At 38.4% G+C, this 103,916-nt stretch overlaps 2 protein-coding genes and 2 long non-coding RNA genes across 4 annotated transcripts; 2 read left to right on the forward strand and 2 right to left on the reverse strand.

The window, feature by feature from the left end:
• Nucleotides 1-281: 281 nt before the first annotated feature.
• SLC12A1 (solute carrier family 12 member 1) lies at nucleotides 282-77,326 on the reverse strand. Its single transcript, XM_032481244.1, is given in 29 exon segments — nucleotides 282-1,525; nucleotides 1,527-1,608; nucleotides 2,651-2,718; nucleotides 4,111-4,246; nucleotides 9,818-9,904; nucleotides 11,634-11,745; nucleotides 12,005-12,136; nucleotides 14,933-15,076; nucleotides 24,935-25,017; nucleotides 28,725-28,831; nucleotides 31,384-31,524; nucleotides 37,454-37,565; nucleotides 38,319-38,356; nucleotides 38,358-38,419; nucleotides 40,346-40,501; nucleotides 42,550-42,651; nucleotides 44,463-44,586; nucleotides 44,908-45,015; nucleotides 46,115-46,266; nucleotides 48,368-48,452; nucleotides 53,468-53,595; nucleotides 55,154-55,265; nucleotides 57,192-57,302; nucleotides 58,381-58,520; nucleotides 60,267-60,362; nucleotides 66,589-66,664; nucleotides 66,816-66,950; nucleotides 76,870-76,974; nucleotides 76,976-77,326. Coding segments are annotated over 29 exon segments (3,303 nt in total). The 5' UTR covers nucleotides 77,291-77,326; the 3' UTR covers nucleotides 282-1,471.
• On the forward strand, nucleotides 45,022-53,532 carry LOC116664119. Its single transcript, XR_004320469.1, has 3 exons — nucleotides 45,022-45,937; nucleotides 49,566-49,730; nucleotides 53,405-53,532. It is a non-coding gene; the product is annotated as an uncharacterized LOC116664119 (long non-coding RNA).
• On the forward strand, nucleotides 61,636-67,422 carry LOC116664120. Its single transcript, XR_004320470.1, has 2 exons — nucleotides 61,636-63,526; nucleotides 67,161-67,422. It is a non-coding gene; the product is annotated as an uncharacterized LOC116664120 (long non-coding RNA).
• A 124-nt stretch (nucleotides 77,327-77,450) lies between the features above and the next one.
• On the reverse strand, nucleotides 77,451-92,278 carry CTXN2 (cortexin 2). The gene is made up of 3 exons (XM_006191787.2): nucleotides 91,304-92,278; nucleotides 82,952-83,368; nucleotides 77,451-77,494 (listed from the first exon to the last, which is right to left on the reverse strand). The coding sequence occupies exon 2, from the start codon at nucleotides 83,309-83,311 to the stop codon at nucleotides 83,066-83,068; it is 246 nt and encodes an 81-aa protein (XP_006191849.1). The 5' UTR covers nucleotides 83,312-83,368; nucleotides 91,304-92,278; the 3' UTR covers nucleotides 77,451-77,494; nucleotides 82,952-83,065.
• Nucleotides 92,279-103,916: the final 11,638 nt, after the last annotated feature.

A 103,916-nucleotide genomic window follows, 5' to 3' on the forward strand; every position in this document is an offset into this window, starting at 1 on the left:
GGTGCATAGGGCTCAAGAGAGAGGGTTAGATGCGGCCTGAGTTAAGTCCAGCGGTGTTGGATTTGGGATAGGGATATCCTGCTGCTTAAACTTTGATGCTTCCCTTTTCCCTCCCTAGTTTTTCTTCTGAGGCCAAAGTCTGGCTCGAAAGTCCTAATCTTGAATCCCAGCTTTAAACAACCAGCAGATGAGGCAACTGATTGAGGTTTTCAGCTCACATCTGATACAACATTGCGCTGTGATTTTAGCGACTGAAAGGTAAAAACATGACCTAGGCCAGAGCAAACGAATTTGAGTGCCTTTATTTCAGGTTGATTTTTTCCCCCTTATATTTTATCAGTTAGAATAAACAGTCATATTATGTCAGGAAAAAATAATCAAGCCATTCATCAGAAAAAAATTTGAGTTTTTTTTTTAATGTGATTAAGTATTATAGGAATACTAACAAATTTAAAAAAATCAATACTTGTATATATATCCCAAATTTGCAAGCATCTCCACTTCATACTTTAATTATTCTTTTAAACCTAAACAATCACTATATAAAGTAACTAAGAATATGATTCTGGATATATTTCTTTATAACATTTTGAAAATGTGTGGTACTTGGCTTTCAATTAAACATCTATGAAGATTTCATCTGTGCTAACCACTTACTTAGAAAAAAATAATGCAAAGTAATACCATGCTGGAAATTTCCAAATATTTAGCAAGGAAAGCAATTAAAATTTATGTATTAAGAATGGGATATATTGCATCTAATTGGAATATATGTTGCCTCCTAATCCAGCTAATGCATTTTGCAGTCAGATCCAGGTTGAAGCTGTATGTTATCAATGATCGCTCAGATCGCTCTAAGTGTATAATCTGTGTTACATTAAATAACCCTATTTAGGTAACCGCTTTAAACATGGTGTAGAATCAAGTACTTCTTAAAGTTTTCAGTTACTGATTTTCAAATCTTCTTTATAGGTGTAAGCTTCTCAGGAGGCCACGCATAATCACGTTTCCTGCCCAGTTGGTTTTTTCCTTTGATAACCACCCACAGTTACTATACCAGACTGTCAGTAAGCATTTAATGAGAAACTGCTGTGGGGCTGAGGCCTCTCCCAGGGCCTAGAAGCAAACAAAAGATTAGATGTGCCTGGGAAAGCTTACAATAGGTTGGTGGTTTTCACCAGCATAAGCCACCATGGGTTTGCTTAATTTTCTTATTTACCAACAGCAATAACAAAGATGTTTTTCCAGGGATAGCGTTGGCTTTGACACCCCCTTAAGCTGATAGGGAAGAAAAAAAAAGCTCCCACTAACTAACAATAAAAAGAAAATGACCAAGTTTACTGGGAATCCTGCAGGATAGTCTCTAGAGAGACTCTTGCATATCCACAGATCAGATTTATAACATAAAGTACTGAAACATGTTTCTAATTATTCATACATTGCATTAAAATGTGTGCCAATCCTTTGTCTTTTAAGAGTAAAATGTCAGGACATTTTTGTGATTTCCTCTAACTAGTAAGACTGGGAGGGAGGTTCTTCGTGAGGATTTCCAGCCAAGCCATGTACAGCCAATCTGATATAGATCCTTTTCTTGCCACTGGAAGGCTCCTGACAGCATGGAGGAAAAATAAAGAACAAAAGTGACAATTATTGCCAGCAGTAACATCGCTCGTTATCCGAGCTGTGTAATAACCAGTGAGTGGCCTGACCCTTTTACCCCTCCCCCACAAAATGAAAGCATGGAAATTATTTTAAGTATTGGTATTAAACTGATTGTTTCTCAGATAATACACTGTCTATAAACCAGAAAAATAGGCCACGGCATTGTAGGCTGGAGACAAAGCATAAATATAAATTTTCACTCCTCTTAAAATAGAAAATTTGATCAACCAATACCTTTCCCCTTTTGGGAAAAATGAGTTTTCCTAATAGTTTAAATCTCTTCTGTTTGGGAGAGCTATTTGAATCCTACCACCCCACTCAGGAGACAGGCCTATGTCTTAGATGGAGAGTCCTCTAGTGTAGATCTTGCCTGAAGACGTACGTGCCTCTGCACGTAGGAGTCCGTTCATGAGATACAAATGTGAAATTGCTGGCTTTCATGTTTAGCAATCAATCTTTAGGTAAACATATTTTCAGCAGGTATTCCCCTAACATTTGTAGGGTGGAGGGCAAAGAGTGGAAATGGAAAATAGCCCTCAGTGTCCTGTCCTTTTTCTGGCACCCTGGCCTCCCCCCACATGGCACGGAGTCTTGTGGACATGCTGCGGACTCCACGCCTCAGGAGCAGCTATCCAGGAAGGTGCCTGTGAACCCTGGTGGCAGACTTAGGGCTCATTTGGCAGGGAATTCCAGGGTCAGTTTCCAGGAGTGTGCTCTAGAGGGGGAACCAGGGTTCTGGAGGCGCACGTGCTTGCCCCTGGCCCTGTGGGTGGGGCACACCGTGGCAGAAAATCCAAAAGGAGCCCTCGAAAGCCCGTGGGCCCCAGGTGTCAGGGCTTCAGTGTGGGATTTATTTTCCCTTGCAGTCTAAAATCTCACGTGTTCCAAATTTAACTTTCCACCTCAACAGTTGTGAGTCCTTAAACTGATTAACCCATGTGCCTAACATTTCTCTGTGGCAGTCTTAAATGTCTGCCATGACACTTACAGGACTATGAGATTCGCAGCTCTCGAGTGCTCCTGTAGAAGTTCGTTCAGTCGAACTTGGCGGTAACTCTGTGGACAACATTCAGATTTTGTTGAGGGCAGTTCTCTCAGAATTCTGAATGAGAATTTATCTTCTTACCTCAAATTATGGACAAGTAGAAAAACCTCACCTTTCAAAAACAATTATTATTTCATTCAGATTTGGAAACACAGTGTTTTAAGAATTCAAGGGAAATTTTAGAAATGGAAAGAATAAGACCAGACTGTCATTGTGCTATAGTGGCAAATTAAATTCTAGAAGAAAAACAAACAAACAAAAAAGAAAAAGCCTGCAAACAACATGGATAACAGTAAAAAGAAGATGAGAATGGCTGGTGCTAAGGAACAGATTTGCAGTTAAAGAAAACTAATCTAATCTTGATACTAATTTGATAACCTGAGAACATAGATTATATCCTGGTCTACCTTTCTTTAAGCTCTTTGAGTATTTTCCCGCCCAGGGGACTGGTTTCAATGAAAAAGTCACCAAAAGATTCACTTGGAAAAATAACTACACGAACTATTTTGCAGTGATGAGAGTAATACTTACTACCTTTCACTAGTTCAGAAACCAAGGGTTAGACATGTGATTTGCTCAATTATATGAAAAGTTTTTGTTAGAACTGGGCAGTTTATCACACACAGAGTTTATGATTCTTAGCTCAGTATTTTTTCCACTAAGTTTGAGAGGCTTTTAGTATCTTTTGCTCTAATTTGTTCCAACTTCAGCTTCTAATTTAGTTTATTTAAATTTTGTAGTTTAGAGGTTCTTTTGTGGTGCTTTTCCCTGAATGTCCAATCCAATTCAGTTGTTAATTATTCTGCTTTTTCTTATGTCCCTGCCCTGTCCACCCTCCTCACTATTACAACTTCATTCAGCTCAGGCCGGATGCAGGTTAACTGCCATTTCATTGGATTCTCCTAGAAAAGCTCACCATTTTACTTCCATCCTACAAGATGTGCAATATCCAACTTTCCTGTTCATTGTTCCAATTACATATTTTCTCAGATCCCTACATTAGTTTTTATAGCTATCTTTATCAGGTTAAAATTCTTTGTGACTGTGTCAAATTGTGAGCCAATCTATATCTACTTTGCATACGTATTGACTTAAATTATTTTAGATGGATGGGTCTGTTTCCTGTTCTATAAAATTAAATTGGAAAGAAGACTCCATAATATGTATCAATAGCCTGCTTTTTTAACTTAAAAAATTGATTTTATATTAAAAAATGAAAACAGTTTTCTAAATTCTCATATTCAGTAATATGATTAGAAAAGTACTTGAAATATGCAGAAACCCTGGCTCTTGAATAATGAAATTCTGTGTGATACATTACTTCTTGATCTTTAAATCAACCACTGTTTTCTTTTTCAGCCAGTTAGATAGCAAAGTAAAAATTAAGGAAGACAAGTCCCTACCTTTTCCTTGACTGCTTCCAGCTCTGCATCTGTAATTTTCCACGGAGTTTCTCTCTTTAGTTTCTCAGCAGTTGTTAAATCTTTGCAGCTTTCATGGAGACGATATGGTTCAATCATCTCTTCAAAGACTTTCCAACTGAAATTGGAATTATAAAAGAGGCCTCACAGTGGGAAACTAACTCATTATTTCACAGATACTCCAGGTATGACTAGCTCTGCTGGCTGCAGAATCAGAGCTGAATGTCATGCAAATCTTTTAAGAATTATCTTTGCAGGGGATTTTCTGTGAGTAATACCAGGGCTACAGTAGTGCCTCCCTACCCAAGGAAAGGCCTTAACGTATGTGCGGTCCTGTTAGCCTACTAGTAGATAAACACACAGACACATAGGTAGTAATTATTCTACAAATACATTTTCTACACAGTGTAGTCAAAGACACAGTTGTAATGTAGACACTTCAGTCCATAAATGAGTTTCCATCTGCTTACTTTACAGATTCTATGGGAGACATTCATGAATTAATGCAGGAGATGAACTAGCATCCTTGAGAGTCAGATAGGATTGCCCTCCTCATCTTTAGTCCACATGGCAACTCCCACTCGTGGCAGGAGCTGTGGGCAGGTCGGAGGACAGGAAGGGATCCTGCAAGTTTAATCATTACAGAACAGTTTGAATGTTTGCTGCAAATACTGCGGCCTTTGTCCTTCTGGAGTCTGATGTTGCTGCCTGAGATTTTTAAACGGCTATTGTTCAGGTGCATGTTAGAGGAAAGAACAAAAAATCAATGGTATTTTAAAATCTGAGGCCATTTTAGAGCAATTAAGAAGAAATCATTGAATAGAAAAGTAGGAGCACTATTTTTTAAAATACTGCAGAACATTTAAAAAATTGCTGAAAAACCTCACTCATGTCTTTCATAAGACTCTCCCAAGATTTATTTTTTAAATGATAGCACAAAACAAAGCTTATAATTTATGGGAGTTATTGTCTTCACTATGTTACTATAAGATGACCTCAAATATAAATAATTTTCTTTGGTTTTACATAATGTAGCTTACTGATAACTTAGTAGCTTTGGGATGAACCATAATTAGAATCAAAGTGCCATTAGGTTAAGAAATTAAAATATGAAACGATGAGTTCAATGATCTCATCAGTTGGCCTGATTTAGGATTTGCAGATCAAATTACGGGAGATTACAAAGGAGTAGGATGTCCCTAGCAGTGTCCTTTTGTTAAGGGATTGAAGAGGTACTTAATGCAGTAGATTTCTGATGCTTTGACTTATTTGGAGAGGTAGACAATGACAGGGGAGGAGTAAGACTGATCTGCCCTATTACTCTTTCAACCACACAATGCTTTTATTTGCTATTCCTCGCAGCAGTGCTATGCTTTCAGAGACGCTGGTAGTAATTAGTGCAAAGGTGCTGGCCTAGGAAAGAAGAGCCCGGGCTCTTGGTCCAGCTCCTCCATTGTCCTTGACCTGGGTAACCTTGCCTATAAAAGGGGGTGATGATGGCTGCTCAGAGCTGGCAAGAGATTATTGGTGTGAGCATCGATATGATGATTTGAGTGACAGCTCTGAAAAGTATGCAGTGCCCTGTAAAAGCAAGTTTTTACTCAACAGCCATAGGGCTGAGAGGTTAGCAATTGTCAGTTTCTCTGTTTAAGCACTGCATACACTTATTTTGATCAGGATAAGAGTTTTCTTTGCATCTCAGCCCAGGTACTTATTAGAAAGACCAGTTCAAAAAGTTTCCCAAGAAATGGAAAGTGGAGTGGAGATTGCTGGTTATCTCCCCAGCATCTATACTATGCTTCTCCATCGTAGTTTGGGTGGGAATGACTCCATCCCCAGCTTAGGCCAGTCAGCACCATTCTATTCCTTCTGCCAGAGTGATTGGCCAGCAAGGGCACATGACCCCGGCAAGCTTGACCAATAGGCACTCAGCATTCCACCAACCACAGTGAGTGGCTCAGAGGCTTAGGTTGGCGTGACCTGAATGGAGTCCACAGCCTGAGTTCAATGTCTGGGAAGAGACAGACTTCCTCTCCCACTGAACATAAATGAGCAAATATGTAGTCCTTATTGCTATGGGCAGTCATCGTGTTTTTATAAGCTAAATCAACTTTGATTGATAATTTCATAATGTAAGGCAGAACAGAGAAAATGAAAGAAATTTAGCCCTTAATTGCAAAATTAACCTTCTAGACCAAGCTTTGCCTGAAAGCCAAAATACATTCAGATTTTTCAGTTAAGTTTGAAGATAATTTCCATTATTTAAGTTACCATGAGTGAAGTTTTCTTTTACTTGTAACTGAAACATGCTAAGTGACACAGTAGGTTATAATTGGGCTATATTTGTCCATCTATTTTCTCTAAACTCTTACTGCTCATCATCTATGTTTGTCTTCAACTTCTTCATCCTAAGGCTCACCCCTGAAATGGCCATTCTCCCTTCTCCTAGCTAGGTATTCCAAAGGTAGCTCAAGATTTCTATTTTGATTCCCATTAAATCTGATTTTTCGTACAAATGTTCTTTAACTGACTATAGAATAGTCCAAGTATTACATGCCATTAAATATAAATGAGAATTAATTCAATTAAAAAAATTAACTTATATCTGCCCTGCCTTCCCCATCCTTGTTCCTCATAATAACAAAGTTTAAAACAATTTTAACTGCATAAAAATTTTCCCCTAACTTCATGTTAAGAGTCTTTCTCTCAAGTTATTGTACTTGTTGTTTTTGTGATCATGCTAGCATCTTTAAACGAAGTTATCTAGTTAATTGCTTCTAGTTTCTCTTTGATTTCTGTACAAAGATTGCTGCCGTTTTGGCCTATGACTTTTAATTCAGTCTACACAATACAAAACGAAATGTAACCACATGAGCTTTTCAGTTTCCCCTGACTCAATTATTTTCTCATTAACTTTGCTTTTGTACTCCCTTTCACCCTTGCTCCACTGTATTTATAGATAATGTTTCTATGATAGGATGTCTCCATCAGGACCTACTCATGTTTTATGGGTAGTTAAAAGATCTATTAAAGGCAACTGAAGGGCATTTAACACTACCCTCCAACATGGAAGTCACTGACAAACTATTTTCGACATTGTGTGTCCCCTAGTGACCAAGAAAGAGCAGCGATCAGGAGATAGTTGTCAGTGGTGGATGAGGGCTGCCTGGCCAAGAAGGCCCGTGGAAGAGCTGAAACTGGGGCCGTGCTGTAAGCTTGGGCCCTGGGCCTGGGGCTGCGTCAGCCCAGGGCAAGAGTTCTCCCTCTTTCTCTAGTTAAACCAGAGGAGCTGCCTTTTAAAAATTATCACATAGGTGCTAGATGTGCTACCAGTGGCCATTTGTGAGATTTACTGAACGACCATTATTTATTCTAAAATTTACCTTCAAATATTGGAAAAGCTATTGCCAGTATCAGGTATCTGACTGTCCTGTAAAGTAACATGGCATCACTTGTAGCAGAAGACTGAAGACAGGAGGGTGGCACTTCCAGCACACCTCTTCCTCGTGGCCTTTTGTCTTCACACCAGGGTACATTAACTGCCATCATTCCAGTAAGAATGAGTTGGATTTTTTTTTCCCTGCATCTTCCTCAAGACCTTGAAATATCACAGAGAAAATCTCCACAATTGTGAAAACTAATTCATTTTTTCCTGAGAAAGGGAAATAGATCTCTTCATTGCAGAATGCTGAGGATATGTAAGAAACACCAAATCAAAATGGTGTCTAAAATCAAATTTTAAAATCAGGACAGAAGCCCAAATGCCTGGGTCCTTTGTTTCGTACAATTGAGCATAGAGTTTGCTCCTTAAGAAGAGGAAACCATGGAACAAAGGTCAGGGGTGGTAAGATGAAGAGTGTCTAGGCTGTGATGGGCGCTTAGAGAAGGAAGAGGCACGGCTAGTGGAAGAGGTGCACTGGCATCCTCAGTTATAGGACAGAAGGGATGGGTATGCAGGGGGTGACCGCGGCGGCTGGGCAGAGACCAGCATGAAAGAGAAAAAAAAAAAAGGAAAGGAAGGAAATACGGAATTGATGGGTAAAGAGGCAAAGGATATAGAAACAAATTAATCAGCAAGCACAGACAGTCCTTAGCTGCTGATAAGACAAACAACAGCAAGAAGAATTCAGCTCTGGCAAGTGACTAATCTGTGCCAAGCACTGAGCCAGAGCTTATAGAAAAATTTAAAGTCATAGGGGACATTGTGACTGTGCGCTAGAAAACAGTAAATGGTCCTGTGCTTCCAGAGCCCTGGAAGGCTCTGACCTGTTGTTGAGTGGCATATACCAGGGAATCATTGGACCCGCTGTGTATGAAAGAGAATGCACTTCCACCAGTTAGAGCCCTAAGATGAGCCCTTTCGATCACATCACTACAAATGCCAAAAGGCAACGATTTAGGAATTAAAATTCTTCAAATGAAATGTGGAAGGCTACCAGAGTTTACAGCATGACATCTCAGTTCACATCAGAATGTTAATTCCATTTACCAAGGAGAATGATAAATCTGTTCTTAATTTTTCTTAAGCATTTGTAACTATAGAAATAAAGAAATGAAAGGCATTAGTGGTCTGTATGATGCAAGGAAATACTACATAGCAGTAATCCAGGCCAGCCCTGTCGATTATAGCTTTCTCATCACCCTGAAGGAGTTTTGTAAAGCTCTCTTAAGTGACCCATAGCCTTGGAGGAATCTTGAGTACCCTCCAACGACATGAAGTTCGAGGTTGCTGTCTGGTCAGTAAGAATGAATCAATTCTGGATGACTTTCAGTTAGTTATTAAGCTCATATGGGATAACAATGAATCACAAGAAGGGAAGAGCAAGAAGGCTTGAGGAATGTGGAATTGCAACCCATCAAGAACTGCAAGGAGGAAGGAGAAGTGATGGTCAACAGAAATGAGAAGAGGTCCAAGAGGCCAGAGAGGGCTTAAGCCATACTGAGACCTTCGTGTCTCCCACTACTCTAACCCTTAGAGGCCCCATTCCACCCAAATAAAATGTATTAAACTGCATCCAGGTAAACAACTGAAAACATTTTATTATTGCTAAGTTATTGCTCTAAGTAGTTTATTTAATTTACAATCAGCTATAATTTCTTGCACCTCTGGGAACTCCTGTGAAGATGTAACCTATAAGTTGTTTTTCAAATATCATGGACTTGACCAATTTAACAATTAATGAGGTTAGAATGATGTTGTGTTTAGAACATTTGAACAATTATTTCAATTTTTTATTTTTAAATTTTGGAACCAATACATTTCCTTGCCAGGCTTCAGATAGTTTTAGAGGCCCCCTTTGGGGGTCCACATAGGTGCCCCATCCAGGATGCACCACCAGTAACTTTATATAATGAAAACTTGCCCTGGCTGCTCAGGTCAGTCATCTGAGCGTGAGCTTCCTACTACTCTTGCCACCACAGAAACCAGTAGCATGAAGGACAGTTCTAAACTGGTAACTAAACTGTGTTCCAACAATTCCTCCTCTCAGTCTCATCTTTACCTTAAAACCTTTCCCTTCCATTAAAACCTGATAGTTCTGCATCATGATTATTTGAAATGCCTTTTTATTATATCCTATCAAGAAGTCACTGTGGTAAATCCATAACATTTTTACCCTATAGTAGTCAACGCAGAAGAGAAGGAGAAAGTACCACAGATAAACAACGGAGCTTGTTAAATGTTTCATACCTTTCCTTGTTTGGCTTCACGTTGATGTCACCGATGATATGGATGTCTGCAAATTTTATCCTAAATTTGCTCAGAAGGGAAGCCATTCTGAAAATACAAGACAGAAACACTTTGTCATTGCATATTTAACTCTTTTCAATCAAAGAGTTTTGTATTTACGACATCAAAAGCAATCATGTCTTATTTCAGCTGCGCTTTCAGACAAAGGCTTTGGTTAGTGTTTGATTTTCATTATAGTACTTGATGAATACAGCTAAGTGTGGACCGAGTTATCCCACTGAAGGCAAAGAGAAATTTCTGTAAGTGTAGTCACTAGAAACAGCAAACCCAGCTCTGCGTTCATGTTTCAGGGAAGGTAATGGAGAGCTGTCCACTCTCCCATACCATTTGGAAAAAAGAACAAGTTTCAACGTTGCTGATAATTTTTATAGAGTTAGTGACAAGCTACTGAAAAACTAATAATTATTATATATCATTATATATTGGAGGTTTTGTTTCACCCAGCAACTGAAAATTTTGATATAATTTCAAATTTACAAAAATGTTACAAGTATAGAGCAAAGAAAGCTCAGATCCTCCAGTTGTTCATATTTTGCCGCATTTGATTTGCTGCTCTCTTTTTCTCTATCTACATCTGTCTAGCTGTATCTTTCTTGCTTGCTGGCTTTCTACCTACCTACCCGTTTTCCATTTTAAAGTAAGAGTTGCTTATATCAGGCCCCTTTACCTCTAGATACTTCAGTGGGAAGACCAAGGACGTTCTGTTTCATAAACAGAGTACAACTGTTGTAAGCAGGAAATTTAACACTAATGCCCTACTACTACAATTTTGTCTACCAGCTATTGTCAAATTTTATCAATTGTCCCACTAAGGTACTGGAGGGTTTAAGAGAATAAAAATTATTGTAGACATCATGTTAGTTTCCATTTTAGTATGACTCTATGAGGGATTAAATATATATGATATCCTTCTAAGAGAGGGGAGAAAATATGAAAAATTCCTGAATAAAAGCCTGTAATTATTTTGTGATTTCTGGAAGTAGCAGTTCCAGGAAGGGCTCGGATTTAGGCATGCCATAAGGGACCAAGAGCTGCCAGAGATGGTTCTCAGGTTTGCACCAGAGACCTTTGGATGCACCAGACTCTTAGCATGCTTGTTGCTCTCACAACTACAGAGCAACATTCTATGACTAAATTAACAAGAAAGATACAGACCTACACTGTAAGACTTATTTATTTCTTTTAACTAGAAGAGATATCAACAGTCATCCATTTAAACTCTTTCAAACTGCAAGTGAGAAACTGGGGACCCAGATATGTGCGGTGACTGTTGCAAAACCCTGCAGCTCATCGGTGGCAGAGCTGAGACTCAGACCGGGTGCAGTCTCTCGGTTCCCTTCTAATTGTGCTGTGTTGGAGGGACTGCTGTGAGTTAATAGGTTTGAACCTCCAAGAAGAAAATATTGGACACAAATTCCTTCAGGCTCTTCCTTTCTCAGATGCATTTACTAGGCAGAATAAAATAAACATTATACAAGATAATGATACTCTCATTCAGGACTTGAGATGAGGCTTCTGTGCCAAGTGCTTGTTGAAAGCATTCGTGGACAGGTATAAAAGGACTTGAAAACAATGATCAGAAAAATTGTGCAGATAATTTATCGACCAGAAATCAAGTAAACATGAAGTCTATCACAGTGGCTTTGTCTTTTAAATTTATTGTGCCTCAAAGATATTTAAAGTGCTTAAAATTAAGGCATTAAAACAACAAACATCCAAAATGTTTTAACACTTGAGTGAGTGATAAATTACTTACGCAATCTTTTCTTCTTCAATGCGATTGATCTTCCCTCCGACGTAGATTCTTAATTTACAGTCTTTCCACTTTTTTCTGAGAGTCAAGATATAGGGGATAAGGAGTGTTAACCCTGAAGAAAAAAAAAAAAAAGAGTAAATTATGACAGAAAGGATGAGCCTATCTAACGGAGAGGAAATGAATGGCTTTACATCTTTATTCATTCCTACATTCATAGCTCCTCAATAATTTAAATCTTTGGAGAACACAGAAATGTTATGCTTTAACTGATACCGTTTTCATATACCTTCTCAAGCAGTTTGTTAAATTTATCAACATAGAAATTCTGCTCCCTAGTGTATATTCTGGGATTTTTTTTTTTTTTTTTTTACCTCCATCATCAAACAACCACCAAACATCAATTGTGCCTTTTCCTTGCTTCTTTTTAAATTGGGTGCTGGCTTCCACCAGTTTCTGGTTGAACTCCCCCACGTGCATGGACTGGATTGTGTTGATGCTGTTGTCTGTAATGAAAAAGAAAGAGGTACATCCATTTGTCTTTTGAGGAAAGAAACAAAATAACTTTCCAATAAGTCTATTCAGGAACATAGAGGAAGGGGCATGAATTTATGTCATTATACTTATGGGTAGAGTGAGCTCTGTTCTTCATAAAGGAGTGATAAAGGTCGAATCCCACGATAATTTGGATTACCTCCAACAGTTCAGACAAATTTGATATTGATTTCATGATTACAGTTTTCATTATAAAGCAGTGGATTATTTTCAGGTCCTTAGTAATCTGTCTCAGAGTGGAATTATTTAGACATGTAATGCTAACTTGTCTGATGCAAAGACCAAAATATCCCGATTTTTCCAAATTTCAAATATAAATCAACTTAATCATACTTCCAGATTTACTTAAAGGTAGAATACATGGTTATTGGTTTTCTAGAGATAAGAAAAAGAATCAGAAATATTCCTTCATTAGACAATTTGTTCATTTGAGTGCAATTTTGGTGTAAATTCCATAAATGTCTGGATTATAAATGCTGCCAGGGACCATGACCATCTTGACTCTCTGTGACCCTTTGGTCCTAACGTTGGCCTGGCTTACTCCTCTGTTTTCAAGGAACCTGTGAATCTAAGGGAAAGCCATTCAAACTATTTGACTCCCCATGAATGAGATGAAGAAACTAGGAAATATGGAAACACATACCTTCTCTTGAGTTATAGTTAAAGGTGCACACAAAGCACTTAACACATTTTTAAATGCAATTTCCACCCTAATATGGACATGATGAAAGTGCACCAGTGAACTAGGGCACTGTTTGAGCAGGATCCTAGCTCCTATTTGTCAGTAGGATTTCTTTGCTACACCATATATGTTATTTCTCATTCCCACATCTTTGAAAGTTGTGACTTCATCGCTCTATTTCAAAGAAATGGTGTCAGCATAGTGCTTAGAGTAGAGCTGACAGCCTCTTCAGAGCTTCCTGTCTGATCTAAGAGGTTCTGAGGATGCTTTGTTCTGTCTTTTGCTGCTTCCATGTTTGGGCCTGTCAGTTCTGAAGCAATTATCTCATATTGTTTCTATCTCCATAGGACCACTGACGGAGAAAGTAAATATCTTTACAAAACGAACCAAACTCTGCCCCCCTTACATGCAAATCAAAGCATCCAAAGGATTCATGTATAAGGGCCTGAAGGCAGAGTCGGTCCTGATCTAGAACTCAAAAGACTTGTCAACTAATGAAAGCTCAGAGCAGGAAAGAGGCCTACTTTAGAGCTGTGTTTGAAAATTCAGGTGTTGGAAACAAAACATAACATAATTTTGCTCTTCTGAGAAATGTTGACTTTCAGAGGTGTACATTTTTGCCAAAAGTATTGTGATGCAGAAACAGAGTCGCAGAATAAAGAAGTCTCACTTTCATTAATAAAGACATTAATGCTTCTTTCCTCCCCATCAGCTAGAGAATGGTATTGAGCTGTGACTTCTGAATTTTCCATTGCTTTTCAAACTGTACCGCTGCATAGAGCAGATTCAATGGATAGTTAATTCCTTTCACAAGTACACCAAATAATTGGAAAGGGAAGAAGATAACAGTTAGCGTCCAGATGGTCTTGTTCTAATATTTGCACCCTGAAAGTCCTGATGTACCTCCAACTTTAGATTCAAATGCATCAGTTGTCTAGAAAATGTCATTTTAATGGGAGTACTACACAGTAGATTCTCTCCTAGCCCAGGAATATTCCTGGCACCCAAGGGTACCTCTATTATTTTAAGGGGGGAAATATTTGTATTTCCCATTTTTCTATGTAAATATATAAAAATCACATGACAGGTGAAATTTAGTCCTTAGTTTATTGTAGGAAAACAAGCAAACAGAGTCAAACTTTTCCCAGGGTGGGAGATGGCCTCTTTGAAAGGTTGGCTCCTGTCAACCTAAACCAGCAGCCTGCTAAGTCTCAGTTTGGAACTTGCAGCTTGACTTGGAGACCCTGCCAGAGAAATGATCTTTCCTGAGCCTCACACCAGTGAATGATTTCAGCAACTTCAGGATTATTTGTGCATGAAAGAAGTGAATGTTAATGTTCTAATTTTCTACCAGAAGAGGTCGCTGTGTACTTCATTTAACTCAAGCCTGCAGTGTTTCTGGAAAGAATGCAACTTTCCAAAAAAAAAAAAAAAAAAAAAAATCAGATCTTTGAATCACCTGTTTATAAAACTTCTAACAAGGTCTCATTTTGTGACCTTCCATTCCCAGGATGTATACTGAACATTCAGAGATTAGTGTACCGTTCAGCCAAAATCTGTAGGTAATTAGTGTCAATGAATTCCCAAGTCCAGAATTCTGGTTTGTGATAAAGATGCTTTTTTGAATTTAGAATTCTGGCTGGATCCCTTATTTACCTGCACCAGTTGACGTTCAATTTCCTGAAGTGTCTGCACGGGGTGTGTGGGGTTGTGTGTAGGTAATCAGTCTGGGTACTCGGTCTTGAATTCCTATCTCCTTTCCACCTTAACAAAGAACTTTCTGTTTTATGGTGTTCAGTCCGCTGAAGCACTATATGACTCCCAAAACAAATACTGTTATTTTAAAACATAGTTTTTACAGTAAGATGGTACAAAGGGGTGAATGTTGTAGGTAAATGACAATAGTGTCTACCTTTCAGCTGTCCTACCTTCTCTAAGGAAGTGTCTTTCAGTCCTTACCTACACTCAATACCCCCAGCATCTTAGACGCTGACTGCTGACCCCTACAGATACTCAAGTCATGGTTCCTCTTGTCATCTTCCTTGTGAATTTTAAAAGCACTTACCTTTCTTAGCAGTTGGCTTGGTAATGTTCAGCTTGCTAGCCTTTTTAAACAGGCCTCGGATGCCTCCACTTCCTTCTTCACATTCGTTATCTTTGATAGTGGCTTCCAAAGCCAGCCTCTCCTGTTCTAACTTCTCTAATTCTTCTGATGAAAGAAGACAAAATCACTTACTTAACTCAGAGTGCCAAAGTTTCCAGGAACAATCTATGAACAATTTTAACATTAAAAATGGTGTCTATGCAATAGAATGATTATTTATACATAATATGATTTTTCTAAATGATTATTAAAAAGTAACGTATATCAGTAAGTTGTATTCAGAAAGCAACAACTAGCTCAGAAAAATGGCTCTATGTGTTAAGTTACAATACATGAAGACACTGGGTTTTTTTTGTGAGGGTGAGGGAGACCACTTAATGCCATCTTTATTTACTACAGGTAAAACCCCTCAAAACCAAATCCACTGCACATAAGATCTTGTACACAAACAGCCACTGATTTACTGACCTAAGCTACTGGGCCAGATATTTTACACCTGGAGGGACAAAATTGCGGAAGTCTACTTGGTGTATATCAGTGCCTCCTGAATTGAGACATAAAACTAAAGAGCAAGAATTAAGGGAAGAGAACCAAATCCAATAATAAACTCCCTGGGCTCCAAATACAAATTACAGTGAAAAATATCCACCACCAACAGTTCTTTCAGATAAGCAAAATACTTTCCAGAGTGAGTGGCCCAAGTGAAAGAAAGAAAAGTGCCTGTCAGAGTCCACACTGCTAAAAAGTGTCTCACGACAGTGGAGTCTGGAATACGGGTCAAGCTGTGCACGATGTCCTGCCCAGGATTTAGCCCCACTACGCAAGCTTTGATGTTACGTCTGGCTGCCTTTTATCTTTTTTGGATTCTGATTGTGATGAAAAATTCCCAGCTGCTGTGTAATGCATTACATCCCTCTCTGACCTCAACCTGCAAGGGATCAGGGTAAATAAGACTTTAAACGCCATCGTATGGCCGTGCTAAAGAATGATGGGCATTCTTGCTTACTGTGCTAGGGTGGTTCTCTCGTCAGACCCCTCATCCCCTTGCCTGCTGAGAACAGCCTTAGAAAAAATGAGCCACTTTCCGAGGAAGAGAGTAGGAAACCTAGATTCAGTGTTGCAAAACACTGGTAGGGCTTCTGTAAATGTCAACCCTCGGAGGCTGTTGCCTTATCTATCTGGGAAGTGGTGCTATACAAACTCTAGATTTATCAATTTTGTACTAACTAAATCTGTCAGGATAGTCACATCCCTAGATGGTGCTGTTATTCAGCTACACAGAATTGTCTGGCCCCTTTCCAGGTCCCAGCAATTAATCTTTTGCCAGTGGCATGAGATTTAAGGTCAAATCACCCATGTGATTTCCCCAAAGCTTCAAAGGTTCTCAAGACCAGTAGCTATAGAAAATCTAAGAAATTAGACGGATGGTATTAAAGCTCCGACAGGAGTGGCTTACCCTGGACTTTCGAAAGGTGAACACAAGCTGCATTGCAGTGGGGGTCATGACCAACTACAGCTCCACTGCTGGCTTTATTTGACACTAGGCGAGTCAGTTACTTTTCCTATGCCTCTCGTTTCTTATCTGTTAAATGGAAAATCATAACCTTTCGCCTTTCCCACACTCCTAGCTTTGCAAGAAGAATAAACAACTGTTCCTACATGGTGCTTGGTTGCTCCTTAGAGAACAAAGCACTGAGTGCATTCTATAGGCAATGTATTTATGCAGCTTCTGGAAATGGGCGTAGTCATGCAAAGCAAATCAAGTATTTTGAGCAGCCTGGGAGTTATTTTGGTAGTTAATATTTATTGCACACTCTTTGGGTGCCAAGGGCTGTGCTGCACAGTATTCCTTCCCAAACAACTCTGAGAAAGTTACTATTATTATCCTCATTTTGTAGATGAAGAAACTGAGGCTCAGAAAGATTAAGTAATTTGTCTGATGTCACCCAGCAAATAAAAGGGTTCAAATGCAAAGAGGTCTGCTTGACTCCAAATCCTGTATGTTCCCCACTAGGAAGATCTTCTGCTGTTGGCTTATGACTATTCTTTCTAAGTTGTTTGACTTAACCTCCAACTCTTCCCCCTCAGATGAACCTAAACACTCTCGGGCCCATGGTGGAATGCCAAGATAACTCCCCAAAACTGTGATTCCCTCAAAATTGTCATTTCAAAGAGAGGACCCCAGAGCAGCAGCACCACTGTCCTGGGCGATGCTCCTGAGCAGGGGGTCAGCTGTGGGGTACCCTGCTCTTTGCAGGCAGATTTGTGAGCTGCTTTGGGGACAAATGCAAAGGTTGCACGAGGGAGGGAGTTCTTTCACTTTTCTCTTTCAGGACAGGCTCCAGCATCCCTGCGATTAGCCACTAGTTGCCATGTTCTTTGTCTTCTAGTTTGGACAAAGGAGGAAAAAAAATAAATCCTCTTTTGTAAGGAGGCAGCTAGCTGAGTGAACTGGGAGCTACTCCAACAATTTGCTAGAAGGTATGAACAAAGCCCATCCTGGACAGAGTAAACTGCAAAATCCCAGGCCTGAGGGACAAAACCAGACTTTGTTGGAATGAGTCAAATTTAGCAGTTCCCTCCCAGACAACAGAGACAGAGGATGACAAAGCGAGTCAGTTCTAAAAGCTGAAGTCTGCTTGCTTGGCCATCTTGGACTTTCAGATTCACACAGTAGTGGGATCACTCACAGTGATTTTGCAAATCCTTATTAAAGTTAATTCTTAATTATTCACTTTGTAGGAGATCTAAGGCCTCCTTCTATGCACTCCCTCCTTTTCTCTTTTCAGTGCTAAGTAGAAGTGACGTTCTGATTATCTGTTCTTCTGAATTATCTATCTGGAGTACTGCTTGCCTCTGTTTGCATGCAAAATCACAGGCAGACTTTGTCGAAACATTTCTTTCAACAGGAGTACTGGCTAGCTGACTTGCAAAAGTGTACCATTAGTCACAAAGGACATAAGACCAGGGAGTAGGAATGGAAAGATATAAACTGATTCCCACGAGGCTGACAATAAAAAGTACTCATTCCGTCACTGCTACCACCTCCGCCATCACCTCCAACCACACTGTGATGTTCAGGATTCACAAACCCTTTCCAGCAGTATCTTACTTCATCCCAGCACCAATGCTGGAATGCAGGCAGAGCTAGTGCAGTTCTCCCCATTTTACTGTGAGGGGAGACTTGGGTTCAGACAGTTCAAGTGATCTGTCCAAGGCTGCACAGCGGGCGACCCAAGTCATCTGCTTTCAATTCTAGTGCCGTCCCTCTACCATCCTTCATGAGTGGTGTGCTCTGACTGCCAGTATCTGCCCATGGGGAAAATACCCAGTCTGCATTTTTTTGAAGAAACCATCCCCAAATTTCTCAGAGACATTTCCATGACATTCCACATTTCCATAAGACTCTTTTTCAACCTTTATTCCAGTAACTCTGTGTGACATGGAGCAGAGCTTTAAGACATATATCTACTGTAACTCCTATTTGTATTGTGTTTGTCTCCTGCAACTGCTGGAGGATAGCGTACATCGTATTTCATCACCACCACTTACTGAGAGTTTATTTTGTGTGAAGTACAATTGCCAAAGTCTTTGCAGCCATCATATCCTTTAATCCAAAACAACAAATCTGTCAGGTAGGTACTGTAACGAGTCCCATCTGAATAACTGGATTTGAACCGAGTTCCAAGCCTATGCTTAGCCTTCCCACACTCCCATTCCCACTGTCCGTTGTGCCCATGCCTCGCTGCTAGGGCACAGCGCTGTAATCACTCAAGAATAGTTTGTTGAAATAAAAGAACAGGTCAATTCTGTTCAATACAGTCCAATACATCTGGAAGTATTATCTCTACAAAGGAAGAAAAACAAGTGAATTGTGGTCAGGGCCGGGGGTGTGTAAAGCATGTAAGTATGTGAGGAGGTAGGGACAAAAGACAAGTGTTGGTACGAAGTAGAGTTAATGTCGTATACAAAGTTACAAAAAAAGGGGGCTAATAGTGGCTGATAGGACAAATAAGGCTGGAATGTGACAGAAGGTAGGATAGGCAAGATTAATCCAAAGAATGAGAGGCAAGGGCAGGGGTCCTTTCCCTGGAAAGGGCCGCCACCTGGGCATCTGGTGGGGATCTGAATATTGCATATTAGATAATGTCATTGTACGTCATGATCTGCAAAGCCCCACTTCAAGGGGGAGAGAGTAAAAGCCGGCCCTTCTCTCAGTCCAGATTAAGAGAATCCCTGAGGTTCTAATGATGGAAGAGAAAGCTTAGACCCTTAGGATCTACCAGTTGAGAGTGGGTTTCTAACCAAGTCTTCATACACACCCCAAAACAATTCTCGCGGGAAGAACAAAGAGTGAGTCCTGAGCTGCATCTTCAAGCAGATGCCAAAACCACTTGAACAGTAGTTAGTTTATTTTCAAGTGCTTTATAAATTGATTGTCTGGTAACCAACTGGAGTAAGTATTCTGAAATTCAATTTAGTTGTCAAGGTTGCCTCAACTGGTCTATTCCCAGTCTTTTTTTGTTTTCTTCTTCTTCTTTTTTTAAACAACGTCTTTACAAATAGGCAGGAGTCTACACATTATAATTCAGTATGAATCTTAAAGATAGAGAGTAGTCAGTTACCTGACAACAGAAGGGAGAGCAAGGAAACCCACTGAGGAATCACATCCCCTCCGACTTCACAGCATCCTTCTTCTTTATTAATTATTAAATTATGGTTCTTTCTTGGTCACTCAACTCAAAGCTGTAAATGCTCACATGAATCAATGTGCTGTACCCCAGGTGAAGTCTAGTTGAATTGAAGGCAGGAAGCAATCCTGCAGTGGTCGCCTTCCAATCAAGTAATTATTTACTACACTGCCATCTGTCTTTATTTTGCTAAGCCACTCCATCAGACACAGCAGAATCCTCGTGCTCTGAGACGGCCATAAATCTGTGGCACTTACACGGAACACTTGACCACAGTACATTGCGAATCACGTTTCATCGTGTTGTTTCCTACCAGTACAATTTGGACTCCATGCTGTAGTTGGGAAACTTGCTAAATACCTCCTGGGAAGTGAACACTATGAAATACTGCATTTTTTGTGTTGTCAGGCAATATAATTTCTTAAGAGAAACTATCAGCCATTAGTATTGGATGAGTTGCTGCAGTAGACAAGCTATACTGCTATGAGCATCAATCTTATTTACATAAAAAGTTATTCTCCTCACATGAGACCATGACACACTATAGAAATAATTGTCATTAGCCGGTAAATTACCTATAAAGTTGATTCCTATTCACTGCTTTATTAACTACAGTATATGGGCACTCTGATTGCTAATATTTCCTTTAAATTATAATCTGTGATGACACTGTGGTGTCTGTGTTGGAAAAGCTATGATGATAATCATTAACATAGTGTAATGCAATCCTTAAGATTTATCAGGCTCTTATTAAGCCTTATATTACAGTATAATATAATGAAACAAAAGCTTATTTCTTCCAATTCAAAATCTAATGTGAGGACTATGTCATAAATTACATAAACTCCCAAACAATGCATGGAAGTATGGGGTAAAGTTAATTTCTGTCATTATGCTGTTGTTTTTCTGCATGTTCATGTGTTTGTAATACTTTTTTTTGGTTTACTCTAGGTTATTGGTACTTATAATTATTTTATTAGTATCTGACTGTATTTTCCCTTTCTTGACTAAGAAGCAGAAATATTTCAAACATCAAAGTTGATATAAAGCAGATACATCCCTTGGGAAATTAAAAGGGGATGCAGTTCACCGCCAGGATTCTTTCAGAAATATACAGAATTCACTTGCTGTACTGCTTTATAGAATTAAATTGATGGAGTATTTTGGCAGATGGAGCCGTGAGGGGTGGGAGCTACATCATACCTTTCAGCTTGAAGAGATCAACATAACAGACAAAGCAAATGTGTAATTTAATACAAATTGTGTTTTGCATCCTCATTTTTTTAGATGGAAAAACAGTACAGCACAAAAGGCAGAAAAAATGAAAGTAAAATGTAGAATGTTAACAACAGAACAGGTCTCTTAGTATTAGGTTCTTGTAATTGTCCTCAACGGCATGTCTGTCTTAGCACAGACAAAAACCTATGTTGGGTTTTTAAAAGAATAGGTGGAAATCGCTTTGTTCCACTCCCAGCTCTCAGATTTCACCACTGCTTCTCATTATGTAAGTCACTGTCCTCTCTAGCTCTCCTTTTCAAAAGGTAGATGGTGACTTCAAATAGATGTGGGTTTGACTCTTAGCTCTACCAATTCCATCCTTGTGAATCCTAGGGAAGCCTCAATTTTATTAGCTATAAAATGGGGGCAATGATAGCATTTTCCTGATAGGATAGTTGGGATGATAAATGTTATATGCAAACATGAAGCAAGACACATGGCACATAATAAGTGCTCAGAAATGTTAGCTATTGTTGCTGCTAATGTATTAAGTTCTACTAGGGAGGAATGTGAATTAAGCATGAACGCCACGTAGGAATTTCTGTATCTGACATAGAGATATAAAAGGTCCATAACAGGGAAAGGGGCATAAAAAACAGGAAGGCTAAAGGCACCAAAGAGAACCTTATGCTGTATTTTTGCATAGGATGGACCCTCAGTTTTATTTTTTAAAGCTCTTCATACATAAACATAGAGTATACATATCAGATAGCAGTTCTCCATGTTAAAGAAAAAGCTTAATTTCTAGTTTCTTCTTCTTTTTCCTCTTCTTCTCTTGCAACACATCAGAATGGTGGCATCAGAAAATTCACCTAATCTACTTATGTTCTCTTCTAATATGATGGAGGCCACCATGAAGTGGCCATGTAGAATCTGGACCCATCAGGTCCCTGCACTCTCAAATCCCTTGCAGGCTTTTCCTTTCTGTGAACCTACCTGGCAAAATCCTGATCCTCTCTACCCTGGATACCAAACGTCACCGTCACTAGAGAAAAACTGGACAAGCGGCAAAATTTCTCCAACTTCACAGAGAGAATTGAAGCCATTATACATGATCTTCCTCAATTTACCACTCCACTCTTCCAAATCCACATACCTCTTCTCCAATCCTCACTTCTTTTGCTCTGATTTTAGAAGCTGAAGCATTTTCCTTCTGTTTCTGACGAGCTCTTCAATCCATGCCTTTCCTCTGATTCTTCTTGTTCTTCCATGATCTTATTCCAGGGGTCATCTCTTTCTTTACTCTCATCTTCAATCTCTCCCACTTGTTTGGGCCCACTTTTTTTTTTCAGCCTGGAAACAAGACTTTCTCCCATCTTAAAGTCTACAGGCTTTCCTGTAGTAAATCTCTTCAGTCTCATCCCTCTCCTTAGCATCCAAACTTCTCATAATGTTTGGCCACATCCATATTCTCTGCTTCATCATCTCACAGTCTCTCCTCAACCCACTGCATTTTGGATTCTGTTGGCACTGCTCTAGAGAAATTGTTCTAAGGTTATCTGTGCCATGTCAATTATATTTCATTGGCATTACTGGTATTGTTGGCTGTATTTGACAATGCCGGTGAACCTTCTTATTCTGAGCACTCTGTTCCCATGGTTTCTGTGACACCACAGACTCCTGGTTCTTTTACTTTCCTGACCACTCCTTCCCTGCTCTTCCTTTGGGACCCTTCTCCTATGTCTTGGGACTCTTGACTCTACACACTCTTTGGGTTATATTTTCCAGTGTCACAGTTTCTATTTTCACCTTCATTATGATGTCTTTTGTATTACTTTGGTAGGGCTGCCATAACCCCTACCATAGACTGGACAGAACACAGCAGGAATTTATTTTCTCGCAGTTCTAGAGAATAGACGTTCAAGATCAAGGTGCTGGCAGAGTTGGTTCCATTCTAACGCCTCTCTCCTTGGCTTGTAGGTGACCATCTTCTCCGTCTGTCTTCATGTGATCTTCCTCTGCTCTTGTCTGTGTTCTAATCTCCTCTTTTCATAAGGACTTCATTCATATGGAATTAGGACCCAACCTAGTGATCTCATTTTACCTTAATTAACCTCTTTAAAGACTCTATCTCCAGAAATAGTCACATTCTGAGGTTAGGACTGTAACATATGCATTCTGGGGTCGGGGGGTACACACTTTGACCTCAAACATCTAAATCTACATCTCCAACTCAAATTTCTCCTTTAAGATCAAGACTGTATAACTGCCTTTTGGACATTTCCAGTAGGATTTCCCACAGGACATTGTTTAAAACTGAACTGGGGTTGGAGGAGGATATAGCTCAAGTGGTAGAGTGCATGCTTAGCATGCATGAGGTCCTGGGTTCAATCCCCAGTCCCTCCTCTAAAAATAAATAAACCTAATTACCTCCCCCAGACAAAATAAAATAAATAATATAATAATGATTAAATTAAAAAAAATAAATTTAAAAACTGAAAAAACAAAAAACCTAACCAGACAGCTTTTCATTAAACCTACCTTTCCTCTTGTGTTTCTCATTTCATCATTTCCATTCCACACCACCATTCACTCAGCCAAGGAATCTTTTTTTACTCCTCCCTCTCTCACATCTCACACATCCTGTCAAACCCAAAATGCTGCTCTTTGTACGTCCAAAGTACTCCGGTACTTCTCTCTCCATCCTCTGAGAGAGGCTGCTCTAGTCCAGGCTGTCACCTTCTCTTGCTTTGATTATTATAAAAACCCTTTTGATTTGTGTTTCTATCTCCATTCTAGTCCTCTTTGAGTCCATGCCCCCATAACTGAAAGAGTATGAGGTCTAAAACCCAAATTTCACCGTATTATTCCCTCACTTAAATCTCTTCAGTGATTCCTCACTGTCTGCAGAATATGGTCCACACTTTTTAATATGGCAGTGAGGCTTTTAAAATCAGACTTTTGTGTCAGCAACCTCATATTTCACTACTGTCTGCTTCATACTTTTCAATAACATTAGTCTGCCCTTTGGTTGCCCATATACCCCATTCCTCCACATTCCTATGTCTTCACAACTTTGCTAATGCGCTCCTCTTTGCCAGGAATGCTATTGCTCTAACTCTTGATTTTCTTTCCTCCAACTTTGGTTGGTTAACTCCTGCTCATCCACTAGATCTAAAATCAAAGGTAATCTTCTCCAGGAAGCCTTCTTGGAGTTAGATGCCCCCTCTCCCCTTCCCATAATACTCTATTAATATGCCTATTATCACACTAATAATCTACCCATTTCCATTATGAGGGTGTGAGTCTTTTGAGGATACAGGCTCTTATTAGTCTTAGTCTACCCAGCACTGTCACATACACCGTGCCTGGGACACAAGAGATATCCCCCAAATATCCTTTTTCTAGTGTCATGTTGACAGTGGACTCTACCGTGAAGTTCAGCTAAAGAGAAAAGTCATGGATTAGTGTCCTGCCCTAATATTTTAGTGACTCTTTAGATGTGTCCTTCATTCCATACACAAGACGGCATGTTTACACTCTGAGACTAAACAAGAAGTGTATGGACCACTCATCTGAATTAGTGTTTCTGCCTCTGAGACTTAGATTAGTGATTCACAGCATGATACATTCAGGCTCATTTCCATGTTAGCTACAAACCAGATCACAGATTCTTAAAAACAGAACATATGGTTTTCCAAGGAAAGAATTAATCTTCATTTTCCTGAAACATCTTGCAAATTTGGCAGATTATTTTACTGAAGGTATTTATTTTCAGTGCTGCTGGTTTTGCGGTTTTGTGATAAGAAGAAAAACTAATGACTGCCCTGAATTATTCTGTGTTTCTGGTTAGCAGGACAAAGGCCACTTGTGTTAGCAATGGGGAAAACACTGGGAAAGTGCACACACCTCACGTCAGCACAAGAATGTAAGCTTCATCGTTAGGGGGTTTTGTCTGTATTGGGCACTGGGCTGTCCCCAGCACCCAGAACAACACCAGGCATGGAGTAGCTGCTCAGAGAATATCTGTTGGTTGAATAAAGGAAGTACCTACCTTGTACCTGAAGAACCTGAGAGATGTCAAACCCTTGGCTGATTCTGACTATGACAACACCAATCTCAAAATCAAAGGCATCACTGAAAGTAGAAGCAAAGTGGTTAGTGACTTAAGTGACTCTCTTAATCCTCAAGATTTGGACTAATACTAAACTACCTTCTAAGATTTTAAGGTAATTAAACTACAAAACCTCACTTTCGAACATAGCCAAGAGCTGATGCCTTTTCTGTTTGTTTGTTTTCCATTTACAACTTTTAAAAATGTATTCTGGGTAAAGGTAACTAACTTATTCAAACAATACTATCAATTAGAATTTTGATTAAGATCAGAGTTTTGATTCTTTTCTAATGTAAATAAAACAATCACTGAAATATTTAGAACAGAACTTTTAAGGCTGCAACGACCCTTTGAAATTATCAGTCAACCCTTTTGCCCATTGAGGAGGAATCCTACAACATTTTTTGGCAGGGGACGGGAGGTAATTAGGTTTATTTATTTATTTATTTTAATGGATGTACTGGGGGGTTGAACTCAGGACCTCATACACTGAGCTATACCCTCCCCCAACACTTTTGACATCAAATTCCCAGTTAAAAGGGTCTCCAGTTCCTCTAAGGAACTTTCACCATTGACTTTGGAGAGACCATTTGAAGCAACACTTTTTCATGGCAACTCTATCCTGTTGAAGTTGTCTGTTGTGCCTTCTCTAAACCCAACTCAACGGCATTAGATTATCTAAAAGAAAAAGAAAGGCTCACTCTTTTATCTCTGTTCTTGTAGAATATTATTCTCTGCCCTTAAATTTTGGGCAAACCAATTAGTACTTTGTGTTCATTTGAAATATTCTCCTGTGGGGCTCCTTTGTTCAATCTCATGGATCTGAAGCCCAAGAAATCTTTCCGTTCAGTCACCCTTTCCCAGAAACAATGCAGTTTGTGACTGTCTCATGATACGCAAACAAATCTAGCCAAAGTAAACCTGTATTTTCAAACAATGATATAAATAAATGCAGTATAATATGAATATCCATTCAAAATTTGAACCATAAGTGAACTTCACTTAAAAAACAGATCCATTCTCGCCAAAGTTGCCACAAAGTAAATTCCTGATAAATCTTGCTTCTAATTGTCCTTGATTATGAAAAGTAGACAGTGTGCACAAAAAATATTTGGATTCTGCGTTAGAGTAATTGTGGCTCCCCAAAGACATCCACATTCTAATCCCTGGAACCTATGAATATGTTACTTTACATGGCAAAATGGACTTTGCAGGTGTGATGAGGTTAAGGACCATGAGATGGAGAGATTATCCTGGATAATCTGGGTGGGCCTGGTGTAATCATAAGGGTCCTTAAAGGTGAAACTGGGAGGTAGATGAGGGGGTCAGAGGAATGTGGTGTGAGAAGGGCTTGACCCATCGAGAGCTCTGAAGATGGAGGAAGGGGCCATGAGCAGTGGGAAGCCTCTAGAACCTAGAAAAGGCAAGGCCAGGAATTCTCTCCCAGAGCCTCCAGAAGGGATACAGCCCAGTCCACACCTTGACTCTAGCTCAGGGAGTTTGTATCCGACTTTTAACCTGCATAATTATAAGCTAACACATTTGTGTTGTTTTAATCCACTAAATTTGAGGTGATTTGTTATAGCAGCCAACGAAAACTAATTCCAATTAGATTCTAATTAAAATTAAACCTTACTTTAAAAATCTTTCATTCAAAGAAAAGTGGTAAAACATCATACTATTGTTGTGAATCCTCTTTATGTTAACAATAATACTGTACTTTAAGTCATAAAATGAAAAAGTTAGAAAAGGAAATACAATATGGATGCATGATTGTCTTCCTTCTATATCGACCCCATTGATATGGTAATAAAGTCATTTAACTTTGCCAAGCCAGCTAAGTTTTACATTAGTACAAATTTGTGCCACCTTAACACTGAACTTTATTACCAAGAAGACCAATTATTAATTTGATATAAAAGCCAGAAGTCTCTTCAGCTTAATATTACAGGGTTTGATTATTTTGGTCCTTGGAAGTTTTAGAATGTTTGGGTTGGTAGGGAGGCTGAAAGACAAACTCATACTTCTGTATCAACTAGTGGACTCTAACTGAAGGTTTACATATTTCTTCCTGTTTATTCCCCCCCCCCCTTTTTTCCCAAAGGTGAGGATGAAATTTTACTGAAGAATCTGGATAACAGAGAATGGATCTAATCCATTTCTAAGAATATCTGGTCAGCAACTGACTGTGATTCTAAATATATCAAAATGCTATTTGCTAAGCCTGGGAAAATTCTGTCTCTGCTCACTTGATTTAGCCTTAACCTGTTGAACTTGGAGCCCCAGCAGGAGCCAGAGGGCAGCATGTCGCATTCAGGCTTTATATGCTTGAAGAACAGGATTCAGGAGAAGGCACTAAGTACATAGATTCCTGGGTTAGGAGGACTGCTAAGTGAATTTTTGTTTGGTCAGTAATGCATATAATTTCAGAAGATGAAAATTATTCTCTTATCCTTCTTTTTAATAGAGCTAATCTTAGAATACTTTTGTTATGTTTCCTAAGTCACCCCCAATAATGATGCTGATTCTAGGAGGGGCCAGAGGACATCGCCTGGTATAAGAAGCACTGTGTATATGCTTGCTTTGAAGGGGTGAGGATTTCTTTCCTGTGTATTATGGACATTTAAGTGTGGCTGGATCTCTCAGGGCACGTTCTCTACCCCATGGTTTGAAATCAGAGTGAAGTCAGACGGCAGACATAGGAAACCTTCCATTTTCAGAGTTTTTGACCCCAAAGACAGCTGTTGGGCATGGCTAACACTGCCCCCCATCCCATTTAAGACAAATCAGGTTAAGTATTTTCAAGCCTGGAAGAAAGGCTCAGTTTTCTAGAATGGTCACTGAGGACACCCTGAGCTGCTCTGTGTGTATAGAATTTGTTTTCTCTTACTCAAAAGAAGGGACCAAGCCAGGCGATACTTTGGTTATGTATGTACTTTCGGAGGTAGCATAGCATTGTGATCATTAATTCCAACTTTGAAGTAGATTGACCCTGGGTCGGAATTCCAGCTCCGTCACTTATCCAACTTTGTCATTTTCTGCATGTTACTTAATTTTTCATATCTGTGTCTCTCCTCGTGAAGCGAGAACAGTAGTAGTACTTACTTCAAAGGCTTCTTGTGAGAATTAAGTGGGATAATTCACGCTAAGGACTTTAGCCTGGTGCCTGCTAGTCTTTTAAGGATTATCGTTATTATCCCTATCCCAAGACTTCTTGGGTTTTGAGATATTGGATGTCACATACCTTTTAAATCTCACAGTTTGTCCATAAGTCAACACCACTACATGTCAGAGGCACCGGACACACGGGATCCTCATACCAGCAAAGGGAGAGCTGAGGCTCGGGGGTAGCGCCGTCATTATCGAAGGCTCGGGATAAGACAATGACTGAACTGGACACACCAGCCAACCAAAGAGTCCAAGTATTTTGAAAGAACAGTTCCTTCTTTACACAGCTGTCCTTTGCGTTTAGTCTTATAAATAGGTTTAAAGGTGTAACTCTTAATATTTACCTTTTTCTTTGACACCGAATTGCCCCCACCTGCCCCCTCTGAGGCTGTGGTTCCCTCAAGTTCTATTATTGGCAGTGTTTTTTCACTCTGATAAAGAATCCAGAGTACCAGGGGAATGTCCTCTTCCCGGGCAATTTATTCTGTACAACAGTGTCGGTTATGTACTGCCCTGGTTAGTGCTTTATGAACAAGAGCACGTCTGGAAAGCCATCACTTACTGTATGATTCCCACGTAGTTTTCAATCTCTGTCAGGGGAGCCTTCCTCCAGTTTTTTTTATATCCAATCACCAGAGTGTTTGGTTTCATTCTTCCTAAGCCCGAGGCCTAAACAAAGGAGATAAACACATGGGCGATCCTTACCAGACCAGGAAACTACCATTACAAATGAAAAATAATGTGCAAAAGAGCACTAAAGTAATGTTCTGAAGATTCTGAAGATTAGATTACATTTTAGTGCGTGTCCTTCATGCCCGTACCCAAGCATAAAATAGAAAGATTAGTTCTAAATCATCTCAGCCATAAATGGATTTTAGATGACAGAAATGTAGTTTTCTAAATTAGCAGTCATTTGCATTTCTTCTGATACACTCATTAAAATGGTTCAATAATTTAAAATCAAGTGAGGGTTGGCTTAACTGTTGGCATGCATGTTGTAACTTAGTGGTTCAAAGCTCATTTCTACCTGCTGTATCTATAATGTAATTAGCAATAAAAATCCATGTTTGGAAAATTCTTACACAGAAGGATCACTGAAACTTCTACTTATATTATTTATTGAAGAATAACTGAGCTGTGTTTCCAGAACCTAATCCTCTTACATGACAGTATCATTAACAGCCATCTTCCATATCAGAGGTTTCATTCCCCTCATTAGATGACAGGATATGGCTTCCAGTTAATTAAATTTAATCCAGCAATGTTACTGAGCACCTATTAATTGCAAAGTGCTATGTCAGGTGCTGTGAGAGAGTGGTGAGGCATATTCTTTGGCCTGAAGGAGCTTAGAATAAGGTTGAGGTGACAAGATATATACAAATAATTATAATTCAAGTGCAAATGCAGTAGGAAATCATATGGAAGCATAAAGGAAGAAAAATTGAATTCCAGCTAAAGATTCATGAATGATTTCATGGGAGAGGTGGCATTTGCTTTGGGTCTTGCAGGTTGATTAGATGTTGCCACGTAAAGGTAAGGAGAGTAGTAGAAATGAAGGAAGGATATTCTGGGTCACATGAATGGTGAAACAAATGACCAGAGAGAATTTTAGAGAGGACAGTAGCAAGTGGAAGGAGATAGGCATTGATGGAGAGTTCCTGAAATAAACTTTGCCTCCACCACATTTGGTGTATTGCCCTTCAAAATGTACAAGTAGCAGGAGGGCTCCTCAGAGCTGTCATCTGGCCCTTGGCAGGTATGTGGCAGTGTGGATGTAGTCTTTTCCAAGCCTACAATTTGGGGATGTGGTCATTCGTACCATAATTTCTTAGATGCAAAGAAGGCTTTATACAAAACGGTGTAATTGTGAGTGCTTCTCTTTAATGCCACTCTGTCCTGCCCTTTCTGTCATGACCCCTCTGTACTCCTCTTTTCTTTGAAGAAATTCATGTGCACTCGCTTTATGCATTGTCAAATTTTTTACAATTTCTTCTGGATTAATATATTAACTGTTTTCCAAACCAATGTCTTTTCTCTCCCTGTTTTTATTCTATGTCTGTCCTCCCATTAGGAGCTGAGATTTTTTAAAAAAATTATTTTACTAATCTTCCGTGATAATTTTGCATTAAATGTGTAACCTTCCCAACATATTTAACCAGAGCTACTGAAAAGTAACTCACTACTAGAAGAAAAATCAGCATCTTCCAAAGACATTTATTTCCATGGTTTAGCAAATTAATAACAGATGAAAAGAGGCTCGTTGAGGGCAACAGGTCTTTCAGAAGTGGTTTCTTTGCACGTGCAGCTGCTTTGCGAGTGTTCTTCAGGGATATTAGAGACAGGAATGCATCAAATTCTCCTACTCTCCAAAATATTAAAACTTAATCAATGCTTTTTTCTTTCCTGTCTGCACACCATGAGAGTAACCTGGATGCAATCCTGAATTTTGACACTCTTGTGTATGGCAACTCGGAAAGTTAATACATCATTTAATGTATGTAGAATCATGTTTTTCCAACCATATTAAAGCCAAAATTATTAGAAAGCCAAGCCCTACAGCTTCTGAGGTTCTCTTGGATTCCTATAGGATTCTCTGGCCCTCTAAATTCTGAAGATCAGAACTAGGGAAAGAGTCTATATATTTATTATAGAAGGGGAGGAAAAAGCAAAGCATAAGGGAGAAAAGAGGGAAGAATTGTGGGCTTTAGTGTTGAACCACAGAGATGATTACATTTAATTTAACATTCTGGAAATAATTTAGGAGGATAGGGAGATTTTACACCCAGATCACCAGGCATTTATTTAGTCTTGCAGCTGCCCTCACACCATTTACAAAAGAAAAAAGGAAAAGAATGCCTGACTTGAGCATTGCTATATGCAGTATGAGATGTAAAAATAGTTTGAAGTTTTAATAAGATCGTGAACATCGTCAACCCTCAGAACAAATTTGCATTTCAATAAGTATGGGGACAGAATGTGTGCTGTTGGCCAAAGGCAACCTCATTTTCCATTTCCAGTGTGTCACTCATAGTTCACTGTAATAGAACCTCTCTGCTTTTGTTTTGCTTTGCCTATCCTCAGGAATTCGAAATGAATTCCTTACCCATCTGCATTGATCTCTGATGCTAGTCTACCTGGAGCCATTCCATTTGGGAGCTTCATTAAAATGGAGTGCTAATTGTCTTTCGACTCTGTCTTCATTCCCTCAGTGCCAGCCTTACCTGAAGGAGACTCCGGACACCATCTCTGAAACAATCTGCCGCCACTGCAGCATAAAAAGCCTTGATTTTGTTCTTTATAAGCCAGGCCTGCTTTTTTGCCATGCCACTGTTCATCTCTTTAACACACAGCTTGCGCGGTCCCTGTACGACACAATGAGATATTGGTTAGCAGCCCTGCTGTTATACATCGCACTGCTGTTGTTTTCTAAAGGACAAAAATAGCCAGCAATGCCCCATCGAGTTAAGAAATGGGAGAGAGGGGAAAACGCCTCACTAAACAGGGTTCACACAAATTCAACCTTCTGGAGAGGACCTGGGCTGCTCACATTACTCACTTTCCAGGCGGAATGTCTTGTCGTATTAACACCTGCTTAATTAACTGCCTCATGTCAAATGAAAGAAAGAGCTGAGGGCATCGTGGCACCTGAGAAAAACACTGAAAATATGATTGAAGAAATTCAGGATAAATACACAGTCAACCTTTGACTCAATAGCGAGAGCCACATTCAGCAAGGAAATCTCACCTAGAGCCCAATTTCAAGAAATGTGACGGCACTCCTGGGAGCCGAAACATGGTGAGTTGCAAATCCTGGCATGAACTACCACATCTTAACAATTCTAATAGGCTCTTTCATTGCTTTTGTGTGTGGTGAAGATACCCTCACACCACTTCTCCTTGTGTAATGTTGACATACTCCTATTCAAATGCACATTTCCCACTCACTCAATGAAGTTGATGGGAACACAAGTTCACATACCTGTGGCATAGGAAGAATAAAAGAGATTAAGAGACAAAGAGGCAGGTGTGGTGGTGGTAGATGAAGCTTTTTATAATTTAAAAATGAGTTCTGGAAACTCATTTTTAACAAAAATTTCTGTTCTTGCTTCTGACTCCTTAAAAGTCCAAGCTAGCTCTATTCTTTGCATGTTTCAAATCAATCCAAAAGGTATTTCTGATTATCTAGTATGTGTCTGACAAGGGTACAAATCTACTACTTTCCTGGAAATTCTTTCAGTTCATGAAGAGATTTGGTATTTTATTGAATTGCCTTAGATTTCTTACTGACCACCTGAGGTCTTAGTAAAATGCAGTGTGTAGGACAGGAATGGGGTTCAAGTTTCTGCACTTCTAACATACTCCCAGGTGACACAGATGCTGCTGGTCCTCAGACCATGCTTGGGGTCGTGGGCTTAGAGGGTCTTGGACTAGAGGGAAAGAGCTTGGTACTATGAAAAAGACACCAGGTTTTGTGGTCAGACAGAACTGGGTCCTAAGCTTGGCTGCTTTGGAGGTAATAAATGATCTCTGAGCTTTGGTATGTTATTCTGGAAACAGGGATCAAGTCTATCCTGCAGGCTTTTTCAAGTAATCGTGATAAAGTGCCTAGTACGGTGTCTGGAATAAAGTAGGTGCTCATCCAAAGTTGATTTTTACTATCTTAAATGAGTGCTCACAATCTTGTCGAAGCCCCAGACCTAGTCCCACCACTGTGTTTGTTCCACAACAGTTCTGAGAGAGCAGTGAACAGGGAGCCAGACCTGGCTCTGGCACTGACTAGCTGATACCCCGGGTGTCCCAACTGTCTTCTCTTGATGTGAGCTCTACATTTGGAAGAATAAGAAAGTTGTCTAGGTCATCACCATCCAGTGTGATAGCCTGTATCCGTATGTTGCTATTGAGCTTTTGAAATGTGGCTGGTCCACATTGAAATGTACAAGAAGTGTAAAACATACACTGGATTTTGAAGCCTTAGTATGAAAAAAAAGAATGTAAAATATCTCATTAATATTTTTATGTTGATTACATATTGAAATGATAACATTCTGGATGCATTGCATTTACCTGTGTTGACTAAAAAAATGCATAACCTAAAAGTTGAAAGTTATGTTTTATTCGGCAGACTTTCTGAGGACTCCAGCCTGGGAGGTGGCCTCAGATGGCTCTCAGAGCCTGCTCCAAAGAGGCAGGGGAGGAGCCAGGATATATAGGAGTTTTGCCACAAAGCCCAGGTAGTCGGCACATCAAAAGATTACTGTTAATTAAAGAGAACCAGATACCTCAAGTTAAGGAATTTAGCCCTTTTCTGTGTAAGGGAAGGTGCAAAAGTGTGGGCACCTTGAAATCATTTCTTTGATATGCACCTAGCCGTCTAGGGCCAGTATCTCGTGCTTTCCCATCCCAGGCTCCCTCTGGGGGCACCACTGGGGGTGGCTGCAGAGGCCGGGCTGCCTGCTCGTCTTCATCCTGAGTTCCCTCTGCTCACTGTTGTGGGCGGTGGTGGTGCCTAATGGCTTGGCCGCAGCATCCTTTGTTTACTGATACGGCAGGCAATGTTTTTAATTCACATCTGTTTCTTTTTACTTCCTTTAATTGGCTACTAGAAAATTTGAAGTTCCATTTGTGGCACATATTAGTTTTCTATTACACAACACTAGATGTTTTCTGGGGTTTCTTCTACTTTCATATTCTGTTTAAATTGGATTAGATTCTTTGTGCACTTATTTTTACCAGAATACTTTCTAGAATATAACAATACATCAAAACATGTAATGTAAGTTTGGCTACCGTGCATTATAGTTAAAAAACAAGAACCTCCAATAGAGATGGAGATGGTTAAGGTATAGGAAGGGTGGTTATTAAACCAGAAGACCTAGCCTGGGGAAGATTTATCATTATAGATCAAATTTTGCTCAGGATACTAAACTGTCAATTCATTTTGAATCACTACTCCTTCTTCGGAATTCTAGGCACCATCAATTGCAAAAGAAAGAGGAACTATTTTATTCAAGGAAGCTGAAGGGTAGCAAAAACCATGAGACAGAAGAATGACCAACAGCTGGGAAAGGTATCAGACCATCAGTGTATTGACTTGTGTCACAAAGACTGTGACTCCTTGGGGAAACTGGCATTTATTTAAATAAATATAGTCTAATGTGTAACTATTAGTATTAGAGAAATCCAGATTAAACAATAATTGTGACAGAGAGATTTACTTTAATGCCTAAATTTGCCATATTGAGAAGTCATAAAAATATTTCATGCAGGATCTCTCTTTGCTAAAAGCGGTTATAATACCCTTGTAGCACACTTACTAATGTGAAGCGGGCTGCAGTACAAATGTAGTATGGAAAAAGCAAACAACAAGAGGGGAAGATATCCTGGAACATAGTTATTCAACATCCAAATACGTCATAGTCACAAAAATGGATTTTACCACCCAATTAAAATATTATAGAGGTTAGCTCAGTTAGGATCCAAAGTATGAGTATATAAATTAATTCAGGATTTGAACAAAGATGCTCTAAGAATTTTGTATGTATTGTAACTCTGACTTTGATTGAGAAGGGAATTCTAATTATTTAATCTGGAGAAGAAATTGATGTGACACTACTTCAAATAAATGAGTATTATGAAAAAGAATTTCCACAGGGTTTCCAATATCGTGGGGATCAAACAGAGGAATCTGGGTCAAATGCAGTGTTCTTTCCAACTTTTATATTTTAAAACATTGAGAGTCCTATTGCTCTGTCTTTGCTTTCATTGCCTCTCTGGTTGGAACTGTGGGAAAGAAAAAATTTCCCTTTCAAATCAGGTGCATATTTCATCTCACCATGCATCCCCGTGTCCGCTCATAGGTCACTGCATTCTTCCTGAGTTTTGTCATGTCATTAATTTATTAGCATCATGACAGAGATTCCATGACTAAAGAAGAATAAATGTATCTTAAAAAAAAGCATTTTTTTCTTGATGGAGCATAAATACCCCTTCTCTTTTCAATTTAAGAATTTGTGAAGACCTCTTGAATTGATTCAGGGGCTCACCATTTTCCAAGGTCCATCACAGCAAACAGGTGGCAAGTCAGTGATTCAGAACCTGACTGTGTGTCTCAAAAGTCCGTGAGCACCAGCTTCCTAAAGTTAAAACTTAAACTTTTATCTCTCAATATCACCGCTACTATTTAACCTTTTTCACAACGTTGGCCTAATCATCAACCACTACGCTTTTGGGAAAAAAAATTTAATAAGTTGACTTTCCCTACGTTGCTTTCCATCTGTTTCTTGGTAAAAATGATTGACGACTGAGCGTGAGCTGGAAAATGGTGACAGCACCTACAGCCCCAGGAGCCCACAGAAAGTAACTACCTGGGAAGTCATTAACTGATACAGTAACTATTTTCTGTCCCCAAGAGAACACCTGGCACCTGGGAACAAGACCTTTGGGCCTTGCTGGGAGAGGCCAGCACAGTGATGTGCAAAGTGGTCCAGTATACACATCAAACAACCAGAGCCATTAGTGGTATAGACTCAAGTACTTACTTGCATGAAATGATATTCCAGAATCATACTCATTTATTATAATTAAAGCAGCAAAGAGTTAATTAAAAGCATTATCTCATCTCTATAAAAAAGATCTTTTCTCCCTTGCTCATATATGACTGTTTATATTCCCAGTTCACTTCTCCTATCCTAAAGGTATTTTATTGTCTCCTAAACTAAGTTTTCTCTAAATTGCTGGAGAAGAAAAACACCCCCAAACTGCTTATTCCATCAAAACTGGCTCTTGTATTATATTGGCCAAAATGAAATCCACTAATCCAGGGCACCAAAGTTGATAATACGGGAGAAGGGTGCTTGATAAGATTTTTGGAAATCCTCTAGGGTCACGGTTGGTCATTACTTAACCTGTCAATCTTGTGTAGACAGTAGGAGTCCCTCTACCCTCTATGGGATAATTACCTTGAGTTGTATTGTTTGAGTTACTATCCCATAAACGCACTGAGAGAAAAGAGAATATGACCAGCTTGCTTCATGCAGCATTTAGAGTATTGCCATGTGTAAAAAGATGCTTAAATGCCGGTCATGGTGACATGTGGTAAATGAATCCCTGCATCATGGCACAGTCGACTGGCCCCGGGGTAACACAGCTTCCTGACAGCCCTGTTCCCTGGCAGGTATTGGAAGTCTGGGGAGTGGTACCTGATTCTAACAGCACGCTCAGGGATGCAGGTCTGCTAAGGAGGTCTCCTCGTGGTGTAACACAGAACGCAGTCGGGTGACTTGATATCCTGGCTCTGCCACTTTCTTGTTCCTGTGTCCCTGTGCATAATTTAATTTTCCTGGATCTGACTTTTCTTATCAGTAAAATGAGAACAGAGCTTCTTTTCCTTTCTGCCTCACTAGACTGTTCTGTAGATGAAATATGAAAAATTGTAGGAAAACATTTTGAAGAACAGGTAAGTATTATAACAATACATTGACATGGCTGAGAATTCTGAGTGGTGGTTGTGCGTGAGAGAGAAAGAGAGAGAAACAGACAGCGAGAAATATACAGAGAGATTGAGAGAGAGCGCTTTGGGAACACAAGTAGAGAGGCAGGCTGGTTTGGAGAACTTGGACTTATTATTTTGTTATAATTTTAATGGCTTCTCCTCACTTTAGTGATTGGTGATTGGTCAATAATTATGGTTAAATGTTTAGCATCGACTTTGAACACCTCCTGGGAAGACCACCAATAAATTACCATTAGTCCACCACATACTTCCTGAACAAGAAGGAACTCGTTCAGCTCTGAGTGTTTATCTAAGGCATGGAAAACTTGATGTAGCTCCCTAGGTATCTGTAGTGTCATCCAGTTTATCCAAATATTTAACCTCAATGCTACGTGCTGTCATTTAAGGCCAGTGTGTCTGGCTCCCTCCTCATGGGTTAATCTATATACTAGTGCTCTCTAGCTCATTCTATCCTTTCATATTTCTGGGGACAGTTATCACCCCAAATGTTTTCATTTGATTTCTGAGCCAGTTCTCTTTTTCTCGACTCAAAGGCCATCATTTGGAAATATTTATCATTTTTATTTCGTCTCCTGTGAAATCTGAAATGCATTTTATCCACTCGTTTAAATTCGGGGTCATGGGCCCTTGCTAGTCCTTGTTACATGAATCAAGGCCGAGGGTTCTCGTCCAAACTGCCTTGCCAGTCTTCTGTCACTGCGGGTACCTGATGGGCTCACCTAAAAGAGCACAAGTGAGCAGGGAGGGAAAAGCACCTTCTGGGGTGAAGTGGTTCTTACCACAAAGACTTCGCAGCAGATGCAAAGGCCACTGTTCTTGGTAAAGGCGTGAGTTATATCCAAGAGAGCAGGTCTCGTCATGGGTCCCCCTGTTAAGACAATGCATTGGGGCCTGGAAGTGGAGAAGAGAAGAGGTGAGAACTGGCCATGGCAGGAAGCCTGTTAGCCCAAAACCACCCCCATGGAAAGGACTGGTACAGAAGGCTTGGCAAAATGGGACAACCGCTCTCCTAAATATTTCTTAGGTCTCTCACCAGAAGTCTTGACTCATCATGACTTCCTGCCCATCTTGCCATCTTTGCATTCTCAGTTTAGTTAGTGATGGTAAAACTGCAAAGTAAGGAAAAGGTAGTCTTGTGTTCCCTCTATCTTCTTCCTCTGGACGTCACCTATCCCAGGTCCCCAACACAACTGTCCCTCTCCAACCAGTATTTTCATGTTATCTTCCTTCGTCTTCCTTGCAAAGGCTTGTGTCCTGAAGTTCCATTCAAAATAAGGTATAACTAATGAAGAGCTTAAAGTGTAACTGCCCCTAAGGGAATTCGGTCAGCCACAAAGCCTTAAGCTGAATGGAGACAGCAACAAAGGTTAAAATGTAGGGGGAATTGGGGACATCTTTCTGAAGTCACTTCATTGAGATCACCTCTATCTCTGTGTATGGAAGATGGCAGCCAGCACGAGGAAGGGTTTATACTTGGAGCATAGCTCAGCCTGGAAGAGAAGCCCTCGTTCATAGGGGGTGCTGTTTAAGTTTTGCAAGACTGCCTGTCTTACATAAAGCATGTCAATAGTGCATTTGTCTCCCACAAAGGAAAGCCGCTTCTAACGTGGAACACCACCAGGATGCATGAGAAGCCAAATTTACCTGAAATTTTTCACGTGGTCTTCCACTGTAGTTAGTCCCCAGAGCGTTGTCTAAAGCACTCACGTAAGAAAGAGCCTGCGTGGATGAGCCCCAGTTCACATCTGTGGACGAAGGAGGAATGTGGCATAAAAGCACTGAGCTTCCCTCTGTCTACTGTGAATAATTTTTATAAGTCCTTCCCTTCTATGATTTTCCTTGGCTGTGTCAGCAGTGACAAGTGCCCAGATTAGAGAAAACATAAATGTAATATTTCCAAGAAAGAGTACTGTGTCCTTCTATGAACACTTTGTGAATTCTTAGAAGTGAGACCTCTCTTTCCAGGTAAGGATCAGACGTTCAAGCTGCAGCCCCAGAAATCATACTTGGTGGGAGAGGCTGTGTTCTAACCACATTGCAGGCAGATGGACCTGGAGAAGTGATCAGCCCCTGAATTAATTCAAGAGGTCCTCACAAATTCTTAAACTGAAAAGAGAAAGGGCATTTCTGTATAAACAGTATGTAACAATCTTTATATTTTGAGTAATAAAACTGAATAGCTCAGGAATTCTTACTTCTTGGTGTCTATGGAGAAGGTCAACATTTAGCAAGCATTTTAGTTTGATTTTTTTAGGACCTAATTTTCATAACAAAGGAGGCAAGCATTACCATGCTCTGCCTTTTAAAAAATTAAATATTAGGTGGATCCTTTAAATTTTGTAAGAAGCTCTTGATGGGAACGCACAGATCCACCCCAGACTGACTTCACAGGGGCAGTGTACGGGATCTTTGAGTGCTGGCGGAAGCATCCTCTCTCGATGGTGGTGGTGGTTACAAGACTGTGTAAGTCTGTCAAAACTTACAGACTGTACATCTAAAGTAGGTTAATACTACCACACATAAACTATACCTGATGTTAAAGAATGCATAACGTAATAAAGAAAAGCCACAAACCAAATCCCATAAGGTAGTTACTAACTTTCCCAACTGTACTTGTGGTGTGAGGGTAAGGAGGGCAGTGAGGGCAGCTCAGGGCCTGTCTGGCCCCTGAGACGGGACCTCAGAGTTCCACACGCCTTAATCTCTAGCTTCTCCCAACTTCAGTCCATTCTTCTCACTGGTTCTAAAGTTAACATCCAAAGTTTGGATCCAACCGAATGCTCTCTGGCAGCCTCCTGTTTCTCCAGATTCTTTAGCATTACATTTAAGTTGCTTGTTTATCTGGCCCAACCCACCCTTGCAGGCTCACCTCAGCCGCCTTCTCCTCGGCACCCAAGGACTCCATCGTGCTAAAGGCCTTGACTGCTTCCTAAATACGCCACGAACTTGCGTGCTTTCTACTTCACTCATGTTTTCCCTTCTGCCTTAATAACCTTCTCTGGCTCTATCTGATTAACCAACCCCACCTTCTTTTTAAAGTAGCCTTTTTTAAAGTAGATTATTTGTTCATTCAACAAATATTTTTTTAATGCCTACGGAGGGCTTGACCCTGGGAACACAAGCCATGAACCAGGGGAGTTTTCTTGGACAACTCTAATCACAGTTAGTCACTTCCTCTCTTTTTCTCAGTGATTGTCCATGCCACTCTCACAGTGCTTACTCTGTTGTAATATAGTTAACTGCTTATGTGTGAGTCTGTGAACTCCTTGAGAACAGAGACTCTATCTCAATTGTCAGGAGTTTAGAAGGTGTTATACTGGAAAGCTTGTGGGGTTTGGTACCACACACACTCTAGTTACGATGTCAGCTCCATCACATCCTATGGTTACCTCAGCGAGTGCTCACCTCTTTGAGCTCCAGTTTATTCATCCATAAAATGGGACAAATAGTACCTAATATGCAACATTACTGTGAAGATTCAATGAGTGCACAATATACCACAGGTGCCCAACAAGGTTAACTATTGTTATTATTATATGACATTATATTATTAATAGCCACTATATACATGGTACACTACACAGGAAGTTGCAAAATAAACGCTTGTTGAGTGGATAGACAGCTACAGAGCGCTTTGGAGACCCCATCCTATACAGTCTTTCTTATCTTACCTGGCTTCTTATAAGTCACATAGATATAGAGGAAGAATTCAATGACATAGGTGATGACAGCTGCCCACCAGTTGATGACAAACATGACTGCACAGCACAGAACAGCTCCAAAAAGAGATACCCACATATTGTAAACACCATATGCGGGTCTCCATCCTGAAAATAAAAAAAAAAAATTCTATGTGCATAAAAGGAACTTCCACACTATTACCATCATACCACTGCATATTATTAGAATGCAGGTAACATGTTTTTTATTTTTCCTAGTATAAAAATCAGAACTTTTATGTCAAGTTCCTAACTCTGTTATTAGTTTTCTATGATCTTGGGTCCCAGGCCTATGAAGGTGTAATTACACAAAATAAGAAAGGTGAAATGTGAAAATGTGTCACTCATGGCCCCTCCACCCTTCCTGCATGCCCAGATATCTTCCTAAACTTTGAAACCCTGAGCATCTGATATCTATGTCATCAGGAGTTGAAAGGAGGCAGGAGAGATGGATAGAGTGGGGAATAGCAGAGTAAGTAGTAGCGGGGGACATATTGCTGGTCCAAGAAAGAGAAGGTTAAGACAATGGGTTTATATGGAGAAGGCAGAGTCGTCATCAAAGTCAATCCACTGGCTTTGTGCTAGCCCTTCTTTTACCCTAAGAGGATCATGCTTGCCCTTTCAGAAATAATAATCTATGACAAAAGAGGGAGAAATGTTTCTGCAGTGGCTTCTTAAATCTGATGCATTAACATATCAGGTATTTTGCAAAGAAAATATTTCTCACCGTTCATATATGCATTGAGGTTTCCCGTGTTTTATTAGTTCCCTAAAATGAAAGAAGCTGGGAGACAGTATAGTATGGTCAGGATAAAGAAGCTCTGATTTGAAAAGCACATTTGGTCTATGGGTGAAGTATATTTTAAATTTGGAGTTGCCAAAACACAACAGAGTTTTCAGTCTTCAGGAGCAATTTCCAAAATGGCCACAAGATGGAAATAGCATTTCAAGAACGTTACTGGAAATGCCCTTATTTTTCTGAACCTATGCCTGTGTGTGTGTGTGTGTGTGTGTGTGTGTGTGTGTGTGAGAGAGAGAGAGAGAAAGAGAGGGAGAGGGAGAGGACAGAGAGACAGAGAGAGAGGGAGGGGAGGGGGGAGAGAGAGGGGGGAGAGAGATTTTCTGGGTTTGGTATCTATGTGTCTCGCTCTGTGTCCTTTTCTATTTTTCCTTCTCCTCTTCCTCTTTCTTTGCTTCCTTTCTGCTCTTACCCCTGCCAACCTCTGTTACTTAACTTTGTTTTTAAAAATGATCATAACACGGCATAGAGGCACACATTTCAATGATGTGTTGTATTCACTGACTAGAACCTTCTGTTCTCTGCCTAAAAGAAGGCAACAAAACAGAAACAAAAATTCCTCAGTTATCTTCGGGTGCCCAGCGACCTTGGGTGGGTGAAGGCTCTCCTTCCACCTATATTTTGTCTTACTGGCAGCATGTTTTCCAAAGGAGGTTTGAGACCACGGCAGGCCCTAAAAAAGCAGAGATGTGTTTATAACCCCGATCAAAGTCCTTCGTAGTGAAGGAATTTTCTGAAGGTCGATAATGATAATGACATGTCTCTATTCTGGTTTGAAAGGCAGAAAAAGCCCCAATGGCTAGTGGAAGCAAAGAAGAGGTGAGAGGATGACCAGATAGGGGTTCTTCTGTGTGAAATTTTGCACCGCTTTAAACCACAGTCTGAGGGGCGCAGGGATGTGACCAGCTTCGGTGCGAATCTGCATTGACTGCACTCAGCGGGTAATTATGGGAACTACTCATCCTTCTCTGCTGCACCGTGGGCAGGAAACAAATTGATAGTAAGGGACTTTCAAATATATACATTCATTCCACTTCTGTGGTCACTTTCACCCTGGAAATAAATAGTGGTGTTTTTCTACTGCTAAAATAAATGTGGTTTCTCTTGCAGTGAATAATTTATTGCCGCAGGAGAAAATTGACTTTACGGTTGGTCAAAAAGGCCATTGCTCAGATGATTCTTTTTCTATTTCAGAAGTCATCCCGCAACCTACCAAAAGAAAGCGAATTACACTGCCCACTAGGATATAAGGAAACATATAAACACAGATTGAGCACTTTTCACTGACTTACTTCATTTTATTGAGACAAACTAGGTATTTGCTTAGGCTTATTTTAGTTCTGAAAAGTCAACTTACCTGGAGATTTGGCATAAGAGGCATGGAAGCAGGAGAAATTAATAAGTGCATATGAGGCCAGGAAGAAGTTGGAGATGATGGGAGCAATGGTGTTCAGTTCCGCTGTGAACAAAGCAGAATTGAGTGTGTACATATGAGTGATGAGACCAGGGGCTGAACAGCTGTTACAGCCTGGAAGCTTGCCTTTATTTGGAACTTGAAAACATAGCTAGCATCTGTCAAAGTTTAAGAAGTTAGTGATTTTTCTTTGGGGCTGCACTAATTTCCAAATATATTTTTATCCAGGGTTTCCATAAAGTGAGAAACAAGGAAACTTACCAGTGAGAAAATAGACAATTAAGACCTCTACCTACAAAAATTCAACTGGAAGTGGGTAGAGTGGGGACCAGGCAGACGACAAACTCCCCTGTGCCTGCTGCAGGGGTACCAAGTCCAGGGTTCTCTACTGGTTCTGTATGCAATCAAAAGGTTCTGCATGGTGACAGGTTAAATGCCAGTGCACCAGAACCCTCTCACTGGATATGACTCTGCACCCAGCTTGCTCTCTGTGCCTTTCCGAACTCTTGTTAGTCATCTGCACTTTTTTCCTACTCTAGAGAGATCTACTTCTCAAGGTTTGCCAAAAAAGAGTTTTACCTCAGTAGCTAAATGTCCAGTATGGTTGAAGACTAGCTGAGTTGTTTACTGTATGATATAAAAAATAATTTAGAGACATGCTTGTTTATCTGAAGGTCAGACAGCTACCAACCTCAGTGATGCAGATGCAAATGGCAGCTGGTTGTGACTCTAGAACAGGGATGCCAGCAAGAAAGTAGGCAAAAGTAGCTGCTGTCAAGCTGGTGCCATGAAGCTGATCGACAGGTTCGGAGAGAGTGACTTTTAAGAATATTATCTGATTTCTACAACTTGTAAAATTTTGGGCTGTTTGATCACTTAAATGCAATCTAGGACAATAATTTGAAGTCCTAACTGCTTAAATTACATAATTGAAACATTATCTACACATAATCACTTTTTGTTCAATTTTTTAAAAATCTAATGGAATTATGTGTAGTTATAGAGAATCATGACTTCCCCTCTTCTTCCTTGTAGAAATCGTACGCAGATTCGTGAATTATAGTCACTTCCTGGGTTCACGGGATGAGGAGGAGCCCTCACTGTTTCGCACCACTGTGGGCTCGGCCCGTCTGTGCAGTTACCATCATCCTCGTCTTTTCTTTTTTCCTCTCATACGCTCCACCGCAGTGGTAGTACCTTGGTGAGGAGGGAGGAATGTGCAGGCTAACGTTGACGCACGTGCCTCTCTAAGATTGTGCAGCTATTTCTATATTGCTTAGGGAGAAGGGGCCCAGATTTCTGCTTAAGGAGAAAGAGCTGAGGTAAGTGACTCACAAACCTTAGTGGTCTAAGGATTTCAGGAACTTGTAAAAATATAGAGTCCTTATCACCAAGGATTCTGATTCTAACTCTGACGTTGGGCCTGGCAAGTCTGCGCCTCAACAAACCCACAGGTGATTTTCATTCTGACACAGGTGGTCAACAGACCACATTTTGAGAACAGACACTTCAGCTCTCTTGCTAGCTGCCAGACCAGGAGATGTAAAGACAGGTGGCATCTGGAGGAGACCGTGGGATTAGACAATATTGGGCAGATTGGAGGAAGGATTCAGTTGCATTTGGTTGGATGGATTTCCAACATTCAGATTCAAAGAAGAGATTAAAGTCCAAAGCCTGCCTCGAGTCCTCAAAGGCCCTCTACACACGGGGATTTCTCATTTCCTTCTTAGACGCACTTCAACATTCCCAAATGGGGTATTAAACATAAAACAGGTAATTTCTCAAGCTCAAAGGAAAACCCTATGAGTAATCAGAAGAATTCTTTGGCTTTCAGTAAGAACAAGAAAACTACAAACCAATAAGAATGAACGCCATGGCTATAACGAAAGTGAGGAAGTATCCTCTCAGGGGTTCATTGTTTTTCCCATATCCCTTTGCAAAGAACTGCAGGGCTTTGTAGATGTTGTCCTTGCACAGAGCCTAGTGGAAAGGAAGAGGAGAAATCCGTCATTTATATCTATGCACAGTCATTTTCCCTGGGTGATTCAAACAAGAAGATCTGGGGAAAGATGAAGGAATACACAACATGAGGCACGAGTTAACACTGTAGTTTGTCATTCTTTATGTTATTTGAATCGATCTTGACTATGTGGCAGACATAGCATTTGAGCCAGATGCAAACATTAAACTGTTTCGGAAAATGATGGAAAATGATTGCCGGTGAGAATGGATATTTCAGCTTGATCCCCGTTCAGCAGCAAACAGCAGGAGGGAGAAGCTACGCTCTTGCGCCTGTGTCACCTGGAAGACTTTGGGTGCGCTGACGAGGGAGGCCAGGGCCGAGGAGAGAGTTGCGGAGAAGATGCCAGCAGTGATGAGGGGGCCAAACCCTGACACCATGCTCATGACCTTGAGAAGAGAGGTTCCAGTAAGGAGACAGCAACAAGAAAAAAAAAATCTAAGCCAAATTTTTATTCAGATACTTCCCTCTCCACTCTCTGTGATTTGGAATCTCTAAGTTAATTGCTTCTAATAAGACATTTTTTTCCCTGCTTCATTCTCGAGTTAATAGTTGTTTTTTCAGAGTGAAAATAGCCTTCTCGTTGTTTATAAAAATAATATAAGATACTGGAAAGAATAAACAATGAAATGATTTCAAGGATTTTGACAACATTCCCCCGCTCTGTCTTTTGTGGGCATCTGTTTCTTAGACGATGGGAAATTCTATCCAGGAGAAAGTAGTATTTTAATAAGGTTTGGGGAGGGATCCAGCTGTTTACCAATCTTTTTAAAGGCATTAGCATTTCTTGTTCTTCCTGTACAGAGAGGCTTTTCAAACCTTTGCTTTTTCTGTGCTCATTAAACACAATTTTGGATCTGAGACATGATGAGATTCTATCAATTTAAGTCATATTTTAGAATAATGACTTCAGCTGAATTAATTTCTCTTTGGTGGTTGTTAAAATAGATGAGTAAAGCCTTCACGACAAATTTGCTTCTCCCTCTGCTCACCAGTCATTCAGAGAAATTAATATATTTCGAGTGCTACAGTTTTTCCAGCTTCCCTTTTACCTCCTCCCTCGCTTACATCCCCCCACTGCTACTCACAATTTCCCTCTTGGCTTGCTCCTCCAAGCGCTCCAGGACTACCACAGAGGCTGTTCCTAAGCTGATGCCCATGCATGAAATGCATTCCAAGTGCTAACTAATTGAAGCCTCTCCATATCTCCACCAGGAAATCCTGCACAATCGATTGGAAGATACATATGGCAGGCGGTAATCTTTCCCTGGTGATGCAATCCCTACAACTGCCTGTTCTCGCCCCACTACGGTGAGTATAACCACATATTGAATGCCTGTGTGATTCCCTTCCGTCCCACGTAAATTGTTCCTTGCTGAATTCGAATCAGTCAATAACCAGTCTGTTGCAGAGTCAGAAGTTTCATTATATATCATGTTCTAAAAATGAAAACAATAGCAACACATATCATTTTTTTGAAGTTCAAACCTGGAAGTTGTTCATCAGCCCATACTGACATGGTTCGTGCCGGCATCTTGAGAAGTCATAGCCTAGCCCGCAGGCTGCTGAACCACTGCAGTTCATCGCGGAAATGATGGTGTCGTTCATGCTTCCCGTGGCATCTCGGACCACACAGGCCCCTGGGAAAACAGCCATGGCTTGTCATTTCTTTATATGAAGGGTCTTGCTTTCTTAAGGGTTTTCTTCTGAAAATATGCTTAGCTGACTTCGACTTTGAACAAGTGCTTTGCCTATCCCGTCTTCATTGTCAGCTCTTCCTTTGACATGGTACCTGCAAGTTCCCATCCTCTGAGGCCTGGGAGCGACCCGTCTCTAAGAGGCTGCCACTACCACTGACTTGAGCAGTTTAAGTCCTAGCAGTTTTGCCTGCCTCTGTGAGACACTTGGGGTTGACACTCTCTTACTTTCTGAAGTGCACTCAGCAGTGCTTTGCACATAACATGTATTCAACTCAAATTTCTGGGTTAGTGCTACTGATTGGGAGTTTTTCAGATAGAAGAATTTATTTCCTCATCTGTGAGAGAATCAAAGGATGACATTATTGATTACTAGTAATTAAAGAACCGAGCCTTCATTTTCTATGAATGACATTTCTGCATAGTTTTTAAACAGTTATAATCTTACTTTATATATAATTTCAATTGTTTAAATAATGCAGAAAATATCTTGGGATAAAATACTAAGATTCCCTAAGTAATACTGATGGTAAAATAATATTCTATCAAACATTCATCTCAGTTTATTTCATTATTTTTGTACATTTTGGTATTTCTGTTATTTTCTATTATAAACATTCTATGAATGTCTTTGTGCATAAATTTTTTCCTCTGTAATTTGAAGTCTTTTTCTAGAATAGAGTCCCAGAAATGGAGTTATGAACTTTTTAAAGATCCTTGCTACATCTTTTAATCACTGGCTTTTCTTATGAAGTTTTCTAACTGTAATCTCTGCCATTATATATTTGATAGGATTATTGAAAGATATGAATGTTGGTGTAAAATATACATAAACTTTTCTGAACTACCTGAAGGATAAATACTTTACAAACTAAATGTCAGTCAGTGAAACTGTTCATTTTGCTTTACAATCTCCAGCCAGTGTGAGTTCTCATTCCTTGCTGATTGTTTTAAGAGAGGTCCCAGTGACAGGTACCAATGGGGATGCCCAATTTTAGCCATAGTATTCATACTCTTTGAATCCAGGAAATACTTAAAAATTATAGAATCTTCTAGCTGAATGAGCCACTTATTTATTTATTTGTGTATTTATTTATTTTAGTTTTTTGGGGGGGCAGGGGTGGTAATTAGGTTTATTTATTTATTTTAATGGAGGTACTGGGGATTGAACCCAGGACCTCGTGCATGCTAAGTATGTGCTCTACCACTGAGCTATACCCTCCCCACTGAACAAGCCATTTAAAATAATCAGTGCAGGAATCCCTTTTATATAGCCCTGAGAAGTACCCTGACAGCCTGTTCTTAAATGGCCATCTGGGCTTCCATAGGAGTCTAGCCTGGAGCTGTATCTCTGTGCATAGAAAAGTTTTCTTCTCTGAATGTTCCACATTCCTTCCTCTCCAATAACGGCATAAGCATGAGGTGACCCCCAACCAGGTGGAGGTGTGGCTGCAGGCAGCAGGTGGAACAAAAGTCAGCTTAAGAACAGCAGGCAAATCCATATATTTTCTGCTCACTGAGCAATGTGGGGGCTGGCCGCCCACACTGCTGGCAGCTGGGTGTAGTTCTGATTGCCTGCCAGTTGGTGACAGTGACATTTCCAAGTAGGGACAGCAGTGCAAGGAGGAGACAGAGTCATCAATTCTGTAACTTTCATAATTTCTTAAGTCTTTTGTCATTGTTTTTGTTTTGTGTTTCTTCTCTCTTACTCTGTTCCTCACCTGCCTCCTAAGGGCAAGGGAGGTGGATGCTGGAAGTAGTGGCTTCCTTGGCAGTGAAATTACCACCCAGAGTAGCAAAACAGGATCCTTTTTGTGTTCAGGTAGAATGGCAATCTGATTACCTCTGCACTATCCCTGACTCGGAGACATCTGTGTTCAGCTTAATTGCATTCACACCCCTAGAACATCCAAGAAGGGAATTAAAATGGTTGCCTATTAAAAAAAAAATGTCTACTTATGTTCCATGGAAAGCCCTCTAGACATGAAAAACAACTGGACCCCCTGTAATTCAGGCATCCCAACACCAGAGACACACAACTTACCTACACAAATAGCAACTCCTATGTAGGCAACAGTGGTGATGAAGATGGCCAACATGGTTCCTTTGGGGATGGCATCTTGGGGATCCTTTGAAAAAATAATGTAGAGGAGTGAGGAGACAGAGTGGAATAAGAAGCAGACATCACTTGGAATTATTCATGTATTTTCAGAATTTTAGGTTACCCTTCCTGAAGCAAGTTCTACAGAAAAAAATGAAGAAATTGAGAAATAGTGAGCTCCAGTTCCTTTCAGACGAAGACAAGGTGTTTAGATGAATAAAGAATCAGTAGAACTTTGCACTGAAAAGAAGAGCTCTCTAACTGTCCAAGATGGAGTTTTTATAGAAAAGTAGACCAGCTAGTTCACTCACTAATGTCCCTCCCTCCCCTTTAGCTCCCGTGAATTTCATGTAGGTATATCAGACCTTAAAGTATTGGGAGGGGGCATACAAACATACCTGGCACATTGACGATATCTGTGTGTGTGTATTTGTTTTGTTCTAGGTTAAGCTTGCTTTTTTTTTTTTTAAATCACTTTTGACTGAGCAAAAAGGATGATCTGCTAAATTCTCCAATTCCTCAAATTTCCACTTGGAATCTAGTTTGGGAATAACTGCAATGGGAGATATTTAATTTCCATAACCAGGCATAAAGAAAGAGGCAAATTTAAGATTTTGCCAAAAAATGGGCTTTTCTCTTGCTCATAAATGTATATAAATTCACTGAGCTGAGCTCACACCATATATAACATACTATTTTATATCCTATTCTGGGGGCTAAATCATATCATAATCAATTTCCAAGCAGCATAACTTCTAAATAATTGGATTCAACCTAACAGGGATTATTAAATAGAGATTGCAATGTATTCATTGCTTACAAAAGACAGTGCTGGCATATAGTAGGAGTCAATAAATACTGAACTGAGGAAAGCACCATCTCAGTAGGCATCAGTCCCATACCAGAGGACATGTGACTCATGGATACAGGTGAGTGATCAATGCTGTCAGTCTGAGTTTTGTGCTTTGTTTTGTTAACTTAAATCTGCTGATCAAATCCAGCAGGAAAATCAACTCACGGTGAATGAAGACAGCCTGAGAGCTGGAAATGGTAACTAAACCAAGCAGATCTGCCCGCACAGGGGAGCAAGCCAGCCCTGTGGAGCCACTCTCTAATCGTTCATTCCTCCCCACTCTTGTAGGAATATCTGCACTCAGGATTTGTTTGGATCCAGCCATACCAGCCTCTTCATTCCAATCTGCTGGCTCCAAAAGAGAGTGTGGCGAGTGTGTGCGACTGAGTAGCACGTAGAAGGAGGAAGAAGGCAATCGTGGCTGAAACGGACCCCACTCAATCTCCATTCATGGTATGTTGCAAATTTTATTTTATTGGTTAACGATTTCTTGGGATCTGAGTGGAACGTGAAGAGTTGATACAAGTGGGAAGAAAGGAAATACAGACAAGGAAAAGAGATATGAAGATGGATAGCAATCTTGTACCTAAAACACAAAAACTTAGTTTTTATTTAGAACTATCTGCTACAAGCTCTAAATTTTCTTATTGAGGACTTACATGAGGGTCACACTTGACCTGAAATAAATCAGGATGCCACAATATTCAAGTTTTCTTCTCTGGGTACATTTCCCCTGGACAGGGCTCAGCACTTAGACAGATTCTTAGTTTTCACTCTAAATGTTAATTTCCATCCCGCAAGCAGTAACCCCAAATCTCACCTTCCTTTCACCTTTCTTCATGAAATAGTATACATTTGTCTCAGGACAGAGAACAAGCAGTCTATTAGATTGCTGCTTTCTGAGTGTCAACCATATCCTGATCTTTCATCTCTGAAACTGCATCTCATCCCATCCTCTCCTTCCTCTTGCCCAGACCTGGATGAACTCATCCATACCATGGCTTCCAGTCCTGGCCTGGCTCCTCTCCAGAGCTTCAGACTCATGAATGTAGCCACCCACTAGACATATCCCCTCTGATGTCCTTCTGCCATTTCAATCCCATTGGCCAAATCTGAGCTTCTATTCACCATGGAATCAATTCAGTAGGTTGCAGCCAGCATTAAAAGAACACAGTAGTATAGAACTAATGTGAAAATATCAGAAGACATCATTTGTGTTAAAGTAAAGAACTATGTGGGGAAAATTTTTGTATGTGGGCGCTTGATTGTGATGTATAATGTTTTCTTACCGCAAATCATAGTAAAAAAGCATCCCTTCCACTTCTTCTAACTCTAACAAAAGCTGACCCTTCTGATCCACTTCCCTGCCATGGCTTTAATTCAGGCTCATGTCATCTCTTGTCCAGACTACTGTGATATCCTCTAAATGATCTTTCTGCCTCTGGTCTCCCTATCTGTCACCCCCAACCCTCTAATCCATCCCTCACAAGCTGCTAGCAAGCTCTCTTTAAAACATGTACCTAGTCATGGTGCTTCTTGATCTAAATTTCTTAGTATCTCTAGCTAATTGTGGGATAATATCCAAAATCCATTGTCTGCAGTTTAAAAGATCTCTGAATTCTATCTATATAACAGAATATAAGAGTGTATATGTTAAAAGTTGAGCTTAATTGTAAAATCACCAAAGTATTTTTAAATAGAATGAATGCATTTTTTTACAATACTATGATCACATGTGCCCTAAAAATCATGATAGGACATCTTCACATGTAAACTCATTTTCTTTATATGTAACCTCAAAATCAGAGATTTCTCAGTACAGATTGATAGATTAAATAAAAGTGTTTACTGATACACCAACCCTAAATCAAGTTAGCACTTATCTTCAAAGAAAGAAATTTTATGCCTTGCCTTTTTAGATCGGGATATCCTCTGGTTCTTTGCTTATATCCAGAGTGCCTAGGACACATAGACAGTCCTTTGCAAATATGTTTTTAATATATTGATGAAAAGATTTTACTTGCATACCCAACTCCACACATAAAATAATTTCCAACAGCAGAGTCTTTCTCTGAGCCTTTCTACAGTCCATGTTTTCTGTTCCAAATGTCCCTCCCTTCTTTATCCTGTTGATGAACTCCTATTCATCCCTTCAAATCTGGCTTGAGTGTCCCCTCCTCTGAGAGATTTCCCTTACTTCTTTGGGGACAGGCAATTACTGTTTCATCTTTCCCATAGACATGATTCTGTTCTTGCTTCTTATGACTCCTACAGAGTTAGTCTGTCTCTCTCTTAGACCAGGAGCTCTTTGAGAGAAGGATCAAGCTCTTGTTTGCTTCTCTGGTGCCTGGTATAATATAACAAGTGTTGGCTGAGCTGAACTGACTGCTAGACATCTAATAATAGAAACTTGTTTCTAGGGAGTCTAAAGAAAGCACAATATGCTTTAATTTAAATGTGGTCTTACAGTTTACAGAAATTTAAATCAGTTACCTCTGATACTTTTCCAAATCTGAAAAACCAGAAGCTCAACGTCCGTAGCTAAATTCTATTAAGCAGTACTACTTACTACTTGAATCATTTGTAACAAGTTACTTAATTTTTCTGCGCCTCGGCATACTCTTTTTTTTTATGCCATAGCTCTCCTCAAGACTTGGCCATGGCACTGTAGTCCTTAATAGTAACAAATCTAAATGCCTTTATTCATTCACTCAATAAATATTTATTGAAGCTTTGCTAGCTCCAAGGACACAGCAATGAACAAAACCAAAGGCAAATTTTTATGCAAAGGCACTTTCTTGTGGTTATATTTTAGGGCAAGCATTTCTTGCTCAGGTCCCTCCAATAGCCCTTCGCCTTACATTACAAAGTTACCCAGCCTGTCAGGGTTTCTCCAGTTGAACCGTGAGAGACTCCTTACTGTTCTCACCATTTTCCCATGTCTGTCTGTTGTTTTGTCTTCTCTGCCTGGAATACCCTTACATTTCCTGACCAGTTGTCAGTATCCAGCCTTTGCCTTAAGTTCGTGCTCAAAAGTTACTTCCTTGAGAGAAACGTAATTATTTCTTCATTATTTTTTTTTCATAATCCACTCGGGCAATGCACACGGCTTTCATTTATACATATCTCCCAATGACTCTTGAAAATATTTCTTGTCTTCCAAAGATGATTATAAATTTATTGAGGTAAAACCGGCGTCTTCTGCTTTTCTTCGTGTATGGTAGAGACTGTTTATTGTCCTCTCATTTCCATTCTCACCTTCCTCCTTTTAATACTAGAACCCTTTAAAATTTTATCTGGGCACATGGCTGTCCAGCTGGAGATTGTATTTCCCAGTCTTCTTTGTTACTAGGCAAGGTTACAGAGACCAAATTCTGGTCAATGGAATGTCAACAGAAGTGACACATGCAAGGTCCAGGGACTGCCTGCCCTCTACCTCCTTATTCCCCTTCCTGTGGTCTGGAATGTGACCTTGGAAGTGTTCAGTCATCTCGGACCTGGCAGATGAGGGCAAACCCCAAGGGAATGGTGATACAAGAGAGGTCACCTGCATTTCTGGGCTACCTTTTGGAGCAGTCCTTTCTTATTCCAGCAGATGGCCTATGGCCTTGAATTTTTATGCACTAGAAAAACAAACTTCTGTCTTGTTTAGGTCACAGTTACTGACTTTTTACAAAACATTCAAACTAATATCCTAACTAATATAATACTCCTTACAGTGCTTAGCAAAGAATATTATGAGTGGAGTGCTAAATAAATAAATACCTATTAAATGAGTGAATGTATCTCTGAATTTAATGACATAAGTATTCAGTGATAAAGTGATTTGTTTTTGCTTTTTTCCTGAATATGCCATGTTCTTGTTCATTAAGTGTTTAAAAAAGAAAGAGTGGTTCTGATATTTTTTTCGCTGAACTATGTTCATTTTGTTGGAAATACGGCACAGTCGATATACTCTGCCCTTCCGGTATCACTGAATAAGACTTTTGTATTAACTGTCTGGGATAGGACAGCTTGGCGGTGACATTTGTCATTAAAAGAGAGAGCTTTTAAATACCTAGGAAACCTTGCAGAATCTTACATTTTTGAAATCTGTAGAGAAACACGGTCACTGTTGATATCTATAGCTCCTCGTCCTGCCCAACTGCACCATTACCTCCCAGAATTACAAAGCAGAGGAAATGACATACCTCCAAATCTCCTGAGATGTTGGCACCAGCGAGAATCCCAGTTGCTGCTGGGAAAAAAATGGCAAAGACAGAGAAGAAGCCTTCGCCTTTTGTGAAGTGTGGCCCAAAGTTTTCTGCAAATATTGACGCTGCAACACAAATAATGAGGAAATTATTATGGAGACGTTCCTCACAGGTAAGAGGTAAAGTTACTTTCGGCTTCTATAGCCCTGGATGCAGACGTGATCTGTAATCTAGATGGGATGAGCTTGAAGATGTTGGTGTGCTCCTGAAGAACCTCATGTTAATATTTGCCAGGAGTCAAGATACTTGCCACAGGCTTTCAGATCTCTAGGGCATGTTCTGAAAAATCAGTAATTTTCACACACACACACAGACTAAGGCTATCTGAAATCTCTGGATCTAGAAGACTAAGAAAGAAGGAAATGGAAAATTCTCTCATGACCATACTGGCACACTCACAAATATCCCACACAACATTGCCCTACACACATACAACTACATTCTCACATGCATGCACATGTTAGTCGACACACTGCTTTTCTAGCCTTTTTTTTTTTTAAATTGTAGGAGAAACATGTGGGTGAGGCTCTCTTGCAGTATTGCTACTGATGTTCTAGCCTTCCTGCGCCTCGTTTGTAGAGACTGGATCTTAGACTCTTACACCAAATTCTCATGTATGGGAGACTATAGAGTGAGGAGCTTTGGTCATAAAATAATAATATCCCACAGGTTGTCACCAAATTACTTAAGGGGAAAAAAATCTAGAAGAAAAACAAAAAGGAAAAGGAAGGAAGAAAAGTGTGAACCAAAGAATCTAGGGTGATGCAAAAATAAGGAAAGAAAATTTAAAACATCATAAAGATTACAGCAGGAGCTGGAAGATGGGAAAAGAATCAAAAGAGAGAGGATGGCAACTTGCAAAGCAAACAAGACAATCTTTACAAAGAGAAAGAACCAGGAGGAAAGAAGTGATGTGATGTAAAAAGGAAACATACTGACAACTGAGTAAAATAATGAAGGCAAATATAAAAAAGCCCTCAGCAATGGATTCTAGAGTAAGCTGAGTAGGAAGGTAGGAAAGGGTGGATGGGTGGAGTAGAACAGAAGAGAGAAGTTCAATTTCAAGCCCAGCGCCATGCCGTTATCACAGGATGCTGTATTAATAGCTCCTACAATCTTTTATGGTTAAAAACCTGACAGTGATGCTCAGTTAGGTAATGCTATATGAAAGCAAGGGACAAAAAAGTTTATCAGGAATTAAAAATGAGTATGTTTGACTTTGGCGCTCTCAGTGGTTGGACACATTGTCTGAGCTATGTTCTCTTTCTTGCACGTGCACTCTACTTTTACTATTTGACAGAGTCTGCAATATGTCAGCACTTAAAGGTTTTCAAAGCACTTTAACATTTGCTATCTTACTCGCTTTCAAAGTCCCCTGAGGAGGTTACTATTATCGCCTCCCTCTTGGTAGGAGAATCTGAGACCCAATCATGTTAGGCTACCTGTCCAGCTGGTAAGCAGTAGATGAGTCTGTCTCAGGCTCTCCTGACTCCAACCCCACACTCTTCTCTGGATCACACTGGGATTCCAGTGGCTGGGGTAGGGGTCATGGGGATGGGGATGGGGATGGGGGTGGGCAAGGGAGAGCTGTTTATTGCAAAGGAAGTTATTTGTCATATATACCTTGGTAATTAAAGAAACCTCTGGATCTTTTCTCATTGTTGGATGGAATGACGGTTCCAATGAAGAAGTTTGCAATAGCAATGAGAAGAATGATCAGAAGAATCACTTGAGCCTGGAATGATAAAGTAACAAGAGGGCAAATTAGATTTATTTAACGACGTTTTACATAATTGTAAAAGTTTTAAGTGCCCACTGAAGAAAGACCCTATCTGATAATTCCAGTTAAGACTCTACCATCTAGGTAATAAGTGTGTCCTTATGAAATGGCCATCTTAATAAGCCTTATTTGCCCTGAGTGTAGATGTTATATTTTCAATGGGTGCTTGCCCTTGGGCACTGGAAGGTGACATTCAAGAGCATTCCAAGTACTAAGTGGGTAACTTACTGCAGTGACCTTAGGAATATAAATGGAGCCAAATGATTTAACACTGATAGAACTGATTTCTTTCCTAGGCAGAGCTCCTGTGGATTCCTCCCCTTCCCAGTACTAAATGCAGAAGGAGTATGAGAACACAAAGCGATTCAGAGAATTCCCATGATGCCTAGTGCGCCTGATGTTGGGTACCACACCAGTGTGTGCCCAGCACAAGCCATCTGCAAGGCTGACCAGTCAAATCACCTTTCTTTATTCCCTCTGGCATTTCAAGGTGTTCACTGGCTTGGCATTCCCATATGCTATTCCTTCTGCCAGAAACACACTTGTCTCTGCCCTTCGTAAAGCTATTTCTTTTTCTCATCTGTTATGTATTAGTTACCTCCTCAGAGAGGCCTTCCTTGACCATTGAATCTAAACGGTAACAGCTGATGTTCACAAAGGGCTTACAATATAACAGATGCAGATTTAACTTTACCGATATTCTTTCAGGTAAATAATACCGCCAGCAACTACATGAAGTAGATAATTCTGCTATCATCATTTTAAAGATAAAGAGATTGAGGCACAGAGAGGTTAAGTAATTTACTAAGGGACATATAGACATAAACCAGATTCAAGTGCAGGCACTCTAACCACAGAGCTGGAGCTTTAAATTCTACCCTGTACTGTCATGAAACTATATTGCCTCCCTCAGGGAATAATGTAACTTATGTTTCCCCTGTTATATTCTGTCTCAGTGCCCTGTTTATTTCCTTTATAGCACTTTCACAATTTACCATTCTATATTTACTTGTTTATCTATTTGTTTATTACTCATCTCCCCAGAGACCATATGCTCAAGTATGGCAGGGATTGTGCCTGTGTGGGTCACAACTGAATATCCAGTGCCCAGCAGAATGCCCAGGACACGCTAAGCACTTGGTCAATTTTTGTTTAATGTGTGAATGCCACGTAGGAATGTTTCCCATTGCCATATGTACGTGGCAGGCTTTGGCCATCTTTCCATTTCTGGTGACCACCTGTGGTCTAGTGACTGTACCTCCTGGCACATAGGAACATAGGAGTTTCAGTTGAACTAGTGACTGCACAGAGTTGCAGAGCAAGCAGAAGACATGCTCCGCATCACTGAGAAATTTACTAACTGGCTTACTAATAGTTAAATCCAGACACTCTCTACTCTCTACAGGCTCTCGGATGCCCTTGCGTTTGCTGCTGAAGTACTGGGTTTCAGAGAAGAATGATAGTTTCTGCCTCTGTTATCTCCTCCCAACACACTTGCCACTTTTTGTGGGCTTCAGCACTCATAGCCAGCTTGGAAGGGGATACCAGGCATGCGATTAAAAGATGCAGGCTTCCAGCATGTATTATTGCTGTGGTCATACAGGGTCTGTGCATGAAGATGGCAGCAGTCTTCCTGGCTGTGTCCCTGTGACTATAGCGTAAAGAAGGACAAAGCACAGGCCTGATCACCTGAGCTATGAGTTATGACTGCCTGGACTTTGTGCTTGGAGGGCTTGGTGTCCCACCGAGCACTAACCTGGCTTCTTTAACCATACAAAGTAATAATAGCAATTCTTTTTGAATATAGAGTTCCTTCTACTCCTGCCATTTGCTCAGGAACCTGACCAGCAGTCGTTGATAACATCATTCTGAGAAATTCACCTTTGCTTCCCATTCCATTCCAGCTACTGAAATTCCTAAAAGAATCACCACTGTGATAGAGCCTATTATCCGGATGTCGTTGGTTGGATCCACCATCATTGAATCACTCTCCTGGAATGAAAAAAAAAATCATTAAAATGGTTAGAGATCTAGCTTTTTTTTTTTTTTTTTTTTTTTTTTTTTGCCTTGTATGTCTTATTGTAGCATTTAGCAGTAAGGAGAGGAGATATTATGCACTAATGTCTGGGGCTACACAGGATAATAGAAAGATAAAGTGCTCATAAATTTGAAAAGATGAAGAATCTAACATTATTTTTTCCCTGTGATAATAGGCCTTCGATAGCCAAGGTTAGGAGTTGGAAACTTTAGAGATTAATTTCAGTTACAGCTTTTGAAGCTATCGCAGCACTAAGTAGAAGTACACGTACATACACATGCCATGTTTTATTTCAGAAGAGTGACTAGTTATCTTTGTGTGTCAAAAGGGATCCTAGAGGAATAAAAGTGAGTGCTTTCCAATGTGAATATCAGAAAATAAATGCTATTCAATCAAAGAGCAGTCTATGAACTATGTGCTCCACTCCTTTATCCATCTAATTTTTGAATGGAGGTACTGTTACCAATTGAATTCAGTGTATGCTGTCACTACCATGAAAGGAGGACTAGAAGTTGGCTCCTGTACTAGCTAAGTAATGTGCTCACCTGTATATCATCCAGACGGGGCACCTAAACTGAAAAATGCCTAGTTTCCTGCAGTGAGTTATTCTAATGTTTGAACTTTCTTTCCCTTTGGAAATCTGTACCCATAATAGTAATATTGCTGCTGATAATAATACCCATTATTTGTCTTTCCTGTCATATTTTACACTGTATTTCATGTACATTATTTCATTCGATCTGTACCACGTTTCTGTAAAGTACATAGAACAATATTATTAACCCATACTATAGATTTGAATAACAAGGTTCAGATGAACAGAGGGACTGGTCCAAGATCCCTCAGCTGCTAAGTGTCTGAGCCAGTTCTGATGTGAAACCTAGGGCTCCTTCAACTATATTCAACTCCCACCTTCTGCAGAATAAATCCACTTCCTCTCATCTTGCCATAATGATATCCCCTAGTGCCCTGAAAAGGCAAATTAAACCAAATTATCTTGCTCAGCTGAAGAAACAAGAAACTTTTAATTACCTTAAGAAGATCGACCACAGTCTCAGCAAATCCCACCACGTACATAGCAACAGCCACTGCATTGGCGAAAGCAAAGATCAAGCCTATAGACCCACCAAACTCCGGCCCTAAGCTTCTGGAAATAAGGTAGTAGGCCCCACCTGGAACAAGAAACGAACATGCTTCACACTGAGGAGCTGCTAGGGGACTGACTTTATATAACCAAATAATTCTTAATGTCTGAGAACATTTAAAATACCATCTATCCTAATAAAAAATTGTATAAATCCTAACAATTTGAGAAATCTTGTGGCACCTTAATGAATAACTTAGCCCTCCTTTGTATACTATATATAATCTACAATAGAACTATCTTGACTAAATAATTCATTGACATATATAATACACAAATGCTACAGATTAGAGTACAGCAAACTTTATGGCCCCAATTTTTTTATCTTTTGAAAAACTTCATTGGAGGATTCAAATCAATAATGTAACTGAAGTAAAATTTCATAGCCCACATTTCCAGGAATAGGCAGGCCTGGGCAGAAAACGAAGTGGGTAAAGTTTATCATTGTCATCCTCACTTCTTTTCTGGTATAATTTCTGGTCCATATTTACTACATAAAAAAGGCACCTGTATAGTGCTATGTATTATCCACTCTATAAATCAGACTTGGTTTTTATAGTTTTAGCTCAAGAAGCATGGTTATTGCCAGATACCCACATGCGTATGGGGCGGCAAATGGGAGGGAAGACAGGTAGGGAGGGCTTGGGATCTTTGCTCCTCCCTCAGACCTTGAAAAGGTAGTTTTACACATGGCTGTGTACGTCTGTGCACAGGAAGGGCTGAGCCAGAACGGTCAACTGCCCAGGGAGAGCTGAGAGCAGGTTACTGAAGGTAACAATGACGAGATGTCTAGATAACTAGGTGCTGTCACAGACCGTAGTGAGTTAATGACTTCCTCTACTGACTAGCCTTAGACATGGACAGAACTGGTAGGGGAATGACACTGAACACCCCTACCTACAACCAAAACAATCTTTCACTGAAAAGAGTTTCACGATTACCTCCACTCTAGTAACTCCTTTGGGTTAAGGGGACAGAACCCTCTCTAAAAATGTAAACTTGTCTTTGTGGGGGCAAATCCCCATTACATCCTTTGTCCTGATTACATTAAATAAATTAGCAGCCAGTTACTAGGCTTGGTCAAGATGAGAGAGAGGCAGCAATTGTGAGAGGAGCTGTGTTGTGGGTAGGATGGTGTTTTATCAGGCCTATGCTAGGGAGACCTGGGTAGAATTCCCAAGTAGAGACCCAAGGAGCCAAAACAGAATGGGAAGGGGAAGAAAGCAAGTTAGAACAGTGATAAACTGCCTGCTCCTTTTCTGCTAAGGCCTGTTTGTTCCTGGGTAATTTGAAAGGAACTCTTTGCTTTATTTGTTTGTTTTTATTTTCTTTTTAAGACTCTCCTCATGCTTTTGGCCATTAGGAGTATGGTATTGGGGTGAACTCTGAGGGTTCCCTGAGTGGGGTGTCAGCTGGGATGCTGGAGGAGACCCTTCTGAGGGGACCTGGGAGAGAGCCAGTGGGCTCGTCCAAGGCACAAAGAAACCATATTTTTTACTGTAATACTCTGCTTTCTTTCTAGACACCTGGTCATTCTTTACTTTATAAACATGTTTAATCACAAGAAATAGGCAAAAAAGTCTTTTCTGATGATCTCTTAACTTTGGTTGAAAAGAAACTTTCAACTTGCTGTTTAACTGTTGGATTATTTTGTTCTGTTTTAAGGCTTTGGGGGCTAATTCTCAACACGCAAATTTTACTTCTAACATTAAACTAACTCTAGACATCACTCTATAACCAAAGCTTGTAGTCACAAGTAAATGAATTGGCTTACCTCCTCTTACTACTCCATTTGTGCAAATAGCAGACATAGAAATACCTGTGAGTGTTGTCACTACCACACTCAGGCCAATGATGATGACTCCGAGACCTGAAAAATCCCCCAAGACAGGTGTTTGGCTCCAGTCCTTCAAGAAGACACCACGACTTCAGGAGGTCACAGCCTGAATCTTGTCAAGGAAGGATCAGTCTCCGCATGAAAAACCTGAAATGTTCTAAAAGATCTCACTCCATCTAGGTCTAGGAAGGTCTACGAAGCACCTGAAATGTACTAAACTTTAACACTGAAGCCATGTCGAGGAATCGTTTTCCAAGAAAAGCCAGCAAGGGGTGTGCACCAGACTGAAAAAATAAAACATTTACCCAAGGAATTTGAGCATCTGGAAACCAGGACCTGCAATGTGCCAGAGAGAATCATTAGAAAAGAGACCACAGCTGCCAGAGTTGACCAGGACTGTACTCACAATACCTTATGTTTCCTTCTGCATCCAGCTCATCCCAGTAGTTAGTCAGGATTCAGTAACATCAGGCTACTTTCTTGTTCCCATCAAAATGAAGCATATAAAAAAAAATTTGCCTACCCGTAGCAAGTGATGAGAGCATTTAGATATCTTAGAAATTTTACCTCCACGAACAAACCCGTTAGTTGCTATTGCAGAAGTTGACAACCCAGTAATAGAAGTTACCATGGTGGAAAGAAGAATTATGAGAACTCCAAGACCTGTTAGCAATGAAAGATAGAAGATAGTACATTTTACTTTTCCTCCTGCGATTCCCTATTTGCTGTAAAAACTATACTGCTTTGAATTTAAGTTTTCACACTCCAAGCCTTGGGCCCCCATGGAGTTCCTGTGTGCTGAGGAGAAACTGGTCTGCCTGGCGTAAAGATCAAGTCGGAGAACTGCTCATTATGATGAAGGATGGTTTCCGAAAGTAAACACAGCCTAAAATGCAGCTCTGGAAAGGAAAAAAGTTGACTTACGCTGGTGTCCTGGGACAGAAACTACCCTGGCTGCGAAAAGAGAAAACATAACATTTGACCTTCTCTCTTGCTTGAGAGGAACCTGAATGAGAAAGTTGGCGGGTTTGACGAAGGTTAAATCCTTCTCCATTTTTCTTGCATCTCTCTTGCCCGGCAGGGGGAAAAAAAGAACCAACTTGGGTTACCTTTGAAAACACTCCAGAAAGGTCAGTGGTGAACTATTTGGGCCTGTGCTGCCTTTACCTTACAAATGATCGTGCGGGTCCCAAGTTTAATTACCTCCTCTGACATATCCATTTGTGGCAATAGCAGAGGTGGATAAACCAGTGATACCAGTCACTGTCACGGCTAAGCCGATGATAATCACACCAAGACCTCAGTTGAGAGAGGAAAAATAAAGGCAATTAAATGGTCGAACAATCCATTAGATCGTTTACATAAGAGCCAGCAAGTCAAGCGTAGTTACCAGAGGAACGCATTTGAGTTTAACAAGTTGGTCTGGAAATCACCACAGGGTACATGCTCAGCTTTGAAGATTTCTGACTGTAGCAGCACAGATCCAGGAAACTCAAGAGCTAAGATGTGCAGTGCAAAGTTGCACAAAACCGAACAGCTACGACTAGTCAAAATTTAATGTGAACCCCATTTTTTTTATGAAGTCCTAGACAGCCACAAACATAATAATTGCTCTCTACAATTTCAAGGTGTTACTGTTACTAGAGAGTAAATGTTCATCCTTCCAGGGAACTATCTTTTTATGTACATTTGATTGTGTAGGAGTGGAAAATTACGTACAGTATAGACAATTGTTCCTCTGGCAGATGAGTAAAGTGGAAAGAATCAAATCAAGCTATATTCACTTATTGGCTCTGTGAGCTCTGGCAAGTTACTTATTTTCTGAGCCAAAAATGCCAATGAAATTATAAAGAATGCATGTGTAAAACGGCTCTGTGTAGAGAGAGCAGTGGCCACCTGTAAAGACAGAGTGTGTGTAAAGCAGCATTGGTCATCGAACGCAGGACATAATCACTGCCACTGCTTTTTGCTCATATCTACAATAGTCATAACAGCTATTGTTTATTAAAAGTCGACTGTATATCCAGCTGTGTTAGGTGGTACGAGAAATACAAGGAAAAGTAACAATGATAAAAGCTGCCCTCAAGGATCTTACAGTGCAGAATCATTTATTAAGAGAGAGAGAAAGTAGACCAGAATTCAGAGGAAGGCAAGGCTGCTTTCAGGTTCAGGAAATACACAGCCAGGGGACACTGAAGAGTAGCAGAGTACGCTGTCCCCAGATTTGCATAAGGATTATTTTGAGCTAAAGACAACTGAAAAGGAGGAGATACCTCCCTTATTTGCCTAAAAGCAAGACATAAATTTATAAAGGTGCCTCCTCTTTCCTCTATACTGGGGGCAGTTATCGGATGGAGACTGGAGATGATACCAGAGAAATCCAAATAGACTTTACTAACCAGCCCTTATCTTCCATTTTCCCCCCGTATATTTGCCATCCCACGATGTGCCACTCTAGAAACTCAGCCCTTTTCCTTTGTCTTGTCACTTTTCTAAAAATGCATTGTTCTTTTGTTAAGAAGCTTATATAAGCCCACCCCCTTTGAATTACTCATCGCAGAGGATTCCCATGTGTATGCATGACGCATGTGTTAATAAACTTCTGATTGTTTTTCTCTTGTTAATCTGTATGTCGTCAGTCTAATTCACAGGGCCCTAGCCCATGAGCCTAAGATGAGTGGAGGGAAAACAATTTTTCCTCCCCTTTAATACCCTCCTCAGTGGAGGCCAACATCAAACTCAGGGAGAATTTTTAGGGTCCCAGGCGCTGAAATCACCCTGGCTCCAGCCAGAATGCTCTTGCCTAGGCCTGTTTGGTTGCTGGTGGTAGGTTCTCTTGTTCCAAGGATGATGAGAAGGGCAGTTCCAGAGAGGCCATGATCTCTCTGGCCAAGCCCTAGACGAAGGGGCAGTGGAGGGAGGTTAAGGACAGAAATGGGAACGAGGTATGGGACGTTGGTTCTTTCGATGCTGCCGGTTATACCTTGGCTCTACCAGAATTTTTTAGACTATTTTACAGGTTAAAGTACAGTAGGAAGAGGCTAACCGTGGGCATGAGATACAAACGTGGGCTATATTTGTTTGGCCCCTACAGGCTCTTAAAAGTTTAGTGTTGTAAGAAATAGTTACACTAAATTCTTCTTATCTTTTGCAGGGATCCTGTGAGCACCACCTGTGAGCATCACTATGTGGTTCAGGTCTGTGTGCCACTAAAGCTGGCTTCTTTTCATTTTATTTACTTAGTGCACATTGTTTTAACTCTTGACCTCTTGACTTTGAGGAAGTTTAATGTCAAATATTTAGCTCACTCCAACAACTGTATAAAACCATCTAGTTTGTACTTCATGACCTTAAACCTACTTTTTTATTATTTCCCTACCCTTGTATTTCTTTTGCCTTTCTTTCCCCAACAATTCTTAATTTATCCTTTTGCATTGTATGTATTTCTATAAACCATACAAAATCCTGAAACAATCCTGTATACATTTAAACAGCAAGGGATTTGCTTCTCTCTCACAATCAGACATCAAACCCCAGGGTAAAAAGGCAGCGTAGAAGACATTCAGTTTATAGTTTTCTCAAACTGGGGCCCTGAACCACCTGCTTCAGGGAATGCCTCGGGAGCTGATTAAATGTGCCCAGACCTACTGAGTTTGGATCTTTCGAAGTGAATCCCAGGGTTCTACAGTTTTGTAACTAACTTCCCAGGTAATTAGTATGCACCTCACTGTCCGAAGATTATTGAGCTACCCTTAGCCGGTCTCAATTTGTGTTTGCCTGTTCCGCAAGGTTCTTTAGCTTTATCTTCAAAGCGTTTATTGAGAAACAATTAATCCATCTCCCTAATTTTCAGATGAGAAAGTGAAATGCACAGAATAGAAATGACTTGCTTCAGGTCACACCTGCTTTTCACACCCTTCTTCCTTGTCTGATGGTTAAGTTTATTGGATACCATCATGCTCCAGCCAAGGCCTTCGAGACAGAGAACAACTAGAAGGCATTATCAGCTCATTCTACCATATGCTTTGGGGGACAAGGCAGCCAAAACTCGTAACCTCTGAACGGTTACCCTAGGGCTGTAGCTACCATTACTTCTGGCTCCAGCTTCCTTCTGGCTTTGTTCCCAGGGTCTGGCTTGAAAGCGTATTCAGGTTTCTTCCTCCAACTGCCCCCAAAGCAAGAAGGAACTGCTTGTATTTGCTTATTTTCTTTCCCAATAAAGGGAACCTGAATGGGCCCCAGACACAGATTTAATCAACTCATTTAGCTTTATGTTCCTAGCAAGGCCAGTAAAACTGAGTAAGGGTGATAGATAATAAGTTTCTACTACTCACTAAAGTCTATTTTCTCAGATTAAAAAAGTAAAACACTTCCATTTGAAGGAAAACCCACTGGACACCCATTTAGGTAGAACCCTACCCTCTTCTAAAGTTGGATTTGACTACTTAAATAAAAGGTCCTTATTAAAACTATGCTGATGTCTGGAAGTGTAATAAACAGTTGAGCAGGAGATAGGATTCTTCATATTCTGTAATTTTGCAGTAAACATGCAACTGGGTTGACTGTGAAGAGTAATGTAAGATCTGATTAAAGTTCAGATTATTGCCCAAACATATGGATTTTAAATAAGTTGCATTAAAAAGAATTACTCTTGCCCTGGGCTGCACTCACACCTCCAAACAAAGTAATGTTTCCTGATGATCTCAATAAGTTACTAAACTGCCCTTAAAAAACTAATTTTGCATGAAACCCTGGAGCAACAACTTGGCAATATTAAGAAGCAGATTTTCCATGGAGCAGCATATACTTATTGTAGACCCTGAGGCTGTAAGTGTTCATTTGCTATGCATCATAAAGCCAGCAAGCAGCCCTTTGTCAGGAACCCAGCAGTTGCCAAACATGCAACATGGAAAAACTATGGGAAATGGTTCCAGCTCTTTGTTTTTTGTGTTAGGCTTCTGGTGATTCTGAATGTGTTCTGAGGAGCTAAGGCAATAAATAATGACCAAGTAAGTACCTTTTAATAAAATGTGAATTGAGACACATTTTGGAGTAGAATCTGAAAGCAGGTCTAAACTTCTATGTTCTTGATACTAATGATTTTTTTTAATAGCTCTTTGATTAGCTATTTTTAAAATTTGTTTCTATTGTTGCTGGTTTTTTTTTTGTTGTTTTTGGGGGGGAATTAGGTTTATTTATTTTTAATGGAGGTACTGGGGATTGAACCCAGGACTTCGTGCATGCTAAGCACACACTTGACCACTGAGCTAGACCCTCAGCCAGATACTAATGATTTATAGGTGTGCTCCTCAAGGTGAATATTTTCCACATATAGAGTAGAGCATCATTAATTTCCATGTATATTTTCCACATATAAAGTAGAACGTATTTTCCATATGTAGAGTAGAACATAATTAATTTTTATCATATTATAATGTATTTTCCATATATAATATATTTTCCATATATACAATAGAACATCATGAATTTTTATTATATTAAGTCAAAAACTTTGATAAAATTCAAATAAATTTTCATATAAATTTTACTCCTATACTCTCAATTAAAAATTTTTGCCACAGGAAATAATACTCTAAATGGAATATAATCTTTAAACCAAATTATTATTATCAAATCAATCAGGTATTATAATAAAAATAATTTCAACATCATTATTTTCCACTTGGAAAAATTAGCAATCGTTATATACATTATCTTAGTCATTTTATCTATCTTTTTAAGCTTCTATCTGGCAATACATTATTAACCTTTGTTTTCTTACTGCCTGTACCTGAGAGTAACACAATTATTTTCTTTGGAAAATGTTCAACAATTCAGCATTTTTATTAGTCAGGTCACATTTTTACCAGTTTTCCCACAAGTTATTTTTGTTTAGTGAAGTTTTGCCAATAATCATAAAGGGGATACTCTGATAAATGTCAATATGTCCCAAAATATGAATACTATTATTTATAATGAATGTATCTCTGTATACCTGCACACCTAAAATTCTATGAAAAGATAGAAATATTTCCTTGAGCATTCATCTGGTTGGCAAGCTGGAAAATTCCAGTCTCCCGGGAATTAATGCTTCACCTTTCCTCTCTGACAAACATTGTCAAAGAGGCAAAGTAAAAGAGCCCAAGTGCAGATTAATTCTGTGACCTTCATCTCACATTCAGCATTGATAGTGAAAACAAGTTGCTTATTGGGTTTTTAATTTACATCAAAAACGATGTAGAAGGGAAAAATTGCTTACCGATTCCAGCTTCTCCAACAATCCAGGAGAGGCGGATGAAGAGCATGACACCCCAAATATTCAGCATGCATCTCACCTGTGGGTTGAAGGAGCACGGAAAGGGATGTGAGAGGGGACCATGGGGCAAAACCCAGCCATCTCTGAAACTCCGCTGTTCGGGCCTTGTTAACACTTAGTCCACTAGGACATTGAACAGTTTTCATTTGTAAACATAGGAGCTTTCTCACCAGCACACCTTTCACCCATCCAAACTTCACACCACCGGCTTGATCATCTTCTTCCTTGTTTTCAGCTTGTTCATCTCCAGGGATCCCATCACCGTTAGCAACCAAGTCAGCTGAACCTGGAGCCACTGCTACATTCTGCATTTTTATAGATAGCAAAAACATGGTATTTGGTCAACACACGGTTTCATAAAAGTTCCAAAGGCAAATTGAAACAGTTGCCATAAAACTCGTGACAAAAGAAAAAAGAAAAAAAAGGAAACAGTCTAGTCATTTTAATAAGATTTTTTTTTTTTTTTTTTTTTTTTGCCCCAGGAGCTGATGTGTTCGTTTTGTGGGTGATTTTAGGTACAACTAAGACTGCGAGGACGACGGTCCAGGAAGCTGGGCAGTTCTTCTACTGGTGAGACTATTACTTGAGGGGAAAATGATTGGATCTGGATAAACTGCGAACAGCAAAAGATCAAAAGAGAGAAGAAGGGACCCAAGGTAGGGAAGATGCTTATCAAGAGTGAATGACGGTCTTTTCAGAAGGCAAGGTAAGAGGGCCAGAAAGTTAACCTTCCTCACTAAGTCAGTGTTTGCCTTTCTTTCCATTAACCTCCCTGGGCTTCATTTTACTGTCTAAAATAATGATAATAAAACTTCTTTACTCATGTCAGAGTATCTTTAAGAAGGTTCAATAAAAGAATACATAGAAGTGTTTTCTTTAAAATAAGAAAAAAGGCTTAAAGTAGTCTTAAAAGCTGTAAATGCACTGTATGGAGGGGAAGTTTCTTTCAGATTTGACATGCCTTTGCCTGAGAATTGCTGGCTGTGTCGCAGTATTGCTCAGGAGGTAAGAATTCTCCCCACTGACTACTAGAAAGATAAGCTGAGTAGAAATAAGAAGTAAGTACTATGAAAAAAGGTCAAAACCTTTGTTTAGTTTTTTTTTTTCCCCTGTGTGACCTACTTTTGAAAAAGATCTTCCTCCTGTCAGTAAGATAGTCCCTGAATTTAACGGGGAAGGAAATCCCTATGTTGCTCTCAAGTTAAGAACAACTCTCTAGTTTTTCTTTTAAGTTTGACTGAGTAATTTCAGATGCACCCACTTGATTTAGCCTATCTAGCACCTACTTGACTCACTCACTAATGGTTAGATTATACCCCACTGAGCTCCCCCAAAGCAATCTTCTCTAGTAAGGATTTTGAAACCTGTGGGGGAGTCTTAGATTCAGCACTTGATTATCATTTGTTAAAAGAACAACTTTATCTTGCTTAAGTGGTCTAAGTTGGTTTACACCTAGGATGATGTGTTCTGGCATCACTAGCAAAGAGGTCTTGGACAAAGGCATTTTCTTCCCTTCTAAAATGAGATAGGCATGACGTAAATATTCAGTATTTATTATAAGGATTTTATTTGGGGACAATTGCAGTCCTTGCTCCTGCCACGCTCAAGGGTCCTTGCTTCTTTGGGCTTTGGTGTACCGTTAGCATACCCACTGTAAGATGACCCTGCTCCGAGCAATTTACTCCAAGTGACTTTGACTTCTTGTTTCCTTTTTCCAGCAAGTCCTCCAAGTAAGGATTTCTCCTAATTTTATTCTTCCAAAAGACTTTTTTCATGATACTAGTGTGGCACTTAGATAACCAATATAATACTGTGTGGTAAGAGTTCTTGTGTGATAACTGCATTGGAGGAAGATGGTGGTGTGGGTTACTTCTCAATGCCAGCAAACAGTATGGAATCCACAAAGTGGACTTGAAGGCCACCTGATCTCTATCACTTAAAAGCAGATGACCAAGGTTCTCATCCATTCTGGCCTCCTATTTGTTTTCTCTTCCTTCTCTCTTGGGTATTCCATTTCTCATTGTTTCCTCTATGCAGGCCACATTAAACAAGGGATAGAAAAGGAATGAATCCCAAGCCAGATCATCTTATTTTCTGACAGCCTTATGAAAAAAAAACGAATGGCCAAGGCAACTGAAATGAATAGTTAAAATTTAGTTTTGAATTACCGGAGAAATATCTTAATCTTAAACGTCCTCAGGCCCTATTTGCACAGATAATTGAAAGCTGCCATCATACATTCGTATCAGTGTAAGATACGGATAAACAAAGTCCATAGGTACTGAGGCTGAACTAGCTGGACAGAGACTGGTGATCTCTACCAGCACAAGTGCAAATCACGCATGTAATTCAAAAATTTCCAGTAGTTACACTGAAAAAAGTAAAAAGAAATTAGTGAAATAACTTGGGTTCAGATATAGATCCTTACATTTAAAAATATACTTAAATTTTATAGAATATTATATTTCTAATATTTGCAATGTAAATATTCATTAGCAGTAGTGGCTAATGAATTGCAGGAAGGACTTTTAATTATATCCTTTTACAGACTTTTAATTAGATCCTTTACTTTATAGATCTGTGTAAAATATCTTTTCAACACATAGTCAATATAAAATTATTGAGACATTTTTCGTTCTTTTATTTTATACTATGTCTTTGAAATCCAGCGTGTATTTTATACTGACAGCACATCTCAATTTGTACTAGCCACATTTCTTTTTTTAAAGAGAGATTTAAAAAAATTTTTAATGGTGGTACTGGGGGTTGAACCCAGGACCTTCTACACGCCAAGCATGAGCTCTACCATTGAGTTATACCCTCCCTGCTATACTATCCACATGTCAAGTGCTAATAGCCACATGTGGCTAGGGCTATCATGTTGGATACCACATGTTTGTACAATACAGTCAGTTACAGATGGGTGAGAAACATTCGAGTTTGTTCTCCAGTCAATTAAAAATTCTATTTTTCTCTGAAAAGATTCTGTACTCATAAGGCAGCTGTATGGGTCAAACGTAACTTTCATTTTGCATAAGTGGAGAAATCAATAAGAGCAAGGAATTGAGGAATGTGTTAAAATGTTCATGAATGTTGAAGAGATTACTTGGTTAGGAGATTCATTTATTGGACGTGATTTGAGAAAAACTCTTTAAATTGTCAGTATTTTAGTTAATCATGATCCCATGGCCAGATCATCAGCGACTACTCAGTCAGGGAGAAGGCAATTTCCTTTTTCTGGGTTAATTGGGGAGCCTATGAAACAGAATTGTAGTCACTTGCTTTTTAAAGGCAATCTTGGGAATAAAACCCATGTTTTCTGATTAAACCTGAGCTTGAGGATTTGGTCCAGGAAATTGCTCTCCTCTTAGATGAACTCTGATGGTAACTGTGACCCTTAGATCTGGATTAATGAGTATATCAATGACTATTTTTTAAAAATCTTACAAAGTAGACAATAGGGTGAATAGGATATTTAAAATTTTCCTGTAAATGAACATTTCTGTCTGATGGATGCCCTTCTGGTCACAGTTTAACAGTTCTTCAGTTTATCACTAGGACATCACAATGTGAAGCAAAAATAATATTCATTGAGGGCATGTCAGGGAGATCATTATATATAGAAATTGGTAAGGCAATAATTTTGTAAAGTATTCAAAAATAGAGTCACTGTAAGATCTTCAACTCTCTCTTAGGTAAGTATGTTCAACCTGCCACAGTTTCAAAGTTTTAAATATATTTATAACATAGAGGGGAAAAACCCCTCTAATGTATATTTCTTCCATTGACTATAAAGGTCTGATAGTAAATTTGTAAGTCCAGAATTCATTTCTATTGCTTGCTTTCATGTGGGAGTGGAAAAATCACTGCACCGTGTAAACTAGGAGACTTGGAATCTACTTTTGGCTGTGCAATTAATTCAGAGCTTGTCCTCCAGCAAGTCGCTTAACCTTTCCTGGATACTGCCAATGAGGAAAAAACCAATGGACTTTCTGAAAATCTTACTTTGAAGTAGTTTACTCTAAGGCAAAATAATTTTTCAGTGCTTGCCATCTTCCTCTTCTAACATGATAAAGCAAAACTTGGTTCCACTCTTTAATAAATACCTTCCTTGTAAGCCCAAATAGCAATTATAAAGTTAACTTATCATCAAAGACTTCAGGTGGAGGGTTTGTGGGGACTTCATGGTTGTGAGCTGTAACCAGTGGCTGGCAGACTCCTGACTGGTACATGTTCTAGGGACCAAAGTTTCAAAGACTTAAAGTTTTATGATTGCTGCCTGAAACCAGTTTTTTCCTTCATACTTTGATTTAATTTGTTTGTTCACACTCCATTACCATAAATGATGACCCACAACCTTTCATAAATGCATTTTAAATTGCATAGCTTTAGGGAATGATTATTTATTTACCAAGAGTTTTACCTGTGCATAAATTATTCAGAGAAGGTAAAATAAAGTATGTAGAAAGAAAGAAGGAAAAAGAAAGAAAGAAGGAGACAAAGAAAAAGAAAGTCCATTTGATAAAAGACCTTCTCCCCTCCAATGTTAATAAACTAGTAAATCTTCAATCACATGCAATTTAAGTGAATTCCTAGTGGATTTATTATAGATGATGAAAGATTAAGTGATTTTATTGAATATAAAATATGTAATTTTTCAGACCCCAGAAAAATGACAAATGCCTTTCTAGCTATCATCAAAGAAAAAAAAATCCATATGTTTATTCTTTAAGTTCTAACAGGATAGTATTTGCTACTATACATGTTTTCAAGTTTTCAACCTTTAATCTCAGGATGGTGGAAATCTTAGGCCGTCAATGAGGAATAGTTCCATCAATATTTAGGCCTGATGATTCCCTCCCCATTGTTTTAAAGTTTCTTTCATTATTGAAATATTTAAACCCATGCGATAGTAGGGAGAATAGTGTATCTCATGTACCCATCACGCAGCTTCAACAGTTACCAGCATATAGCCAATATTATTCTCACACCCCTGCCACTAGATAATTTTAAAGCGAATCCCAGTAAGGACCAGGTAATTCCTAAGGTTCATTTAAGAATGAAAAATACATGATTCTAATCATTTTTTCTGTATCTCATTGATCAATATTATTGTGTTTATACGTTTCTATCCCTTTGTGATAAAGGGGACCATTTTAAGTAAGAAAAATGAAAGGGATTTTTTCTTGTTTAAAAGTTCCTATATACCACGCCACCAATGGTCACACTTTATAATCACAGTATTTTTACTATATCTGAAAACAGATATCTCACACACAAATTCACTTGTATTTTTGGTAGCTTAGGCCAAAAGGTAGCTATGTATAATAAAATTAAAAGTTTTGTAACATTTTCCAAGTGTACCTTTAAGGGAACTCCCATTCTACTCACTACCTATCACTGAACTACTTATAATGGGAAATTAATCATTTTTAAATTTTGTTTCCACAGATTATTTTAATAGTGCAAGCTCCCAGGGGAACTGGCCTTGGGTACTAAGAAACTCTAACAAGTATTAAAATGAATCTTTAGTTGCAGAGTTTCATTCCAATAAATATTTTAGGGGTGGCTTCTGGTCACCACTGGCATTCAAAGCACTTATTGCCTTAGTTTTAAGGTCTATTTTATCTGGCTGTTGTTAGGTTAGTGATTATTTATAATTTTAGATATCCCCAATTTGAATGCTAAAGTTCCAAATTTGAACTTTGAAACACTTTAGAAAAGATTACTTTCTAGAGAAAGCATTTGCAGATTTTTGTTTGTCCTTTTACAGAAGATAAGCATTTATACATTGATTTATGTGGTTTAACGTTTGTTAACTTGACTCCATGTCCCTTATTTTTATCCATAACAATGGCATTTGACTTATAAAATTCCAGAAAGCAGAAGTCAAATCCCTTTAACTTATTTTATACAATAGTTCTTATAAATAAATGGCTAATAAATGCTTTTGATAATGACAATGAAAATGACTGACACCTACAATTAATTCTGTAGCAGAAGCAACATGATCTCCTGGCACAGTCCCCGAAACCAGGAAGGAATTGGAATCTCTTGCTAGCCCATCATGACTGAGTTGAGATCTCTAATTTGTGCCTGAGTTCCACCATTTTCTATAGCCGTCGAATGAGCTGAGGCCAAGTGCTGTGGAGAGTAGGCTGAAGATGGGAAATACTGATAAAGAGCTAGAACTCTGGAGTCAGGCAGATGTGGGTTCAACTTATTAGCCATGTGACCTTGGCTTCTTGACCTTGGAAGTTTATGGACTTCTTTTAGTCTTTATTTTCTCTTCTTAAAGATGCATAGTGTTTTATAAAACTTTCCCCATCTATAAAATAGCAATAATAATAGTACCTGCCTTGAAGGGTTGTCATAGAAATAAATGAAAATTTGTCAAGTTTGAGCACCATGTCTGACATGCAAAAAAATTCTCAATAAAAATTTTGTATTGTTACCCTGGGTCACCCTTAATGCTTTTACTTACAAATTATTCTTAGTTGTTAACAGCCTAAAGACCCAAATATGAAGTCATGCATTGTTTTTGTTTTAGTTTCTATAGAGCTGGCTTTGTTAAAAATAATAATATTTACATCTTAATTTTTATAGTATTTTATACTTTTCATAGACAGTTTATTTCAATGACATCAGAGCATTAACTTAAATAGAAAGGCTATATATTTTCCTCAGTCCTTTGTATTGTATTGTATTGTATTGCAATTGTATTGTTCAGAAATGCTAACAACAATGGTGGTTAGTAAGGCTAAAAGGGAATTCCATTTTGATTAGCCCTGTAGTTAGGAATTGTGTATGAAAAGATGGGCACAAGAATTAGGCTGGATACTAAAAGAATTATTTTTACAAAATAGAAGTACTAGACTACTCTTTGCCAGATGTCTAATAATCATTGTGCATGTTTGATACAGAAAGATCTATAATGTGTATTGTTTAATGAAAACAGCAGAGTGCAGGGCAACATTATAAAATATGTCCCAATACTTGTTTGAAAAAAGAATACAGACAGAAAGTTAGACAGATAGGAATATACATATATGTTTGTAAAGCATAGGAAATTTCTAGAAGAATTTATAACAAACTGTCAGTAATGATTTCCTCGGAGAGAGTAACTGAAGATTTACTTTAGGTAAGAGCCATTTCAGTATATATATTTTTAGTACTTGTTAAATATTTTTTCAGTGTGCATTTTACTTTTTATATAAAAGTTTAAATAAAAATTATCATCATCATCAACAATCATTTACTGAGTTTCTACCCAAGTATAGGCAATGTACTAGACTTTATGCATTTAAACTCTAATATCCACAAGTATCCTGCAAGAGCAATCGAAGTTATATAGCTTATACAGAACTGCAGAGCAAGTAAGGGAATGGAGTCATTTTTTTCTTGCTTTTAACTAGAGTTTTCAGAAATCCGTAATTCACGGCCACCAGTGTAGGCATTTAGCTCTTTACTACATAGAAAACGAAAAGGATTTCCTTACTATGATCTCAAATCATTGGGATTACAAATTCTGTCGATATCTATCACTTCTCGTGTTTCACTTAAGGTAGAGACTTAAAATAATATCTTTCAAATATGTTTTTTATTTTACCTATTAGGACAAGCTTGTCATGTAATTTTTCTTCGACTTGGGAGTTATAACCAGGATTTGCACAAAATCCAACTGATTTCTGACTAAATATGTTCTGCTGTTTAGTATGAATGTACCATTCCTTTATGGCTTTTAAAGCATGATAATCAGGGGCACAAAAAATATCTCCTAAGTTGCACTGTATTAATTATTTTCTACTTTTAAATTATTTAAGTAAGCACTATTATTGATCATTTTATGCATGTAAGATCAGTGACATGTCTGGGTGTTATTATGTAGTGTTTGTTCTTTGGATCATTTCTAGTTGTGATTTGAGGAGCTACCATAAAATTGTCAAGGGCCACAAGGACATGGCATCATCGCTACATTATACTGCAGGTCATCATCTTTTATTTGGGAGTTGGGGGGAGAGCAGGGGGAACAGCAGACTCAAGTTCACTAGCAAGAAAGAAAGAGACGAACTGAAGAAGGCCCAGATTGTTAATGTCTGAAGGAGAGCACAGAAGTAGAGCACGAGGAATAGTGCTCACAACTCCAGTGACACTGGAATGGCCCTGGCTGTAGGAATGTGCCCAGTGTAGGTTCCATGGGTATATTTGGATTCTGCCCCCAATTTAGTTATGTGGATAGTTCTACAGGATTTAATCAAAGTGAAGTACCCTAGAAAAATGCAGGTCAAATTCATAAAAAGAGTAACTATTCCTTGTTCAGACTGATTATTCATGAAGTGGAGACTAAACCTAATTTTAAATGTATTTAATTTGCCATTCCCTTTTATCCGAGGGAAAAAAATACTGTAAGTCAAAGTTAAGCCCTTAGTTTCACTTTATCTTTTCAAAAATAATCTGATATTCCAAACAGCCACTGAATCTGTCAAATACAGCCATTGCATTCCTCCTGAGTGGTCATTCAGATGGCTTTCTAACAACAGGGTCTTCAGAGCTTTCTCCCCTCGTATAAAGATTTATATAAGCCATAGCTTTAGAAATTATAAATCAGCTACTTTTCTCTCTCTAGAATATCAGTCCTAAGAACAATGTGAGTTTACACCATTTCCTTTTTAATAGAGTTAAAATTCTATTTTCTTTCGTGGGATACAATTTCAGGTCTTTTGTTAAGAGGGCTTCAGCTTGCTTTACTTCTTCAGAATAAATTGAGATCTCTTTAATAATGCTCTAAATTTCTCTTTCTGCCCTTCCCACATCTGGGAAACTCTTTGTGCCCTCTTCTCTCACCTTTCTTTCCCCTCTTTACTGTCTCCCTTTTCTTTCTCCTCTCACATAGAAAAGGAAAGTGACACTTCAGTCTGACTTCAAGAGCTTTAAATTGGCCCCCCTTCTCAAAAATCTTCCTGGGGGCTCCCATTTTGTCTGAAATCACTACATGCCTAATTTCTTTAGATTTAGGCACCAAATATCCCAGATAAAATCTAAACCTTATATCTCTAAAGACAGCAGCCATTTAGCACAGTGTTGCTGATAAATTCCATGGCACAAGTAAGGTTTGGTGGGGAGAAGGACTAAGGGAGCAGGGCATGGCTCCTTCTCAGGAAGTCGCTCAGTCTCTAGTGGTCAGGGACCCTGAGCAGCCAAGGGGAAGAGGATAGGGAGATGAGTTTTCTTGTGGAAAGAAGGATGAGCTGAAAGTAAAGGGAGCCTTTCACCTTTATTAGCGTCTTTCATGAGAGCAGTATTCCTAGAATCCCCAGAGTAGGTGATCGTTTAATTAAAAAATTGTTGAATGAATGAATATGAAAGGAGTTGTTCCAATCTTTTTCTTTTTTTTTCCCTTACCTTAAAACCTGGGCAAGGGTACACTGCATTAGATATATGACAACTAATTATTCTTCTTAGCAAGTAATTTTATTCCATAAAGAATACTATTCATTCCAAACTGTATTCCAGAGAAGCAGGAAAAGAAAGTGCATCAACATATTTTAGAGCAAGTTACGGAAGAAGAAATCTACTAAGCTTATAAATGATTTGCTCTAAAAGTGCTGCCTCATGCTTCTAGCAGACTTGGGAACCCTTGCTATATTCCTTAAATAATGAAAAGTTCAGCCACTTCTGCTGCTTCTGTATTTAAATTTAATTGAGTTACTTTTATATGCTTAAGTGCCTTCAGGAGCCTCAGGCAAAGTTTTGAAGAGGAAGGGATAAAATGCTGAATGTTATAAATCTCTTCTCTCTCTTTAAAGAATATAAAAAATACCCATGTGCACTAAAGGCTGGTATCACAGTATTAGTAACTACAGCAAGCATCAGTGATTTTTTTTTTAACAGCTGTGGTGGAAGCATTCATACTAAGGTGAAACCATCTTAGTATTTAGTTTGACATATTTAACCAAGTGTGAATTGACCCTAATTGTAAACAAGATACCACATATTGCCTAACTTTCAGAATTAATTCTTCAGTTCTTTGTTCTCAGTCAGAAAACATTTGTGAAATACATTTGTGTATTTTGTGTATTGGGAACAAGGGACAGTTGTGTAAGTAAGATGGACGGTTTGGAACAGACTTCATCACAGGACACTTTTACATTTGCTGTGTTCTTAAGGAGCGGGAAATCACCAGAAGGAGTAAGGGAGGACACTTGCCTGCACCCTTAACCTTACCTTTGCAAGTTGCTCGTGAATCTCCAGCAGGCTGGGTCGGTTGACCTTGGGCCCACTAATGCTGCCGGTATTGCGGTAATACTCGATCTTGGGGACAGCATCCACTGGTGTTGTGGCCAAAGGTTTGTAGGTAGTACGTGTTTGTGTGAGAATCATAAGCATGAAAACTGGCATCTGTCTTAGCGGTTTCTCCATTTTGGAGGAAACTGTCATAGCACTGCTGATTCCCAGGCCGAAAGCTGATTCTGAATCTGTTCTGGGCTTCATCCCCAAAAGAGGTTTCCTCATAATGCGGTGGATCGGTGTTGTCATTCACGGCCGCACTGCTCTCGTGGCTCTCACTTATGACATTAACTTGAAAGCGATTGGTATTACTGGGCATGGAATCCAGAAATACATTGGAAGAGTTGTTCAGTGACATCTTCCAAAATGGGTTTTTTTTTTAGTGGGGGCTAAGCTGTCTACTTTATGGTTGTTAAAAAAAAAAACAAACTATGTATTTCCTCTTCAAAACAAAGACTAATGTGTTTACATTAGGGAGCTCCTGGCTTTTGTTCTAGAAGAACTCAATAAAAAGATTCTCGATGTATTGTCTCCTACACAGTCTTCACAATGGTCTTCAAAGCTGTCATTAAAACAGAAAATTAAATTTGTTCCAAGTAATATAAATAGATTTAAGTAGGGTTGGGGGTATGAGGGAACAGTTTTCTTTCATAAGACGTACAATTTAAAATTCATTTCATTAAAAGTTACCTGTCTAGGAAACTTAGTTACCTGAGCAATTAGGTCCCATAATAAATAACTGGGGACCTGCTTCAGCAAACAGAATTTCCAATGGAGTCATTAAAATGTTACCTGTGTTTGTAGTATTTACTTGTACTCAGTGCAGTCGGATTCAATATGACTTTAGAAAGGATATAACACTACCAGTCGAATACAGTAAGAGCTGATGAGAATGCTCTCAGCCTGAAACACAGTTCATTGACAATACTAAATGTTGAAACTGCAGAGTATTTTGTGATTGATATTAATACATACTGTATAATGAATACATTTAAAAATATTTTTTAAAAGTCTAAAAAATACATTCTTGTCAGTTCATAAAAATATATCCTGTCAAAAAGATGTCTTTGTGAATTCCTGGATCTTTTACTAGTCTTCAAAACATTTCATTTGTTCATACATTGTTTAACAAATGCTATTATGGAAACTTAAAAAACAATAGGAATATTCAGAGTAAGGGAAATAAATCTGTGTCCTTAATAAAGTTTTATGCTATGTTTATGTAGAATAATCATGCTCTACTGATTCCCTTTAATGAAATACTCTCAATCTTCATTGAGAGATTTACATTTGACTGTGAGATAGACTACATAATCATTTTCACAACCCACAGTATAAGCCCATCTTAAAACATTCTTTCATTAGAATAATTTATCTTCATTGATTCCTTAAAATTTGGCTTTTCAAAGAAAGTTCTAGAAAGATAGATAAATACAAACAAAAACTTCTCTCCCTCCTGCAGATATTAAAGCTATTCCTTTGAATTAAAAAATCACCTTCAACTCTCAAATAATCTTTCTTGGGGGAATTGTAAGTGAAGCTATTACCTCCTTAGTTTTTATAGAACATCTAACTTCTCTTCATAGCCCTAGCTTTTACTCCACTCCTTAGAATCTACTTTGTGACATAATACTAAGAATGATTTTTACCCTGCCCAGAGATGTGTAACTTACCACCCAGGAGCCTTCTTCCCAGGAAGCATGACCTGCTTCAGCACCACTCAGGCATATATGCAGCACTTAGCTTTCAGCCCCAAACCTTAGGCTTCTTCTCATTGGTTAGAACCTTCCTTGAAAGAGATGACTGAGCAATGATTGGCCTGGAATAATACTGTAGGCCACGCCCAGTCATTAGCACATCATCAACTAGTAACTAGGAGTAAACCATTAACCCTTTTAGACAGGAAGTCGAAGTTTCTTGAATTCATTAGGGGAGTTGGATTGCTCAACAGGCATCATCCAACAAAATATGAGCGGTGCTTCAGTTGTTTGAGGCTAAATAAACTGAATCCTGCCATCACATTTCACGTGATTCCTAGTGACCTCCTATCGCTTCGTGTGTGCAGCAAAATAGAAATTTTCTCCGGAGAAAATTTCTAGACTCTATCATTAGAAATGGTATTTGAGATTTTTCACCTTGCTTACAGTAGATACGATATGGATTCTTCTCTGCATGGCAAGTGAGCAGATTGAGAGTAGGATCAATGATTTACTAAAAATATTTCTACTTCATGGGAAAACTGTTTCAAGCAGGAATCAAACTATGGGGTAAGTTTCCCAGTGGCACTGCTCAACGACCTTTTCCCCTCCACCTGGCAAAACATTTTTATCAAACCTGGTTTTTGAGTTTTGTTGAGGGAAAGGTTTTGCTCACATCTGTGAGGTGGTGATTAAGACAGCACGAACAGTTCCTCTGAGCAGGATCTGTCGTTGGTTTTCAGTTGGGATGATTGCATGAATCCACCTCGTGTCTGACCAGAAACTATTCAAGTGATTTCCAGTTGCCTGAGCCGCCCAGTTGTGGTGTAATATAGAGCTTAGGAGCAAGTCTCTGGAGTCAGTGTGCTTGATTCACATCCCGGCTCTGCCACATCCTATCTATGTGAACTCTGGCAAGTTACTCAGTCTCTTTGTGTCTGAACTTTCTCATCTGTAAAATGCAGTTGTGAATAATACTCTGTTGTAGACTTATTGCGAGAGTTAAATGAGTTAGTTTGTGTATGGGGTTAATGTATTAATTTTAGAAAGCACCATTCTGAACTTAGTGCTTGCTTTTTACTATTTTGACAATATTTACAATTTACTGGTGATTTTTACATGGTCATATCCAGGTTTCTCGGGTGAATAATTAGAGATTGGGATAGGTATAATGCCTTTAATATTTTAATAATAGGGGAAAAGGTAGGTTGGTGAGCAGATACCAGATTGTGGAAAGGGGTCTGGAGGTACCTAAGTAAAATCCCTTAGAGGCTCTTAGTCAGGTAAACATCATGCTGATCAGTCAGGCTAATTTTATGAGTCTTTTTCAGAAATTGAGACAGTATTACAAGTATATGCCTTTAACTCATTTTGCTCTTAAAGGCCACTGGTACAAGGCATTTATCTGTTCAACAAAGGATACTGACTTCCCATATAACAGGCATATGGGGTAGCTGCATTTCAGACTTACTTGGGTGAGGCTGGTTATTTAGATCAACTAAGATGAGGCTGGGACGCAGTCCTGTTTACCGGCCTTGGACAGGAACTGTGAACCTACTTGTAGTTATTTCTGCTACCTCGAGCCTCCCTTCAGCTATTCTCTCAAGGCCGGCCCTCTTCCAGGAGCACCTCCCCCCCCCCATGTATTCCTCAACCCTTTTCCTCTGCCAAAGACTATAAATGCCTCTGACAGCCGTCTATTTCCTTTTTCCTTGCTGACTGACTGCCTGACTACAGTGTAGTGTGAATTGATTTTGGTCTTAGTCTTACATCAACCAGACATTTTCGTTCTAAGCCTTGTATCTCTAACTGTGAAATAAAAGTGTTTGTTCTCTATTAAGGAAGGGGATTCAGACATCCTGGAGCAGACGGGAGGTGGTTTGGGGAATACGGATGAAATTACACTGTCCATAAACCCAGCCTTGAAAGGCCTTTCGGACAGGAGGGTAAGGTAACGGGGGAGACTGTTAGGAGGTACTCTCCTCTGTCTTTTCTCTTGTCCATTTCATGAAATCTCCTTGTTCTCCATGCTGTAACTGTCCTTTATATCTTATATTGTTTCTAACTCTGCAAATACAGGTTCTAATCTCTCTTTCCTCTCCTCTTCCCCCCTCCGAAAAGTCTAAGACACACAATAAACCATGAATAAATGCCATGAATGGAGATATTTTTGGTTAAAACAACTTCTCTTTAGTAAGACTAGAAGTAATACTAAGGTGGAGTTGATGATGTCTGAAAAGCTTATTGGTGTTAGGCTTTAAGGAACAATGCTCATACGTCATGTAATTTTCTTGTCTTTGGTTTTTGGGTCTTTTTTCTTTTTGAAATAAAGATCTAGCTTTGTTAACAGAACAAGTCCAGTCACCGAAATGGAGGATCTTGTTGGGTGTCTTCCTTGGGAGACAAAAGGAACATCTGGTACTTGAGCATATATCTTAGCATGTACTTTAAAGCCTGGGTCACAAATGAGATGACTAGCATCCTGGACATCTACAGATTTCAGTGTGCCCAGCTGATTTGGCTTAATGAACTGCTCTTAGACCAAATTACTAACTGGCTATAAGGTGTCCCACACTGACACTCCTGTACCTACTGGGGTTCAAAGAGCCTCCTTGAGGTATGAGTTTGGTTCAGGAGAACCATAGCCAACATAGATGTGTTCTAAATCTACTAGGATGTAAAAAGTGTCAGGGAATCTCCCTGAGACAGCTGGTTTTGGAATGCCATGGACCTGAGCAGTAACTGTATTTATAAGGTATGTAAAAGTGTTGAAGACAGTGTCTGGGAATACAGCATGGTATCTACAAACAATGACAATGACCCTGACAATAGATTGCCCCAAGTTTAATTTCTAATACAGCCACTCCCTAGCTGGGTGACCTTGGGAGATTACTTAATCTCTCTCAGTTTCAGTTCCTCATCTGTGAAACTGGGATAATAAAATGGAAATAGTAGTACTGAAATCAAAGGATTGCTAAGAGTATCAAATTGCATAATAAATGGAAAGCACCTAACTTAGTGCTAACTTTCAGTAGATAGTAGTCATTTTTTTTTTTTTTGGTATGTTTGGCAGTTTTGTGTTCTCAAGTGACACGAATATTTTTGTATTTATTTATTTCCTGGTGTAATCTTCCATCTGGTAATCATGGAGAGTCAGAATTTTGTAGCTGGAAAAATTTTTAGAACTACATCATTTTATTTTTTTAAATTTGTCAAATGAGGAGAATGAATGCTGGTGAGGTTGAATAACTTACACTTAGCCATTGCTTCTTAAGGTTTGAGAATCTCTATAACAATTACCAACAAGGATAATAAATGATAGCAAGGTATGCTTAAACACTGTTTTCTGGTTTTCAAATTATTTTTACACTCATTTTATGTCTCTTGGTCCTCCCAACATTCCTGCAAGATATCTAAGATTGATTTCTTTATCCTTGTTTTGCAGATTTGGAACTTAAGGTCTTTTTATGTAACTTCTAGGTCAGAATGCTAGTTCTTGGCTAACATTCAAATCTCAGAGTTTAGACTCCTAAACTGAAAAACTTTTCATGACATCTTAAATCCTAATTCATCTCAGATCATTGGGTTTCCAGATGTATTTGTAGAGTTCATAGGGCACTAAAATTAGAAGGGACATTAAACATTCTCTGGTTAGCTTCCTTACTGAAATCCAAGAGATAAGATGACTTGGCCGAAGTTGATAGCTCTACTGGTGGCATCGTGGAGACTGGACTTCTTGTTTCTGGTAGAGCATGCTTTCCACTAGGTCATGATATAACTCCCTTGTTGATGCTATTTATAAAAAGGGGAGGAGGAGGGAGTCTCAGTATGATCCCAAGCTAGGGGATTCTACTGCAAGAGATTCTAGAAGGAGAACTAGACCGGCCAAACTGTGACATCTGAGGAACTTTATGGCCTGTGTCTACTAGTAGAGTTTGTGTGTTAGCTTTTTCATTTGTAAACATTGTTGATCTATGGTTATTATTAGGAAAATCATGTTATGTTTATTCTTTGGACTGAGGATCCCTTATCTTTGATACCTAATTCTCTAGAGCAAGGGGACCAGGATCAGAAATGTGGAGAGAATGTCTGGGTGCTGCACGGGGGCAGATGCAGGCAGCCTCTAACGTGGTTCATTGGCACGAAAAGGAAACAGAGATTCAAAGCAGATGATTGAGATAAGAATGAAGATAGTATACGTATGGCTGGAGCAATCCTTATGCTTTGTTCATTAGAAATCTTGATGTGAAGACAGAGGAAAGTAAGAAACCCCAACGATGGTTTATCATTTACAGGGCATGGTGGATAAATTAGCCACGCACATTTATTGAATTCAGTGAATGAAATGAGCCTCTTCCAGCACGCCGAAGGAAATTACAATTGGGTCCACCATGTGTTCCAGTGATATAACCCTAAACACTGAAAAGCTGGAGCACTCAGGCAAGTGCATATTCAAATGTCCCTTTATCAAACTCTTCAACTTCATCTTCCCATGTAGAGGAAGGCATGCTACTATATGGGTCTAACAGGATTTTGAAGCATCTGATAATAAGAAGTCCCAAGAAGATACACAAAATCCCAACAAAAGCAAAGCCAGTTTTTTGCTCTAGAGTCAATGAGAAAGCTGATACTTCGTTGACACTCATCTTAGCTGAAGAGTTGCCACAGTAGGTACTACTCATTATTCACTGTCACATCATTTTGTCTCTTCAGAATTCCTCCTGAGGTCACCTCTTGGCCTAGATACAAAATTGGAATCAGTTTAGTTTTATCCAAATATGGCATCAGGCAGGTAATTGTTTTATAAAATATGGCATTTTTCAAACTCTCTTGACTTAACTCACAAGATATTTGTAAACATCATCAGATATGGATCAGGATTAAATTGGTGTTGGAGATGCTACTTCTATTGTAGTAATTACAGAATTGCCTTTGTGGATACATAAAACTGTACCTATAGACACAAAATATAAAATCAAGTATGAAGGGGAATAGTTAAATCATTAAACCTAAAAACTTTTGATTCATTGTGAGATGGTTTGTTCACTGCTTCTTTGACCCAAATTGTCATCTAATTTTCATTTCATTTTTGCATATAACAATAAAACCATAATAAATGATTATTAAGTGTAAGCTGGTCAAGCTCTCTAAAGTCCATGTTTTAAGGTCTATCTCCAGTGCCATTTTGTCTGATACAAATTCTGATCCTTTTAAACAGATGTAGTATCTTCTTTCTTCTTCATCCTCTTAGCTTTTAGACTTATGTTCTTGTGTTTTCTTTTCTACTACCACTTCATACACTAAATGTTAATTTCTTAAACAGAGAAATTGTGTTTTAAACATTATGTTTAGAAAAGCAGTACCTAACATAGTAGCCTGCAAGTAACAAGCAGCAGTAGCTCTGGACCATTAACCATCTCCCCACCATCTTCATTAGCTTTCACATACTACGAAGACATAAAATCCAAGTTAAGCAGCATGTTTTCTATGAAATTCACCTGCAAGCAAGCTCCTCAGACTCCTTCCCAACCAGATTCCCGCTCTCTCTAAGCTCCTACTATATTGAGATTCTAAAACTACAGCAAAAGTGTTCAGAAAGTGTGTGCTGAATTGAAGCAAAGTAGATTTTTTTCCATTTGATGTCTTGATGTTAATTAAATTAATTAATTAAAAAGTAAGGTTCGATAATTAAATCAAATGGTTGCTAATGCACAGCCTGCCCTTCTTGAGAGGACTGTCACCAAACAGCTTGTCATCCAATAACTGAGACTGACAGGCTGCTGGTGTCCTTGTCTTAGTTGTTGCTTCTCTCGATAGTTTTAAGTTATGTTTATTAAAATGACTGACCCTTCAGGGTTTTTTGGATTCAGTTTTCCGAAAACAACTGAGACAGGACAAGGAATGGGAGGTAAGGAGTGGAGAAAGGGAGTAATTATAAGGACAAGCCTTGTAGCTTTCAAAATTGTTCACCAACTAACACACCAGTTAATATCAAACAGTATTGTATTTTATAATGATTTGATTTACAAAACAGCTCTCTCTTCAAACCTTAAGTGTCATAAATATTCAATACATTCTGGGATATGTTGGTTATTTCACTTTTTTGTTTAATAAAAGGAAAACAAATGTTGTTCAACCCCATTTACTGTATTTCCTTACATCAAATCATTTTTCTGCCCTAAGTATGGTATAGCAAATATATTTTAATTTTTTTAAAAAAAATTTCAGATCACTTAAGTGCTTTTAGAGTGATTTTTCTGAAAATTGAGCTCTTATACTATTTATCCTATAGAAGGTAGGGGAGACTGGTCTGATTACTTCATGACCTTGGGCCTTAACTAGAACTTTTTTCCTGACCAAATCTCTAATTTTATTGCTTTGTCAATTGAAGGTCTTTTGTTGAGATTCATACACTCTCTGGTTCATTTATTTAATGAGTAGACAAACTAAAAAGCAGCATGTTTCTACAGAGATGCTGACCCAAACATTTGACTGATTCAGCCAAGTAACTTGCTTGAATTATTTTTTTCACTAAGTCCATGACCTTGCTAGGCTATACCATTTGAATATTTTCTGGGACATATGGGTAAGAAGAGGCAATAAACTTGGTTTACTGGTGGACACGGTAAACAGATTCCCAGCAGTGAATGACTTGTTGCCCCAGACAATCTTCAGCTGCTAGCTCCTTTCATGGATTGCCTCAATAGCAGAGAGCTGCCTCACCCAAGATCACCTCCCTTCCAACGGCAGACAGTTTTCCAGGACTGATTCATGTGAGAGTAAAAAGGCCTGGCCATCCTGACTCAAAGGGGAACAACTCTAAAGAACCATTCTAGCTCCAGAGTTTGCCATGGGGTAACCTGAGGCTGTTGTTGGTTCATCATAGCTCAAATTCTGCCCACTCTTGCTTAGTTCCCCCCTCCTCTGCAGGTGTTGAGCCCAAGGGCATGACTTAATATACATCCTGCACACTAAACTCTGTCTCAGAATCTGGTTTCTGGGGAACCCTATCTGCAAAACTTGATGTCACAAAAGGTAAAACATCTCCATAGTTTTAATGATCTGTACATTTTCCAAGCTAGCTTATTTTGCCATCGTGTAAAAAAAATAGCCTAAACTGAGTATAGTTATGATATTAATTAAATTTATTTATGTGTTATTAAAAATCATAATGTAGCTACGTACATAGGGTCATAACCAATCATTAGAAGACTTAAGTCAGTTTGCACTTAGCTCGTGATTAATCCACTACACTCTGTTATTCTTATTAAAACCGACAACATAACACCATTTGCAGCAACATGGATGCTCCTGGAGAATGTCATTCTAAGCGAAAGCAAGCCAGAAAGAGAAAGAAAAATACCATATGAGATCGCTCATATGTGGAATCTAAAAAACAAACAAACAAACAAAAACAAAGCGTAAATACAGGACAGAAATAGACTCATAGACAGAGAATACAGACTTGTGGCTGCCAGGGAGGTGGAGGGTGGGAAGGGATAGACTGGGATTTCAAAATTGTAGAATAGATAAACAAGATTATACTGTATAGCACAGGGAAATATACACAAAACGTTATGGTAGCTCACAGAGAAAAAAATGTGACAATGAGTGTGTATATGTCCATGTATGACTGAAAAATTGTGCTGAACACTGGAATTTGACACAACATTGTAAAATGATTATAAATCAATAAAAAATGTTAAAAAAAAGAAAAGAAACCCCACCAACTGACCAAATAAACAAGCAAAAAGAGACGTTTTCTACCTGTAGCAATAAAACACTCATTTTTTACTATTAAATTAAAACTTATCTTACTAGTTAGAGATACTAAATCCCTTAAACTTTGTATTACAACTTGTCTGACATATACCAGATAATGTTTTGTTCTTAGAGTCTTAGACAATCTTGGAATTGAGTTACCTATTTTAATGGAAAAATAACTATTTCTCAAGTAGTTACCACAGTTCCTGACATATTGTAGGTATTCAATAAACACTTGAATTGAATTAAACTAAATTTATTGATGAATATAATTTTTGATGAACAAAGTTCTAGTTTTAAAAAATCTAATTTTTAAAATCAGAATACATATTTAGTTAAAATGAAATGAACAAGAAAACTTTGATTTCAAAAATATCAGCCTTGAAGATAAATATTAAAATTCAGCAGCTCATTCAGAGTTCAGTATTTCTGATTTTTAAAATAAGTGATTAATATAACATTCACAGAAAGACTCACATGATTTGTAATATTCAAAGGTAGAGAAAGTAAATCTTTTCTAACAACCTGTGAGTTTCCTTTTGTTGTCGAAGGAAAGGTGTGTAGGCATCACATAATTTTGGCATTAACCACCAGGAAGTACAGAGTTAAATTTTGTATTCAGTCATAATGACTTTGGATAGCTTAAAACTTCTGTTATAATTATCCCTTCTTCTGTCCCTGCCCTCTTCATTGCTTGGCTACTCCAGTTACCTTTAGCTAACAAGGGTAAGATACTTCAAAGTTACTTAGCTAAGAAACTTCAAAGGCTTTTGGAATCAGGTAGGAATACAAACAATGAATGGATATACAGAGCCATTGTTAGTAAATGAATAAAGTCACCATTTTTTATACTATCTTGGAAAAACAGATGAATGGTTATCTTGTGGCTTTAAACATAGTTTACAAGCCCTCTTTGGCTCTCTGTTGTAGGTACCAGTATAAATAAAATGCAGGACAAAAACTGGAAGCTGAATGAGACTAAGATATTACATAATAATGAATATAGCAGTTATATTTTAATTACTCTTTGAACAACTATTTATATTGAATATCTGCTCTGTGTCACCAAGTCTGCTTGGTGCTAGAGTATAATGATGAACTACATAACAATGTGCACCTGCCATAATGAGTGTTACAATCTGTTGGAGGAGACAGACTCAATTATTTTAAAAATATCTATCTGTCTGTCTATATTATATCAGTTAGTCATAAATGCTATTAAACAAAGCAGGCAAGTTAAGAGGAAAGAGAATGATGGCGAATAAAAGGAGTTTTCTTCATTAATGAAATCAGCAAAGGCTTCCCTAGGGAGATGACATTTGACCTGAAGCCTGAATGATGTCAAGAAGGGAGCCATGAAAATACCTGGAGGAAGAACACTGCAGTTTGAGGAAAGAGTCATTGCAAAGGCTTTGAGGTGAGAGAATTTCATACACAATACATTCAGATAAAGAAATTGACCAATAACAGATCAAACTCCCTATTTGTGCAAGATGGCCTAATCATATCAGATGATAAAGAAAAGGCAGAAGTAATTCATCTATATTTGCCTTTTTAACTAATACAGAATGCTTTATAAAAATGACCCAAAAATCAAACAATAAAAGGAGACAAGAAAGTAGTAGAATAATGTTTAGCCACATTAGATTAATTAAAACTCCCAGAATAAGATGATTCATAACTCGCTTGTGCAAAAACCTCTTAAAACCTTGGAGAAGTACCTGACCATGAGAGTGCTGCCAGGTATGGACGTAGAACAGACAAATGTCTCAATTTTCAGAAAGAGCAGTGGGAAATTGTGAAAATTATATATCAGTAACTTGGAATGAATCTTTGTTACAAGTCTGTGATTAATTATTTTAACAGATAATTTGTTAGCATTTAAGAAGTGACTAAAAGATGAGGTTAATAAGAAGTAACGTCAAATTCACTTCCTTTTTTGAAAGTTTGCTACTAACATGGAATATCAGGGAAATAGCATGGCAATGCATTTAACAGTCTCCCATGATATCTTTTTTGGGGAAGGTAGTGAAATATACCTGGGTAATATTTTTATGTAGATTCATAGTTCACTGTGGTGTCCTAATAAATATTGTGTTCTGTAATCATAGAGACAGCTCTCCAACATAGCATCTTTCAAAAGTCTGTATCTACATCCTCTTCAGTGTTTCTGAACAGTAACTAAGTTGAAGACACTGAAGTGATGATTATTAAATTTAACACAAAGCTGGGCTGAAAAATGTAAGTTAGCTCACAGAATTAAGAATTAAGATAATTCTGATGACTGGAATTCTGGATTGAAACCAGAATATGAAATTTAATAGAAACACTTTCTAAAATCCTGTATTTAAATGGGACAGAGGGAGGTGCATCAGACTTAGATTGGGGACACCTGACCTGGAAGTTCACGTGAACAGATGTTTTATTAACATCTTAAAAGGAAGAACTTAGACTTTCATATTCATCTTAAAATTCTATCTTCCCCCAAAGGTGAAAACAAAATTACAAGCCAGGGAGAACACCTGAAAAGGTAGTATTCAAATGTTGAAAATAAGGTCTGGCCATTGCTGCAGACATTGTGCCCACACAAGCAAATGAGTAAAGTCAAGCAATTGCCTAACAACATGTTCAGAAAATGGAGGCTCTTGGAAATTTAAGCAATTTAAGCCATATATGTAGCAGTTAAAAGTATTTTCAGGCCTAAATTTTTCAAATATTTGCCCAAACTTTCCATTTTACTTGCTCTGTGAAATGAATGACTTGTCTCATTCCAACACCGAGTCTAATGTTTTTGAGAATAAAATGCTACTTAAGTATGCTAAGCTTTGTACCTTTCAATTAATATAGAGTATAATATGATATGAAAGTAAAAACAAAATACTGTTAAGAATCAATAGAATTCTTCAGATATGACACTGATTTCTTCATAATTAATAAGGTTTCTAAAAATTAACAACTGTAGATAAAAGATATATTTTCACTTTCTTTAATCCCTGGAAGAGAAGCTAAAAAAAAAAAAAAAAAATCAGCAGGTTCTCCAAAAAAAACATTTTAATGCCTACCTCAGAGGAAAAACATCATCTTAATATCCTGTTTATAAGGAAATAGATAAGGAAGGAAGTATGAGAGAAATTTAGACCATAAAGTTACAAAACTATGAATAAATAAACCCTTATGAGAAAAAAGTTAAGAAAAAAATTAATTTTCAAAAAAAGAGTAAAATGTAAAATTGTGTGGCAAAAGTTATTTTAAGTATGCTCAGCCACAAATGGGTAAAGTGAGTAAAATGATCAACATCGTACAGTTTAAATATCAGGGTTTATGTGTTTTATGACTAAAGTATTTAAGTATATTTCTGTAGTACTACTGCAAATGATAAAATATTTCCTCAAGCTGTAGTCACTGGAATTTGTGTTTAGGTATTTTAGAAATGAGAAAATGAGTTGAAAGCACATCATTCTCTTCATGGCAATTGTCAGAAGCTGAGAATTCTAAGTGCTGATGAGTCATAGGACCAGGCCAAGGGTATCCCTGTAGATACCAGTAGGCCCAAATCTCACTAAGGTGCTTTGTAGTTAGTAACCAATAAGTAAATAAACAAGGTCTTGCTATGACCAGTCATCCAAATCATACCATTGTGAAGAGTAGTGAAGCAAAATATAACAGAATTTTTGCTCCTGATCTGTATAAACTTTCATATACATGAAGGTTATGTGTGATGTTTTTTCTTCTGTGAGGTAAGTTTACTGATTGGAGACATAAAAATTTAATCTTCAGAAGCATATAGTTATTTAGTCAAGCAACAATATGCAATTGCAGAAACCAATATTGAAAAGTATATGCCCATTAAAAAAGAACCTCTTGCATTTGATTTTAATTAACAAGGTTTCCCCCTCCTGTTTATTTATCTATTAATAATATTCCAAACAATAAATCTAAAATAACAATTATTATAGTGTAATATGGTATTTTAGGTAAAAAGTACTTTGATACTGGTCATTGGATATAATAATCTCTAATGCTAATGATATGACCATTCATAATTTAATGAAATGAGACATATAGTAAAACCCAACCTTAAAAAATAATGAATTCTCCCATACACATATATACACACCCCACCAAATATCAAGCTAATTAAATCCTATTAAAAATAAAGAGGGAAAAGAAGCATTACTGAGGCCACATCTGTACAGAGCTAGCTAATCATTTGGAAAGGAATATGTTGGAATCAAAGGAAAACCTTAAATTACAAACCCAGTTGTCTTCATCATGATGAAGTGCATATATTTCCAGGCCTTCCTAGGTCTCTAAAACCTTGAGATATGCCAGAATCTACTTCCTACCCCAATCCCAACCTTTCAGATTTCAACTTTAAGAGAATTCCTTCTTAAGAGAATCTCTGGATAACTCCTCAAAGACTCTGACATTCATTTTTTTTCCTTCTTTTTCTCAAAAGCACTGGAAACCTGATTTGAAAATTCTCAAAATGTCTCACTAGAGAAACCTAGACTGTGATTATCATTCTGCCTTATTTGTCTTCAGTTCTCTTTGAACATATTAAATTGAAGAAGTATAGAAACCTCCTACAAAACATTATTGAAGAAGCCTCAGCAAGCTGACTGCACACACACACACACACAACACATCCTCTTTTTTCTTTCCTCTTTCCTTTGTTCTTTTTGTCAGCAGCAGGAGCAGAAACATTAAGGCTCCTTTTCCTTTAGAATTTGAACCCACCAGACCTGCGGGCTCCTTCCCCTCTCCCCCCTCCTCACCTCCTTCCCTGCTCCCTAGTTTCAGAAATACAGGAAAAGGAGACTTGCTTCTTATCTGGACCTGCACTGAAATCCTGTCAGTAATGCGGCGGGTAAGGGGAGAAAGTTACTTTGCAAGCAGAGATGTCTCACCTTCCATGCTTGTTGCCATGGAGATGAAATCCAGCGAGTAGATTTAAGTGTTGGCAGGTTTGTCTGTGTTCGTTGATCGTTTCAGTAACAATGTAAAAGACGTGCCCTGGGAACCTGCGTGCAGTCACAGGACAGCGGTTAGCGCTTTCCTGGCCTACGTGTGTAAGTCTGTAACTGTAGGTGAGAGAAGACGTGGGCGCCCGCGAAATACGTGTGCGCGCTCAAGTATATTTGCAGGAAAATGTGCATGAATTTCTTCGATGTGGCAGTGTATAAATATTTGCGCGAGCGCGTGTGCGTATGTGAGGGCGTCTGACCGCGCGTTTACGTGAGACAGACAAGAGATGGAGAGTGAGAGGGGGGAGGGAATCGGCCACAGCAGCAACAGGCTCTATCTAGTCCTCAGCTCTGCCAAAGAGAAAAATAAAATAAAAATAAAAAAAAATATAAGGGCTCATTTTCACTCATATCACGTTCCGCAGGTTAGCAATCGGAGTTCATCACCAATATGGCTTTCTAAGGCAGTGGGGGGTTAATGTATTTATTGTTAAAAATCCTTGTTTTCCTTTCCTCTCTGCATCAGTAGCTGTGCCGCAGGCATTTTGCTGTGCTGGGTGACTGCAGTCTCAGTCGAAGAGTAGGCACTAAATTCTTTCGTCTTTCTTCTCATCCTACAAGGGAAAGACTCGAGCGAACGGTGTATTTGTTTAACTGGGGGCTGCATGCGTTATTTGGAGTTATTTTTTCCCCTCCCCTTCGCCTTTCCTACACAAACCCAAGAGGATCCCCTCCCCTTTTTAGGAGTAGGTGCATAGGCGCTGTCCGTAGTGCTGAAACATTGCGTAGTACGACTTAGCTCCCATAGAAGAGCTAGAAGACACCAAGCCAGGAACGCTCAGATAAAGCCCCTATGTAGTTGCGCAGCACATTATCTAAACAGTGTTGAATATATAGAATCCAAACCTAAACCATACTGAAAGCAAAACAAAACATAAACAAAAACAAACAAAAAAGCTTCCTTCATCCTTACTTAGGGCTCTTCCCATTCTCCAAACTGAGTTATAATGTTCCAATTCTATTCATCTTTGTATACTGCGATCAAGAACCTACGACTTGCGAGCACTTGTAGATTCCTTAAAAACTTAGCTATTGACCTTATGAATTATTAAATGTTCAGCGGTTGGGGAAAGTGTAGATGCAGAACTGGGTCATCATTCACATAAAAAATGCTGAAAATATAAGTAAAGTGTGTTATAGTTCAATAACAAACTTTATGTTAATTTAGAGTATTTACTAAATTAGGAAATTTCATAGTCTTAAAAAATGAGCAATGTGTAACTGAGTTCGTACCAGACTATACTTTAAAAAAAGTTATCCTTTTTCATTTAAAACTATTAAACACCCTATAGTATAGGCCCACTAAGGAAGAGAGTTGGAGAAGTATCTCCTTCCAGTGACATGTTCATAGGTGTGGTTTTACTGACTTTTTTTTAAAGCTTGCTAAGGGCCACATCCTTTTTTGACATTATATGCTAGAACAGTGCTTCTTGAAATTTAATGTGCATGTGAATCCCCTGGGGATCTTGTTAGAATGAAGGTTCTCATTCAGTAAGTATGAGATTGGGTCTCAGATTCTGAATTTCTAACAACCTCCCAGATGATGCCAGAGGTTGCTAGCTTCAGGACTACACTTCAAGTAACAAAGTTCTAGAAATTCTGGCAATGCAGTCACTCATAGAGTATGGAAAAGGGGGTCATTTTATTCCATCTATTATTCTGTTTCCAGACTGTTCTAAGAATATTCTATTCAAATAAGTTCAAAGGTTAACCATTTTATTTGCACAATATTAACTGTTTGTGAATTTGATTGAATTTGACATTGTCTAGACACGTTCTACACTTAACTCCACTCTATATGTCCATACTCTATGATCTGCAATCACCCATTCTCTTTGCAAGCCAAGCTTAAGAAAACAACCAAGTTACATGATTCTACTACTGATGCATAAGCCCCACTCCAAGAATTTGTTATCATGATTGGAGACTTTGACTTGTCATTTTATGACTTTCAATATGGTTCCATAATAAATGCTCATGATACTGATTTAAAAATCTGGGCATTACAGATCTAATTCTCACTAAGTTTAGAGAGTAGAATAGGGTCATTGTTTCACAGACTATTCGAGTGAAATTTGACCTGTCATGTCATTGACATAGTACATTTACACTTAGATTTTGAAGTTTCTTCTGGATGATTTTCTGGATTAAAAAAAAAATCCACACCTGTATGTTGTACAGTGCTTTCAGTTAATGCTTTTGAATTGATGCCAAAGGAAAGTTTTGACTCTAAATTAGGTTCCTTGGTGTTAGTTGGTGCATGACCTTGACCTTTTTCAAGCTATATGAACAGCAATGATGTTCTGGAAAGTCTGCAAAGTGGCTCATTCAGGAAAGAGTAATGGATTAAAAATCAATTATGTTCCACTTCCTTTGCCATATGCTGGGATACAAGGGTATATGAGATTTGGTCTCTGCCCTTGATGAGATATTTTGCAAAACAACATAGCAATCTCTATGAAGTTCTATAGAAGCACAGAGGTTAATAATATATATTTTATTCTCCATTGCCAAAGAAGTGATGAAGAATAGCAAAAAATAGCAAAATAGAAAAAACCCAGAATACCTGTATTTCAGATCCATGCCAACGTTTGCTGCCCATCCTTATTAAAAAAATCTGTTGAAAGATAAGAAATATATAAATGCTTTTCTAAAGCACACATGATTCACTAGTATGTCTGGATTGTCTATGATTTGTTTTCACAGCAGTTCAAATTATTACAAAGGTAAATATGTGGGTGGCATTGTTTAGACCTCCCCTCAAAAGAATTGTCTTTACTATGCTTTGACGTTACACTTTCAGCTTATATACAAGTATTCTACATAGAGCAATCCTCAGCTTCCACAATGCACTGTATCTGCTATGGGGTTGTTGTTAAAGACTTGCCCAATACATCCTTTACTGTTCTTTATGTGACATCCCTCCAAAAACATTTCTTTCAATACCAATTTCATGAATTGAACTCTTACACTCCTCCTCTTCACTTAAATCATCCCAAGGTAAGTGATGTGTTTGTTCTCTTCTTAAGAACTTAAGGCCTTTATATTTGTGTTCTTTCTTTATTGCCTTGATGACTGCAATTTTGTTTGCTCAGATATTGGTATATTATTTTCTTTTAATCTGTTTTAGTATGTGTCCTTATGTAAATATTCTCATGGAATCAGAAATGGAGTAAATAAATTTTAGAAAGTAAATAAATCAATTTATTTCTCTACTTTTTGGCCAAAAAATGTTGACTGCTAAGTGGATGTATATGGTTGTTTTACAGATTTGTTTTTAACAAGATACTAAAATATGGGAAAAAATGATGATCTAGTTAGCTGTGAAGATAAAAATCCAATTTATTATGACTAAATAATAAATGGTAAGATGGTAGAAGAAAATTTCAGTTTATATAACTACAGATCAACTTTATTTCAAAACATATTGGTTCCCTGTTTCTCCTTCTATGCACTAAATAGTCCTCCTTATATGATGAGGATTTTTTCTTAAGTCAGAGAGCAGAAGTATTAATTATCCTACCTTGTTAGAAGATGTGGTAACTATAGAAATTTAAAGAATATGACATCCCCACTCTAATGAATATATTCTAGAATGAGGATGTCACAAAGGACCTGGAAGTGAGAATTTCCTCCAACAAGCTAGGTTAGAATTCTTTTCAGAGGAAAATTTTGCTTGCTATGAATTCTTGCCACCCTGGTTCCGATCGACTTCTTGCTCTCAAGTTTTCTATAGTGGGATTGTCTCTTGAATTTATTAGGCTAACATGTTACCTTCAGCTTTTCATGAAAATCTACATCATGTCTGGCTTAAGTTTGTTTATTATTTCTGAGCTAAAATGTTTTCAAGTAGTTCAGCTTTTTCATTTGAAATGTTGCTATATACTCAAGTATTGGATGCTACAACTTTCAAACTAAAAAATATATTAAGACAAGTTTAAATTACTTTTGTTATAAACATTAAAAAATTGATCCAATGCTTATTTAGCTTTAGATATTGTTAAATTATTAGCTATGTTCAAAAGCCACCTGTTCGTTTTTTAAAACTGCATTCCTATTTTGAGTATCATTTTTAGGTACTCATGCCTTTTTTTTTTTTTTTCCTACATAAGTGGTTTTAATCTTTTTGGAGGATTAAGTATGATTTTGAAATTTTAATAAGAAATATATGCCCTCTCCCTAAAAATACAGATATACAGATAATTTCACTCAAAATTCAGGGCATTCATGGACCCTTAGAAGTCCATTTTTATAATCCCAAGGTAATCCAAGGAGCAGTTTAAAAATTTATGCTATACATGAATGATCCATTGTCTCAGTCTCAGTTTTGCAACCAAGTATTGACTTTCTTAAAGTCTTGTATTTTTTTTTTTACCACCCTATTTCCTGTTTTCTTTCCTTGGAGTTCCTCCTTTAGGTCATTTTATCATGTGATCTCTAGAGAGTAGCCAATGGTGAATATGCTGAAATAGGATTAGAGAGTACTGTAATAAGATGATTAGGTTAGATTAGAAAATGAATGTGGGATTTTTGTCAACAGTGAAGAAATTACCTAAGTAAGTGGGCTCATAAGTGAATTGAGCATGATGACACTTCACTGATAATGATCTAATGCTAGTCTATTTGATGAGTCCCGTTGAAAATGAGATGTTATGTTTTGCTGGTAAACTTTTCTGCAAAGAAAAATGTACTAAATGTGTCAGTTCAGAGTGAACTATTTAAATGAAGTTTAATTTGTTTTTAATTTTACTGCCCATAAGCCTTAAATTGTTTCATTTAAAGTGTACTTCTAGTCCTTTACTACATTTACTGTTGAGTCTAATGAGTGTGATAGGGTACCTTGGGCACAATCTCCATGAGTGTAGGAGCCTTAACCACAGTATAACATTTAATTGGTTTAAGTTATTTTGCTGTGTTAAAGAAACAGAGAAACAGAATCAGTTTATTCTGCTACAGTGTATGCTTCTGTACTGTGAATCATATGTTAATATTGTAACTGGCAAATAGGGATGTCAATAGAATGTGAAAATCAATTGGCTTATACACGATTTTCCCCAATACATTAGTGTTTTGACTACAAGTAAAAGCGGCTTAACTCTAAGTCTACTTACAAAAGCTGAATGCAGTAAGCTGTGGAGGAAAGCAGTCCTATATACAATACCTATTCACTCCTTCTTCTTGGCTCAATTTGGCTGTATGCTCTGTCTTGAAAATGCATATTGAGTAGCTCCTGACCGTTATGCATTTGCCCTTGTTTCCATAATTCAACCTTTCCTTACAATTTTTCATCCTTTTTTATTAGCTAAAACATTTTTGTGAAGTTCTAGATATATTGTAATGTATATTTTAAACTTGTATTTTTAACTGTGCTAGTACTTTTAATAGGTTTGTAAATATTTTTGTATTGTTCTTATGAAGTTGCATGGGTTTTACATTGGCTTTTCGCCAACATGATTTTTTTTCCCTAAATATTGCCAGTTATTTTTTTTTAATTGAAGAAACTTTATTTTTAGATTAGTTTTAGGATTATATAAAAATCAAGCAGAAAGTACAGAAAGTTTCCATATACCTCCTTCCCCTAACCCCCCAGTTTCATTTATTATTAATATCTTGCGTTAGTCTGGTACATTTATTACAACTGATAAACCAATATTGATACATTATTATTAACTAAGATCCATAGTTCACATTACAATTAACTCTCCGTGTTGTACAGTTCTTTTATGGGTCTTGCCAAATGCATGTCATCTACCTACCATTATAGTATCATAACAGAATAGTTTAACTTCTCTAAATATTCCCGTGCTCCACTTAACTCATTTCTCCCCTTCCCCCAACTCCCCTTGTTAACTCCTGGAAATGATTAATCTTTTTACTGTCTATATGCTTTTGTCTTTTCCAGAATGTATGTGTGAAGTCGTATAGACTCTGTTACATTTTTCAGACTGGCTTTCTTCATTTAACAATATGCATTTATGGTTCCTCCATGAAATTTCATGGCTTGATAGCTCATTTCCTTTTATCACTTAATAACATTCCACTGCACGGATATACCATGGTTTGTTTAGCCATTCACCTACCAAAGGACATCTTGGTTGCTTCCAATTTGGAGAAATTAAAAATAAAGGTGTTATAAACATTCATGTGCAGGTTTTTGTACAAACATAAGTTTTCAACTCATTTTGGTAAATAACTAAGACTAAGAGTGTGATTGCTGAATTGTATGGTAGAGTGTATTTCACTTTGTAAAAAACTACCATACTGTCTCTCAAAGTAGCTGTACCATTTTGCATTTCCGCCAGCAATGAATGAGAGTTCCTGTTGCTTCACATTCCTCATCAGCATTTGGTGGTGTCAGTGTTTTGGATTTTAGCCATTCTAATAGCTAGGCAGTGGTATCTTACTGTCGTTTTCATTTTCAATTCTCTCATGACATAAGATATCGAGTGTCTTATGCTGATTTTCCATCTGTATGACTTCTTTGGTAAGAACTTCAGATCTTTTCCCACTTTGTAATTGGGTGGTTTGTCTTCTTATCATTGAGTTTTACGGGTTCTTTGTATATTTTGGAAATATAGCCTTTATCAGATATGTGTTTTGCAAAGATTTTAGCCCAGTCTGAGCTTGTCTTTTTATTTTCTTAAATTGCCAGCTATTTTTAGGGAATGATTTTGTAGGACATGAGTTTTTGTTTTTAGGAATGCATGCATTGTTAAAGAAGAAACATTTGTATACTTGATATCAGATTCCTAAAACTAAGCTACCCAAACTAAGCTCACACCTCTCATAAACAAAACTAAACTGAATGAGTATTTAGTAAAATTGGAAAAGCCTACAAAGGGACCTTATCTCAATAGTACATAAAAGTTGGTATAAAATAAGTTGAAGCTAGGGGCTATTGTATATAACAATACTTGAAACCATGAAGATTTTAGGGAGAAAGTAAAACCTAATGTTTTGAGGGTTGATTAACTTTACTAATTCTTACATAGTATTCTATATAAACAGTAATTCTTATATGACTGTCCTAAGACTTTAGATAATGCTCAAAGCAATAAACAGTTGGGAAGAATAAGGTTTGATTTTTCAGAAATGCTTTTGACATTTTGACGTATTTCCAGAAATATTAGGAGTCCAGATGCAAAAATCAAGGTTGATGTAAATGGACATTTATGCAAGTCTATATTTCCTCAATGACTTTGGGACCATCAGAACATCTATCCTGACAGTACTGCTATGTATCCTTAGTAATCTGGAGGATACGTTGGGGAACTTACAATTGAGATTTGTTAATGGTGTCAAAAGAACAACATAAATTACAAGTGTTTTTATATACTTAATCTTATTTAGAGGTGCAGGAATTCATAAGTCTAACAAATGGAATGGATGAATGAACAAATAAATATTGTCATTCTCTCTTTTGTTTTGGGGTACCTCAAAACATACCAAATAGCTTGGACACTGTGCCAGATATTACTTATTGATGCTCAGAATCATCTTCACCCTTCCCAGCTCTCCCTTGTATGAGACATTTCTCAGACGCTGTTACCAGCAGTATTCCAACCTAAATTCTGCTAATGAGAGGTGCTGGTATAAAATTTAAGGGGAGGAAGAGAAGGAGAAATTACTAATATAAGCCACGGTAACCATGTAGGTAACAGCAAATGGCAAATGAGATGTTATGCCGGCAGCTTCTGGGCATAAGGAAATTCTGAGACTTATCTGCTGCCAGATGAAACAAAGATCCTTGATGATGGTGCCCATGATTCTTGCCACTCCTAATTTTTCAAACCCTAGCGATTGCTCCTATACTTTACTCCATCAACCCTACTAATTATTGTGTAAACCTCTGTGTCTTCGTGCATTAAATTCTACATGAAATATCTACAGCTGGATCAAAAGCTTTCTTTTCCTGACCGACTACTGAATAAAGTAAGAAATGAAAATCATGGAAATAAACCTAATCATCTTTGTTTATATACATTTACAAGTTTATAGATATGTATATATATACACACGTTTTTAGCATGTTTAAATAGTTTGTGCTTTGAAGCATAGTAACATGAAGTTGCTTCAGCCTACCATTCTGCAATACATCATGAGAAAATACATAAAATATATCATATTTGTGTACTACTGAAAAACATTGTTTCCAACAAAGTAGGCTCGTAAGCAGCCATCAGGAATGGTGTAACCTTTGTCATAAAGGGTTGCAAAAGGGTAGAATTTTTGGATTCTGTTCAGCTTCATGAAACTTATGTAACAGAAATCCAGCACAATGCTTAAAAGGCAATGGGGGTTCTTTTTCTCCTCAAACAAGAAGTCTGAATATAGGCAGTCTACAAATGATTGAAGCAAATCAGTCATTACAACAAAAATTGATGACCATCAGGATTAAGTTCAACTGTGTATAATAGAAAGACTTCAAAGAGTGGTAAATTAATCAAGATAGAAATTTATTTCCTCCTATTGAAAACAAGTTTGGGGTAGGAATGTGAGGGTTGTTACTGTGACTTTATGGTGTCATCAGAGACCCTAATTCTATTTGCCTATTCTGCCATCCTCAGTACCTAGCTTCCAATCACAAGTTCACTTCATGGTCCATCATGGTTGCTATTGCTGGAGACAGACATCATTTCTCCATTCCAACCCAGCAGCAGCAGGAGGCAAGGGAGGACAACAGGGCCACTTTTCCAGTTCAGTCAGTTCCTTCTAAGAAACCTCCTATTCAGTCCTCACAACATTTCTACTCATATTGTAATAGCCACAACATAGTCATGTGGCCATGCACAGTGGCACATGAGGCTAGGAAATGTGGACTTCTAGCAATATACAGTGTCATCTTAAATAAATTTCTATTATCAAATAAGAAGAAGGATATGGATTGTGTTAGTCATTAGCTCTATCATCACCATTTGTAGGATTATCTTCAAATACGCAGGACAGTGTGTGGATTGAACCTTGTTATTCAACACTCTTAAGAAATGTATTTTTCTTTAAAAAAAATAAATAAAAATCATGTTTCTTTCATTCTAAAAAAATGTATTTTCCCTTCCAAATGTTATAATTGAAAATTGAGAATGATATTGCTAAAAAGGACAATTATTTAAGTTAAAGACTATTTGCTATAAATTAATCATTTTCATTAACACTCTTTGAGTTAGGATACCAAATTTGGAATAGTTAAAAATATTACCATACAATATCCATGGCTTTGGACAGAGAAAGCCCAATTCATGGACTTATTAAAGAGGAGGAAGTAAGTATTCCTATAGGAAGGGAAGTAGGGCAGAGTTCTTAGAAATTTGCTCTTCTGATCCTCCTTTTAATGGAGTTAGTGGGGGTGAGACGGAGGGAAAGGTAGGGTGATTTAAGAAATTAAGAAGTAGTTAAAAATTGAGACTCAAGTAAATATCTGGGAATTACAGGATTCTTTATTCTTCAGAGGGAAAAAAAACTGTCCCAATATTGCTTACAAAAATCAAAAGTAAATCTGTTAATAGGCAATGACCTTGGCATTGTAGAAAAATGAAATAATTATCCAAGGAATTCAAGCAAAACCCTTGGTATTATCTGAATTATTTGAATAATTGAGGTGAAAGTGGAATTTCTGCCTGGATTACTCAGATAATTGCCTTGATTCTAAACTTCACTTGGCTAGTAGAGAACTATGTTTTTAGAATGGTAAATGCTAAAAAATAGACTCCTGAATTAAGAAGAGTAACAGAAGGAGGGAAAAGTAGAGAGAGAGAATAATGAGTAGTTAATTGTCAGAATAAACCTGTACTTTTCTTTCCAGTGACAATAATTAACATCTACTTTTTCATCATAGAATGAATTTCTATGATGAAAAAAGGAACTATATATGAATTTCAAATATAATCCATAGTGCTTTTTAAAGTTATAAATTCCTTCTTAATTTCAATTCTCTAAAGTTTGGAAACATAGTGGCTTCAAATCCAGACATTTAATTTTGTAGAGCCAAGTAAATTGGCTTAAAAATCATACTATACTTTTTGTTTAACTTCATATTGTTGGTCTTGGCAAATTAAAAGGATGATCACATTCTAGTTGCCACTTCATTCTCTTTGGTAGCAGAACCCTAGGCAGTGAGCCCAGGTCAAAAATTATTTGCCAACCTCCCGTACAGCCGTGTGTGTCATGTGACTAAGTTCTGATCCAGGAGTGGAAGTGTTGTATGAGACTTCTGGATAGGATTCTCTTTTCTGAACTGCTTCTGGCCTCCATTGAGGACAAATGCCTAGATCTCCAGTAGCCACCTTGGGCCATAGGGAGGCGGTAAGAATGTTAGCCACACACTAGGATGGAAGATTAAGACAGAAGGAACCTGAGTCCATGGTAACTGTGGAGATACGGTACCTGTGCTGGCATACCTCCCTCTGCACTGTATTTACTTAAGAGAGTAATAAGTTCTGCCTTGCTTAAGACACTATTACTTCGAGTCTCTCTTACTAGCAGGTGAACACAATTCCTAAATGATACACATATTAAAATATTAGTTGAAAATATTTTGGAATTTTAGGGTTGAATCTCCAGATATGTATAATGGCTCTTTCTCTCAGTCTTTCTTTTTCCCTCTCTTTCTCTCTTTTTCTCCCTCCTTCCGTTACTCTATTACACATGCATGTAAACACGCACATTTCAATCTGTAAGAAAGAAAATTAGGTGGTTATGTGAGGTTGTACCAGTAATAAATTTTGTGCCATTGCAAAGGGCGACTCTTGTGGTAGGAATCGTGAGAAGATGAAAGCTAAAGCATTACTTGAGAATTTTTCAGTATGTATATAAGGGCTAAAAAAAAGTAAAGGAAGGAAGGAAAGAAAATATAGAAATGGAACATGGCAGTAGGATGTTGTAAAACTTGTTTAATTTTTGTAGATTTAGCTACGATAAGTACAATACTAATAGCAAGAGAGGGAGGAAAGATCAGCCTGTAGAGCAGTCAGATGGAATAGTAAGTGTTCATTTTCTCTTCTGAAGCTGCCCCAATTCTCTCCATCTCTTGAGATTCAGCTCTTCATTGGGGCTCTTACTGATTCGCATATAGAATTTAACCTTTGCCCTTTAGGCATTTATCAGGACCAGGGCTAAAGTACAGTGAGGGAGGTGTTTGTCTTAGGCACAATATTTAAGGAGTACCAAAAAGCTCAGTAATCAAGATAAATATTTTAATAGGATACTTTAATTAGCACACAATGGCATGAAGTCCAGTTTCCTGTTTTTGTAAATAAATTTATTTTTACACTTCACATTTATCTCTATTACAGCCCTCAAATAGTGCTTTTTATAAATGTCCCCTCCTAACAGGATAGGCCGTACTTACTTTTGTATTCCTACTACTCTGTTTTAAGCATAAAGTCCTCTTTAAAAATATTAAATTGAATCTATTGAAGGATCTTGCAAGAATATGTTATATTAGGGACTGCAGGGTTAAGTTTTTATTCTGAATTCAACAATAGCGAAAGAATTAAAGGGAGTGATGAAAGTATCTACAATTCAGTTCTATGGAAAAATCACCTGATTTCTCTTTGACTAAAACCCTGCCCAGCCTGGAGAGATAGAGAATGGTAATACTGCTTTATATTCATATAGCTCTCTGCCCTACATAAAGTGCTTTATTTTAACCCTCATCTTAATCTTGCTAGGTAGGTATTCTTATCCTTATGTATTAAGGAAAGACTGAGAAGTTAAGTGACTTGCCCAAGGAGTTACAGGCAGAAAGTGGTAGAGCTGGGGTTGGAGCCCAAGTTTTCTGCGTCAAAATCCAATACCATTTCTGATACTCCAAACACTAAATCTTGGAAGCCTGACTGAGGAAAAACAGTTTATACAACAACTACAGGAGCGTGTGTTGTGTTTGTGAAACAGTATCAGTGGCACCCTAAACATGATGAGCACCAACTGCACTCATCACAAATGAATAAAATTGTTCTGATTTTTATGTGTGTGTGTTTGATGAAGTAGCTCTACTCTTCTGGCATAGGATTGGATGTTTTAAGGCTTATTATTTTTTTTTTCAGTTGAGGGCAGAAACCTACACATTGAAATGTCAAAGAATGGGAAAAATTGAGGAAATTATGTATTATTTGAGCATTAGTTTCTAGCTGCAGCTTTACCACTAATGTGTGCATGATGTTCTGCAGGGCATGTAAATCATATGTGTTTGCTTCTTTATGAAAGGAAGGTTTGGAAAGGTCTTTGAACTTTTCAGCTGGAAAAGTTTATTTCAATGTGAAGTATTATTATAGTACTCCCACGTTTGGAGTTGATTAAGTTTAATAGGCTTCTTTTTAATATTTAGAGGAAAAAAATCTATGACTGTATTTTAAAATTCCATAAGATAATTAAATTTCTTTGAGAGCCTATAACTGCTTCAAATATAATTTCCATCAGCATATAATAAACACAACCCCAAACCAAAACGTCCATTCTAGTGGCCAATCTAGTAGAAGATTTCTTATGAAAAGTATAGATC

The sequence above is a fragment of the Camelus ferus genome, chromosome 6, assembly GCF_009834535.1.
Source record: "Camelus ferus isolate YT-003-E chromosome 6, BCGSAC_Cfer_1.0, whole genome shotgun sequence".
Classification (NCBI taxonomy): domain Eukaryota; kingdom Metazoa; phylum Chordata; class Mammalia; order Artiodactyla; family Camelidae; genus Camelus; species Camelus ferus.

Excerpts from the sequence above, each read along its gene's own strand:
- CTXN2 (XM_006191787.2), bottom strand. The coding sequence starts at position 83,311 with ATGAGTAGTACCTACTGTGGCAACTCTTCAGCTAAGATGAGTGTCAAC.